Below are 143,374 nucleotides of genomic sequence, written 5' to 3' on the forward strand. Positions count from 1 at the left end.
AGAACTGGGATGGCAAAGAGACCACAATAAAGAGACAAGTGGTAGATGGGAAAATGGTGGTGGTGAGTGAATTCATTCTAATTATCTGATCACTGATTAATGCAAAGCTGTAGAGATCATCTAAACAGTTATAGTTTAATTTTACATTCAATTTTTCTCCTTAAATAAATGTGGCTTATGTTAGAAGTGTGATTGGTTGCATAGGGCAGGAAGAGAACATTAGAAAATAGGCTGACTTAAGTTAATATTGTGGAATATGGGACAAGAGGAAAGATGGCCTGGTGGTTAGCATGGAACTCAGAAGCCGTGTGTTCAAGTCCCTACTCCACCACACATTTCCTTTATAACTTTGGGCAAGTTACTTAGACCCAGATCCTCAAAGGTATTTGGATACCTAACTTCTGTTGATTTCAATGAGATTTAGACACCTACATACTTTTAAGGATGCAGGCCTTAGACTCTCTGTACGTCAGTTCCCCCATCTGTAAAATGGGGATAAAAGTACTTCCATATCTTAAAGGGGTGTTGTGAAGATAAATTCATTTAAGATTATGAGGTGTTCAGATACTGTGGTTGTGGGAGCCATATAAGTAAGATAGAAATGAAGACGCTCAAAAGATGGCTGAATTCATACAAATATTAGTCTTTAACATATATTTTTATTTTTTTTTGTAAGTTGGAAGGAAATGTGAAAAGGGGAAATACTAATACCAATAACCTTATAATATAGTGTACATTTTTCTTTGCACAAACAAAATGGGTGAGATGATTTTTCTTCTCCCTCGTTGTATTTAAAGTGGGATTGTCTTTACTGTTTTGCTGTGAGAAAGTACAACTGTTTTGGTGAACTCCTCTTTTGTCTTCTAGGAATGCACCATGAATGACATCACCTGCACTAGGATCTATGAGAAAGCCTGAAGAAACTCTGTCAGTACCCTGCTTGACTAAAAATTGGAGTACTATAAACTTAACTGTTGTAGGTACTTAATAAAAAGCTTACAAATGAAGTTAAATACTTATTGCCTTTATAGCGGTGTCTATAGGCTATTGAGTGGTTGGATTTTCTTTAAAAAGGTTGATAGTTCCTGATGCTAAATTTGCCTCACTAAAAGAATCTGCCCCATGACACCATTGATCCTAACAACATTATGCACTTGCCACCAGCCACTTTTTTTAAAAATTCCATTTTGAAAAGAATTGTATATTAGCCCTGAAAAAGTTTTCTAATTACTGGGCAATGCACACTCATTTCAGTGTTTATAGAAGATTCACAGTACCTCAGACCAGGGGTCTCAAACTCAAATCACCAGGAGGGCCACATGAGAACTTGTACATTGGCCCGAGGTCCGCATCAACCCCCTCTCCCACTCTCCCTCCCCCTTCCCCCAGGGCCACACGGGGCCCTCAGCACCACGGGGTTGGCAAATCCACAGGCCGGCTCCAAAGTCCTGAGGGGCCGGATCCAGCCCGGGGCCATAGTTTGCCCACCCCTGGCCTGGAGGTAGGCTGGGGACACGGTGCGCTGGGGAGGGGACAGGGACGGGGCCGGAGGGAGCTTGGCAGGCCGCAGGGAAGAACCCTGTAGGCCGCATGTTTGAGACCCCTGCCTTAGACACTGCCATTACAGCTGGACCCGCTGAGGGAACAACATAAGAACAACCATACTGGGTCAGACCAGTGGTCCATCTAGCCCAATAGCCTGTCTCCCAACAGAGGTCGGGGCCAGATGCTTCAGGTGAAATGAACAGAACAGGGCAATTTATTGAGTGATCCATCCCCCTGTCATCCAGTCCCAGTTTCTGGCAGTCGGAGGTTTAGGGACACCCCGAGTATGTAGTTACATCCCTGACCATCTTAGCTAATAGATGAACTTATCTAATTCTTTTGTGAACCCAGTTATACTTTTAGCCTTCATAACATCCACTGGCAGCGAGTTCCACATGTTGACTGTACATTGTGTGAAGAAGTACTTCCTTATGTTTATTTTAAATCTCCTACCTATTAATTTCAATGGGTGATCTCTGGTTCTTATGTTATGTGAAGGGGTAAATAACATTTCCTTATTCACTTTCTCCACACCATTCCTGATTTTATAGACCTCTGTCAGAACCCCCTCTTAGTCATCTCTTTTCTAAGCTGAACCATCACACTCCTTCTGATGTCTCCTCCTATGGAAGCTGTTCCATACCCCTAATATTCTTTTTTGCCTTTCTCTGCACTTTGTCTTTTTTGAGATGGGCCAACCAGAACTGCACACAGTATTCAGGATGTGGGCGTACCATGGATTTATGTATTGGCATTGTGATAGTCAGTCTTATCTCCACCTCTTCTATTATGTTTTTTGACTACTGCTGCACATTGAGCATATGTTTTTAAAGAACTATTCACAATGACTGCAAGATCTCTTTCTTGAGCAGTAACAGCTAATTTAGACCTCACTTTATATGTCTAGTAAGGATTATGTTTTCTAACATGCATTAATTTGCATTTATCAACACTGAATTTCATCAGCCATTTTGTTGCCCGGTCACCCAGTTTTGTGAGATCCCTTTGTAACTCTTTGCAGACAGCTTTGGACTTAACTGTCTTGAGTAATTTTGTATTGTGTTCATCTGTGGCTCTGATAATTCTATCTTTTGCTATAGTTTCAAGCAATTTGCCTACTACTAGAGTTAGGCTTACTGGCCTGTAATTGTCAGGATCACCTCTGGAGCCTTTTTTAAAAAAACAAAAACAAAAACACGAACACACACACACACAAAACAACAACAACAACAAACACAAAAAAACAAAAACAAAAAACACAAGACTCCTTCCTAGTCTGGGCCCAATCCTTTCCCCTGGTACAGTCCTTGTTAGTTCCAGCAGACATCTCAGGTGGTAAGCAAGGGTTTTCTCATGGCTGGGACCCTTTTGTCCTGTTCCATCCCTTTTTATAGCTTTGGCACAAGGCGGGAATTCTAAATGGAAAAATACCAGATTTAAGATGGATTCCAGTATCATGGTGACATGGTCACATGTCCTGTGAGACCCCAGCCCCCATTCTTCCTGGGCTGGCCCACATGTACACAGGAAGGTTTGCAAGTAAACAGAGCCGTTTACAGTTCATTGATTCTGAAGCACCCTTAATCGCTTCCACTTAATATGTTTACATCAGTAATACAAGTTTATATCTTATTCTCCTAACTCTAGACATAAACTAATACATGCAGACAAATAGGATGAATGCACTCAGTAGATTATAAGCTTTGTAATGATACCTTACAAGAGACTTTTTGCATAAAGCATATTCCAGTTACATCATATTCACACTCATAAGCATATTTCCATAAAGCCTATGGAGTAAAATGTCACAAGATAGTAAAATATTCGTACCCGACCACATTCAGTGCTCCGCTCCAGATTTTGTCCAAGTTTACTCTCATAGCCTTACATTCTCCCGAATTCACCCACAAGGCAGTGGGGCTTTTCTGTAATGGTTTGCTCCCTTAGCCTTGCACCCTCCCGGGCTACCCAGAAGGCAGTCGGTTTGATGAGCTGCAGATAGGAACGTCTACTCTCATTACAGTAGCAGGTATAGCCTGACCTGAGTAGGGTTACCATATTTCAGGTTCCCAAAAAGAGACACTGCTGGAGAAGGGGTGTGTATACACACACACACACACACACACAGGGAGGGGTATTCGGGGAGTTCTGTGGAGGTGCTGGTGGGGTGTGTATGTATTCGGAGGGGTACCTGCAGCCTCACTCTCAAGGTTGGGGGCAGTGTCACTCCCTGTGACAGCGTCACTCCCTGTGACAGCAGCAAGGTGGATGGTGCAGGTTCCAGACACAGCACCAGCCATCAGTCAGTGCCTTCCTGCAGGCCCCATCCCCAGGGCTGGGAGCTGGGTTGGCAAGGTCTGGCAGCTGGAGGGAAGGGACCAATTGGGGCACAGAGACAGCTCTTTCCAAGCTGCAACATCTGCTCACAAAAATCCCAGCCATTGCCTCTTATTTGCAAAATCCATCCAGACAGAGGATCAAAAAAAATGAGGTCATGTCTCAGGAAACCTGGACATACGGTCACCCTATATTTGGTGTGAATGCCATCTGGTCCTGGTGACTTATTGATTAATGTATCAATTGTTCCAAAATCTCCTCTGTCAACATCTCAATCATAGAATCATAGAATATCAGGGTTGGAAGGGACCTCAGGAGGTCATCTAGTCCAACCCCCTGCTCAAAGCAGGACCAATCCCCAACTAAATCATCCCAGCCAGGGCTTTGTCAAGCCTGACTTTAAAAACTTCTAAGGAAGGAGATTCTACCACCTCCCTAGGTAACGCATTCCAGTGTTTCACCACCCTCCTAGTGAAAAAGTTTTTCCTAATATCCAACCTAAACCTCCCCCACTGCAACTTGAGACCATTACTCCTTGTTCTGTCATCTTCTACCACTGAGAATAGTCTAGAACCATCCTCTTTGGAACCACCTCTCAGGTAGTTGAAAGCAGCTATCAAATCCCCCCTCATTCTTCTCTTCCGCAGATTAAACAATCCCAGTTCCCTCAGCCTCTCCTCATAAGTCATGTGTTCCAGACCCCTAATCATTTTTGTTGCCCTTTGCTGGACTCTCTCCAATTTATCCACATCCTTCTTGTAGTGTGGGGCCCAAAACTGGACACAGTACTCCAGATGAGGCCTCACCAATGTCGGATAGAGGGGAACGATCACGTCCCTCGATCTGCTCGCTATGCCCCTACTTATACATCCCAAAATGCCATTGGCCTTCTTGGCAACAAGGGCACACTGCTGACTCATATCCAGCTTCTCGTCCACTGTAACCCCTAGGTCCTTTTCCGCAGAACTGCTGCCTAGCCATTCGGTCCCTAGTCTGTAGCTGTGCATTGGGTTCTTCCGTCCTAAGTGCAGGACCCTGCACTTATCCTTATTGAACCTCATCAGGTTTCTTTTGGCCCAATCCTCCAATTTGTCTAGGTCCCTCTGTATCCTATCTACCACTCCTCCCAGTTTAGTATCTGAGGCAATTCCTCAGATTTGTCACCTAAAAAGAATGGTTCAAGTGTGGAAATCTCCCTCACATCCTCTGCAGGGAAGGCTGATGCAAAGAATTCATTTAGCTTCCCCACAACAGACTTGTCTTCGAGTGCTCCTTTTGCACTTTGATCATCCATTAGCCCCACTGATTATTTGGCAGGCTTCCTGCTTTTGATATACTTAAATTTTCTTTTTGCAGGTAGTGTTTGTGTCTTTTACTAGTTGCTCTTCAGATTCTTTTTGGGCCTGCCTATTTATCCTTGACTTGCCCAAATTTATATTCCTTTCTATTTTCCTCAGCAGGATTTGACTTCCAATTTTAAGATTGGATTTTGTCTCTTACTCTACTAAGGAGAGATTTTCAGTGGCGGGTAGCCTTATAGCAACACACAGCCATTGGTTTGTAATGTTCTACAGTTCAATTAGTAAGAATTTTAATAGGTTACTAAAGACCTTTATGAATTCTTCATGGGAATTGGTTTTTCCATTACCACCCCCACACTAACCCCACCAATCCCAATGGGACAGAATGTATTATAGCCCATGGCAGATGAGAGATTTGTTTAGAGCAGCATTTTTCAGAGTGGGAAAGGTGGACAGTTATGATACAATGACAAATATTTCCAAAAACCAGCAGCTTCATGTTCCTGAGATCCTAGAAGCCCTGTTTGCTCTTTTTGTGATTATACTTTGCCCTTTCCCTCCTGACTACACTGCTACCGGATAACACAGTTTAAGCAGAGCAGAGGAACCAGGTGCTGGGACCCCTTCGCTCCCTACCATTGAATGCAAACTGCCTCCTCACCATCTTTATTCTTTGGTTTAAAAGAAGTTCCATTTCATCAATGCCTTGGGGATCAGAGATAGGCCTTACATCAAGTGTAGAAGGTGGATGCTGGGGGGGGCGGGGGAGAAGAGGATTGAAGAGATGATTCAAGCTTGCTTTGACTAAGGACCTACTCCAAAGCCCTCATGTAAAGGTGTAGAATCTCCAGTTTAAACTAAGCTGTCACAGCTGTGGTCAGCAGAGGCACTAAAGAGCTAGTCCTTTAACAAGCTAAATTCCAAATCATTGTGGGATTGGAAAAATTGGAGCCCAGTAGTAGGAGAGAAGGTAGAAATCTAGTCTCTCCCTCCCCCCGCCCAAAACCAACAACCTGTTTTTTGTAGCGACACCGATCTCCCTTCAAAAGGGCTGGGAACATAGGACTTCCAAAAAAAGGGCTGTTGCTGCTTCTTTGGAGAAAGTTTGAAGACTTCCTGGGTTAGAGCTCCAGTACTGAATACAACTTCAGGTTTCAGAAGGCAAGCTTATGTCCCTGCACTCTGAATACATACTAGCTCGTTAGTCTTTCAATCAAGGCAGAAAAAAGATTTCAGTCTCTTTTAGAAGATGGCCCACAGAAGGGACATAATCTAGCTTCGCAGTAGATCCCCTATGGAGTGATTGACCCCATAACAGACAAGGACTAACATGAAACTTGGAAGTTACTCACCCCAGCCTCTGCTGTTGACAGACTAAGTCCTTTCAGCATTTAATTTTTACGTAGAATGGTATTACTATATCTGTTGCACCTCAAACTATAAACAGCGTGGTTTATTTTCTTGAAGTGCAGATTAGGATGCTCATTTTTGTGCACAGCCAATGTAGAGTTATATTAACAGCATTGTAATCTACACCACATTAACATTTGTTCAGAGAGACATTAATTTCAGAATATTTTATTTAGCAACCACATTAACATTTCTGGTTACATTAGTGTTTTTAATTAGGATTCTGCACCCATTAGGCCTTTTCTTCAGGCAACAAAACTAAGAAGCAGGAGAAGTGTAGTTTCCTGGACCTGAACTCATTCTCAGACCAAGTTAGACACACTCCTGGATGTGGAGTTTACTCATGCTCTCTCATAGACTCTAGTGCAAGTGATATTGTTCATGGTGTATTCCTGTAAGAAAAAAGGGAGTTTATTGAAACTCATGAACTATCAGTGAGATTCAGACTGCTGTTGAAATAAGAGCCAAACTATAGTATAGTACTTTAATAATTCCCTAGATACAGATCTGGGTTCTTTGCCTTTTCCTTCAATTTAAGCAGAAGAGGAAAGGACATTTTGTCCATTATTGCAATAAGACAATGGTGCTAATCGCTTCATCTCAGCCTTGACCATCCCAAAAAGTGGGTCATGTTTAGGTAGTTCTCATTTGCTTCCATTGGGTTTCATCTTACTCCACTTCCGTTGGAGCATAGGTACATTTTGACTATGCAATTCAAACAGGGTTTTTCTGGTTACAGCAGCAGTAGTTTAGACAGTGCTGCCATGTGTGCAGCCAGCCATTCACCAGTTAATTCTTCCACACACGGGACTGAGCTTTGCTTCCCACCCCCAGCAGGTATAGATATTTGAGGCAGGTGGGGAACAGTTCCACACTAAATCATAGTCTAGGCAGTCAGAAGGAATGCAATTAAGTGGCTTTTTAGAAAGGCTTGGGTTTGTTTGAATCAGCCCTGATGCAACTCCATTAAGTTCTAGTTAATGCCAGTAGTCAAATGATCTCACTCACCACAATCATCTTTCCATCCGCTAGTTTTCTCTTTATTGTGGTCTCTTTACCATCCCACTTCTGCACCTGAATTATTGAGCCTTCTTCCAAGGTGACAATGCTCTGCAAAGAGTGTAATTGACCAGAATCAGAGTTAGGGGGACAGTCTGAAGTTTAGAACTGGAGAACTGAGATGTTTCCAGCTCAGCTATTTGTGTTTGTTAATGCAAGAACACATGCTAGCAAAGTTGACTGCTCCCATTCTTGTTATCCAACAGCAGGCACTGATGGTTAAAAATGAGTTTAGGATATTTAAAATGGTATTTAACCCAGAACCAAGTTTCACATTCTCTGAACACTTTGAGTAGTGCACTTTCTCCCTTCAGTTTGTTTCTCCTCAATGGAGTAGTGGGAATGAAGGATGAGTGCTGCTTTAGTACTCACCTTGGTTTTCCTGTCATCTGCTGTGGTTTCGTCAAACTCCTCCTCCAACTTGAAGGAGACCTCAGTATTTTTGAAAGTACTCTTGGTTTTGATGGTTATCACATCACCATCTGTGCTGATGGTCACAGTGGGTTTGGCCAGGCTGCCCAGTTTCCTGGTGGCTAAACCCACACCTGCAGAGGCACAAGACACTTATGTTCACTGTCAGGAAGCAAGACATTTCTTTAAAAAGTGTCTACCCTCTCTGTGTGGGCCATTCAAGACACATGTTGGGAGTTCAAGCTCAATGTCTCATCAGACCTGAATGTTTCTAGCCACCTGACAACCAGGCTACTTAAGCCTCTTATTTATACAGCTGACAGGCCTGTAAAAAAAGTCTCACACACACACAAAATTAAATTGAAATGGTAGCATAGTTCCATCAGCAGCTGACAAACCCTATCCCACATGGAATCTAGAATGAGCTGGTGTAGGGAGGTCAGCTTGATGAGCTTTGCATTTTCAGTTTAAAAGGTACATTCTGCTGCTAACATCCTCTCAGCAAGGCAGTAATCACAAGGTAGAGGACTTTAACCCAATCAGTGATCCCCAAAGCTATGCAGGTTTTAGATTTACCCTCCTTCAGGGTTCCAATTATAGCTCAGCTGTTACCCATTCACTGCTTCCCCTAAGCACTGCACTCTGGTGCCAGGAATAGTAAGTTATTGGTGATATTTCTAGCTCCGATACCAACATCCACATTTTGGTCTCTTACAACAGAGAATCTGAGACAACACCATTGATGTGCTCTGGATGTACACCAGCATAGATCAAAACAAGATTTAGCCTTCAGTTGTTTAGCTTACATTACTTTACAGTGGTAGATGCTAGGAGCCAGAGCCTGGCCTTCTATGTCCCAATTATCAAGACAGACTTTTTCTACACATGCTACTGAACAAGCAAATTACACCTACAATGTTATAGCAGCAGCTTCTTCCCTTTCAATCCTAATCCTAAAGATGCAAGGTCAGAATCCCATATAAAGGGATAGGAAGACAGTAGGCATTTCTAGTTAACAGAAGCAACATTTCCTTTTTAAAAAAGGAATTTAAACTCTGATACATCCTCATTTTTTCCTTATTGAGTACTAGGGAACTACATAAGCAAGGGTCCTTAAGAACAATGAAAGAAATCCCAGGACAAGTAAGTGGCTAGTTATGCTTTCCCTGCTGAACAGTGGAACATCCTCAAATATCACAATATCATTTTTCTCACCCAGTTCTTTCATATAGTCCTCAAATTTTTCACTGGAGACAAACTTCCAGATTCCCACAAACAGGTCACACATTCTGTAGGGCTAGTTAAATAATGCTCCACAGGGGAAAAGTCAGCAACTCTCAGTAAGAAGGAGCAAAAGAAAATGGAGAAACCACCTTAGATAGCTTCTTTAAAAGGATGACCTGAACATGTGATTCTCTGGGGCTGACCAATGGGAACTGAAGTGTTTTTGGAGACTCCATTCCAGGAGCAGATTACATCAGAGGCTCCATTTCACTTCCATTTCTTTTAGTGCAAAACCCCAATCAAAAGTGGTAGCAACACCTTAAAGCTGAATGAATTATGCGAACAGGATCCTGACATTTGATACATCTTAAAGTCCAAACATACCATGTTTCATAGCTTCAAAAAAAATTTCCCCAACAGAAGAACTTCTTACCTGCTTTCCTAAATGAGAGCAGCAGTAGTTTTAAAGGAACACCAAAATTAACAAAGAAGGCTACAGTACACCAATAAACAGCAAAATGGGTGTTAGCGGGTCTTTCCTGTATCAACATAATAACAAAAGAAAATGGGTATTTGAAAACAAAACAGAATATTAATTTTAAAACTACATTGTGTCTGAGAATATTTTACCTACTACAGAGACAATTAATCCTAAGATTCTTATAAATGAAAGAAGTTAAACTAATATTTTCTCTGTTTATTGTTTGATTGCTTTGTTCATTGGACAACACTTTATGCATAGTCAGTTCCATTTGTTGTTTGTGTGCATCTCTCACAAAGCACCACGGGAGAGCAAGACATTTAAAAAACTAAGGACATGAGGCTTTAAAGTACAAACTTGGCTGGGTGACCTGGGAATACACTGTAGCTGTGACAATATTTAATTTATTGTCAAGTAGATGTTGTCCTTCCAACAGGTGACAAAGTCTACAGCAGGAGGCATATCAGAAAGGGCAGAGCAATGGGATCAGACAAACCCCTTGACTGCTTCAAATGGAGACTGAGGTCCGAGGGTGTCCAAAAAGAACACAGGTATTGATGTCTTTGGGATTGAAGACAGGGACCATAAAGATGCTGCTGCTCTTGCGGCCACATTAAGGGAGCTAGTGACTTTGGAGTTCTGCCCCCAAAAGGCCCTATGGAGGAGGCAGGTAGTACTTGGGGCTGAATTATGGTGTTTACGTCTGAGACTTGGAGCAACATCAGTGGAAAAACTCCCATTGACTTCAATGGGGCCAGGATTTCATGTTTGGTGTCAGTGGGCTGCCTGTATTTCTTGCCCCGGTGGAGGGAGTTAGTGGGCATGAAGATTTTTGATGCTACTATATTTTAAAAACAGTTTTCATTTTTATGGGTGTCTTAGTGTAGGATTGATGGCTGTACCGGCAACATACACATAAGGAATGGAAGATGAGATGCTGCAAAAAGTAAAGGGAGTAAGCAGTGGGATTTGGCATACACCTTGCTAGATCTGTGCTTTCTTTCCTTTTTTCTAAATCTTTTTTCTTTTAAAATATATTCTATCACCAGTTTTGTGATCACTTTTCCAAGAAATGGACTGAACTTTTCAGTTGCAAATGGACAATTTTTCAAATCACATCTATGTGTTGTATGTCTCATGGCCACTCCTCTACAGATTCACATGTGGGGAGATTCCTGCTGTGTCATCTCCTAGTAAAATCCAGCATCAGGGTGAGCTGAGATAATATACTATTGGTTGCTTTTGGTGTTGGAAGCACCTTTCCTGCCTTGGACAAAAGGCAGAAAAATCATAAGAGGAAAAGGTGAGGGAGGCCACTTGCTATCAAACAACTAGTAGATGAGTGTGTATTTTTTTAAAACAAAATAAAGCATTAATGTGTTAGGGTGGAAGTAGAATCCAAGTGGTGGACTATAAATGGAACAAAGGAAACTGGAGAAACAGGGAACTGAAGCCTAGAGTTTGTGTTCTGCATTACCTCAGGAAATTTACTTCTGGCCACTCTTTTAAAAGACAGCTGAGAAAGTAAGTCATAGCCTACAAATTATCTGATCACCATAGTGGAAAGCTCTGCTGGTAAGGGAGGGATGAATACCAGAGGAACACCCCTGAACAAACTTCTCCTGTGATCCAAATATTTTACATTTAGTTGAAGTGTGATAGCTAAGAATCTTACAGTCCCATGACCTTCTGAGGATATTGAGTAACTCAAGATGTAAGAACAAGAAAAAGAATCACACCTGATTCAGATATAAATGCCAGTATTCAGAGAATGGGAGGTATAGAAGTACTCAGTGTACAGTTCATTTTCCACAGCATTTTGGAAACTACTTTTATTAGTTTATTAGTTTGCTGCTCTAGTTCGGTTAGACCTAAGCTGAGCTGCAAACTGTTGGAATTTTTACATAGAACCATAGAAAATTAGGGTTGGAAGAGACCTCAGAAGGTAATCTAGTCCAACCCTCTGCTCAAAGCAGGAACAACCCCAACTAACTCATCCTAGCCAGGGCTTTGTCAAGCTAGGCCTTAAAAACCTCTAAGGATGGAGATTCCACCACCTCCCTAGGTAACCCATTCCAGTGCTTCACCACCCTCCTAGTGAAATAGTTTTTCCTAATATCCAACCTAGACCTCCCCCACTGCAATTTGAGACCATTGCTCCTTGTTCTGTTATCTGCCACCACTGAGAACAGCCTAGCTCCATCCTCTTTGGAACCCCCCTTCAGGTAGTTGAAGGCTGCTATCAAATCCCCCTTCACTCTTCTCTTCTGCAGACTAAATAAGCCCAGTTCCCTCAGCCTCTCCTCATAAGTCATGTACCCCAGCCCCCTAGTCATTTTTGTTGCCCTGTGCTGGGCTCTCTCCAATTTTTCCACATCCCTTCTGTAGTGGGGGGCCCAAAACTGGACACAATACTCCAGATGTAGCCTCACCAGTGCCAAATAGAGGGGAATAATCACTTCCCTCAATCTGCTGGCAATGCTCCTAATAATGCAGCCCAATATACCATTAGCCTTCTTGGCAACAAGGGCACACTGTTGACTCATGTACAGCTTCTCGTCCACTGTAATCGCCAGGTCCTTTTCTGTGGACTGCTGCTTAGCCAGTCGGGCGCCAGCCTGTAGCAGCGCATGGGATTCCTCCATCTTAAGTGCAAGACTCTGCACTTGTCCTTGTTGAACCTCATCAGATTTCTTTTGGCTCAATCCTCCAATTTCTCTAAGTCCCTCTGGACCCTATCCCTACTCTCTAGCATATCTACTTCTCCCCCCAGCTTAGTGTCATCTACACGCTTGCTGAGGAGGGCAATCCATACCATCACCCAGATCATTAATGAACAAAACCGGCCCTAGGGCACGCTGCTTGATACCGGCTGCCAACTAGACATCGAGCTGTTGATCACTACCCGTTGAGCCCAACAATCTAGCCAGCTTTCTATCCACTGTATAGTCCATTCATCCAATCCATACTTCTTTAACTTGTTGGCAAGAATACTGTGGGAGACTGTATCAAAAGTTTTGCTAAAGTCAAGGTATCTCATATCCACTGCTTTCTCCATATCCACAGAGCCAGTTATCTCATTGTAGAAGGCAATCAGGTTGGTCAGGCATAACTTGCCCTTGTGAATCCATGTTAACTGTTCCTGATCACCTTCTTCTCCAAGTGCGTCAAAATGTACTTGCTTATTGCAGCAGAGTTATACTTGCTTTCCAGTTAGTACCTTACATGGGTAACTGTGCTGCACTATTTGCATGATTACACTATTAAGCTTCCATGGCTAGATACTGTTTGGAGTAAAACAGGTGTCTGATCCCACAGCTCATGTACTATGGAACTCAATTTGGAGGGGCTTCCCCACGTGTAGGTTGAGAAATTGATCTATTTGATAACTGCCATCAGATAGCTCTTTGATAAAGATGGCAATTGCTGAGGAAGCAAGTGTTATTGCTTTAGCTAGAACAGAAGCGTCAGTCATTCTAGTAATGGGAGATAATATTGTAATCACAGGGTTTAAGGCTAGAGGAGCCACCAGATCATCTGGTCTGACCTCCGGTCTATCACAGACCACCACTCAGCACCTGCACACAGCCCAAAAACTGAATAGTTTGGTCCGATTTACAACCCTGTGGAGACTAGATTATGTGCCACAGGCAGAGAACAGGAAGGACAGAGGTACACCAATGCCCAAGCCCCCCACAACGCCAGGGAAATGATTAAGTGAGATATATACCCAAATAATCCTGGCAAGTGACCTGCTCCCATACACTGCAGAGCAAGGCAACCTTCTCCTGCTTCCCTCCCCCCACAGGTCAGTGCCAATCTGATCAGGGGAACATTCCTTTCTAACCTCACATACTGTGATCAGCTAGACCCTGAGAATGGGAGCAAGAACCAGCCAGCCAAGCAGAGAGAACGCTCATCAGTGCTACTTCAGAGCCCTGGCCCTCCCCATCAAGCATCCCATCCCCAGTGTCCCCTGATGCTTCAGAGGAAGCAAATAAAAAACAAAAAATCCTCTCCAGAATACACTGGGGATTTGTGTAGAGGGAAGGAAAGAAATATATATCTCTTGACCCCTGCAGGCAGCCGGCTGAAACTCTGCAGCATGAGTTTAGGAACAAAACAAACCGGAAGTGAGCCTAGGGCTGTTGATTCCCCATCCCCAATCACTAGCAATGACTGACAGGGTTACTGGGGTTTTTTTTTGGTTTTTAAAAAAACCCCACACCCAAACAAACCTCTCTCTCTACCACTGCTTGATAATGGTGGTTTGTATTTCAGTGCTATTTTTGGACTGGCAGAGAGTCAGCTAAGAGTAGACTATTCCACCATGTGTTCAGAAGCGACTTATTTAATAGCCACAGTCACCAATAGCTCAAATTAGTTACAGAACTGCTTTGAATGTATTTGTTTCTCAAGGTGAAGCAAGATGCTTGTGCAAGCAGACAGCAGTGTAGTGCAGCTAGTCCTCGATCAGAACTTGCGGCTGAGAATCTGTTCTGGTGTGGAGACGGGAATTCCTCATGCTCTCTCAGACTCTAGTGCAGGTGACATTGTTCATGGTGCATTCCTAGCAGGGGGAAAAAATATAAAATTGACTGAAACTTCTGAACTATCACACCAGAATTTTATGAGTCTAAGTAGGGCAAGGATGTTTGTCATTTCTCAGAGTCAAGGGTGTTTATTTAGTGCCCATCACTAGGATATTCATGTTAGCAGAAAAAGAAACCAGACATTTCTTGCCTCCAAGAACTCTTTAGTGCTAGCGGATCACTAAATATACTCTACTTCTCTGCCTAGTGCACTTGAACAGCAGGCCTTATCTTCCCCTAGATTCCTGTTCATCACGTAGCAGCTAGTACAGTGATACAGCCCATAGGTGCTGGAACTAGGGGTGCTGCTGCATCCCCTGGCTTTAAGTGGTTTCCATTATATACCGGGTTACAGTTTGGTTCAATGCATCTCAGCACCTGCACTATAGAAGTTGTTCCAGCACCCTGATACAGACCTTATTTTTGGTCTCTTTAGGGCTTCCCCACCAGTTTTATTTCAAGTGAAGCTTCCCTATGCTGTATATTCTTCCCTTGTTCACCATCATAAGTCACAGCAGCATTTAGTTTGTACTTTTCTATTTCAAAAGAATTTAGTGCCCAGATGAGCGTTTAAAAAAAAAAAAGATTGAACTCACCACAACCATCTTCCCATCCACCAGCGCTCTCTTGATTGTGGTCTGTTTGCCATCCCACTTCTGCACCTGAGTCAGAGAGCCATTGTCCATGGTTACAGTGCTCTGCCAAAAGAAGAGAAGTAAATGGACCCTGAGATATTCTGATGGGACACTTTCAGTCTCTCCTTTTGCAGCTATCTACTTCAAATAAATTAATTGGGCCACCACGTGAGACTCACTCTGTTGTCCGAGTACTTAGGGCACTCACCTGAGAGGTGGGAGATGCCTGTACAAATTCCTTCTTCTCAGGCCAGGTGAACGTGGGGGATTTAAACTGAAGTCTCCCACAACCCTAACCACTGGGCTATGGAAGGCTGCCACCACCACCTCCACCCCCTGCAAACCATTCTGGCCGGGTTCCAGCTGTGGGCTGCAAGCAGGAGATAGGCACCCAATTCTGTGAGAGGGAGGGACCTTACACCACACCCCTCTCATTGTCATCTCCCATTGGCTAGCTTAGGCAGTTCACTGCCTAGCATGCCAGTTTCTGTGGATCCAGGTCTAATGTCTGTGGATCATTCTGCAGGTGCCCGTCTCTGCTCATGCATTGTATAATAAGCCTAGGCACCTAACTCAGGCTTTGTGAATCCCAGGGATTTTCTGGTTGCCTAGACGTTAGACCTGGATCCGCAAAGAGACTTCGATGTTGCCATGCCTTAGACCTTAGAAGAGAGGTGGGATTTAGTCTGTGGGTACATGATTGCCCTAGAGTCAGCCAGAAGAGCCAGCCATGGAGACTGGGAAGGAAGAAAGTCACATCAAGACAAAAATAATCATAAGCAAGAAAGGGCACAAACCCAGGTGTCCGTTGCAGGAGGATTAGCCTGAAGGATTAGCCCTCACCATGGTTTTCCTGTCATCTACTGTGGTTTCTTCAAACTCTTCTCCCAGCTTGAAGGAGCTCTTGGTGTTTTTAAAGGTGCTCTCTGTCTTGATGGTTATTATATCCCCATTGATGCTGATGATCATACTGGGCTTGTCCAGGCTGCCAAGTTTCCTAGTAATAAAACCCACCCCTTGAAAAAGAAAAGCAAAAGTTAACCACTTGGATTTTACATGCACATCCAGAAGGGACACATAGCTCACTGGAACTTGCTGAACAGGTCTGTGGATGTATGAGAAGTCATCTCACTAACACTTGAGTGGGCTCTAGCTGGAGTACAAAGGAGAACACTGAGATTAGCAGAAATATAGAAAGGGGAAAAATCTATGAGGTAAAAAACTGTTATTTTTATGGTCACTTTTGAAATTGACACAGCCACTAGATTAAAGTGTGCTTATACATGCTAGGTCACATGCCTTACCCAGTTCTTTCATATAGCTGTCAAAGTTTTCACTAGAAATGAGTTTCCAGGCTCCTAAAAATACCTCACACATGATATAGACAATGGTTGATACTATTACTAAGCAAAGAAGAAATTACTCTCACTAGAAGACCTGAAGCTATTATGAGCTACATAAGCTCAATGACTTCCTTTTAAAGGTGCCCTGAACATGTGATACTCAGCGACATCCAATCAGGAGAGGCAATGCAAAGACACCAATCATTTCCTTTTTCTTTCTTTTAGCATAAATCTAAAATCCTTACAGCTGGCAGAGTACACAAGGAAAGTTGTTAAGTAAAGGATGGTAGTCCCAAAGGTAGCTTCTAAGCCCTGGTCTACACTAGGACTTTAGGTCGAATTTAGCAGCGTTAAATCGATGTAAACCTGCACCTGTCCACACGATGAAGCCCTTTATTTCGACTTAAAGGGCTCTTAAAATCGATTTCCTTACTCCACCCCTGACAAGTGGATTAGCGCTTAAATCGGCCTTGCTGGGTCGAATTTGGGTACTGTGGACACAATTCAACGGTATTGGCCTCCGGGAGCTATCCCAGAGTGCTCCATTGTGACCGCTCTGGACAGCACTCTCAACTCAGATGCACTGGCCAGGTACACAGGAAGAGAACTGCGAACTTTTGAATCTCATTTCCTGTTTGGCCAGCGTGGCAAGCTGCAGGTGACCATGCAGAGCTCATCAGCAGAGGTGACCATGATGGAGTCCCAGAATTGCAAAAGAGCTCCAGCATGGACTGAACAGGAGGTACGGGATCTGATCGCTGTATGGGGAGAGGAATCCGTGCTATCAGAACTCGGTTCCAGTTTTCGAAATGCCAAAACCTTTGTCAAAATCTCCCAGGGCATGAAGGACAGAGACCATAACAGGGACCCGAAGCAGTGCCGCATGAAACTGAAGGAGCTGAGGCAAGCCTACCAGAAAACCAGAGAGACGAACGGCCGCTCCGGGTCAGAGCCCCAAACATGCCGCTTCTATGATGAGCTGCATGCCATTTTTGGGGGTTCAGCCACCACTACCCCAGCCGTGTTGTTTGACTCCTTCAATGGAGAGGGAGGCAACATGGAAGCAGGTTTTGGGGACGAAGAAGATGATGATGATGATGAGGTTGTAGATAGTTCACAGCAAGCAAGCGGAGAAACCGGTTTTCCCGACAGCCAGGAACTGTTTCTCACCCTGGACCTGGAGCCAGTACCCCCCGAACCCACCCAAGACTGCCTCCTGGACCCGGCAGGCGGAGAAGGGACCTTCCGGTGAGTGTACCTTTTAAAATACTATACACGGTTTAAAAGCAAGCATGTGAAAGGATTAATTTGCCCTGGCATTCGCGGCTCTCCTGGATGTACTCCCAAAGCCTTTGCAAAAGGTTTCTGGGGAGGGCAGCCTTATTGCGTCCTCCATGGTAGGACACTTTACCACTCCAGGCCAGTAACACATACTCGGGAATCATTGTACAACAAAGCATTGCGGTGTATGTTTGCTGGCGTTCAAACAGCATCCGTTCTTTATCTCTCTGTGTTATCCTCAGGAGAGTGAGATATCATTCATGGTCACCTGGTTGAAATAGGGTGCTTTTCTTCAGGGGACACTCAGAGGAGCCCGTTCCTGCTGGGCTGTTTGCCTATGGCTGAACAGAAATGTTCCCCGCTGTTAGCCACGGGGAGGGGGAGGGTTGAGGGGGTAGCCACGCGGTGGGGGGAGGCAAAATGCGACCTTGTAACGAAAGCACATGTGCTATGTATGTAAAGTTAACAGCAAGGTTTACCCTGAAAGAGTGTAGCCACTGTTTTATAAAATGTGTCTTTTTAAATACCGCTGTCCCTTTTTTTTTCTCCACCAGCTGCACGTGTTTCAATGATCACAGGATCTTCTCCTTTCCAGAGGCTAGTGAAGATTAGAAAGAAAAAAAAACGCACTCGTGATGAAATGTTCTCTGAGCTCATGGTGTCCTCCCACACTGACAGAGCACAGACGAATGCGTGGAGGCAAATAATGTCAGAGTGCAGGAAAGCACAAAATGACCGGGAGGAGAGATGGCGGGCTGAAGACAGGGCTGAAGCTCAAATGTGGTGGCAGTGTGATGAGAGGAGGCAGGATTCAATGCTGAGGCTGCTGGAGGATCAAACCAGTATGCTCCAGTGTATGGTTGAGCTGCAGCAAAGGCAGCTGGAGCACAGACTGCCACTACAGCCCCTGTGTAACCAACCGCCCTCCTCCCCAAGTTCCATAGCCTCCTCACCCAGACGCCCAAGAACGCAGTGGGGGGGCCTCCGGCCAACCAGCCACTCCACCCCAGAGGATTGCCCAAGCAACAGAAGGCTGGCATTCCATAAATTTTAAAGCTGTAAACTTTTAAGGTGCTGTGTGGCATTTTCCTTCCCTCCTCCACCACCCCTCCTGGGCTACCTTGGTAGTCATCCCCCTGTTTGTGTGATGAATGAATAAAGAATGCATGAATGTGAAGCAACAATGACTTTATTGCCTCTGCAAGCGGTGATCGAAGGGAGGAGGGGAGGGTGGTTAGCTTACAGGGAAGTAGAGTGAACCAAGGGGCGGGGGGTATCATCAAGGAGAAACAAACAGAACTTTCACACCGTAGCCTGGCCAGTCATGAAACTGGTTTTCAAAGCTTCTCTGATGCGTACCGTGCCCTCCTGTGCTCTTCTAACCGCCCTGGTGTCTGGCTGCGCATAACCAGCAGCCAGGCGATTTGCCTCAACCTCCCACCCCGCCATAAACGTCTCCCCCTTACTCTCACAGATATTGTGGAGCGCACAGCAAGCAGTAATAAAAGTGGAAATATTGGTTTCGCTGAGGTCTAACCGACTCCGTAAACTGCGCCAGCGCGCCTGTAAACATCCAAATGCACATTCTACCACCATTCTGCACTTGCTCAGCCTGTAGTTGAACAGCTCCTGACTACTGTCCAGGCTGCCTGTGTACGGCTTCATGAGCCATGGCATTAAGGGGTAGGCTGGGTCCCCAAGGATAACTATAGGCATTTCAACATCCCCAACAGTTATTTTCTGGTCTGGGAATAAAGTCCCTTCCTGCAGCTTTTGAAACAGACCAGAGTTCCTGAAGATGCGAGCGTCATGTACCTTTCCCGGCCATCCCACGTTGATGTTGGTGAAACGTCCCTTGTGATCCACCAGAGCTTGCAGCACTATTGAAAAGTACCCCTTGCGGTTTATGTACTCGGTGGCTTGGTGCTCCGGTGCCAAGATAGGGATATGGGTTCCGTCTATGGCCCCACCACAGTTAGGGAATCCCATTGCAGCAAAGCCATCCACTATGACCTGCACATTTCCCAGGGTCCCTACCCTTGATATCAGCAGATCTTTGATTGCGTGGGCTACTTGCATCACAGCAGCCCCCACAGTAGATTTGCCCACTCCAAATTGATTCCCAACTGACCGGTAGCTGTCTGGTGTTGCAAGCTTCCACAGGGCTATTGCCACTCGCTTCTCAACTGTGAGGGCTGCTCTCATCTTGGTATTCATGCGCTTCAGGGCAGGGGAAAGCAAGTCACAAAGTTCTATGAAAGTGCCCTTACGCATGCGAAAGTTTCGCAGCCACTGGGAATCGTCCCAGACCTGCAGCACTATGCGGTCCCACCAGTCTGTGCTTGTTTCCTGAGCCCAGAATCGGCGTTCCACAGCATGAACCTGCCCCATTAGCACCATGATGCATGCATTGGCAGGGCCCATGCTTTCAGAGAAATCTGTGTCCATGTCCTGATCACTCACGTGACCGCGCTGACGTCGCCTCCTTGCCCGGTATCGCTCTGCCAGGTTCTGATGCTGCATATACTGCTGGATAATGCGTGTGGTGTTTAATGTGCTCCTAATTGCCAAAGTCAGCTGAGCGGCCTCCATGCTTGCCTTGGTATGGCGTCCGCACAGAAAAAAGGCGCGGAACGATTGTCTGCCGTTGCTCTGATGGAGGGAGGGGCGACTGACGACATGGCTTACAGGGTTGGCTTCAGGGAGCTAAAATCAACAAAGGGGGTGGCTTTACATCAAGGAGTATTTCAGGCAGGACTTCACGGAGGGTTCCAATAAGAAATGGTGCACCTAAGTTATTGTTCTTATAGGAACAAGGAGGTTAGTCTGGCCTCTGATTGATACATGGCTAGATTTACCTCGCTGCACCTTCTCTGTGAGTGACTGCAGTGTGACCCAGAGGAATGAGTCCCCTAGACGGGGTGGGTGGGGGGGGAAGCAAATGAGTACAAAACAAATCTGGTCTATTTCTTGTTTTGATCCACTCCATCTATCTTTTACATCTTTGGCTGGCAGCAGACGGTGCAGAAGGACTGCATGCCATCCACATCTCATGGCTGCTCGGCAGAAGATGGTACAGTACGACTGCTAGCCATCCTCATCTCTTGCCTGCCCGGCAGAAGATGATGCAATAGGACTGCTAGCAATCCGCATCACCTGCCTGCTCACCATAAGATGGTTCAATAGGACTGACTGCAGGACTAAAGAGAATGACTTGATCAAGTCACTCCAAATTTAGTCCCTGCGCCCATGTCTGCCCAGGCGCTCCTGGCCGATGTGGCCAGGAGCACCTCGGACATGACGATGATGGCTACCAGTCCTATTGCACCGTCTGCTGCCACAAGGCAATGGGTTGCTGCTACTGTGTAGCAATGCAGTACCGCGTCTGCCAGCACCCAGGAGACATACGGTGACAGTGAGCTGAGCGGGCTCCATGCTTGCCATGGTATGGCGTCTGCACAGGTAACTCAGGAAAAAAGGCGCGAAACAATTGTCTGCCCTTGCTTTCACGGAGGGAGGGAGGGAACGGGGGCCTGATGATATGTACCCAGAACCACCCGCGACAATGTTTTAGCCCCATCAGGCATTGGGATCTCAACCCAGAATTCCAATGGGCAGCGGAGACTGCGGGAACTGTGGGATAGCTACCCACAGTGCAACGCTCCGGAAGTCGACTCTAGCCTTGGTACTGTGGAAGCACTCCACCGAGTTAATGCACTTAATGCACTTAGAGCATTTTCTGTGGGGACACACACACTCGAATATATAAAACCAATTTCTAAAAAAACGACTTCTATAAATTCGACCTAATTTCGTAGTGTAGACATACCCTAAATGAAATTGAGTTTTTTTCAATCAACTTTCCCAAATTAGAGAGGGATCAGCTGTAAAGAGACCTGTCAGTTTGTGTAGGCTCAAGAAGTCCCTTCCTGATGTGCCTGTGAGACCCACACAAGGCTTGATTACTGCCTGTGGTGATGCTTCCTGACTCCGAACAAGTACTTCCCTTTAAACTGAGCAAGTTCTGATTGCTCTCAAACCTGGCTCCATCAACATCTTATCTTCTCCCCGCCATGAGTACAGTGCTCAAATGGGGGCTGGGGGGAAGTGGTGATTTACTTCAACTTTTTGTCAACTTTCCCCCCACCTAGCTGCAGTGAAGAGGGCTGTTCTGTCATTACCACATACGACCCTCAATACCCACGTCAATTAAGAATTCTCCCAGTCACTCCAATTCATTCAAGAATTCTCTCTAATCCATTTCACCAGCAAGTCCTAGCCCCTGTGGGGAAGGGTGGGGGGGTCGCTCATTATTCAAGGATTGTTTGGGTTCCTTAAAACTCAGATGAGAAAGGCTGAGGTAGGAGGTATGCTAGGCAAGGCAGAGCGGTCAGACCAGACCAGACCAGACCAGACCAGAGCTGGGTGAGATTTTTTTTGACAAATAATTTATTTGCCAAAAATGCTCTTTTGGTCAACCCAAAACTGTTGGTATTTGCCATGATTTCACTGAATAGTTCAGGCCAAAATAAAATTTTGTGGGGAAGTGAGTTGCCATGCACAAAGCAGTGGTGGGCAAGGAGGGAGGGAGCAGCAACAGCAGCAGGAAACACCCAAGTTAAAGCTTTTAGGCTAGTGATTAGAGCACTCACCTGGGATGTAGGAAACCCAGGTTCAGTTCCCCACTCTGCCTGTTGTGGAAAGTGCCCTAATCACTTGGTTATAGCATAGTCTGGGGTAGGTCTCCCTCAGTGTCTCCTGTTGAAGCTGTTCTACTTTGCAGAAAATCCTTGACTAATCAGTGGACCAGAGAGAGTGAGAATCTCTCTTTTACCTAGCAGCCGGGGCATTCAGCGGGAGACTTTCTTGTTTCACCAGTTTTTTTGAAATTTACAGTTTAGGTTGAACCAATTTTTTTTTTTTTGGAACGGGGGTGGGTAAATGGACAAATCCCTTGGCTGTTGCAAATGGAGACTGGAGTCCTAGTCCAGAAAGATGACAGGTACTGATGTCTGTGAGGCTGGAGACAGAAACCATGAAGAGGCTGCTGCTACTGTGGTCACAGTAGGGGAGGTAGTGGCAGATAGTACTGGGAGCTTAATTATGGGTGTTTGCTGCTGAGACTTGGAGCAACATCAGTGTCAAAACTCCCATTGACTTCAATGGGGACAGGATTTCATTCCTGCTGTCTCGTCAGTGGGTTGGTAGCCTCTCTGGCCAGGATGGAGAGGACTTATCTGCAGATGTGTGTGAGAGAGAGAGGAAGCTCTTGGTTCTATTATCTTTTTCAGTTGTGATGTTTATAGAATCATAGAACTGGAAGGGACCTCGAGAGTCCCCTGCACTCAAGGCAGGACAAAGTATTATCTAGACCATCCCTTATAGGTGTTTGTCCAACCTGCTCTTAAAAATCCCCTATGATGGAGATTCTACAACCTCGTTAGGCAATTTATCCCAGTGCTTAACTACTCTGACAGTTAGGAAGTTTTTCCTAATGTCCAACCTAAACCACCCTTGCTGCAGTTTAAACCCATTGGTTCTTGTCCTATCCTCAGAGGTTAAGAAAAATAATTTTTCTCCCTCCTCCTTGCAACAACCTTTTATGTACTTGAAAACTGTTATCATGTCCCCTCTCAGTCTTCTCTTCTCCAGACTAAACAAACCCAGTTTTTCAATATTCCCTCATAGGTCATGTTTTCTAGACCTTTAATAATTTTTGTTGCTCCTCTCTGGACTTTCTCCAATTTGTCCACATCTTTCCTGAAATGTGGCGTCCAGAACTGGACATGATACTCCAGCTGAGGCCTAATCAGGGCGGAAAAATTTCTTCTCGTGTCTTTCTTACAACACTTCTGCTAATACATCCCAGAATGATGTTTGTTTTTGCAACAGCATTACACTGTTGACTCATATTTAGCTTGTGATCCACTCCGACCCTCAAATCCCTTTCCGCAGTACTCCTTCCTAGGCAGTCATTTCCCATTTTGTATGTGTGCAACTGATTGTTCCTTCCTAAGTGGAGTACTTTACATTTGTCCTTATTGAATGTCATCCTATTTACTTCAGACCATTTCGAATTTTAATCCTATCCTCCAAAGCACTTGCAACTGTTCCCAGCTTGATATCGTCTGCAAACTTTATAAGCGTACTCTCTATGCCATTATCTAAATCATTAATGAAGATATTGAACAGAACCGGACCCAGAACCGATCCCTGCAGGACCCCACTCGTTATGCCCTTCCAGCATGACTGTGAACCACTGTGGGTCTCCTAGTGCAGGATCAAAGGCTGTACTGGAACCATACAAATGAAAGATGGATAAGAAGCAACAAAAAGCAAAGGGAACGAGGAGTGGGATATGGTACACAGTTTGCTTGTTCCGTGCGTTCTTTCCTTTTTTCTTAGTCATTTTAGCAATATTCTATCACCAGGTCTGTAAGCACTTTCCCAAGAGCTAGGCTGATATTTTGCAGCAGCTGACGGACACTATTAAAAATCACTTCCAGCTATTTTACATCTCCTGGACGCCCCTGTCCCAATTCACATGTAAGGAGATACATATTGTCATCTTGTAAAGTCCAGCATCAGAATGATCTAAGATGAGTTAACTGGGCTGCTTTGAGAGGATCTGCAGGTGATGGGCTGCTTTGTAGCAAGGCTTAGGCCCAAGGTTCCTGAGACTCCATACACACCGCTCCAGAGCATCCAGCCCATGGGGCTCTTCCCCCATTGGAATATCACCGCCTCATGTTCTACTGGCAGCCTCCCCCTCGCTAACTCACTACTGAGAGGGGAGCTGTCAGCATAGTATCCCCTAAAGAACCTGCAGTTTGTAGACAAGAAATACAAACACACATTCCCATAAGGAGCCTGCATGGTGGTGCAGCTTCCCTGCTTTGGGACCTGAGCTAACTATCATGATTGCAGCTTAAGCAGACATACCCTGGCATTTCAGTACAAACAGACCCAGAATTTCACCCTAATGAAATTTTGCTTCTAGGTTGATGAGCAACAAAGGAATGACCCTGAGATGATTTTCATCCATTAATTCTTGGATAGTTGAATCGAGATATATAATAGGCAGGGCCCCACCCCATCAATTTCACAGCCATGAAAAATGTGTCAGAGACCATGAAAAAAGCCCCTCCTTTTGAAATCTGATCTCCCCTGTGCTGCTAGGAGCACCCTACCTGGGGGGTGCCTAGCTGCAAGTCCTGGCACAGCCTGGCTTCCTGCAGCAACGAGAAGGTACCTGGAGGTGGATCTGATCCCTCCCTCTTGCCTTGAGAGCAGCCATCTAGGGGAAAGAGCAAGCCCTTTTCCTCCCCAGCCTGGCCAGGGCTAGCAACCAGGAGGCCCAGACTGGGTGCTTCAGGCAGCATGGGGAGATCAGACCCACCTCCAGGATACCAACAGGAATAGCTGTTCTCAAGGGGCTCAGCACAAAAGTGATGTGGCAATCCCATGATTCTCCTCCCCCCACCCACAACAGGTGTGTGATACCTTCTCCCCCCACCCTTGTTTTTGGGTCAGGACCATCATGGTTACAACACCATGAAATTTCAGATTTAAACATCTGAAAATGGTAAATTTACCAATTTTCAAATCACATGGCCATGAATTTGGTAAGGCCCTAACAATAGGCTTCCAGTCACATATGATTGCAAGCCCTGTGTTAATAGAAACTGAAGATCTAAACAGGAGACAATGATATACACCTGATTCAGGTATCTATGTCACTATTCAGAGACTGGGAGGTATGGAAGTGGTCAGTGTGTAATGCTATTTACATGGATGTGTGGAAGACTGGTTTTGGTAGCTTTAGAGGGTCTTGCTGCTTTAGTTGGGTTTTGTTCTGACCCAAGTTGAGCTGCAAGCTGTTGGAATTGTTACATGTACTTGCATAAGCCAGCAACAGGATAATACTATGGTCAGTGATTTTCACAAGGGTCTACTAGGTACAGTCTTGAAGCATGGGTCTGGGAACATCTAGCTCCCAAGTACTACGGAACTTAAAATGGAGGGGCTTCTCTACTTGAATTCTCAAGCCATATCCTCAAACAGTCAAAAGCGAAGAGCTGTCTAAGGACAACTATTGCTTTAGCTAGGACAGCGTTGTGAGTCCTGTCAAAATATTGTTCTTCTAGTAGTCACACAGTGAGACGATTGCTCTCAAAGCGTATGTTACTGCATCACTACAGAGGTCAGTATTAGACAGTTAACCTTCCTTTGGCAAAGAAGGAACAAAGATTAGACAATCCCCACTATATGCTCAGAAATGTTTTATTTAATAGCCACAGTCACTAACTGCAGATTAGTTACAACTTTACTAGGAATATGCTTGTATCTCAAAGTGATTGAAGAAACTTGCAGAATTGGACAGCAGTGTTGTGCAGCAGTCATTGAACAGATTCTTAACAGCAAGTTCTGATCCAACATGGAGATGGGAATTCCTCAGGCCCTCTCATAGACTCTTGTGCTGGTGACATTATTCATGGTGCATTCCTAGAAGGCAAGATGATTAATTAGGTTTCTATTACAGCAGGGTTCTAGGAGTCTAAGTGAACAAGGATATCTGTCTTATCAGAGTCCAAGGTGTTTTAGTATGTCACTCTAATATTTAATATTAGCACAAGAGTCAAGCATTTCTTGCCTCCTGGAACAGGTTAGAGTGATCCTGATATCAGCTTAAATTATCAGCCAGCACTAGTATGCTTGAACAGCAGGCTTCACGTCTGCCTCTAACTTTCTGTCCAGCACTCAGATTGGTGTTTAGTACAAGAATACAAACTCTTGGGTTTTGGTCTCTTTAGGGTCTCTCCACTAGTTTTGTTACAAGTGGAACTTGCCTACTTTGTAGGTTATGGGTTGGGTTTAACCTTGTTTAAAATGGTGTGTGTACAGTCCCCCTTCATTTGTGAGAAGTGTAAGAAATAATTAAGTGCCTTTTTGGCACCAGACACTGAAACACTAGGAGCCTCCACCCAAACACAGGTATATCACCACCTAAGAAAGGATGCAGAATTTGCATAATCTAGGCTTTTGTTTGGTGGAGGTTTGCATCTCTGTGCATGGAGAGACACTGAAGTGGCAGAGAAGCAGAGAACCAAGGATACAGCCAGAACCTTAGAACCTAGCGTTGAGAACCTCAAGAGACTGCATACTTTTGGACTAAGTACTGGCAGGAGAGGGGCTTGGAACGGAGCAAAGATACTGTGTGTTCAGGGAAACAGGACTTTGTGCACAGTAAATACCAGATGTCAAATCAACTCTTCCTCCTAGGCAAAGAGAGCCCACTAGACCAAGTTTTGCCTAGCTGCTCAGGCAAAAGAGGGGTAACCATATTTTTGTACCTCACTTTGTTCTTACATGCACCAGCAGCTTTCTTAATGAGCATTTCTGTTTCAGCTAGAGCATTTAGTGCTCACATGAGGGTTTAAAAAATAATTTGAACTCACCACCACAAGCTTAGCATCCACCAGTTTTCTCTTTATTGTTGTCTCTTTGCCATCCCACTTCTGCACATGAATCAAAGAGCCATTGTCCAAGGTGATAATGCTCTGCCAAGACAAAAAAGAAGCAGAGGGACTCTGGGTCAGATAGTCGCAGCACATGGAAGATTTGCCTCTTCAAATCATTTAACAAATCCCATGTTCACAGGAGAGATTCAAGCTGACTTTCAGGAAGCTTCCTGGGAAGATCCAGGTTTCAGAAGCTTCTTTACCACTGCTTGCACAGCTTCTTAGAAGGCACAGATCCCACTGTACTGTGGCTATGAGCCTTAACTAGCATAGGAGACGTGCCACCACAATACATCCATTTTGTCAGCCCTCCTCCCGCCCTGCTGGAAGAAAAGGTGTCAGGACACAGGTGGGGATTGGAGTTGGGCTAGTCCCCACTACCTTGTGTTACCACTTGTGATTTGATGTAGTGCCCTATCAGATAATGCATTACATGGTGCCCCTATGCATCCATCTGCTTTGGCCTGCCACAGAAGCTTCTCTAGTAGGTGCAGCTGCATGTTGAGATTTAAGAGAGCATGGCAAAGAAGGGGAGTAGAAATTCTAGCCTTATCTATAGGCGTTTTTCCTCCCTTTTCCATCCGGACTGATGTGATAGTAAGAGATGCCACTGCCAAGGCTACTACATAGCCCTCCCCTCACCCTAGAGGCACTTGTTTTCCCCATGTAATTGTGTCTGCCTCAGGCACCTTGTATTCAGTAAAAACGTCCCATTTACATTTTGCAGCTAGTCACTTTGAGAGACAGTCCTATTCTACACCATGCAGCAGATAAGGAGCATTTACTGGTCAGCCTTTAGAGGGAAGGTCTGGGCTTGTGCCCATTTTCTGCTTTACATAGAATGAAGGAGGGCTGGATGTGGTCAGTTTTTTTGTTGTGTTTTTAGTTGAGCATTGGCAATTGAGGTATTTCCTACCCAAAAAGGCTATAGCAACTTAAGTAGTCAAATTACTACTTTAAACAAACACTGACAGCCAAGCCATTTATAGAAGGGATTTTTTAGAGTAAGCATTTTATTTACCATCCGTTAGTTCCAGTGACTAGTGAACACTTCAAAGAAAGGAAGTTGTTACACCTTATTGATCCAAGGGAGGCCTTCAATTTGTGGGAGTACAATGGGCATGAGGATTCCCCCGGCCAGCCAGAAGTGCCAGGTATGACATCCCCAGTTCTTATGAGGCCAGGGCAGAGGGGAACCATGTCTAAAGAAAATAATCATGAAGCAAGGAAGGGCACAAACCCAGGAGTCCTTTGCAAGTCACCTTTAAAGATTAACCCTCACCTTGGTTTTCCTGTCATCTGCTGTGGTTTCTTCGAACTCTTCCCCCAGCTTGAAGGAGATCTCAGTGTTTTTAAAGGAGCTCTCTGTTTTGATGGTTATTATGTCATCGTTAGTACTGATGATCACACTCGGCTTGGCCAGGCTGCCAAGCTTCCTAGTAGCAAAACCCACTCCTTGAAAAGAAACAAACAAATAAGCAGCTTGGATTTTACATACACACCCCCATGAGAGAGAAATTGGTAAATGGGTCTGTGAATGTACTAGAAGGCATCTCACGCTCAACCATGTAGGCTCTGCAGTTCTAAGAGGAGTACAAAAGAGATCAGCAGATACCATATAGACCTCTTCCCTCTGTATGTTGTAAGAAGGTACCATTTTAATAGTCACCTTAGCAGTTGAAACAGTAAATTGAGTTGTACTAGTACGCTTTAAGAGACAGCTAGATACAAGCCATAGACGTGGTGTTTGTATCCTAATCCAAGCTTTCCTAAATAATAGTGGTGTTTGTTTGGGCCACTACTTAGTATCAGCCATTCAAGGAATTATGTTAGAGCCCTCATAACATTTCCTGCTTATGAGTGAGAATTAGTTTGTAGATGCACAAACTATCAATAGTTAAGAATGCAATATCAGTAAACAGCACCATGCAGATACAAAACTTCTAGCCTTCCCTTTACTAGGAAGGAAGAGCTATGACTATTCATTAGGAAAGAAATATTTGTAATTTATAATGAAAGTGTTCTGTCATCCCAAATAATATCGAACAATCAAGACTACAGAGACATTCTATTCTGTTACCAAAGTGAATCATCTATTAATAAAGAAAACCAAAAAAACCCCAAATACTATCTCAGTATCTTCTATTTTAAAGGGGGGAGGGAAAGATGAGCCTTGTTTAACTTATAATATATTCCTTACCCAATTCTTTCATATAGCTCTCAAAGTTTTCACTAGAAATGAGTTTCCAGCTTCCTAAAAATGACTCACACATGATAGAAAATGTAACTGGAAGGATGACTAAGCAAAGAGGAAACTAAAACCTCCTAAAACCAGAAACTTCTATGAAATATAGGTGTTCAATCACTTCATTTTAAAGATGCCCTAAACATGTGATACTCAGGGACAACCAATCAGAAGAGGCAATGTGAGGACTCCAATCACTTTCACTTTTATTTCATTTAGCACAGAAGGGCAATTAATAAAGGTCACTCATCCCAAATTAATCTGCTATTCAAAACTGAATGTTTTCAATGGAGAGACATAGTAAATATGAAGAATCAGCTTTCCCCAATTAGAGAGGGATCAGCTGAAACAGACCTGTCAGTTTGTGTAGATTCAAAGAATCCCTTCCTGATGTGCCTGTGAGGCCCTACACAGGGCTTGATTACTGCCTGTGGTGATGTTTCCTGGCTCCTACCAAGTACTGATCTTGCCCCTAGACTGAGCAAGTTCTGATTGCTCTCAAACCTGGCTCCCGCAACATCTATCTCCTCCCCTCACGAATACAGTGCTCAAATTGGGGGGCAGGGAGTGGTGATGTACTTCAACTTTTGGTCAACTTCCCCCTCCTGCCCCTGCCAGCTGTAGTGCCGAGGGCTGCACTGCCATGACCACAAAAGTCCCTCAATACCTGCATCAGTTAAGAATCCTCCCAATTCATTCCACCTGCAATACCTAACCCCCACTAATCATTATGTGCCCTAGAGCTCCTGACAGTCCTGATTCCCTGATTTGTGTTCTAGGTCTCTTGGCTCAGCTGTTGCTGGGAGGGAAGGGAGGCAGAACCTGCGTTGTTGGTTTCTTTAAAATACATTATTATATGCTAGGTATCATGGAGACTTTAGGAATATAATCCACTGGTTTTTAGATTCCACTTACTTTATGGGGGCTTAAATAGTTGACCCCATCCCTTTCAGATAGATGCAACTCTTGTTTTGGAAGGCTAATTTTTTTTCAAATTATCCCCGGTACTGTAGGTGAAAGCCACGATCATTATCCTGCAAATATGTACTTAACTTTAGAAACACTGAAGCCAAAGGGAATACTTAATACTGCATAAGTATTTGCAGAACCAGGGCCTGAGTTTGTGGATTCTTTCTGCCTTTGTGGTTTTTACTGTAAGCACCTTGAGTTTAACTTTGTTACAAGAAAAAATACAAATGAAATATTGGTAATTAGAGGGCCTGACATAATTTTCTCCCATTGGTCATCACCCTAGTATCACATGTTCAGAAAATCTTTAAAAATAAGCTGTTGGGGAGGGGTGTGTTATGATGTATTGCTTGTTGGTTTCCTGCTGAAAGTTTGGGGTTCCCCCCCCCACCTAAGGATCATTGTCTAGTAAATCCATACAGAATGTGTGATCAGTTCTTAGGAACCTGGAAACTTGTCTCCAGTGAAAAATCTGAAGATTATATGAAAGAATTAGGTGAGATATACTGTTTTCTTAATTAATAATCTTGTGATTCTTTCTCTCTTTTTATATAAACTGTAGTGGGTCTGGAATTTACTCTTGTAACTTAAAAAAAAACCCAGACTTATATTGATTTTCAGGGGATGCCAGTTAATTCTACTCATAGCGTTCCAGCTGTATTTCCTGGAGCATGTAGTTTGTGAAGGGCTCAGATACTACCTGGTCAAGTGCTGAGATATACAACATAGTTATTTAATTAGCTCTCATCAATATCACTGTTCAGGCTGAAAATTACACTACACTACTTAGTCTTAAATTGCCATACTGGAGTGGGGAGGGAGGTAAAAAGGCATTGTAGAGTTCCCTCATTGTGTTTCAATAACTCCATATCTAATGTTCTTAGCTTACAAGTAAAAAGAGAATTCCTTGGTACCAAACACAAGTTAGGTTATGAGAGTTAAGTTGGATTTTTGTTTCTATTGTACATCATCAGCAGTGATGAGGGTCAGACTATACTTTCTGTGGCTGCTGTGCAACTCGGCTGCATTCAGTGGGCTTGTAGAGGGGTCAATGACTGGAACTTACTAACCCATTGTGTGTAAACAGGATTGTATGAAGTCTAGCTCCCTGACTCATGTTTGTTCTGCTTCTGTTGGGTAAATAGGAATCAAAAGAGGTAACAACTTATTTTTGTCACTAATGTAACCAGCAATGACTAAATCCACAGGCCACATCTATTGAGTAAAAAGGTGCTTTCACGTGGGGGCTCTTCAGACTACGAAGACTCCTTGAAGGATATGAAATACTAGGTAACTGACACACTCTAGAGTCAATTCTGTGCTCCATAGGTGAATCTGTATTCAAATCAATTACACAGGTGTCACTGAGGCAACCTATCCAGTGGCTTATATGGGGAGTCCTAAATGAAGCATACCATCTAAATAGGTGAGATGGAAAGTGGCAAGATTCCAAACTGGCTTCCATAATAATCCTGCTATTAAGATAGACTTGTAGACCCAAAATAATAAAGCATGTATGCATAAAGGCATACAGCTAAAGGTAAAATGGCAGCTGCTATGGTGTAGTAACACAATAATAACGAATACTGAGCTCTTGTATAGTAACTTTCATTGGTAGATCTTCAAGTGCTTTACAAGGGACATCAGTATCATTATCCCCATTTCATAGATGAGGAACTGAGGCACACAGAGGTTAAGTGACTTGCCCAAGGTCACCCAGCAGCCCAGTGGAAGAGCTGGGAAAAGAACCCAGGTTTCCTGAGTTCTGATCTAGTGCTAAACCCACTAGACAACACTGCCTCCCATAAATGGGCCTCCCTGATTTTCTCCTCTACCTTCGCCTTCAGTGTTTGGTTTGACATGGGAGATAGGGAAACCTCTGACTCCCCAAAATGTGTGGATTCCTCACATCTTTATAGATACCTGGAAATATTTTATCAAAAGGAAAATTTCTCTCTCTGAAGTAAGAGATGAACAGATAAGGATTCTTTAAGCCTGCTGACTATCTGAGGAGTGGGGGGAAATGCACACCTATATTTGATGCCTTTTCAGGGGGACAGGCTGTTTATCTGTTCATGTCCTTCTAATTGTCCCAGTCTCTGTTTCCAGGCCACCCTTTGTGCTCTCTCCTTCATTGCCAGACAGAACTCCTGTCTTTCCTTTGTTTTCAGAACAGAGTGAAATCTTAGATGGTATCTTGTGTGTCTTCTTCAGGAGTGGGCTTTGCCATGAGGAAACTGGGCAGCCTGGCAAAGCCTACTGTGATCATCAGTGCTGATGACGATATGCTAACAATCAAAACAGAGAGCCCTGTTAAAAATACAGAGATCTCCTTCAAGCTGGGCCAAGAGTTTGAGGAAACCACAACAGATAACAGGAAAACTAAAGTGAGGGGAGTGCTTGGTGTTACTGATCAGCTTGTGTTGTGTGGATTTTTTTTCTCTTTTGGGCGGAGGGAGGGATAGGATAATCTACTTGAAAGCACTACAATCTGAAAACCATCATATACAGCTGTACCATGGATCTGGAATTTTGATTAGGACAGAGCTGAGAACATGGTATGGTACACAGGGGGCAAATAGCCCCTTTAATTTGCAAGATACTGGGCAAAATAGCTCACCTTGCTGCTATGTCTTTCCAGAGTGTTGTAACCTTGGACAATGGTTCAATGATTCATGTGCAGAAATGGGATGACAAAGAGATCACAATAAAGAGAGAGGTGGTGGATGGGAATATGGTCGTGGTAAGTGAGACCGTTCCTGCAATCTGATCAATGAACACTGCTCTTAACAGATTATCATGAGGATTCAGCAATCTCTTTATTTTGGATAATGTGGACCAGTGTTTTTATTAACAAGTGAAAACCCCTGATACTGTATCTTTGAACAGCATTGGAAATTGTTTTAGCCACTTCTAAGTACTGCTTAAAGACCAATGCTGTACAATGACTTCTTCTAAACTGAAATTTTGAGACCAGTGGATTACTAATGTAATTCAGTGCTAAGTGTGGTGACTTAGACTGCAGTCTATTTTACTGCTCTCTACCTTCAGGTGCATGCTTGACTTACAGAACAGCTTTGAGACATTTCTCTCTTGTATTGCTATTGTAATTTCATTGAACTCCTCTTTGTCCTTCTAGGAATGTACCATGAAGTATGCCATCTGCACTAGAGTCTATGAGAAAGCATGAGGAAACTATCTGCAGTTAACTGCAACCTGCTGCTGGGAACTGGCTCAGTTCCCCAAGATAAAGGCTACTGTCTTTTTCCTTCTGTTTGTAAAAGTTTTGAATAGTCATGTGCCTGCAATGTACCATACTTCAGCTTAGTTGCTACTTGTTTGAACTGTGGCTAGTGAATAAAATATTTCCAGGCTAATGACCTAGAGTATTTGTGTTGTGGTGATGCCTGATGCCTTGGAAAGGTATGCTTATACTGCAACCTGGGCCCCTTCCATCTCCGTGTCCTAGAGCCCAGGGCAGCCTGAGCCCAAACATCTACACTGCAATTAAACACTCCCTTCACCCCAACCCACATCAGCTGGCAAAGGCCACCCACAGGTGTCTAACTGGGGAGAAGATATACCTGAAGTGGCCTACTTGACCTGGATTAGGGCAGGAGTGCCCCAAAAAGCCAAACCATAGGCACAAGATAAGCTTCTCCCCATTCTGGGGGGTTAACAAAAAGAAATGGGGGGGGTCATCTATTTGAGGGACAGACCCCAAAATGCTTGGATGATAGGGTCAAAAGAATATGGGATGGGGAACACCAAATGGAAAACCCAACTGCTCCAAGAAGAATGCTAGGAAGTTAGAGGTCTAGAATTCCCCACTGGAACTCTGTCCAGGTGGGAGAAGGAATAAAGTCAAAGAGCTTCCCGGGGATGTCTTAGAAATGTACCAACTTCCTAAACTATTTTAAAAAATCACTTATCTCCTCTTTTCTAGATCTTTATATTACTGATGTCTCCCTCTCCTCAGATGGACACTCAGAGATGAACACAATGCTCAAGATGAGGGTGCTAACAATTTTATATAGTGGCATAAGAAGTTTCTTCCTTTAGTCCCATCTCAATACATTCTGGTTTCGAATTGCTGCACACTTTCAATGACACTTGTCTTGGAGTAATTGTTGTTGACTGAAAATTCTGCAGTGTGTGTAAGTAGCTCAAATTGATCCTTGCTGTATGAATTACCTTTCACTTACCAACAATGATTTTCACCTGCATTTGTGCTGCTCATCTCAACAAAGCTGTTCTGGAAGTCTGCAATTCCCCCAGAGCAAGGCAAACAATCTTCCTTAGTCTCACCTAATCAATTTTCAAATTAGTGGCAAATTCTCATCTCTAAAACCCCCTGTTCAGGATCATTAACAAACATAAGACTGGTCTTCTTACAAGTGCAGCACTCCAGGGATGTGCACTACTTTACAATGTTCAAAACTGCATAACCTTCCTCCTTTACCAGTTGCCAATTATTGGCCTTTCCCCTGAGACTAATTATCTTCCACCATAGTCTCTTGAGAGAGACTTACAAAAAAGCTTTTTTCAAAAGACAAGTCAACTGTCTTTCTTCTACTTTAACTGGCACTCAGTTCTACGTGGAAGACAATTTAACATTTCAAAACATGTTCTGGCTTGTTTGTTTGACTTTCATCTCTGGCTTTTAGAGCTCTGCCTTTAATTATTGTTGGAAATAATTAACTTTGCCAGATGTTGAAGTAAGGTTTGTTGGCCTGTAACTTCCTAGGTGGCCCCAATGCCTCTCAATTTAGGTACAACTTTAGTCTCCTGCTATAGGAATGGACTGTGTGTGTGGTCTTTTTTATTAAAGAGACAAGGTGGGTGAGGTAATTCTTACTGGACTAACTTCTGCTGGTGAAAGAGACACGCACTGGAAACTCAAAAGCGTAAGAGCTCCAGTGGTGCATTCTAGACCTCTAACAGGGATGAAGCAATAGCAGAAGAGCTGGAGAAAATCTCATTGCACGCCCCTTTCTGACACAGAGAAAGTGCATGATATAGGAGTTTCACTTAACCATCAGTAGTAGCTTGAATATTAAACAGATAATTATAGTATTGCCTTTGGCACTGTCTGGCCCGCCTTCAGCCCTAACCTTTTCCAGGAAGTCCTGCTCCATCATTGAAGAGCAATCTATTTGCTTCCTGTTTCTATCACTCAGAAACCTAGATTTCCCCTTCCTCTTAATACAAGATGTTGACTTTAGTGGAGACTGATAACATCCATTTCAGAGTAACAGCCGTGTTAGTCTGTATTTCCAAAAAGAAAAGGAGTACTTGTGGCACCTTAGAGACTAACCAATTTATTTGAGCTCAGATAAATTGGTTAGTCTCTAAGGTGCCACAAGTACTCCTTTTCTTTTTGATAAGATCCAATGGTGCAAGTAGAATTCATTTCTTACTGGTACGCAGCACTAGTTAAAGCAGGGGCCTGGGAAAGGGCATGTGGCTCCTCACTTGACCCCAGCCCAGGGCTCTGCACTTTCCCCTTCCCTTCCCTCCCCATGATCCATCCCACGTTATTTGCAGGGGGGAGCGCTCCCAGTGGGTGGACACAGCACAGCTGCTGTGTGGGCTGCTAAGAGAAGAGAGCTTGCTCTCTGGAACAAGAGCCAGTTCACAGTCAAACGTGCTTAGGGAATTGCCAGCGGAAGAGCTTCAAACCAGCTCCCCCTGACAGCAGAGAATATTTTTGTCAAACATGCTGGCAACCGAGCCCCATGCCGGTAGCTCCTCTGGCATGGCTGTACAGGCCCCAGTCCTTCCACACAGCTGCGTCTCCTGAGTCCTGGCCAAGGTCTGTAGAGCAGCCCCACCGGAGGACAGGGCTGGGTGCGGGAGGCTAGGATGGTACAGCCCTGCCGGCGTGGGGTTCTGCTCCTTTTGCCGCTGCAGTTCCTGGGAGAGCCCTGAACCACATGTCTCTCCCAGGAACCGTTGCGGCAAAAGGAGCCCTGGCAGCCCTACACCAGCAGCTCCTCTGCCATGGCTGTACCATCCCAGGCAGGGCTGCCGTACAGACCCCGGACAGGAGACACAGGCATGCAGCTGTGTGGAAGGACTCAGGGAGGTACAGCCGTGCTGGAGGAGCTGCTGGTGTGGGGCCGCCTGATAGCCTGACATTCTGCTCCTCCTGTGTCTTTCTGCTATGCCATACCGGCTCTAAACAGCTTACTGGTACAGCGGACTGGACCAGACCAGACCGCCCTACTTACATCACTGATAAAATCTAACATAACTCCCCCTTTTACTTTGTCCTTGAAATCTACCATGGTGAATATAGCTAAAGCGTCCCTGCAGCTGGCTTATCATCAGGTGCCATAACCTCTGGGAGCTTTTTGCAGCCAATGCAAGCTACAGCAGCCTGTAGACTGCTCAAACCTGTGCTAGGGACCAGGCCAGTGCCTGATGGCCCGAGGATCAGCAAAATGTGAAGGTGAGTTAGTCACCTTTCCTTCCAGCCCTTTTCTGGATGTACACCAAGCACAGCTTTGCCACTTCAGACAAGCAGAGGAGTAAAGGACAGACTCAGCACCTTCTCTCTGAAGGCAGACGCATTTCCAGTCCCCTGTCAAAATAATAATGTCTCACCCAGTTCTTTCATGTATTCCTCAAAGTTTTCACTGGAGACGAGTTTCCAAGTTCCCAGGAAGAGCTCAGGAGTTGTGGGAGTTTGCTGGGCATTGACAAGAAGAGCTGCTGCTACCGTGGAGAAAAAAACGCGTGAGATATGTGAACCCTGATAACTTCTCTTTAAAAATGGCTTGAATACGTAATACTCAAGGCCAACTAGTGACAGACAGTGTAGGGATAAAACAATGCTAGGAATCAGATTCCAGTCACCAGCATTTTTATTTCCTTAGCCACGATATTGAAAGCAGAGCTAATTACAGTAAATGCCCTACAGTTTGGTAGTCCCAGACTCTAGTACCCATCAAAAATATAAGTCTTATGCTAGATGGCTATATTTAAAAGTGGGGACCAAAATGAGCAAGATAAAAAATTACCTAATCTAAATAACAATGACACTGGCAGCTATAGATCCTTCTGAGCAATCAGCCAATTGTTTTTTTAACCGTGACTTACTTATTTGGAAATAAAGCTCGACAGCTCTCTGTCCTTTCAACAACACAGCAAGCAAACATGCTAAAATTCAGTCAGGAATCACAAGTCTCTTCAGCCTTGCCAGCAACTCGTATGGCGGCAGTGCTGCAACCTGACAGACATCTGCCAGTCCCATAATTATTGTATCCACGGAATACTGTGCGGCATCTCTAGTTATCATTGTGGTAAGCTGGACTCAAGTATCAACTATGGCCTTTGTATCATCTGGTGTGACCCAGACAACTTACATCTCCACCCTTCCACTCCCAGCTCCCATTGCTGCCCCAGCAATTGGGTGTGAGGGCAGAGCCAGGGCTGCACTGTTGCGCACAGTCAACCACCAAGACAGCTTATGTCACAATTTCATCTCAAAGCCGCATCCAAAATGTCAGATAATGTGACCACTTTTTTGAAACCATTGAGCCTCCCAGACAGTATCTCAGACACAAACTTTCTAAGGAATGGCAGCAACAGGAGGTTCAGGACTATATTTTGCATTGATGTAGCATTTCTTGACAGATAGACAACTCATATCCACATCCTCTAGTGTCTCTGGATCAGCTCTTGCATGCCCCACAGACAACCATATGAGCCAAAAGATCCTTCTTTGTTACAACAGGATATATTGAAGTCATGGGCGGTTTAACTTACATCTTTACTGTTAAGCTACTTGAGCTCCCCATCCTGCCCCTGTGGCGCTCAAGGACAAACAGCATGCCATCTGATGATGGACTGCCCTCTTTATCATCTTGATGGTAGATGGATGTGCCTGACGTCTCTAGATAATGCTGCTGTGATAGAGTGGCTACATCACTTACCCAACCTCTAATTCATTGTTTGTGCGGCCAGAAGCCATATGCCAGACGTAACAGTGGATCCAGTTTCTACCATCCCATGCAATTTACAAAGTTTAAAATGTTTTCTAATGAAATCAATTCCTTTGCTCCTGTCTCACCCAAACTTGGTGTGTGTCAGAGAGAGAGAACGCGCAGCACTAATGGGCCTATGCAAAGTTTCTGGTAGTGTCTGGTTCAAATCTTCATTTTCTGGCTTTCTTTTCCGACTGTTATGTTTTTAATCAAACAATTATTTCAATAGCCTCTTTTCTGTACTTGCAATGATATTACTGACATACAGATGCTTCAGAGACACTTCTAGACTTTGCAAAAGTGGACATACATTTTCCCCTCTTACATATCTTTTGTTGTGAGTAGTTTGTTACAATAAACCATGTTCATTTCTTAAATGCAGATACATTAATACCCGTGGGAAATTCTCACCAAGTTTTAAAGCTTGCTTGCTGAACTACACTCTCATTAGGGCTCTGAAGTGAGAGAATAGCGCCTTGTCTGATCCCCATTAAAGATTTCACACCCCAAGAAGGGAAGGGTTTATAGTCAATTATACTTTGGTTTCTCATTATGGGCCTGACCCAAAACCCACTGAAGACAAAGAAAGACTCACATTGACTTAAATGGGCTAGAGAATGCCTTTGTCTGTGAAGCATTCCTTTCCAACAAGATGGTACAGGAAAATTGGATTGCCTGGAGAGACCCACTGTGAACATCAGCAAGGACTGGCTCACTGAGGAGAATGGTGTTTCAAAGGTGTTCTCAGTTTAGACAGTCTGTCCTTCAAACTGGTATAAGAGTTGAAGAAACCAGACTACAAAACTAGAAAAACAACCTGGGGACTAAAGTTTTCCTGATTCGCTGGAAAGGGGGATGGGAGCATTTTTAAAAGCAGCAGTAATAAATCTCCAATACAGCAGAAGGGACTGTTCTGCTGAAATCCAAAAGCAGCTGTGGGGTGAGGGATGAATCACCTCTAATCTGCAAGGCCCTGTGCCACGCTGTCACATACTTAACAGTGGGGGACAATTCAGCGAGATAGTTAAGGGAGAAAAGATTACTTCAGCTGGGAAGAAGTTGGGACTTGCTGGGGGATGAGTCTGGATACACTCAGTGGTGAGCTGGAGCCGGTTCGCACCAGTTTGCTGGAACCGGTTGTTAAATTTCGAAGCCCTTTTAGAACCGGTTGTTTCGCGAGGGACAACCGGTTCTAAAAGGGCTTCTAAATTTAACAACCAGCCAAAAGTGGCGCCCTAGGCGATGACTCTGTGGGTGCGCTGGGGCTGGAGCACCCATGGGGAAAATTTGGTGGGTGCAGAGCCCCCATCGGCAGCTCCCCGCGCCCGGCCCCAGCTCACCTCCACTCCACCTCCACCTCCTCCCCTGAATGTGCTGCCCCACTCTGCTTCTCTGCCCCCCCCCCCTTCCAGGCTTCCCACGAATCAGCTGTTCGCGCAGGAAGCTGGAGTAGGCTGAGAAGCAGGCGGCGGCTTCGCGCTCAGGCCCAGGAAGGCGGAGGCAGGCTGGGCGGGGGGGCGCGAGAAGGGCTGCTTGTGCCACAGCAGGTAACCCATGGGGCACGCAGGGGAACCGCTCCCCGCCCCAGCTCGCCTCCGCCTCCCTGGGCCTGAGCGCGAAGCCACTGCCTGCTTCTCAGCCCTCCCAGGCTTCCCGCATGAACAGCTGATTCGCGGGAAGCCGGGGGGGGGCATTCAGGGGAGGAGGCGGAGCGGACGTGAGCTGGGGTCGGGAGCGGGGAGCTGCCGCTGGGGGCTCTGCACGCACCAAATTTTCCCTGTGGGTGCTCCAGGGCTGGAGCACCCAGGGAGTCGGTGCCTAAGGCGCCACTTTTGATGTGATCTGTGGGGGAAGCAGCCGCTCCCCCTGCTCCCCCCCAGCTACGCTCCCCCTTAGGAGCCAGAGGGACCTGCCGGATGCTTCCTGGGAGCTGCCCCAGGTAAGCACCGCTGGGACTCCCCACCTCGCCCCCCAGCAGGTCCCTCTGGCTCTTAGGGGTGGGGTGGGCACCCAGTACGGTGGCCCACAAGACCCTCCTGCCCAGTTCTGGGGCAGTCAGGGGACAGAGGAGGGGGTTGGATGGGGTAGGGGTCCCAGGGTGGGGCGTCAAGGAACACGGGAGGTTGGATGGGGCAGGAGTCCCCGGGGGGCGGGGGTGGGCAACGACCCCCTCGTGGGGTGAGGAGGGAACAAGTTGTTAAGATTTTGGCAGCTCATCACTGGATATACTGGGGAGTCAATGAAAGAGGTGAACTAAACTGGGAAGAGGAAACAAGATTCATAGATTAGATCACACTATGGAAGTGAGTCTGAAGAAGAGCTGCACTGGTGCTAGACACCAGATTACCACAATGCCAGGGAAAGAGAATTGGGCCAGACAACTGGAGGTTGGGAAGGAATTCTTAGGTATGGGAACTGGCTCCTTTGACTGTGCATTATGATAGTAATTTAGGATCAAAAATAATTAGGAAACATACCATCAATATAATATCTCATTAATGTCCACACTACAGTTAATAGGTTCAAATCTCCAGTCAGTTACACCCATGCAAACTTAAAGTCAGTTGGGCTGCACGGGTGTAATTGATAGAATTTGCCCCAATAACTTTAATTATATATTACATTTACTGAGTCTTCTATCTGATGATGCAACCTTTCAACTGCCAGGAACACTGGAAATAGAAGAGTTGATATAGGCTTCCAGAATTAAAATGTACATGGAAATATAGCGTGCTTGAGTCCAGGAGAAGAAACTGAAAAACCAGCATTTGCAGACACAGCTATCACTGATGGGGTAATTCGTTGGGACATAGTGACCTTTTAATAACAATTAGTGAAAATGGACTATGGTATTAAAATAAAAAGCCTCCATTTTCACAATTGGGAGAAATAAATGATATGCAAAATGATTGCAGTTTCATGGGTATCATCTATGCTTTATGCACTGCAACTCCCATGTGGTAATATAGCTGAAATATTCCATACCAGCACTCCACAGGGGATGGAACAGGTACATGGTGGAGCAGGTATCAGAGGCCAGGCTTCTGCTCAGGATCAGTGTTCACCCAGTCATAAGCAGGGTTCTTTACTGCCACATCATCTGTTGAGAAAGAAAACCAAGATATCAAACACAGAACATGCTGTATTTCTCGGGACCACATTGTGAGCCCCTTACTCACATGGCTGAGCGACTACTTACAAAGGGTGTCTCACTGACATCAATGGAAGCATTTGCATGAGTGGTATCTGCTCCCACCAGAAGGTGTTCACAATGTGGCCCTCTGTAGTTCTGGTCCTTCACTAAAATGGGAACAATACATACCTTCCTCACAGTGACTGAGTAGCTAAATTCACTCCTCTTGGTAATGTGCTTTCAAATCCGCAGATGGACGCCGCGATCTAGAATTCTTACGTTCCAGCAGATCAGTTCTAAACACACCTTACTTGAAACTGCTGCTGCTGTTTTTCTGCACAACTCTCCAGAACCACACATCTTACCTACACAGGGGTCCGCACAACCCCCTAAGCAGGGTTAAATCACCTTCGAGACACAAAAACCAAATATTAGTAGCACAGAGTTTTATGTTCAGAGTTATCCAGTGGGCTAAACACGTGCACTGTGTGCATTTAGATTCGGCTCACAAACAAAAAACATTCAACATCTAAATGTTTCCATCCCTGCAGCTTGCTGACATTTGGTACATTCCTCTGACCTATTAAGTGCTGATTTGCCAGCTCCAGCGGTAGGTGGTGCTAGAGAACACTGACCCCAAAGGACTGGAGCAGAAAAGATACAGCAGAACATTCACACAGGAGATATGTCTGTTCCACTAGTTCTGGGGTGAAGTTCACACCACTGAATAAGCATCAAATTTTACAAACCAGGTGCCGCAACCGATTCTTAAATTTGCTGATGTTATGGATGCAGCTGCTCAGTTATTGCTCTAACCTGCTGCTCTGTCCCAGTGAGCTACCAGGGGGACTCTATTTAATGAACATCCTGAAGTTCACTAAAGCACAGAAGTCTCATCGATTGCAGTTCCATGCTAGGTAGTACATTGAAAGCCTATAGTTACACTATCGCACAGAACCTACTCACCTCCACATAGGTTGATTATATAGAATGGGCTGAGTTTATTCTGATAACGGTGGTGCTGCAATTCTTCTGTAGGACCTGATGTTGGTTTGGACCCCTGTAATTCCAATAACAAATGAACTGACCAAGTGTCTTGCTTCCCCGCCCCCCGGGACAGTTCCATTTTTCAACGGTCTTGACTCTGTTCTGCAAATTTGACATCTTAAAATGGGACAACTGAGAGTGTCCCATTTTATGCACAGCATCTCTCCTCACTCCTTTACCTAGCAGAGGGCACTGCTACAAGCTGCGGGAAGCCATACTCCCTATCCCCCGCCTACTGGGAGAGCAGCTACAGCAGGCAGAGGACCATGGCAATGGCACCAGATCACCCCCACCAATTAACCATCACCAAACCCCAGCCAGCAGCACCACCACCAGGCCAGCATGAGCAGCAGAACCACCACCCAGGCTGCCGGAGTGGAGCCCAGCTGGTGGTAGCACCAACCCCTAAGGTGAGGGAAGAGGATGAGTGTGAGAAACTAGCTTCTCAAAGGGGTGGGGAGTAGGGTTGCCACTTCTGAGATCCAAAAAAATGGGACATCTAGGATTCTTCTGAGCCCATAAAACTGGACACCGGGCAGCGTGTACTGAGCACCTTTGCAGATTTCCCAGGCAACTACCTCAAAACAGGGAGGATCCTGGGAAACCTGGACTGGTGGCAACCCTCGTGGGGAGTAATGACAGTTTTACCTTTTCTGTGTTGGGTTTTTTCCCCACAATTTTGTGAACGTGGTCACCTTAACAACAAATAAATAAATAAATAATAATAAAGCTGTCTATACTGCTGCCCCCTAGTGATGACTTTATCTCAAATGTTAGCAGTCTGTGCTCTTTGAACAGAAGGGAAGGAGCTCATTCCTAGCCTCCGGTTTCACCCTGAATGTCATGTCTTGTTGTCTGTGGAATCAATGGCAAGGTTCCTCCGAAGTGATTATCCATCATTTGTGCTCCGCAAGGAACAAATTGCTTCGGGAGAAGCTAATTTGTAGGGATGACTCCTTAAGAACCTTCAGCCTGAGGTGAGATCCAGTGGGGGTGGATTACAACTGATAGAACTGGCAGCTCTGTTTATGTAATGCTTCTGCAAAAAGACCTGTTGTTCAAGGGTGGAATCAGGACAGCTTTGTTCTTGGAAAACTCCTTGTTACTGGAGAGGCATAGAGAACAGGAAAACTGGGTCATGCTTGTTGGCCTGTGGGCTGAAGGTCTTGATGCAGGGAAGGCAAACAAATAGTGAAGTGCTGGGGAAAAGGGCGTGTTCCTGAGGCACAGACACTAAAGCTCTGATCCTTCAAACTCTTATGCATGTGGGTAATTTTACTGGCAGGACTGGGGCCTAAGTCAGGAGAGGAACCACAACCCCCTCCAGCACAAATGCATTGGCTTTATTCTTTTGGAATCATTCAAAGAATTTAAAGAACTATTACACATATAAAAATGTATGCAACTCCGTTCATTTCAGTGAGACTGTATTATTGAGGTCTGCTCGGGCCTAATTTTAAAGGATCCTAGATCTGAACCCAACTCGGACAGAGCTGTCCTGAATCCAATCCAAGGGCATTGAGTCCTTTTCAAATCCACCCCAACTTGGACCCAACACTTTCCTCTAGACCCATATCAGAGCTGCCACCTCATCCTTGGGGCTTGGCCTCTGTGGGCTTCCTCTTCCCCACACCCTGTGCCCACAATCCATCTCTAGCCACCTCCTGCCCATGAGGTAGGTAAGGCAGCAGCTGCATGTCCTAGTCCTGCCAGCTGCCACTGCCTCTCTGCACCGTATGTGCTGCGGAGAGAGAGGCACTGCAACTCGTCAGCATACTCAGTCCTCAACACACACAGCACAGCAAGGCGGCAACTGGCAGGACCTGGACAGGCAGCCACCACCACACCAATCCCACACGCAGGAGGAGGTGATCAGAGATGACCTGAGCCCAATAGGGTCAGGTTATTTTCTGATCCTTCTCAATACATGAAGTCAGGTCACATCAGGTTTGGGTCAGATTGGAAGGCTCTACTCTATTAGCTTGGCAAGCTATAGAAGTGTAAAAAGAGACAGATTTCCTCAGGTATCTGTCAGAGGTAGGTAAGAACCACCCAGGAGATGGCTACGTGCTATGTTAGCGTTTCATACCCTGCGTCCCTAAAACAGACAGAGTCATGGTGTCCAGAACAATATGACTACCATATTTCCTCAAGTAGATACGATGTGTAGAAAGAATAGTAAATATGGCAGGTGACCAGCTTGGCTTAACAGTGAAATCCTTGCTGATCTTAAACACAAAAAAGAAGCTTACAAGAAGTGGAACATTTGACAAATGACCAGGGAGGAGTACACAAATATTGCTCAGGCATGCAGGAGTGAAATCAGGAAGGCCAAATCACAATTGGAGTTGCAGCTAGCAAGAGATGTTAAGAGTAACAAGAAGGGTTTCTGCAGGTATGTTAGCAACAAGAAGAAAGTCAACAAAAGTGTGGGCCACTTACTGAATGAGGGAGGCAACCTAGTGACAGAGGATGTGGAAAAAGCTAATGTACTCAATGCTTTTTTTGCCTCTGTCTTCACGAATAAGGTCAGCTCCCAGACTACTGCACTGGGCAGCACAGCATGGGGAGGAGGTCACCAGCCCTCTGTGGAGAAAGAAGTGGTTGGGGACTATTTAGAAAACCTGGACGAGCACAAGTCCATGGGGCCAGATGCGCTGCATCCGAGAGTGCTAAAGGAGTTGGCGGATGGGATTGCAGAGCCATTGGCCATTATCTTTGAAAACTCATGGCGATTGGGGGAGGTCCCAGATGACTGGAAAAAGGCTAATGTAGTGCCCATCTTTAAAAAAGGGAAGAAGGAGGATCTGGGGAACTACAGGCCAGTCAGCCTCACCTTAGTCCCTGGAAAAAATCATGGAGCAGGTCCTCAAGGAATCAATTGTGAAGCACTTAGAGGAAAGGAAAGTGATCAGGAACAGTCAGCATGGATTCACCAAGGGCAAGTCATGCCTGACTAATCTATGACGAGATAACTGGTTCTGTGGATGAGGGGAAAGCAGTGGATGTGTTATTCCTTGACTTTAGCAAAGCTTTTGATATGGTCTCCCACAGTATTCTTGCCAGCAAGTTAAAGAAGTATGAGCTGGATGAATGGACTATAAGGTCGATAGAAAGCTGGCTACATTGTTGGGCTCAACAGGTAGTGATGAATGGCTTCATGTGTAGTTGGCAGCCGGTATCAAGCGGAATGCCCTAAGGGGCCGGTTTTGTTCAATATCTTCATAATTGATCTGGAGGATGGCGTGGATTGCACCCTCCTCAAGTTTGCAGATGACACTAAACTGGGAGAAGAGGTCGATACGCTGGAGGGTAGGGATAGGATACAGAGGGACCTAGACAAATTAGAGGATTGGGCCAAAAGAAATCTGATGAGATTCAACAAGGACACGTGCAGAGTCCTGCTCTTAGGACGGAAGAATCCCATGCACCGCTACAGACTAGGGACTGAATGGCTAGGCAGCAGTTCTGCAGAAAAGGACCTAGGGGTTACAGTGGACGAGAAGCTGGATATGAGTCAACAGTGTGCCCTTGTTGCCAAGAAGGCCAATGGCATTTTAGGCTGTATAAGTAGGGGCATTGCCAGCAGATCGAGGGACGTGATCGTTCCCCTCTATTCGACATTGGTGAGGCCTCATCTGGAGTACTGTGTCCAGTTTTGGGCCCCACACTACAAGAAGGATGTGAAAAAATTGGAAAACGTCCAGCAGAGGGCAACACAAATGATTAGGGGACTGGAACACATGATTTATGAGGGGAGGCTGAGGGAGTTGGGATTGTTTAGTCTGCGGAAGAGAAGAATGAGGGGGGATTTGATAGCTGCTTTCAACTACCTGAAAGGGGGTTCCAAAGAGGATGGATCTAGACTGTTCTCAGTGGTAGCAGATGACAGAACGAGGAGTAATGGTCTCAAGTTGCAGTGGGTGAGGTTTAGGTTAGATATTAGGAAAAACTTTTTCACTAGGAGGGTGGTGAAGCACTGGAATGCGTTACCTAGGGAGGTGGTGGAATCTCCTTCCTTAGAAGTTTTTAAGGTCAGGCTTGACAAAGTCCTGGCTGGGATGATTTAATTGGGGACTGGTCCTGCTTTGAGCAGGGGGTTGGACTAGATGACCTCCTGAGGTCCCTTTCAACCGTGATATTCTATGATTCTATGAATTTCTGAATGTCCACATGTCCCTTTAAGGCTATCATAGTTCTTCATTTGAGAAAACCATTCTCTCCCTTACATATTATAGGCAGGCTGGTAGCACCACCTATTATTAACATTACCTGAGTCATCCCATTATAAAGTAAGTCCCATTTTTAGTTGCTTATTACTATCTGGGCTGAAATTTTCCATGGTAGATGTCCACTCAGGCTGAATTTGTTTTCGGAAAATTTCAGCCAAAACCATTCAGACATTTCGGACTAAGTTACAGAAAAAATTATGTTGCTTTACCCAACTTAAAAAATTCTAGCAACCTTTTCTTTGACAAGTTTTACTGCCCCAGGCACTGGACCAGAAATGTGCATGTGGTGTGGGGAGGGAGTGGCTGGCCTTTGTGCTGAGAATGTGTCACTTTTTGCCATCTCTGTGAAAGTCCACCCAACTTTGGCCAGGTTATAAATCTTTGACAATCACAGTTCACACGTGCTCTGTAGAGATTTTTGAGATATTCAGAGCTAAATTCCTCAATGATTCCATTCCAATGAGCATGCTCCAGCCCAGGACTTTCCCAGCAATCGCGGGACTGAGTCCAGGAACCAGAACTGAAAGCTGGGGGGCTGTCTCTTCCATGCTCTCAGTGCTCCCACTGCTGACGCTCCGTAGTATTGAGGAGGAAGCTGCATGATTCAAATGCAGAGGGGACAACAGTCAGACTGAGGAGGTGGGGGAGAGTAGCTTGGGAGAAGGACCCTGGGGTTTGGGGAGATTGGGACTGGAGGCTAGCAAAGAGGGAGAAGGAAACTAGGGCTAAGTATTGGGGGTCGGGGTGGGATGGGGGAGACTGGGACCCTGGATGGACACCGGGATAGGCTAGGCAATGTGATTGGGAGTAATGAGGGAAACAGAGAGAGGACAAGGGGCTAATGGGAGTGGGGAAAACAGATCAGATGAAGATCCGGGGGGAGACTGGCAATGGCTGGACAAGGCCAGGAATCCGTGGAGTAGGAGGAGGTAGAGGTGGGGGGACAGATTTGACAAGGAACTAGGATGCAGTGGCAACTGGGACTAGCTGGGCAAAGGGACTGGGTAGTCAAGGATGAGAAGACTGAGGAGTGGAGACTGGGACTGGAACAAGGAGGCAGAGGTGGGGAAGAGAGAGAATTGGAAGGGTGACAGCCTTCAGGGGAAGGGCAGAAGGGTTGAGCTCAGAGGTGACAGAAGAGTGTACACACTACTCCACATTCTTCTCCAGAGCTGAGAATGGCACTCAGATTCCTGAATCTGCTGTCAACAGTCTGCTGAGTTTGATGTCAGCAAATAGCTGTGAAACCCACTGGCAAAGAGTGTCTCCTCTCCCCTACTAATGCCGGTCCACATAAAGGAAGACAATCTATTACTGTTACCAGTTACTCCATTCGCTCAAGTGGCAGAGGTCTGGGAATGCATCTAAAGGGTCCAGTCCTCTCAATGACTCAAATGTGTTAATATGACTGAATTCCTGTTTTTATGACAACCTGATTATTTATAGCAGAAGTTTAATTTCCTTAAACATTTGCAACTGACCATGACTAGTAAGTATTACTAATAGGTTTTTTTAAATATAAGACTATCAGGTTGTGCATAGAACTACATAATCATGTGCTCTTAGCATACCATTTGTCCTTTCTCCCATTTGGTCCTGGTGTGTATTACACCCAGTTGTTGTGTCTTGTTTTAAAATGATTATAAGCTCTTCAGGACAGGGACTATGTACTTCCATGTGTTTGTATAATGCCTACACAATGGGGTCCTAATTATTAATGGAGCCTTTGGGTAAGCATAATTATAAGATTAACTTTTAATCATAGAACTAATATGGTGAAAAACTAATGATTAAAGACAACTGAGTAGCTTTATTTATAACCCTAAGTTCATCAGTTTGGGCAAAACTGTCCAGTTCGCTGGGTGGTGCGAATTGAGTTTCAGGTACCTAAATACCCTCCCTGCAAAAAAAAAAAAACCAAAAACCCTCAGCTAGACTGGAGTGCTTCCTCAGCTTTACTCCCTGCAAAAAAAAAAAAAAAAAAAAAACCCTCAGCTAGACTGGAGTGCTTCCTCAGCTTTACTCTGAAACTGGCTGTTAGAAGGGTTCACTGTGAGACACAATGAGTTTTGTAACAAAACCCTCACCACTAAAAGTCACTGGTTTCAGCTGAACTTCTTGCTGAATTCCCCTTTTTTGATCTCTACGGAAGCCAGAGACAGGAAAAAGCTTAGTGAGAGAAAAGGTAAAACTCTGATCCTTTTATTCAGTGACAATCTCCCTGAAATTTGGTGGCACAAAGTGGAAACTTCAGCCTCAACTTGGCACTGAAAACCAAAACTTGGATGATGAGCTTTTGCAAAATAGATCCAGGCTTTCTTTCCTAATTAGAGATGGAATTGACTCTAAATTAGCTACTTAAGTTATGAATAGTGTTAACAAACAATTTTGTATTTGTATAATTGTGTTACAAAGAGAAGATAGTAAAGAGAGGAACCCAAGAGTCCACATTAGAGAAATGATTGTTCTAGCTACCTCCTAGCAACAACTCTTCTCTTTTTTGTTATGCTCAACAACCTAGAAAACCCTGCACTTCTCCTATTAAAGGCTGGTTTAAGGAATGTTTTTGGAATGTTTTAGTTATTTTGGAGAAAAATCAAGTCAATTATGGGTTACACAGTAAATTGAAATCCTCTTCGGTTAACCACATCAGAGATTCACCTCTGCTACTGCAAGCATTCTGGAATGGGTTATAAAATACAGGAGATGTTACCAGTGAGTCTTTCACAGCTCCAGCAAACAAGTTACACTGAGACCACAATTCAAGAGGCACACCCCTAGCACGCTATAAGACTAGGACATTTGCACCTGCAGTTGCCCCAAAGAATCCAGTTTAACAGTGTGTTGTACTACCAACAGCAAATCTAGATAGCTACATTCTCCCCAGAGGTGGGCAACTACCACTTTGATCCCCTTACCCTCCCTGGTCACCCTTAGGCACAGAATTACTTTGCTATAGCTACATTGCTCAAGGGTGTGAATAATCCACCCCCGAGTGACGTAGTTACACTGATCTAAAGACAGCACTATGTCAGCAGGAGAGCTTCCCTCGCCAACATAGCTACCACCTCTCAGGGAAGCGGATTAACTACACCTACCTACAGGACAGTTCTCGCCTGTTGGCTTAAAGCTTCTTCGTTCAAGTGCTACAGTGGTGCAGCTGTGTCGATACAGCGGTTTAAGTGTAGACCTGCCCTTAGATAAGGAGCTCCATAGGGGAGAGCCATTTTCAGGTATGACTGGTAAGCACATTGAGCACTACCATAAATAAGTGATAGCGACCCACTTTCCAATAGCCTTACTTCCACCAAGGAGTGGCCTTCTCAATGGCCTACATCAGGAGAGAGGGTGTTGGGAAGTGGGCCACTTTGAGCACAGAAATAGAGGAAGAAACTATTATCTCCTTACTGGTTTCAGAGTAACAGCCGTGTTAGTCTGTATTCGCAAAAAGAAAAGGAGTACTTGTGGCACCTTAGAGACTAACCAATTTATTTGAGCATAAGCTTTCGTGAGCTACAGCTCACTTCACTTAACCTCAAAATGTCTTTCTATACCTTCACCCCCACCTCTTGATGAGGCCTAATTCCCCTCTGAATTAATTAAACACAGAAGCATTTTGAAGCCACTGCTTTGACTGTTCATTTAGTTTGTCTTTTTGAAGAAAGATCTTTTGGAAGCATCATTGCTACTGCAGCTTTCGTCAACCCTTACTGGCTATTGGGGTAGAGCTTTAGGATGGTACTTTGCCTCAAACAGTGTAGAATTCACATTACTCTGAATGTGGGTTACTAGTGCCTTTACCCTCAAATTATGGAAAACAGAGTATACTGGTGAGTTGAGTTCTTGTTGTTACCTCATGCCTTACCAGCAGCAATTCAGTAACCATTAAAGAACTAGGACTAAACACAATCTTACTCAAGGGCCTTAAACTTGTGATCTGGCTCCTGTACCCAGCAAATTAACTGAAGATTTAGATAAGAAGCACCAGCATGCAGGAGATTTAACCACCACATTTGTTTAGGTAGTTCAAGAATTGGCCTCTGGGGTGTAGTGCAATGGGATGGTTCCTTCTTCGTAGCTAGGAGGAATATACTCTACAGCTTCCTCACTAGCTTTTCCTGGTGTTTAATTAAATAGGTGAGGAAATGAGGCTTTGTTGCAAGTTTCCTTTTCAAGAATAACTGTGGAAAGTCTGAAGCAGGCCGGGTAGCCAGGCTTTCATTCCAACAACCCACTCTCTTAGTGCTTACTAAATACCACACCTGTGATTTGTAGCAAGTTGCTACAGATTTGCCTTTTTGTTTCTCCAAAATTGAAACTCTGGAAAGACTTTACCATATAGATCAAGAAGGGAATTATCAGGAGACTGTTTCTTCCTGATTTTGTGCAATCCCTCATGTACTACAATGATGGATAGCGGTGCAAAACCCTGGAGGTAAAGAGTGTCCTACAGGAAAGTTAAAAACTAACCAGATGAATAGCAGTGGATGAAGTGTTAAAGACTGTATTTCTACTTTCCAACTTGATTACAGAATATTGAGTAAATAGAGATACCTACTGCTTGCCAGTCCCCAATGTTAGCATTCTCTCAACAGGACTGCTTTCCTTCCCACACAGCTATCTGAGGTTGTTAGATCAATTCAATCGCGGTATTGCAGCCCCTGTGACTACAGCTATCTGCAAGCTGTTCCTCCTACACACTGAGCTATCCCACAGGAGCAGAAAGCCACAGGCAATGGTGCTAACTTACAAAGTGTTAAACCAGATCCTTGCTTTAGTGTTTTTCTACAAGGCACAGGAGAATTTTCCCATCCAGCCCAGCTTTGAACTATTTAGGCAAGCTCCTACCTGCTCCCTCCCTTAGATTTCGGTGGTTTGAAGAAAATGGGGACTGACTAGTCACCACACATTTTGCAAAACCAAGTCACGGCCAGTGAAGTTTTGCAGATTTAAAGCCAAACCAAGATTAGCTTCTCTCTTACTGAACCCCTTATTCTCCTTCCCTTTTCTTTCCAGCAAGGGCCCCACACCATCTCCCCCCTCAAGCCATGCATCGCCAACTCATCAGTCCTTGTAACAACCCCAGAGAGATAATTTGAGCCCCATAAGGCCAAGATAAATTGCCAGAAGAAGCCATACTTCTGCTTTAGTGTTACCAGTTTCTGGAATTTAGGTCTCCAGGTTTTTAGCTTTTTCATAATTAAGAAAAACAGGTTTTAGTGAGCATATGTGTGACCATTTTTTCATGCTCAGATGAAGTCTTTTCTGAAGCACCAACCCTCCCCCGCCCCCCATGAGAATGAATTCCAACCAATCCCTTCCATAGATAGTTGTGAGAACTGAAAGAGACAAGAAGGTTCAGATAGTCTCAGTGTGACTTCTAAAATCCCACCCTCAAGTACTTGCTTCCAAAAATGTTTTAAACAGTAATAAAGCTTCACCCCCTCCCCCAATGAGTTGCAGAGCAGAGAGTCACAGAGGCAGCAAGAGGTCTGTTAGTTTTCATTACAGCCAAGGCAAGACCTTACAACCAGCAATAACTTCTAAAAAGAAAGTGAGACATTAAACTCACACACATTTCTTACCCAGTGCTTTTATATAAACCTCAAAGTTTTCACTGGAGACAAGTTTCCAGGTCCCTAGAAATAGGTCACAAATGTTTGAGAGAACATAGCAAGAGACAAACGGTTGGAGTGAATTATGAAACTCTCAACTGTTTCTTTTTGAGGATGCCATGAATATGTGATAAGCCAGGAGGACCAATGAGAAAGCCAGGAGGACCAATGAGGAGTCAGAGGCTCCAATCACCAGCGTTTCACTAGTTTTGCTTTGATCAGAAAACCAAAATCTAAGGCATTGGCAGTAAACAGCTCAAAGACTGGCTGTAAGAAAGTGCCCCCCCCTTCCCCCAGGGTAAAAGAATTGCAGAAGAAATCCACACAGAGCTGGGAATAGAATCCAGGACTCCAGGCTCCCAAGCACATTGTCCAGCCATATGAAGATCTGTCTTTGATTGCAATTGTGACTTTATGAACAAAATGTCCAATCCTAGGTGGAATGGGTTCATAAGAGGAAGGGATTACATTGTGATAACTGGGCCTAAACATTTATCCTAGTCGTGAGCTCAACTGCGAAAAGTGAGTGAAAGTTCATAAATTATCAAAATAACCTATAACAACAAATGTAGATGGGCAAAGGTGCAAAAGAAAAGACTGAATTAGATCAAACAAAAAGGCCTACTGATATAATTCAAAGTCTGTGGTTAAGATTATGCCTGGAAACAAGAAAAATGTGGGACTGGCACTCAATGAACCAAATCTGGTGCATCAGAAATTACAGCAGTGGAGGACTGTCAGCACACGCATGATTTAGCCTGCGTCCCCATTGTAAAGTGGGTGATTTCCAACCCAGGGATTCTGGGTTCTAATCTATAGCCCCAGCCAGGTAAAATAGATTGGGTTTAAAGCACTTTCTGGGTCAGAGATTGTTTAGTGTGGACAATAGGAGAGTTAAGATAAAAACCAGGTTTCCTGTGTCATCAGGACACATCCCTCAGAATGCTAGAACACAGGGTCACTCTACGCTAGCACAGATGACCCCTCCCCGCATCTTGCTGTCTGTGGTATGGATATGGCTGGATATGTATCCTCCTTTTTGACACTGGGTTCCTTGGAACCAGTGCTACCCATCTATTATCTCTTTTTTTCCTCCAAGAGTCGAGATTATTTCTGGGCCTAGGTTCAATTAGCATTGTAACCAAAGTCAGCAGTCAAATCCAAAATTATGGGCCAGATTCTACTGCCCTTACTCCCTCACAGTGGTACCTTGCTCTTCGCAATGAGTGCGCTACATGAGGAGTCAGGGTGGTAAACTCAGACCCCATCATGGCATTCATACAAAATACTGTTTGTTTAAGCAATAGAAAAAACACCTTAAAGTGCAGCCTTTAAACCTAGCTTGCCTGGGTGTGGGCTTGGACAAGCCAAGCTGGAATAGATACAATGGTTCATGAACCATTGTACCTGCAGTTCTCAGTTGAGAGAAGAAATTCACACCGTTATCTGCCACCAGGGGGTATCCATCCAGTCTGTTTGTATGTTTGTTTGTTTTTCCCTAGACACCTCCACCCTCTTCTGTCTTTCTTGTCACCTACCCAAAATGCTTCTTTTGAGGACTCATTTTAGTCTCCTTTATACAGCCCACCACTGTCATCTCAACACTGTATAACATGAGCCTCATCCTGTCTTTTCCTTCATGCTGAGACACCCCCCGGAGTGCCAAGTGGGCAGAGTTTTTCTGATGCTGCCAGCTGCGTGCCGGCTTTTTAACTAAGCTGATGCTGCTTTCTGCATTTTGAACCATACAGACAGTAGGCAAGATTTACCCCCCGGAGCTCAAGCATGTGCAATATCCCCCCCTTTTCCACTCACAGGAAGACACCTTTAGACTCTGATGACAGTGAAGGCTCCCCATGAGATCGTCTGAATTAGCACATTCCAAGCTGCCCTAACCTCTGTCTTCTTGGGCTGATGACTTTGCAGGCTCTGCAAGCCTGTCTCCAGGCTGCCTGGATGGTAAAGTTATTAGGTGGCTTCTGCAAGGGTTCACCTTACTTGAGATAGACACGTTGCTGGTAGGGCTTGGATGAGGACTTCTGCAAACAAAAGCCCTCAGGACCCAGAAAGCAAGTCTACTGTACTAAATGCAGACTACTGGAAAGAAGAGGCATTCCCAACCCCAGGAGGAACGGGGAAGATAAAATGGTAGGTTCCCTAGGGAGAAGTGCATGAAAAGTTAAAAATTTCATCCATCCTACTCTTAGGGCCTTGATGTAAAGACAAGGGCTGAATATTCTTATTTTCTCTCCTTTTTTATCTGTTTAATTATGGCAGTGGAATTGTTTGTTGCTTAAGATCCCATTACTAGAAAAGAAGACACCCCTATGCTGCAGCTTCTTAATTGTTTTGTGTAAATTGAATGACGAGACTGGCACACACCCATGTTCTTCTTTCAAGGACTGGTTCATAGAAGAGAAGCTACAGTGAACACTACCACATTCCAGAGACAGGTCAATTCTCTCCTCTGTACATTACAGAGCGAGTATAAAAAGCTAGCTGATCAGCATGGTTTCGTTGTAAACACATGTGTAAGTGACTAATCAAGGTGCAAAGTAACAGAAAGAACTACTGTGCTTAATCTCCCTAAGAACGGCATTTGTGCTGTCAGATTTGTCCTCAAAGCAAAGCTGGCTGGGAATGCTCTGCTAAAGTTTGAGTGCACTGTGGATTACACTTTCAGATAGAACAATAGCATTCAAGGCTAGAAGGGACCACCAGCTCATCTAGACTGATCTCCTGCATAACCCAGGCCAGCAGGCTCACGCTAGATCCAACAACTGAAATTAGAGTTAAGTATTACAGCCCATAAGAGACTAGACTATTATGTTCCACAGGCAGAAAATAGGAGGGACTGAGGTACACCACTGCCCATGGCCCCCACAGTGGCAGGGAAATGATTAAGTGGGATATACCCAAATAATCTGGGACACCCCCCCATCCTCACAGTCACTGCCAATCTGACCTAGGGGGAAATTCCTTCCAAACCCCACATCTGGTGATCGGAGAGAAAATGCTTGGTGCCACCCCAGAACCCTGGCCCACCCCTTCCCATGTACCAGCTCTAGTCATGGCCATCCCTGATGCTTCAGAAGAAGGAAATCAAAAGTACTTTTCCTCGTTTGCATCAATATCATTCATTTATTTAACATGGGTGTTTGATGAAGGCAGCTGCCTTCATCAGTTGGTATTTTTAGGTGAGGAAATATAGCAGTGTACTCTCAAGGGAAGCATTGTATATTCTGTTGTGCATTGCATTTCTTCAGACCAGCTAGAATGGCATCCAGCCCATTCATGCGTTAAGATAGAGACTTTGGTATGAATTATTGGTTTGTGTATTATGAGGAATGTGACTCACCCTATGAGTTGAGCAGTGGTAATCCAGCATACAGAGGTGGGGGAAGATTGCACCCTGGGTCCCATCATGTGAGGCTCCATGTTAAATTTGTTTAATCTCTAATATAGTCAGTTAGGGAAGGAGATACAGCCTTTAAGATTACTACAGCAGTGGGGAGGACAAGAATTAAGATATTAATGTACAGTTTAGATGTCTGTGGGGAAGATGTTGTGGTTTTGGGTAGATCAAGGGGACATAACTTAAGAAAGCGTTCCTATAATATTAGGATGGAATATTCACAAACCTCAAGGGAATTAGGCACTTATGCCTTTATACACCTTCCAAAATCCAAGCCTATATTTATAGAAAAGCTTTCTAGAAGGGGACTTTCACTAAAATAGATCTATTTGACTAGATGTAAGCAGGGGAATAGTCCCGCTATTGTGGGGAACTTTCCTGGCTTCTGCACTACCCTGGTGAAGTGGGCTAGCAAAAGGATCTGAGTCCTTGCTCCCACTTCCTTTAACCAGTGGCCTCCCTGCCCTTGAGGGCTCCCTTTCCACTCCGTCTGGCAGAGTCCTCGTAACCCCAACAAGGCTGGGCCCAGGATTCCTGGGAGGCTCGACCCCGAACCCGGCTGTGGTCAGCTAGGACAGGGGCTAGGGTGTCCTTACTCCAGGGTACTCTCTGCACTGGGCACTTCTGACCCACTGACCATTAGATACAATTTGAAGCAAATGCAAGTTATTTAATCAACAATTCTTTTTAAAAAGAATAAGGGAAAATGGGAAAGGTTAAAGGAAACACATCAACCCGCTCTGTCGCAAGGAACATCACAAACAGTGTCTCTGGAATGTCAGGGCAGTTCACAGTCTGTTCCTTGTAAGTCCCAGGCCGCCTTCTCAGGCCCTGGCTGTGCTGCAGGGATGCTGTGGGTTGGACACTTGATCTGGTGGTGGCAGATTCATACGGTGGCAGACGGTCTCAGGTTCTAGGTGGCAGGGCCCTTCCCAGCATTGCCCCACCCTGTCAGGGTTACCAATCCCCCTCCGAGTCTGGCCTGCAGAGCCTCCTGGCTGAGGCATCTCCCTGTGCTGGGCCCACTGCCCAGGGCCCCCCCTCGCTCTCCCCAGCTGCTCATGACACCTGGCTCCAGACTGCTCCAGCTCCAGGTCCACTCTGTCTTAGCGCCAGTTCCACTCTACCTCAGCACGGCTGCTGCTCTGCCTCCAGCTCCCTGGGCTGCTTCTCTGGCCCCTCTGGCTCTGGTTGCTGCAGCTCTGCTCCCAGGACAGGTCTGCTCTGCAGGCTGCTTCTGTGACTCTGCTCCCAGCACTGACCTGCTTCCTGGGCTGCTTCTCTGGCCCCTCTGGCTCTGGTTGATGCAGCTCTGCTCCCAGCACAGGTCTGCTCTCTCTGGGCTGTGCCTCTGGCTTTGGAGCTGCAGCTCTGCTCCCAGGACAGGGTCTGCTCTCTCTGGATCTGGCACAGCTCTGCTCCCCAGCTCAGCTTGGGCCTCTGCTTTCTCCTTAGCTCTGACCCAGGAAATTCCAGCTCACATGGAGGACGGGACCTCCCTGGCCTCCTGACTCCCTGATTAGAACTGCCCGCCCTGTCATTCAGGCTGACCTGGAGCATTGGCCTCTCCCCATTGTTCCAAGGGACTGTCAATCTCAGGGTCCTGATTCCCCATCGACCCTTCCCCCATTTAGTACTGGGAGCTAGCAACTAAAACACCCCCACTGAATGTTAGTAAGGGGCAACAGTCCCCTTACATAGATTAGAAAGAATTAGTGGGATTTTTAAATCATTTTAAACTAGAATAGACAAGCAACTTGGAAACATTATTATTCTACAAGGATAGAGGAGGACAGAGTAGGCTGGAGAAGGTGGACTAGACACCTTCATCTCACCTCTGTTTTTACAATTCTGAAGGTCAAATCTTCAAGCATAGTTACAAGCTAACAAAGAATATGGACTCCAATATTCAGTGTCTGAAAGCCTGTTTGTTACTCTGAGACAAGCCTGTACACATTTGAGTTGGAAACAGAAGCTTGTACTGGAGCTTTCTTGTCAAGGGCCATCTCAGGGAGTTTCTAGTCCAGTGGACAGGGATTGATGTCCTCTTGCTTTCTCATATAGTCTGATGCACGTGACGTTGTTCGTGGTACATTCCTAAAAAGGGGGAAGTTATCACAGTATGATTTTTAAATGCCTCCATATGCAGTTCAACAAATACTATCACACATGGTTTTCAGAAAACACTTAGAGAAGCAACAATGCAGTGCTGACATAAGGTAGAGTTCTTTGCCTCTAAGAGTTTCCTTCAGGTTAAAAAAAGTTAGTCAGTCATCTTCGCTACAGTTCAACTTGCTAAGCATTTACTGTGGAGATACACCGCTCAGTGATCAAATAGCAGGAAGGAACTCACCACCACCACCTTCCTGTCCACTAATCTTCTCTTTATTGTGGTCTCCTTGCCATTCCACTTCTGCACCTGAGTCAGTTAGCCACCATCTAAGGTTACAATACTCTACCAAAAACAAACACAAACCTCAAAGTAAAGAGTTTAGCCCACTGTCCTGCAGGTTAGAAGTTATTCAGTCTGCAGGAGGTTAGGAAAGATTGGGGGTTTTGCCTCTATAAGGCTTGTCACTTTGCCCCCATTGTTTAGCCCTCACCTTTGTTTTCCTGTCATCTGCTGTGGTTTCCTCAAACTCCTCCCCAAGCTTGAAGGAGACCTCAGTACTTTTGAAAGTGCTCTTGGTTTGGATTGTTAACACATCCCCATCAATGCTGATGGTCACAGTGGGTTTGGTGAGGCTGCCCAGTTTCCTGGTGGCTAAACTCACACCTGCAAGTTACAAGATGTCTCAGATACTCGTTAAGGTCATGGGATAAAAGTTAAAGGAATAAGAGTAGGACTAGTCTCCTGTGCTCTCTGTACCAGCAGTTTGTTACTGTAGTGCTTAGACCAGGGGTGGGCAAATTTTTTGGCCCGAGGGCCACATCGTGGTTATGAAACGGTATGGAGGGCCAGGTAGGGAAGGCTGTGCCTCCCCAAACAGCCTGGCCCCCGCCTCCTATCCACCCCCTTGGACTTCCCACTCCCTGACTACCCCCCTCAGAATCCCCGACCCATCCAACCCCTACTGCTCCTTGCCCCATGACCGCCCCCTCCCAGGACCCCCTGCCCCAACTTCCCACCCAGAACCCCACCCCCTATCCAACCCCCCCTGCTCCCTGTCCCCTGACTGCCCCTTCCCCCCGTGACCCCACCCCCTAACAGGACCCCTGACCCATCCACCCCCACGCTCCCTGTCCCCCCCGCGACCCCCCCATATCCCCATCCAACTCCCCCACTCTCTGTCCCGCCCATGGGACCCCACCCCCATCCAATCCCCACCGCTCCCTGTCTCCTGACTACCTCCCCCACAAACCTCCACCCCATGCAACCACCCCCTGTCCCCTGACTGCCCCACAGGACCTCCTGCCCCTTATCCAACCCACGCCCTCCCCCACCCTCTTTCCATGCCGCTCAGAGCAGCAGGCCAGGCTTATTGGAAAGCCTGGGAGGTGGGCGGGTGCAAGCCACGCTACCCGCACAGCAGCATGGTTGCAGGGAAGGAGGGACAGTGGGGGAGGGGCTGGGGGCTAGCCTCCCCAGCCAGGAGCTCAGGGGCCAGCCAGGACAGTCCCGTGGACCAGATGTGGCCCGCAGGCCATAGTTTGCCCACCTCTGGCTTAGATCCTTTAGTCCAACTGAGGTGAAGCAAAATTTATATAGTAGTCTTACGAAGAAACAGTTACAATCAATGTTACACTTGTGCTTGTATCATGTCTCACAGAGCAGTCCTCTCATGTATAGTTTGAGTAAATTACAGAAAGGCACCTACATCAATTTCCTTGTTGCGGTAGAGTCTAAAAGTCAGCAAGATATTCCAGTTCACTTGTAAGGTGAACAAAGCTTTGTTGAAACAATGCTATGGGCCTAATTCTTTACTAGTTTGCACTTTGAGTCATTCATGCAAAGTGATAACAAGATCAGTTAAGATAGGTAGCATTTGATACACCTGTGCAGAGTGACTACATGAGATGCAATGCAATGGAGCTCTAGACCCCATGTTACCTAGAGTTTAAGTTTCATAATGTTTAGTTTACTTATTTACACAGCAGGCACCTCACCCCTACTATTCTCTCCTTTCCGTAGTCCATTTACCTCCCCTGCCCCCAAAAGACATGCTCAGTCTTCCATTAAGAGCAGCTCAAGGGGCAGCATTCATGAGAACAGTTCACATCAGAGAGCCACTTCCCCTTGTCAGCTTACAGTTCTCAAAATAAACCCCTCATGTCCCTTCTGAAGAAATGAGCACTGGGAAGCTGCAGAGTGAAGAAATGTAGGAGCAGAGTTCAACTAGAGCATATCCTTTCTAAATCCCACACATTACAACATTTCTCACCCAGTTCTTTCATGTCATCATCAAATTTTTCACTGGAGCTGAGTTTCCAAGTTCCTAGGAACAGGTCACACATTGTGAGGATTTGCTCAGTAGACACACTCAAGAAAACAATAGCAACTCTCAAAGAGAGCCAAGAAAAGAGCCTAAGCTATACACACCCTGAAAGTCTGTTTTTAAAGCTGATCTGAACATGTGACATTATGAGACAACCAGTCAGGAAAGTTATCATGGACTCCAGTGAATAGAATTTTAGTTTGATTTCTTTTAGCACAAACCCACAGTCAGTAAATACAGCAAAGGATAAAAAAAAAATCACAATTTTAGCCCCAATTTAAAACATAGCTTCTCCAGAAATAAAAAACAAAAAAAGAAAATCACCATTCCAAGACAGGAGCAGCACAGTCTTAAAGGGATGTATGAAGGCTCAAGAAGCTAATTGTTTCAAAAAACTCCTTATCATATTCCATTAATAATGTTATTTATAAAGCACTTGGGCCCATAGGTGCTCGAACTAGGGGTCCTGGGGGTGTGGCAGTACCCCATGGCTTGAAGTGGTTTCCATTACATACAGGGTTTACAGTTTGGTTCAATGGCTCTCAGCACCCCTACTATACAAATTGTTCCAGCCCCCCTGCTTGGGCCCAGATGCCCAACTTTAACTTCCACAATGGCTCTACACCAGCAGAATGTTCCCACTGGCAGGAGCTGACACCACTGCTTGAAGGGCTGCTTTCTGGCACTGGAACTTCACAGGGCAGTTAGGAAGAGGGTCCAGCAAATGGTGCATTGGCCACTATGGCAAAAGCTCAGCTGCCTTCTAATACTAATATTAGTTATTATTTGTATTTAGACATAGTGCCTAGAGGCCCAATCGAGATCAGGGCCCTATTGTGCTAGGTGCTGTACAAACATATCAGTCTGTGCCCCAAATAGCTGACAATCTAAATACACAAGGCAAAGGGTTGGAGGGGAAACAAAGGCACAGTGCCACGAGCTAAGAGTAAAATCCAAGTCTTCTCTGGGTCCCAGTCTAGTGCTCCAATCACTAGACCACACTTTCCCTGATATAAATCACAATAGTGGAACTTCTAAAAGTGGGTGGTGCCAGAACACAGATACATGCCAAGATGCTGCTCACTGGGAGAGTGCGTGTGTGGAGAGGAGCTAGGTCTCAAATACCACCAAACCCTTTCCATGACTTCAAAAACTGACAAGACCACGTTAAAATCAATCTGTTACTGTCTAGATAGCCCATTTAAGATTGCTGGTGATTGTGATCATCTCAACAATGGTCAGTCTGTACAAGGTATAAGTAATGAAGACTTGCTGGAAGCCCAGTTAAGAGAGATGTGAAGTAATTGGAAGTAAGTGTTGGAAGGCACATGTGGAGAAGAGTGCAGCCCGTGCATGTAATGCAGCTGGAAGGAACATCTAGTCAGACGTATGGGTTTCCATGGAGCCCCCTTACAGAATCAGGGCTTAAACCAACAAAGAGCAGGCGCTTCACTGGAGAATCCTCTTGGATACCCAACTAGAGCCGCAGAAATTTACCAGTTTAACTGACCTGAAATCTCCGCCCTGCCCAAGCATACCACACTTTCTGCTACCGAAACCTTGACAGAAAAAAGACCTGCTGCCTGGTTTGATCAGAGGTCCAGCTTTAATAGGAAGCTCCTCAGTGAGGCCCCTCTCCTCAAAACTCTCTTCTAACATGAAGCCTAGGAGTGCTAGGTATGCTCGAGTGTGTTCTGTGTGAAATCTGTTGCTTGTGTTCTGCAGGAGGTCAGATGATCATAATGCTCCCTTCTAGTCTTAAAATCTATTACTCTAACTATATTTGTTTAATAAAGAGGGGAGAAATGCAACAAGAGGTAGGGAGCATAAATTTCTATGATCAAACCTTAGCATGGCTCTACCAGTGTGTTTTTTGCTGTCCATCTGTTTAGACTGTAAGGCCCAGATCCTCAATGTGCCTAAATACCTTTGAGGATCTGGGCATAAGCTTCTAAGAGCAGGAACATTGTCTCCTTTGCTGTCCCATTCTGCAGTAAGCACACCATTGACACTTAACAAATAACAATAATTAGCAATAGAATTCCGTGGATAGGAACAATACAATTTATTTTAATAGATGTGCAACCCTAATGGGATTAGGATAAACTATCACCCAGATCCTGCAACTAACAACAGGGTTCCAAGTGGGCAGAGAGATCCACTCATGCACATTCAGTTGCAGGAAAAGGGCAAAAATCTGTTCCTGGGATCATAGCAAGGTCTAAGCAGGTGCAAGAAATGTCAGCTGAACAGAAACTGATTCAGACTCCAATCCTGCAAAAATTTACACATGTGCTTAACTTTATTAAGCACTGTGAGTCGTCCCACTGATCAGGGCCTAATGCTGCAGACTTTTCTTCCTGAACAAAATGCTTCTTAAATATTTTTCTTTAATGCACAGTATTTTTGAATGCTAAAGACCATTAAGTGCTGAGGACACAGTGATCCATGTGCCAATGAGAATAAAGGAATAACAACACTATGACCTACTAAGAAGGAAAAAAAAAAAGGAGCAATGCTCGAATTGGAGTTCCTGATATTCTCTCTCACCATTGGTCATCCCAGAGGGTCACATGGTCAAGGATCCTTTTTAAATAGGTGATGTGGTCTTATGGAAGTCATGCCACCTTTCTCTCTGATAGTGAGAGTTGTTGCCTGATTCCTGCAGAAGCCTGTTTAACAAGCCTCACATAATGTGTGATCTATTTGTAGGCACCTGGAAACTCAATTCCAGTAAAAACTTTGAGGATTATATGAGAGAACTGGGTGAGGAATGCTATGTGGGGTTACCTCTGGTTGTATCTGTGTCTTCTTAGGGAAAGATCACTGAATTTGCATTTTAATCCAGATTTCTTCTTCCTGGGTTTAGGGACTTTCCTGTACTATTCACTGAGGGCTTCCTTCCCTGCCCCTGCCCGATTAACTGTCTTAGCCAGACAATCTTAAACTGCAGAGTTCTTGGGGAAGCCTGTTGCTTGGTTTAGTGTGGTCAGGCTTCTTAATGTAGAAAGAATTGGACTGGAGGAAGTGGTATCCTGTTAATTGAATAATGCATAATTAACTTCTAGTAGAAATAATTCAGTAGTGCTATTGTCTAGGGTAGCAAAATCCATTGGAGTACTCAGTACCTTTGCCCCTTGGAAACACAAAGCAGTAGAATGCTGAGACTATAAGATCCATAATTAAACACTTGTCTAATCTGGATTTCTGTCTAAGTGGTTGTTTCATTGAAGTACAATCTTTTGTTGATATTGGAGTACTAGAATTTGTAGTTCATTAGAACTGGAATTTAAGTACCCCAGGGACTGGAAACAGTTGCTGCTAGCTGGCTAGTGTGTGCTTAAATTAAGGAATTGCATGGACTCCTGACTAGATACCTGAAGAAGTCTTGACTGGGTAATATACTTCTCTAAAGACTCCTAGTTTTAAATTGAAGTTGACTTTAAAGGGTCTTATCTCTCCCATAGACTGACTGGAGACTCTGACTAGCTTCTTCTGAGTTAGTACTGTAATCTAACAAGTTTTTCATTTAGAGACTAGAAGCAAAATTCTCAGACTTCTAAATCCTGTTTTTCTTAATGAGACTTGAGCACCCTGGAAAACTCTCCTAAATTTTATGGAGAGCACAAGTGTTGCCTTTTAGTCACTTTTACCTCACTTTCCTTTAGTCACTTTTCAACTGCTACTAGTTCTGTAGCAAACTGTTTGTTTGGGACTGGTTTGAGGAGGAGAAGGGGTCTAAATCCCTCTAAAAGCATTTATGCTCTTTGGAAGCAAAAGGTTGCATAACTTGGTGAAATTGACTCACCAGGATGCTCTTGGCCCTTAAACTCCAAGGGCATATGCAGCTGAATGTTTAATTCAGTAAAAGGATTGAATTTGCATTGCATTGCACTTCAGAATAGTGGCTGTACCAAAAAATATCCTCACTTCATACTCCCTGGACTGGGCTTGGAATGCCTTTATCAGAAGTTTCAGGCAGCCTCTGAAATGTAGGATTACTAAAATAGAGCAAGGGGCAGATTCTCACAGAAACAAGTCATGAATGTTTTAAATCCCTGGTCCCCTGCCTTCCCTTAGTTGAAAGCAATAACACTAGGTAAGAGGGTGTTCTGGAAGTGAATAGACTATCTAATATAGTCTCCTGCATGATCTACAGGTGTGGGCTTTGCTACCAGGAAAATAGCTGGTGTGGCCACGCCCAATGTAATCATAAGCACCAATGGAGATGTGATAACCATCAGAACATTAAGTACCCTCAAAAATACAGAGATGTCTTTCAAGCTGGGTGAGGAGTTTGAGGAGACCACAGCAGATAACAGGAAAGTTAAGGTGAGTCTTCCTTAAAACCAGCTGGGGTTGTGGGAGGAGAGGGATTTCAAAATTGCTCTTGAAGTTAGCACTTTCTTCATGTTAGACATGCTACAAGTGTTCTGCAAAACTATAGGTACACCTAGTCAACTGGGGTCTGTTAACGTTGGACTTGTGGTCAAATCTCCTTTAGTCTGCAGGACACAGACTAGATAGCAACACTTTGTTTCCTTGTCTCTGCAGAGCATCATAACACTAGACAATGGCTCTCTGGTTCAGGTGCAGAAATGGGATGGAAAAGAGACCACATTAATAAGAAAATTGGTGGATGGGAAGCTGGTAGTGGTGAGTTAATGCCTGGTATTTAATCACTGAATGCAACATGTGTTCCATATCGGCTTCTAATGAGGCGGTGGGATGGAAACATGTAGGATGTGAATTATGATAGAATGAGGGTGGGGCTGTAACTTCCAAACTAGTGAGAGACTTGCACATTAAAATTCAGGAATGTTAAAGATGGAAGAGGTGGAGAAGTCCTCAAGGCATAGGCATTCTTCTAGCCTTCCCTCTGCCTATCCCAAACTGTGAAGTGGAGAAAAATGTGCACATAAAGCTATGTAGCAATGAGTGGGTAAAAGTCCAAAACTCAAATTCTCATGAAAGTTGTGTCCCTCTTGACCAGTTGTAGTAAATGTTGTTGTAAAAGACACTCCCCACCATCCCCTGCAGAGTCACTATCCCAGCATGATAGTCTAACACACTGACTGGCGAGCTTGCATCATTGCTTGTCATTGTGGTATGTTGACTGACATGTGATCTGTCACTAATGAATTGACAATGTGGCTCTTTGCCATATTTCTTCCTGCTCTTGTTTCCTGGGTGCTGGAAGAGGGAATTTTTGTAGCAACTCTAAAAACATATATGGGCAGCTCCTATGCTAAGTAAATGGTGCCTGTGCTCCCTCCCCATGCTGCCTTGGATATTAAAAATACTCCTGTCAGGTTGGCCTCCTGAGACCAAACCATGACTGAGAGGCCTATACACCCCTTAGGTACAGAGAGTTTGAGTTGTTCCCTATTAACTTGCTTGAAGGGAGGAATGGAGGTGTTATCTAAAGCTTGCTATTGGTTTAAAATAAAAAGTGAGTACTCGATATGCTGCCTAACATACATTTGTTCAAAAATCTGTCCTCCTAGAAATGTACCATGAACAATGTTATCTGCACTAGAGTCTATGAAACTGCATGAAGAAACCCTGTCTCCACAATGGACTGGGGATCTAAGTTGTGGAGAACCAGCTCAGTTCCAGGAGTGAAGCTCCACAAGTCTGCTTTGTGACCGAATCAGACTGTTTACAGACTTTATGCCAAAGCAGTGTTGTAGCTAATCTGAACTCTTGTGATTATGCACTAAAACGTTCAACTGTCTAGAAATGGTGGTTTTGGAATTTGTACAATATAGCACTAGCTAATTGGGGGGGGAGAGGGAGGGTCTTAACAAACTGGGGAAGGACCAGGGTGTGCACTAACTTCTGACTCCCTTCCTTACTATGGCAAGAGTAGGTAGATTTAATCTTAATAAATACCAGGTAATCAAGCTGATTCATAGGGTTGCAGCAACAGTGACAACATCTTTGTGCATCTGGCTATAACACTCAAAGCTCTTCTGACAGAACTCAGTCTCAATATGCCTGAGACAGGTAAATAGTCACAATTTTCTAAAGGGGAAAGTTTCCACAGGAATGGAATTCCTCCCCCAGAGATGGGAGGATCATCTGATACATGAAAACTTTCTTCCTCCATTTTAATATTGGATCTTAGTATGGGAAAACAATGTGAAATGGAAGTCCTTTAGACTGAGAATCACATCTGTCATTGGGTGACAAGCAAGAAAAAAAATTCTACTAAGAAAACCATAAAGCAGGAAGAATACCTTTTGGAAGTATAAAACATTCCAGGGCAAGAGCACTAATGGAGGCAAGTGGTGTACAAGTATAAAAAGGTATGGTGAATTCAATATAACAGTGCCCTCAGAATGGCAGGCAGATGGGTCTCAGTGGGTAAGGTGGCCTAAAAAGCTAAGGGCCCACAGGTGGGGCCAGATTGTCAAAAGAACTCAACTTCCCTTTAGGCCCCTACATAAGGACCCCATTTTCCAAACAGCTCAGCATCCAATGTATTAAGCTCCTTTTGAAAATCAGGCTGCTTATTTTGATGCCAAACTAGGTGCTAAGCTCTTTTGCATGCACTTAGGGCTGGATTATCAACACAAACCAGGCACTTAAAACTTCATTTATTCTAAACTCCAATACACTGGCACTCTAGTGTGTTTTTAATTTAACATTGTCAACAATTCACATTAGTGATGCTGCTTTAAAATATGCCTGTGTACAACAGTCCTTTTCTTGGGGAAAGAGCAGCATGGAACTTTCTTAACTTAGCTGGAGTTTATCTGGTGTACAGAAAGAGGGCATTGTCTCATATGCTCAAACCCTGCTGGAGGGGGCATTGCATATCCCAAGGAGATGAAAGAGGAATGAGTATAATATACTAAATGTCACAGTAGAATTTGTGAATGTTTTTAAATATCCTTTAAAATTAACAAGCAAAGCCTCTTTTCTTGTATCTTCTCTGTTCTGGTCAGTCTCTAATTGATTTCTCTGAGGGCACACCAATGACAGAAAGTTAGTAATGAAGTCAATTGGAGAATGACCAGAAAAGAGATCCTGAACACAATCACCATCGTGTTTTTGGGGATGCTGAGATGTGAGCTGGGTACTTAGAGACCCTCTCTAAACTGAGTGGTCTTCATCCTTCTCAAATTGCTTTTCAACTTAGGGCAAATTAATAATATAGCAGCATATTGGCTTCTAGTGCTGTCAATTCATTATGGCTTCTCCATTTCTTTGTCAACCCTCCAACATCTACCTTTTTCCTTCTTTTCCAGGGTTCCTTCCCCACTCTATCCCCTTTTTTGTCACAAACTACATCTGAAAGCCTAACTATATACAGCATGAAAGAGCGCCAATATTCTCTGTATCTGTGTAGCATCCAGATCCTCAAAGGTATTTAGGTGCCTAACTCCCATTGATTTCCATGAGAGCTAAATACCTTTGAGTATCTGCCCCAATAAATTGGTAGTGGGGAAAAAAATGGGGGTGATTTCCCATCTGCCAGCTTCCTGTAGTCTCTTCTCCATTCCACTTCTGTACTTGAACTAGTGAGCCATTCTCTAAGGCTACAACATTCTGAAGAGACACCAGGTTGGAAATGAGTATTTACCATCAAAGTCCTTCAGTTTAAAAATGAAGCAGTTCACCTAATTTTCAGCAAGTCCCATGGTCTATGTACCTAGTACACAAGGTACCTTTGAATTCCAGTAGGACATTTTCTCCAGCTATTTCATTTCTCATTAATCATTTGCAGATTTATTAATGAGTGACATTGAGAGAGACACCCATTTACACCCATATCCAGCAGCTATTTTCTACCTTGATTTTAATGTCCTCTGCTGTAGCTTCTTCAAACTATTCGCCCAGTTCAAAAGTAATCTCCGTATTTTTGAATGTGCTCTTGATTTAGATTGTCATTGTGACTGTCACTGCTGGTGGTCTCCCACTAGATTTTTTTTCCAACTTCCTAGTTTCCTGTGGTATGACTAAACCCATTTCTTTGAGTCAGACAAGACACTGGCTCAGATTTTAAACATCATGCAAAAGTCATTGAGGGATGAAAGAAGGAAGAATAGGGTTAGTTTTCTGCTGAAATTTCCCACTTCAGCTCCTCCCCATACACAACTGATGGTGAATATTTAGGCACTTTGGTCTAAGTTTTCAAAATATAGTGATTTTGGGTGTCCTGCTTGAGTGACTTAAAGGGGCCTGATTATCAGATATAGATGCTCAGCAATTTCTGAAAATAAAGCCCCTTTATTTTGGATACCAAAAAAAATCAAGGCATCCAAAAATATTAGTCACCTAAAAATATTAGGTACTGATGTAGAAATTGGGCCTCATTCTGATCTCACTTAAATCTAAAGTAATTCCACTGATGTCAGTAGAGTTCACATCAGTTCAAAAATAGTGTGAAATATGAATCAAGCCTAATGTATTAAATGGTTGACTAAAATATTATCTCCATTATATTTTCCACACACTTTTTTTGTTCTATGTTTAAAATATCCAAGCTTGCTTGGCAATACTTTTTTCAAATAAAGGCATGCTTCTTACTGCTTATGGCACTGTTATTCTCTAGGGTGCAATCCTGGCACCACTGAAATAGCAAAACTTCAGTGGGGGTCTGAGTTTCACCCAAGATTTTTTGTTTTTACTATTTTCTCCATTATTCCATGATGAAATGAAGTTAGATTAACTGGATGATATTTGTCCAGATCTTCCTTCTTTCTTTCTTCTGTAAAATTTGTAAGCACATTTGCTTCCTTTCAGTTTTCTAATTACATCCTCTTTGAGAAGGAGAATCTGCATCTAGACTTTACTCCTGGACTGTTCGTTCATGGCTCCTGTGCTGTCTATTGTTCACTGCTACTAATTCACTGAGGTAAATGAATTTCATTCTGAACTTAACCTGACAAAGGGAAATGTACCATCTTTCCCCCACTCACCTGAGCTCGGAATTCCTGTCTTCCTAATTTGTTTAGGAGAAAAGGTTGGGGCTTCAAGATATGCTATTTCCACTTGTGATGGTGCTGGTATTTCTTGCTATTCTTCTTTCTAAGCTATAAATCCTTTGCATGAGCTGCTGTTTCTGCATAGGGGCACAAGGATGGATGGTAGCAATGTCGACACTGAGTAGCTTAAGAATGGCTTTTTGTCTGTATAATTAATGCATTGTCCTTTCATTCTTAACATTACTGGTACTGCACTATAACTGCTGTATTCTGACTAAGGGCTTGCACGATGCATTAGTCCGTGCTAGAGGGTGTAAATTCTAGTGTACAATAATGTGTGATGCACTAACTGGCCTGTGTGGACCCTTCTGGTGTGCACTAACCGTTCCCTAGTGCACATTAACTTAGTACTGTTTGAAATGGGACTACTCTAGGGGACATTTTGTGCACCTTCAGGGTCCACATGGGCCAGTATATGCTAGTTCACGCTCAAATTCACACTCCTCTAGTGCGGACTAATACTCCATGTAGACAAGCCTTAATTCTCTCTCCTTGCATGTCTTAAGGGCTGATCCTACGAGTTTCTGAGCACATTCAACTCCCAATGACAGCAACAAGTAGTTACCTTGTAAAAGTGCCGCCCTTTGGGTGGGAACACTAAATGGAAAAACTGAATTCCAATTGACTGACTGTAGTAGGATCCTTCTATAATTCACATGGGGAAGCCTTGTGAAACAACAGAAGAATCTGACTTACCCAAGAGGCTAGGACACTTTTGCTAAGGGGGCTGCCTTTGTTTATACTTTGAAACATATGTGATAAATTAATCTGTGCTTTGGAAAACAGGTCATATGGACAACATCTGCTGAGATTAATGTTAATCTTCATTTTGTGGATTTACTCTCATGTTGGCGCTTTTATACTTGTTTTAAAAAAAATGTTCTGCTTTTGGTACCTTTCATTCCCCTGTATTTCAGATATTGCTCAACCACGGCAGCACCAGAATCAGGACTGTGCCATAGAACAGGGCAGAAAATGGTTTTCCTGTCCTGCATGAAGTTTAGTGATTTCAAAAAAAATTCCCACTTCACAGTGGGATAAAACTGAGACCTTTTTGAAAATTTTCACAGATATCAGAGGTGCAACCCTACGCTCCCGGTCACTCTGCTTTCTTCTTAAGAAAACTGAAAAGACTGACACTCTTTCTCCCATAATGAATATTTAATTATTTATACAAAGTAGAACAGCTTCAACAGGAGAGCTCTACTCAGAATAGCTAATAGCCTTAGTGGTTAGGGCACTCACCTGGGCTGCAAAAGACCTGGCTTAAAATCCCTGTCCCAAATCAGGTAGTGCAGGGACCAGAACCTGGTTCTTCCATGTCTCCTGTGTCCCCAGTGAGCACCACAACTGCTGGACTATTGGCTAGAATGTGGGGAGGGTGTTTCTCTGGCTTTCACAGAAATTCCATCCTGGACCAGAGTCACTTTCTGACAAAAAGTTTGCCAAAACTGGTCATAGGGTTGCCACCCATCTGGGTTTTACCCAGACTGACTAGTTTTTGGCTTCTGTGTCAGGGTGCCATTGAGAGTTGCCAGGTGTCTGGTCAAAAAGGGAACTTGGCAGTGTCCAGTCAGATGTACTGATCGAACGCCAAAAGCCAAGCTCCCGCAGGGCAGCGGGAGGCACCTGGTCATTAACCCACACCAGCCCCTGCTCAGCCAGGGCCAACCCCTACCTGCAGACAGGCTCCTTATCAGGCTGAAGCAGCTCCTGTCCCAGCCCCAGAGCAGAGGGAACCCAGCTGGGGTTGTGGGAGGGAGGCGGAAATGATCCAGAGAGTAACGGGGGAGGTGGGAGAAGAGTGAGCAATGAGGGCGCAGCCTTGAGGGCGAAGAGGCAGAGGGGCAAGGCCTTGGGTGAAAGCGGCAGAGCAGGGGCGAGGCCTTGGGGGGAAGAGGTGGGACGGGTGTGGGGCTTCAGGGGTCCGCTTACCAATGATTAGAAAGGTGGCAACCCCAACTGGTCCTCTCATGGGAAAAGTTTCAGATTTAACTAATCAGCATTTTGCAACAAAAAACTATTTTATCAAAAAATTCCCAACCAGCTCTACTGGCAGTAATGGAAGCTTAACTAGACTAGCTTACTTTTGTCAATATTATGAGATACCTGATGGAATAAAAGTAGATTCTTTACATACACAGTTGTATTTAATAATGTAAGGCCCAATCCTCCCCCTACCCTCATGGTATGTCCCAGAGACCACAACAGGTTACCTACCATTCTTCACATCATTTCCCCACTCAAATAGGATCCCCTTTTCATTGCTTCTGGGTACCACATTTGGCATCTCAATATTGGATAGAAGCCCCAAACTCAAGCTTGAGCTGATATAAATACTGTTTCTTCTTTCCATCATGACAACCTGAGATGCAACCCCACCATCTATATTCCCAATATTCTGCATATCCTTACAGTGTAAGCCTGAGAACCCAATGTACGTAATATAGTCCAGAAGCATGAGCACATTATAATCATGCAAAAAAGACCATATGATCAGAATTCAGATACTTCAGAAAGAAGACTTTCATTTCTTCCAAGGAGCAGGTAGTATAGTTCCCTCCCCACTAAGGAGCATTTGGGAAGGTAAGGGGCAAAATATGAGTGATGTTGATGCTGTTACTCCTTTGGCCCCAAGCTGCTGGTCAAAGTTCAGGGCCCTATAGGTTGTTTCCAGTAGAAAGAGAAATTGATAGAGCCAGGTATTTTCTTTGATGCAATCTTGTTTATTTACAAAGATTATACATAATGTCCTGTTTCCTGCACTCAGTAGGACTCAAATAGCAGTAGATAGTTACTTTGTGCACTATTTCAAACCTGCCTTTCCAGACAGCATTCTGTGCCCCAAAAGCTTTTTGTCAGGACCTCATTATCATCACTTCTGCTATGTCTGTCTACCTAGCTTGTGCCTTCTCTCTCTCTCTCTGTGTTCACGCCACCCTCACCCCCAAACACACGTACACCAATGAAATCCCTAGTCCCAGCATTTGAAAACCCTTGGGCCACATCATTTATTTTCTACTCAAGCTTTTCCATGTGCTTTTGTTTGGTACTACTGAGATTGTTTCAACCATTTCTTTACACTTATCCTGAAAGAAAAGCAGTGGATACGCCCAACCCATAACAACAAGGTTTAATCCAACTCACAACAATACATTCACTTTAGCGTTCCAGAATTTTTGGTATTTCTTTGAACTATAGAGATCTACACTGCTGCCTTTCAAACATGTTTGTTAACTGCAACACTGTAGTTATAAAATGAATGGTCCTTTTTAGAAGCTGAACTTTATATGTCTGCAAATACAAGGACATTGATGGGTTCTATGTTATGCAACTTAGATAATGGAACTCTAAAACAGGGGTTCTCAAATCACCACTTAATGGTCTCATCTCATCTCATGGTCATATCCCTGTCATTCATTATATCATGAACCACCTCTCTTCTCCACCTGTCCACTAGTCATGGGGGAGGGAAAAACAGCAGATGTGTGTGGGGGGGGTTGGTCTTAATAGTGTGATGAAAAAAGCATTTCACAGTTTGTGATGAGAACTCTAAGTGGAAGGGTAAAAGACAGAGCAGAATAAAGAAATACATGTTTAAAAGATCAAATAGACATGTCATTTTGAAGGTGACTCATGAGAGAAAGGTGGTTCAGTAGTTTAATTACCAAGTGTTCTGTCTCTAGCTCTTCTCTGTCTAAAAGACTCGTGGACTTTAAGGCCAGAGGGGACTATCATGGTAATCTAATCTGACCTCCTTCACATTGCAGGCCACAGAACCTCACCCACCTACTTACGTAATAAATCCATACTCTCTGGTTGAGTTACTGAAGTCCCCAAATCTTGATTTATAAGCTTCAAGTTACAGACAATCCACCATTTACTTTAGTTCACACCAGCAAGTGATCCATGCCCCACACTGAGAGGAAGGCAAAAAAAACACAGGGTCTCCACCAATCTTACCTGGGGAAAGATTGCTTCCCAACCAGAAATATGGTGATAAGTTAGACCTTGTGCATGTGCGTGAAACCCACCAGCCAGACAGCTGGGAAAGAATTCTCAATGGTAACTCAGAGCCCTCCCCATCTAGTGTCCTATCTCTGCCCAGTGGAGATATTTGCTATTAGCAGTCACAGATGGGCCATATGCCATTGTAGGCAATCTCATCATACCTTCCCCTCCATAAACTTATCAAACTCAGCCTTAAAACCAGTTAGGTATTTTTGTCTCCACTAGTCCCCTGAAGGCTGTTCCAGAACTTCACTCCTCTGATGGTTAAAAACCTTCATCTAATTTCAAGCCTAAACTTATTGATGGCTAGTTTATATCCACTTGTTCTTGTGCCAACATTTTCCTTAACTTAAATAATTTCTTTCCCTCGCTGGTGTTTACAGACAGCAATCATATCTCCTTTGTTAGGGTAAACAAGTCAAGCTCCTTAAGTCTCCTCTTGTAAGGTAGATTCTCCATTCCTCTTATCATACAAGTAGCCCTTCTCTGTACCTATTCTAGTTTGAATTCATCTTTCTTAAACATGGGAGACTAGAATTGCACATGGTATGCCACATGAGGTCTAACCAGTGCCTTGCATAATGGTAATAACACTTCCTTATCTCTGCTGGAAATATCTCACTTGATGCACCCTAGGATTGCACTAGCCTTTTTCATGGCTGCATCACATTGGCGGCTCATAGTCTTCCTGTAATCAACCAATACACCCTGGTGTTTCTCCGCCTCTGTCATTTCCAACTTATACGATCCCCTCTTATAGCAAAAATTTTTGTTGTTAGTGCCTAAATGCATGACTTTGCACTATTAAATTTCATCCCATTTCTATTATTCCAGTTTTCAAGGTCATGGGTGATATTCCAGTTCTCCTCCGTACTGGCAATACCTCCCAACTTTGTGTCATCCACACATTTTATTAGCACACTCCCACCTTTTGTGCCAAGCTCATTAATAAAAATGTTAAATAAGACTGGTCCCAAGACCAATCCTTGAGAAACAACACTAGTAACCTCCCTGCAGCTTGACAGTTCACTTTTCAGCATGACACACTGTATTCTCCCCTTTAACCAGTTCCTTACCCAATTTTTGATTCTAGTATTAATCCTATTTTCCATGTGGAACTGTATAAAATGCTTTACTGAAATCCAGATAGATTAGATTTACTGCATTTCCTTTATTTAGAAAATCAGTTATCTTTTCAAAGAAAGAAATCAGGTTGGTCTGGCACAATATATCTTTTGGAAAACCATGTTGTATTTTATCCCAATTACCCCTATGTCCTTACTACCCTCACTTTTAAAATCTATTTTAACACCTTGCATACAATTGAGGTCAAACTAATGGGCCCATAGTTTCCCAGATCACCTTTTTTTCTCCTTTCTTAAATATAGGTACTATATTTGCAATTTTCCAGTCAGAGAGTATGACCCCTGAGTTTAAGAGTCATTAAAAATCCTTGCTATTGGGCTAGCAATGTCACATGCCTGTTCCTTTATGTTCTACTGAATGGAGATTATTCAGGTCCCCCGATTTGGTCCTATTCATTTGAGTTTGGCTTCGACCTCAGAGATGGTAATTTCTACTTCCATATACCTGTTCCCATTAGCTGCCCTGCCACTGCTCCCAATGCCTCATTACCCTCATTAAAAACTGAGGCAAAGTATTTGTTTACATGTTGGGCCGTACCTAGATTATCTTTAATCTTTACCCCATCCTCAGTGTTATCACTTTTCCCCTATGCTTTCTGACCTGCAAGAGGTAGCTTTCCTTGCTGATCCATCCCATCTTCCATTCCTTGCAGGCTTTCTATTTTCTCTTAATAACCCTATTTGAGATGCTTGTCATCCAGCTTGGTCTGCAACCCTTCCCTATGAATTTTTTCCCCTGGCTTGGGATGCAGGTTTCAGCTAGCTTCTGCAACTTTGACAAAGTAATTCCAAGCCTCCCCCACATTCAGATCCTTGTGAGATGACCCACTGTGTGGCTTTAGCTTAATTCACTGGCACCAGGGTGACAATAGCAGTGATGATGGTGGCAGAGGAAGATGTGGTGGTGTTGGGAGGAAGGCAGCATTAATGTTCACAGTAGGGTGGTGCCGTGCTTGGCATCATGATTTGTCTCAGACACTACAGCAGCATCACTGAAATGTTCTCCTGGCACTGCAACAGTAACCTCATGTGCTGGCCCCCATGCCCTCCTGATTATTCTGCTTTATGCAGTGGAGGAAGCAGTGGCAGGCACAACACTGAGTCTTGGTACTAACACAAGTGGCTTTGGACAAGGTGTGCATTGTCTTGCCCCTGACGTTGTTTCTCCTGGTTGGTCAGTCTTGAGAATTACAAGTTCAGGGCATCTTTATAAAAAGCTATTGAGGCATGCATAGCTCACACAGTCCTTTTGCCACCCACTAAGAGCTGCTGCTGTCATTGCCTTTCTCCTGAGGAACACTGCCTCACAAAGCCAATATAATGTGCAACCGGTTTGTGGGAACCTGGAAACTTGTCTCCAGTGAAAAATTTGATGATTATATGAAAGAATTGGGTGAGAAATGCTATTTTTATAATCTTTGTTTGGAAATGTCTCTTCTTCTTCTATTTGCTCCTGGAAAATGTCTTCTTCCCGGGCCTGGGGACTCTTCACTCTGGTTATATCTGTGGTGTAGTTCTTTATTTTTTTTCCCGCTCTCTCTTCAATTTCAGCATCTTAAAATGAAAAGGAGAAATCTCTGGTTTGTTATAATAAATTTACTAACTACCTGATCTGCATCTCTTATTCCCATTTAATGAGAAATGGGGGAAAAAACATATTTTTTGTCCCTCTTGCATACACTATTAAACTTAGAACATACAATTACTTACTGTATTCCATCAACTTGTGATGGTGCTGCTGTCTCCTGACACTGAGCTTCCTGGGGTCTAAATCCATGAATGAATTCATCTGTTACTGAGCAATTCTGGGAATGAAACAAATTAGGCATTCTTTTTTTAGTTTAATACTGGCTTCATCATTTTATAATGATTGCACTAGCGGTCACTCTCAACATTACTGTTGTTATTGCTGAGACCTTAATTCCCTTTACTTTAAAGGTTAAAGAGAGTAGCAGAATAATTCCAATTGACTAACTACAAGCAATTTTGGGTATAAATTCTGCTAGGGAGGTTTTTGGGAAGATACCAGGTCTTAAGAAAATTATTTCAGCATTGAATATTTGCAGTGACTAATGTTGTACTTTACAAATACTTTGATCTCACTATACCTAGTACCTTTCATTGAATTTAGCACATCATAGAATTTACAAAGATGGTAACTATTATTATCCACATTTTGCATTTAAGAAACCAAGATGCAGCAAGTCAGAGGCAGAATGAGGAATAAAAATCTCAGACTATTGCTCTAACTAGTTGACCCTGATGTGGGCTGTGTGGTATAGTGAACCTTGTAAAAGGAGCCTTGTAGATGGCAGTTGTATTTGTAGCTTTTTGCTCCCATTTACTTTTATATTTGAATTTTTCTCTATTTGACATGTTTACTTTTCACTGATGTTTAGTTTCAGAGTAGCAGCCATGTTAGTCTGTATTCGCAAAAAGAAAAGGAGTACTTGTGGCACCTTAGAGACTAACAAATTTATTTGAGCATAAGCTTTCGTGAGCTACAGCTCACTTCATTGGATGTATTCAGTGGAAAATACAGTGGGAAGATTTATATACATAGAGACCATGAAACAATGGGTGTTATCATACACACTGTAACGAGAGTGATCACTTAAGGTGAGCTATTACCAGCAGGAGAGCGGGGGGAGAAGGGGGAACTTTTTGTAGTGATAATCAAGGTGGGCCATTTCCAGCAGTTGACAAGAACATCTGAGGAACAGTGTGGGGGGGGGGGAAGCTCACCTTAAGTGATCACTCTCGTTACAGTGTGTATGGTAACACCCATTGTTTCATGTTCTCTATGTATATAAATCTCCCCACTGTATTTTCCACTGAATGCATCCGATGAAGTGAGCTGTAGCTCACAAAAGCTAATGCTCAAATAAATTTGTTAGTCTCTAAGGTGCCACAAGTCCTCCTTTTCTTTTTACTGATGTTTAGATATTCCAGAGACACTTAAGTTTTGTAACTACGCTTCCATAACAGAGAATACTAACTAAGAGTACCCCAATTAGTCTCTTGTATATTTTATGTTGTGAAGTACAAACAGAAATGTGCTAGATTCTAGATACTTTGATTCTCTACTACAGCTGGTTGAAAAAATTGAATTTTGAAATGTTTTGACTAGTAAAAGACAAGGGGAAAATGTTTCAAAAATATTTCTGTGAAAAATGTTTGCCACCAGCTCTGTTCTCTACATAGGTGCAGTGCAGATTAATAGCTGCCTGTGTTCCTGCCTACCTGAAAATACATAATTCTTGTGTAGTCAGTATATCCTGGTTTCTAACTAGACATACAGTATAATTCCAGTTATCTGAATTCCTTTTATCTGAAAATCCTAGTTTTCAGAATCCACAATGTGTCCCCAAGTAGCCCTATGTGAATTAGTCACCTGCTAATAACTTCTAAATTAGCCTCTGAGAGCCTCTTAGGGCAGGTCTACACTACATCTGGGATCGACACTTTGAGATCGATCCACCAGCAGTTGTTTTAGTGGGTCTACTGAAGACCCACCAAATCGACAGCAGATCACGCTCCAGTCAATCCCTGTACTCTACCCCCAACAAGAAGAGTAAGGTAAGTCGACGGGAGAGTTTCTCCTGTCAACCCCCCGCGGTGTATACCCTGCGGTAACTCAACCTAAGGTACGTCGACTCCAGCTACGTGAATAACGTGAAATACGTGAGTTGCGTAGCATAGGTTGACTTCCGGCGGTAGTGTAGACATAGCTTTAGTGCTAATCAATGACTTTGTATTTTTGCAGTGGTTTTGAGAGGTTACCTGCAGTTACTGAGACCAAATCCAGTTTCAGCAGCAACAGCAGCTTGGAAAGACAAATTAAATTATGTTTAATTTGAATTAATCAGTATTAAGTTATGTACACAATGATTCTAATACCACTCAGTAAAGTTGTTCAAGTTGTTTTTTTTTATAAAGTACAAATTATTAAGCAAACATCAGCATTACACTCTTCATTCCCCATATTTCTCTATCAGTGTAACTGCAGCTCAAAATAGCACTTCCGTTTATCTCAATGCCCGGCTATCCAAAACTTTCAGAAGTCCCCCAGCCCATTCAGATAAACAGAAGTGTACTGTACATACACTGGACTGGGGAATGCCTCAGCCTGTGAAATGCAGTTTTATATGTCGCCTCTGAATCTGAGGAATTAGTGTCACATTCCAAACTGTGGTATCTGTTTAAAAGGAAATTGCTCTGATGCTCTGTAAAGTGATAAAGAATTTCTTCCTTCATAGAGTATAATGGTATTTTTATGTCTGATTTGCAGGAGTGGGCTTAGCCACCAGGAAACTAGGTGGTCTGGCCAGGCCCAATGTGATTATCAGAATGAAAGGGGATGTGATAACCATCAGAACTGAAAGCACCTTCAAAAACACAGAGATTTCCTTCAAATTGGGCCAAGTGTTTGATGAAACCACAGCAGATGACAGGAAAACCAAGGTGAGGGTAATGATTTCTTCAGAGGGTTTCTGATCTGCTGGATGACAAATGGGAGGATTTTTTTATCCTTAAAAGCATAAATCTGCAAACCATCAGTGAAAAGGACCATAAGAGGAGCAAATGTTGTGCATAAAACCAATGTTGCTGAGTGCGCTGTGTGCTGAGAATGTGGAATTTGCTCAATGTTAAGTGAGTAATGTTAAGTCTCTTTAATATGTAAGGCTCTGGGGAAATAGTCACATTTTGACTCATTCTTTGGGTCTTTACAGAGTGTCGTAACCTTAGAAAAAGGGTCGCTGGTTCAAGTGCAGAAGTGGAATGGCAAAGAGACCACAATAAGGAGAAAATTGGTGGATGGGAAAATGGTGGTGGTAAGTGACTAGACCATCCCTAACCGTTAATCACTGAATGCTGCAACGATGTAGGCCACAGTTTAATAGTTTAAATCTAATTATACTGTCAATTTTCACCTTCTTTTTGCTTTCACTTATGACAGAAATAATGAGAGAGTGGGGCAAGAAATGACTTTAGGAAGCAAGTGGGAATGAAGTAAACATTATATTCCACTCACACCTAAAAAACCCTCTATATTAAGGTGAAGTTACAGATAAGACTGATTCATAGATTTGTAGATGTTAGAGCTCGAGGGGACCATTGTGAACATCTATTCTGACCTCCCGCATAACACAAGCCAGAGGATTCCCGGAATTAATTCTTGTTCAAGTCCAACAGCTATGACAGAACTAGAGCAGATCTTTCAGAAAAACATCCAGTCTTGATTTAAAAATTTGCCAGTATGAAGAATCCACCACAACCTTTGATAAGTTGTTCCAGTAGTTAATTGCCCCTGCGCTGGTAAAAATGTGTGCTTTATTCCTACTCTAAATGTATCTAGTTTCAACTTTCAGCCATTGGATCTTGTTATACCTTTGTCTGTAGACTGAAGAGCCCGCTATTATCGAATTTCTGTTCCCCATGTAGGTACTTATAGACTCTGATCAAAGCACCCTTAACCTTTTCTTTGATAAAGTAAATAGACTGAGCTCCTTGAGTCTCACTAGAAGGCATGTTTTCCAATCCTTTAATAAGAGGGGCATGAGGGAACAGCAAGGGGTAGAAAGTGCTATATACAGCCATCCCCTCCCACAGTCTTAGGAAGCTCCTTTGGTTTATTTGCAACTTATGAATTTTAGGTGGTTCATCAGTCTTCTTGCAACGAAAAGTTCATTTTTCCATTGACAGTCCATGTTTGTAATCTAGTTACACTTTGAACTCACTACAAGGAAGCGGGGACTTCTTTTTAAAATTAAAGCAGTCATGTGATCTTCTATATTAAGTTACAAGAGCTGATATTGCTGTCATTGCAATAATACTCATGAAGGCAACGTGTTCTTGGAAGAAATTTGAAATCTGTGACTAGCTACCATGTCATGTCTAATTTTATGAAGTATGGTTTTCTTTAAGCACTCTTTTGAAAGTTTATGCTGTTGAAGTATAATCCTTTCCCACTTGGAGGATAAAAAATAATTTTGCTGTTTGGGGATCTATATAAATTAATGAAATAATATATAGGAAATATTTCTATTGACTTCCTTGGTCTTTGGATTAGATGCTTATGCACTGTCATTCAGAAGTTTCAATTAACCCTTCTTTTTTTGTCTTAGGAATGTGATATGAAAGGTGTTGTCTGCACTCGAATCTATGAGAGAGTGTGAGGAAATCCCATCTCTACACGGGACTAGAAGTGGCTCTGGAAACCCAGTTCAATGAGCAAAGCTCTATCTATTATGCACCTTTTTTTTTTCTTATTTCCTTTATCAGGAAAACAACTAAATTATCAAATGATATTTCAAAGCCGTAGTGTAACTAATCTAAAGTATCGTGGTGTTTAAATAAAAGCTTCCCGACATGTGAAATGTAGCTTTTGTCTGTCTTGTAGAATTGTTTTGATTTCCTTTATTGGGAATTGCACGCCTTTCCTTAGACTCATAGACTCATAGATATTAAGGTCAGAAGGGACCATTATGATCATCTAGTCTGACCTCCTGCACAATGCAGGCCACAGAATCTCACCCTCCCACTTCTGCAATAAACCTCTCACCTATGTCTGAGCTATTGAAGTCCTCAAATCATGGTTTAAAGACTTCAAGGTGCAGAGAATCCTCCAGCAGGTGACCTGTGCCCCATGCTACAGAAGAAGGCAAAAACCCCCCAGGGCTTTTTCCAATCTGCCCTGGAGGAAAATTCCTTCCCGACCCCAAATATGGCGATCAGCTGAACCCTGAGCATGTGGGCAAGATTCACCAGCCAGATACCCAGGAAAGAATTCTCTGTAGTAACTCAGATCCCACCCCATCTAACATCCCATCACAAGCCATTGGGCCTATTTACCATGAATAGATAAAGATCAATTAACTGCCAAAATCATGTTATCCCATCATAGCATCTCCTCCATAAACTTATGGAGTTTAATCTTGAAGCCAGATAGGGTCTTTTGCCCCCACTGCTTAGGGATGATGTACTGCATAGAAGATATGAATCTACTTTCCTTGATGTATGGATGAACAAGACTGTTTCTGTTTGAAATGTTACAGTACAGACTGCAAGGCACTATCTTTCTTTGGAGGTGTTAAGACACTTTTACTGAAAGCATCCTATCTAGAATAATCCTTATTTCATGGCTTTGATATTACAGTTTCTCAAATGGTTTTACTATTGAACAGTACACATAAGGATATCATCCTTACCCTACAAAACTCATTAGGCTCTCCATACAATGTATAGTGGTTGTGCTTGCAGAAGAAATTGCAGTACATCAGTATTACCACATTATTACTTCACTCTGAAATTCTAATCTGATCGCACAAGTTTATACCTTTAAATGTGATGTTTTTGCCATCTTGGCTCTTATTCCCAAAAACACTTCCTGGAGAAAAAACAGCATGTGTCTCATTCAGTATTTCTATCTGGGAAGGAATAGATTCTCTAATGCCAAATGGTTCTTTCACTGTGAAATGAAATGTGAAGTGCTGTCTTGAATCCATTCTTGAAATCCCAGATCGACAAGCACTCGACCTTTGAAGGTGCTGAGCATTCGGGCTCAGATCCAACAAAGCACTTAAGCCTGTGCTTAACATTAGGCACAAGTGATCCCTGTGAATTCAATGAAATTACTCACATACTTAAAGTTAAGCATGTGTTTAAATGCACATTGTGCTCTGCACCTTGAAGGATCGAGCGCCACAAGAGAATACTTTCAGACTTTAACTGCACATATATTTTGAAGATCATTTGAACATCAACTCTTCCTTTTCACTTACCTGACTTGACTTAGAGTTAAGCATATTGTGCTTCACTTCCAAGAACTAGCTTAAATGAAAGCAGATCAGGAAGGTAGCATCAAAACCTATTCTTGCACATAGCGCTCACATTGACTAGAATGTGAGATGCACAAAGAAAATGCAATATCCTGAATTGGGTGGTCACATTCTACCATCAGTTTACACCCTATGAAGTTTCATTGGAGGTTTATACCAGGATAACCAGGGGTAGAATATGTCACCAGGGCCCAGATTTTTAAAGTTATTTAGGCATTGCTGTACTCAGCGCTGCAATGCCTTTCTAAAGGGATTTAGGTACTTAGCAGTCTAAATCCCATTAGCAGTCATGCTTGTAATTTACGTAACAAAACTAGACTACACCTGTAAATATATTTAATTGAGCTGCCTATTTGGCTTGTCAATACTTATTTCCTTTAGTTCTTCCACTTTGTGATGCCAAGTCATTCAAACTGAGTACATCCAGCAGTATCTATTGACTCGTTAATCAGACTGACCCCTGTGCCATGACCCAGCTACGTGGGAAGTTAACATTGGATTACATGCCTTTTCCTGCTTGGCTAGAACTGATGTGATAGAAATAAGTGTTTACTTTGGCTTGATATGCAGCATAGCAGTGGCGTGAATCTTATGCTGGCCAGCTGTGTGACCTTGACTATATCATTTCAAGTCTTGGTCTTGATTTCCCCATCTGAAAAGTGAGGATAATTATATTTTCCTCCTTTGTAAAACGCAGCGAGGTATATGGGCGAATGCTCTCTAAGAGTTATGTATAATTATAAGGCTCCTATCCTGATTCCCTTAGACAAGTCAATGGGAATTTTGCCTTTGTCTTCAATGTGAACAAGTTCCAGCCTTAACATTTGTGAAAGTGAAGTATGAACACTTATGACCTGAAGCAGATATAGAGGTAGACTCATCCTTGCAATAGAGCAGGGTCCAATGCAGGGGCAGAAGGGAGGCAGCTTGTGCTCAGCATAAGGCCTGTGTTCATGGAGAGCACTAAACATTTCCATGTAGCCTCCTTCTTAATACACCATGCTTTCTGTACACATTGGGAGTCTTCAGTCTGCCGTGTGGCATTAGGAAACACTCAATATATAAGAGACAACTGCTGATTTTAATACACAGGGGAACACAGTTATAAACATTTAATACCAAGACTTTCCACATTTCTAAGAGGACAATGTGTTAAAGCAATCACAGTATGTGGGACCATAGATCGACATTGCTAATATCAATACCATTTAAGTGGTCAGTACTCTGAGACTGTTGTGGGGAAAAACGTTAAGTGAGGCTTGTTTTAATGGTTCAGCCAGTTTTAGGGGCAGGGGAAACATACAGACTACAGCCAATTTCTGGAGTTGACTGTAAAGATATGAACCGCAGTTAAAAAAGAAGTGTGGCTGTCATATACATGCACACTGAGGATATGTCTACACTGGAGCTGGAAGGTGCAGTCTCTAGCTTGTGTAGACATACCTGCACTAGCTCTGATCAAGCTAGTGTGCTAACAGTAGCAATGTAGCCATGCAGCATAAGCAGAGGGAAGGGCTGGCCACCCTACTACATGCCTACAGTCTCAGATGGGTTTGTACTCGGAGTGGCTAGCATGTCCTGCCACTTGCACCACCAAGGCTGCACTTCTGTTTTCAGTGCACTAGCTCAATCAGAGCTAGCAAGGCTATGTCTACCTGAGCTGGAAATTACATCTTTAATAGATTCAAAGGCCAGAAGGAACCATTGTGATCATCTAATCTTACCTCCTGTTTGACACAGGCTATAGAATTTCCCCAGAATAATTTCTAGAGAATATCTTTTAGAAAAAATACCCAATCTTGATTTAAAAATTGCCAGTTATGGAGAATCCACCATGAACCCTGGTAAACTGTTCTAATGGTTAATTACCCTCACTGTTAAAAATTTACTCCTGATTTCCAGTCTGAATTTGTCAAGCTTCAGTTTCCAGCCATTGGATCATGTTATATCTTTCTCTGCCATGCTGAAGAGCCCATTATGAAATATATGTTCCCCATGTAGATACTTATGGACAGTAACCAAGTCACCCTTTAACCATCTTTTTGTTAAGATGAATAAATTGAGTTCCTTGAGTCTATCACTATAAGGCATGTTTTCTAATCCTTTAATCATTCTTGTGGCTCTTCTTGGAACCCTCTCCAATTTATCAACATCCTTCTTGAATTGTGGGCACCAGAACTGGATGCAGTATTCCAGCAGCAGTTGCACCAGTGCCAAATATAGAATAAAAATAACCTCTCTTCTCTTACTTGAGATTCCCCTGTTTATGCATCCAAGAATTGCATTAGCTATTTTGGCCACAGCATCACATTGGGAGTTCATCTTCAGCTGATTATCCAATACAATCACAAAATCTTTTTCAGAGTCACTGCTTCCCAGGACAGAGTCCCCTATACTTTAAGTATGGCCTACTTTCAGTATGAGCCCCATATCAGCCTCGCCATTATCTTGCCTGGGATTGATGACAGACTGACCGGCTTATAATTACCCAGGTAATCCCATATACCCTTTTAAAATATTGGCTCAACATTTGCTTTCTTCCAGTCTTCTAGACTTCCCCAGTGTTCCAAGACTTTTTGAAAAATTAGCATTAATAGTCCAGCTAGCTTCTCAGCCAGCTCTTTTAAAACTCTTGGATGTAAGTCATCTGGACCTTCTGATTTAAAAATGTCAGACTTTAGTAGATGCTATTTAACATCTTCCCAAAATACTAGTGGAACAGAAATACTGTTTTCAATTATATGACTACTTCATCTTTTTTCCCGAGATACAGAATAGAAATATTGATTGAACACTTCTGCCTTTTCTGCATTACTACTGATAATTTTAGCAGTTCCATTTAGTAATGTCTTCCAGCTCCAGTGTAGATAAACTCTTAGATATATACATATTTAGATTAGGAAGTTTCATTTCCCCATTCTTTGTACATCTATACATATTTTTTAAAAATATATTGTCTCATCATACTCACTTTCTATTGGGGGCAAACAACACTGACTGAATTCTGCTCTCCCTTTCACTAATATAAAATCACTGGTTTAACTAGGTGAGATGACAGTGATTTGTCAATAGATATTGCTGAGGTTGCCTTGTTAAGGGAGTAGACTGGGGCTTGGGAGATCTGGGTTCAAGACTTGTGGCTACCTGTGTGATTTTGAGCAAGTCACTTAATCTCTCTGAGCCTCAGTTCTCATCTGTAAGAGTGCAGATTACAGCGCTTGTGTTGTCAGTTTAGGTTATAAAGCTTTCAAAGTAGGCACCATCTATCATTATGTGCAGAATATAATACAATGGGATTCTGATCTCAGTTTGGGCTTCTCTAGGTACTAATGAAATACAAGAAGTAAATAGTAATAATGCTATAAATATATAAAATTACAGAGGATCCTAAACTATTAAAGTTAAATCCTGACCTGGCTCTAGATTCAAACTTTTCCAAAGTTCCAGGTGGTTTCAGTTAAGCCCCATCTCTAATCTTGCCGAATTACACTAGATCGATGATCATTTTACTAAAAAGAAAAGGAGTACTAGCAGCACCTTAGAGACTAACCAATTTATTTGAGCATAAGCTTTCGTGAGCTACAGCTCACTTCATCGGATGCATACTGTGGAATGCATTAAATTGGTTAGTCTCTAAGGTGCCACAAGTACTCCTTTTCTTTTTGCGAATACAGACTAACACGGCTGTTACTCTGAAACCGATCATTTTACTGTTTGGAACATGATGAAAGGAAAGCAGCCAAGCTGCAGAGTTTCTGTTTAACTGTCTTCTACAGTTAATGACAGCAATCGAAATGCATGCCTCTTAATACTAATCTATTCACTTAACACTTCACCTAGTCCTTAAATAAGCAAGACCAGTTCTTGTGAACAGTTCAAAGCTAGTCACCAGACACATTGACATTGTGCGGACCGTACAGATCAGAAATGAAAATTTTCTGGGCTCTTTCCTCATGCATCTCTCTCCCAGAAGATGACTCAAATGTTCCATTACATTCTAAATAAAGACAAGATGCAACAAATGAGAGTAATAAAAAACAAGACAGAAGTAGGAAAGGAGGACAAAGGTATCAATATCATGTGGTTATATAGGCTATTAGTGGGCCCAATTCAAAGGCCACTGGGAGACTTTCTATGGACTTCAGTGGATGTACCATCAGGCCTAGTGTGCACAGCCTGATGGTCCTGAATCATCTAAACTTTTTAAAGTTATAGTCTTCAAGATTCCCTATCAAATCATAAATTCCAGTGCTCCCTGGACATTTGCCGTCCACTCAGAAACCCTTATCTTGTGTTCACTGTCTGCAATTAATTCTTTATGCGTTTATTTGTCTTGCCTTGTTTTACCCCTTTCACTGGTATCTGGCTAACCCCTCACACCCTGCCCCTTCTGCCTAGTGGTTTTTGGGTTTAATTTTCCCCAGCAATTTAGGGCCAGGGTAATTGCTGCTTTAGGTTTTTAGCTCCTGAAAAATGTTACTACTTGTTATGAACTCAGTATTTGGCATGTTCACTCTACACAAGGGTCATTTTTAAACTGTCCTGGGAGCTGGGATTTTTCCAGAACCGGAAAAGTGCAACTTAGCTGATAGTGAAGAAAGCAGAGACAGCTGGAGTAGGTGCTACATTCAGTCAGTGCCGTGAAGAAGCATTTTATAACACTAACCTCCTTAAAGTACTGCAGGGAGAATCAGGAGAAACTTGAGGCTTTCTGAAACCTCACGAAACTTTATAGAAACATATTTTTCCACAGAAAATTAGTTTTTCTCCACTTCTATGCTTCTTAAATGGAACAGGTGCTGTTGGGACATACACCATGATAGTCTCAACAAACTACATCGATACGTTTTGGTCTACACTTCGACCTGTGCTTACATCCAGACAAGCAAGTTTATTTGCTCTTTCCCCATCCTATGGGGCACACAGTCAGGAACTTGGTTCATTCACAAACACCCTTAACTCATTCTCAGTACTTGTATATACACACTAGTCTATTATGCAGCACTAATGGCCGGATCCAGTGCCCACGGAAGTCAGTGGAAAGGCTCCCTCTGATTTCAATGGCTTTATGTCCCTTACCATGCCAACCTACTTATCCTGTCTGTAACACTCGTACTTTTTCAGGGCTCTGCCGGACACTCGGTTGCCCTCAAGGAATACCTGTGGCACTAGGGGCAGGCACAGCACTGCCATCATTGCCCTTCTCTGTCCTTCCTGTCATCTCCTGGCATAGGATTGTGCCAGGGTTGAGAAAGGCAAATGAGTGGGCATGGCCACGGCATGTGGTGTTCCAGTTATTCTTGGCATGTAGATGACCCATAGGAGGCAGTATCGGGGCCACTGCAGCCAGAACATAAATTAGAGCTGTCCTGAGGATGCTCTCACTCATGCCAGGGGATGGGAAGGTCCCATGTAAAGACAGAATGCAAAAGTAGTTTAAAGCTGCCTCCGTGTCCCTCCCGCCACCTCTCACACACATCTTTTTCCTGTACAAAGAATTGAGACCACTGATTTTAATGTGTGGATGTGACACAGCAGGGCCTCTCCCCATCTTAACAAGCACTCACTGCCGTTCCCAATGTCCTTTAAGTAGATTTATTTGTCCAAACATAAACACATCACACAGTTCCTCAGCTCGCCCTTTGTCCTAGGATTTCACAGCCTCCCATCCCAGGGGAATCTGGTAATCCTGCTTCTTGCAGCTTTCAAATCCCAGCCAGCTCCATTCTCACAGTCAGTTCTCATTCAGGCAGCATTGTTCCACCTCTGGAACACCAGACCCAGGGTTACCGCCCTCAGCACCTAGCCCCTTGTTTCAGGGACCCATCACTGGAGTTAGTTCCATTCCCTGTGGATCCTCTCCCCAGCCATAGCCTGCCCCCATCGTTCTTCTTCTTCCTCTACTTCTTCATCCTGTATTTAATGGCATTGCAGACTCACACTGGGAGTCTATGACCGCCAGGTGCTGGATTTCATGATCTATAGTTACAATCTCTTCCTTGTCAAGTATTTTTTAAAGAAATTGTAATATTGCTTGCTTAATGGTGCCCCATTTTCTTGATGTTCTTACAAGGTATTTTAGTGTAAACTTTGTCACTTCTGGATGTCTGAGTTTGTCATACAAAACCCCCCTACAAATGTTATGCTCTTTAAACTCCCAGAGGATGTGATAAACTATTTTTTACCTTGTTTGTCTCACACTGTCCATCTTTGCATTTGTTAATTAAGGTCAAGTTACTGTTTAAGCCACAGTGTCTGGTAAGTACTCGAAGTAAAGATACCTCACTCTTTCTCTCAGGCTCTTGCAGTATGTCAGCATTTTCAGTTCTAGGGCATAGATCATTAAATCTTTTCCCCTTGTTTCTTTTGTCCAGTCTTCCTGCCACTCCTCTCTTAGTTCATTTTTTAATTAGCTTTTTAAATTCCTATTTACTTAGAGCAGTGATCATTAACCGGTAGATCGCGATCGACTGGTCGATCCTGGAGCCACTAACAGTCGATCACAATCTCAGGCCGCTAAAAGTCCGGCAGCGCAGTGGGGCTAAGGCAGGCTTCCTGCCTTCCCTGGGCCCGCACTGCTCCCGAAAGCGGCCAGCACGCCCCTGTGGCCCTTGCAAGGGGTCTCCGTGCGCTGCTCCTGCCTGCAAGCACCACCCCGCAGCTCCCATTGGCCGGGAACAGGGAACTGCAGCCAATGGGAGCTGCGGGGGTAGTGCCTACAGGGAGTGGCAGCACACAGAGCCACGTGCTGCCCCATGGGCCACAGGGGCATGCTGGCCACTTCCAGGAGTGGCCTGGGGCCAGGACCAGGGCAGGCAGGGAGCCTGCCTTAGCCCTCCATGCCACCACCAGGGAGCCACCCGAGGTAAGTGCTGCCTGGCTGAAGCCCACACCACTCCCACACCCCAACCTCCAGCCCTGAGCCCCCTCCTGGAGCCAGCACCCCGCACCCCCTCCCGCACCCCAAACCCCTGTCCCAGCCTGCTGAAAGTAAGTGAGGGTAGGGAAGAGCGAGAGACGGGAAGTGGTGGGGGATGGAGTGAGCAGGGCAGAGCCTCAGGGAAGTGACGGGGCCTCAGGGAAGGGACGGGGTAGATCCTGGGTTGCACTTAAATTAAAAAAGTGATCTGGTACGTAAAAAGATTGGAGACCACTGACTTAGAGGAATCTCTATGTCAAGTTTTTCATCTTTTACAGTATTTTTTGCTACTTTGTCAGCTGTTTCACTTCCTGCTATCCCAACATGTGCTGGGATCCATGCTGTTTCAATGTTTGAACTCCCATCTGTGCCAATTCTGTTGTTAGTAATAATATTTCATTAATTATATCAATACTGCTATCTGAATTCCCATTTTTGTTAGCCAGTAGTCCTGGCAGTGAATCTGTCAGGCAGGTTGCACATCTAATATCAAGTATAATACCAACATTATCTCTGCTAGTTCTGCTCTCATAATGGGTACAAAATCTGATAGTCTAATGGATTTCTTTGTTTCAAGTGTTGGGACACAGAATGCTGTTTTTTCATCCTTATACCATCCATAAATATTTGGCAATATTACCCAATTTATCACAGATATATCAATTTGCTAAATTTAATACTTTAGCTCTCCTTTTCCCCTTTTACTTTCATTAGATACTTCCAGATTTTTAACAGGGAGTGATTTTCCACCCATATGCCTGTTCCTATGGCTATATATGCTAATTTTCTTTTAGGCCTTTCTTTTCTTTTAGTTCCTTTGTCCATACTTTAATCCTATTAACATGATGCATTTTGGGTTTTTTCCCCATGTTGTCCAGTATTCTTCATATATTTGTTTAGTGTTTCTATTTTTCCTGTTTCCTCTGACATTTGCTCAAATGGTTAAGTCCAATAACTTCATTCTTAATGCTCCAGACATTTCACCAGCAGCTCTTTGCATTACAAAGATGTCATGATGAAAACGCCACGTGCAGTGCATAATCCCTGGTCTTGGATTGAGTCTTGTTTCCTTAGGTTCATTTCTGATGCTGAACTAAATGATTAGTTCTGTTCAGATTTATTAATGCTCTCTAAAGCTTTACCCTTTCTTTCTTGTCTGTGCCACAAGTTGTTTTGGAAATACTTTTAAATAGATTGATTTTACCTTTACATTTTCAGTGTGATCCTTCAAATGTTAGCTTGCTTCAAATGCCACACCCAGGAATTTGTAGCTTTTAACTATGCCTATTTGCCGTCCATATAGAGACAGCTGACAATTTTTTAAGTTTTCCTTTTAGTGACTATCATTCCTTTAGTTCTGAGAATTGAAATTTAAAGCCCGACATGTTTCCCGATACTGCACTTTTCCTAAGTGCTCCATTAATTTGCTTCTCAGCTATTTCCTGATTTCTGTTTTTAGCCAACATGGCACAGTCATCTGCAAACAAGAAAATACCTATTCCTGCACTTACCCTTTTCAGAAGATCATTTATTGTTATGTTAAATAAGATAGGGTGGGTGACCCTCGTCTGTGAAGTGCCTTTTGTGATTGTATATATGCTAGAATAGGCTTTCTCTGCCCTGCATAGTTCTTTCGCTTACAAAATCCTTTACCCACCAATATAGTCTTGGGTTTACGCCCAGGGATGATATTTTATGCAATAAGCACTTTCTCCATAATGTGTCATGTGCTTTTTCAATATGTAGCAAAGCTACTGTCATATATTCTTTATTTACTCTTACTTTATGATCAGCTGTACTCCTTCCACTCCTTCAACCAACTGTGATCACTGTCGATAAGTCCATCTCTCTGTAGGTATGTTAATAATCTTTCCGTCATCATTCTTTCCATGGACAGTGCATATAAGAAGCCAGAGGAGGCTAAGTCTCCCCAAAAAAGGCCAGCCATGCAGAGAGGAAATGCCGCAGATGCGGCGCAAGCCACTCCTCTGAAGGCACACTGCCCCACCACCGCCTATGGGGCGCTGGAAGCTAAGCTCCATAGAAAGGGGGGCACAGACTCCAGGACCATGGCCCCACCTGCGCTCTGCCCCACCCCCACTCATCTCTTCCCCCAAAACTCCCCACCTCTCCACCCCACCCCCACTCCATCGCTCAGCTAAGGCAGGAAAAAGTGATGGGGCCATGGCTCCACGCCCCCCCTGAGCTTCCTGTTCAGAGAAAGGGGTGGAGAGGAGCCAGCAGCGGGTGGGAGGGGGCTCCAGTAAAGAGGCAGAGAGGATTAAGTGGTGGATGGGGCGACCTCAGTGGAGGAGATGGAGAGGAGCGAGAGGCGGGTGGTCAGGACCTCGGTGAGGTGGTGCAGGCGAGCAAGCGGTGGGCAGGGGGACCTTGAGGGAAGAGGCAGAGAGGAGCGAGCAATGGGTTGAGGGAACCTGGGGGGAAAAAGGGGAGAGGAGTGAGCGGTGGGCAGGGCCTCGGGGGAGGGGGCAGAAAGAGGCGGAGTGAGGGCGGGGCCTCATGAGGAAAAGGCTGAGTGGGGGCAGGGCCACGGTCCAGGTGCCTGTGCGCCCCCCCCACACACACACACACTTCGAAGGAGCTTCCCGCACTCACGTGTGACCCTCCCCAAACGGAAAATTCACGCCCCCCCTATGATTATTTCCATGCCTATACCCATGGAAGGGCAATTGGACTGTATGCATCAGGTCTTGTTCACAGCTTCCCTGGTTGCCACACTGCAACTACAATCCATTCCTTTGGTAGCTTATCTATTTCCCATATGCTGTTGTATAGTTTTAGTAATATTTTCAGACTCCCTTCGTCCAGGTTTTTTAGCATTTTGTTAATATGCCGCCCTTGCCTGGTGCAGAGTTTTTGCTTTTAGCTGTAGATTTTTGAAGTTCCCTCAGACAGAAGGTTTCATTCAATAGCATCTTCCTCCAACCTCCTGCAGTTCGGATGATTTTCTTTAATAATTTTTTTTAACCTTAAGCACATTCTTATATTTTGATTTTCATCATTACTAACATTGTGGAATATTTCTGCCAGTCCTTCTGCTTTTCTTCATTTGAGCTTTTTAGCCCTTGGCCTGCTGCGATGAGGTCTGGTAAAAAATTGCTCTTACTCTGTATTCCGTTCATTTTCCTAACCTGCCTATATACCACTGATATTTTAGTATCTTTATTTATTTTCCCACAATACTTTATCCAGGTTTTTTTTTGCCTTTTTAATAGGCCTGTGTACAGTTGCCATGCTTCATTTATATTTCATTAAGTCCTCACTCTTCATTGTATTTTTCACTTTCTTATATGTTTTGTTCCTTTTTCTCATTGCTTTATTACATTCCTCATTCCACCATTGTATATGATTTCTACCTTTCGGATGACTTGATATCTTAGGTATAGCTAACTTTGCTGCCACCATGATTCCATTAAATATAATGCTACTAAACTCCTCAGTGTCATCACTTATACAGTGTTCATTACTATTTTTCCTACATTTGCTTCTAAACAGTTCCCAGTTTGCTTTTCTCATATTCCAAATAGGGGATCCTCCTCTTCCTGCCCTCTGAGAGGCCTTTATAGCCCCAGGTGTAGCTCAGCCCTCTTTAAGTGGCTTATTTGGGCCCACTTGCACTGACACAGTGGCACTGGGCCTGGTCTACTCACAGGGACTAGCTACCCTGTGACAATGGGAATGTTTGTCTCTGCAGACATCATACATGGTAGCTTTTAATGCTCCTAGACTGTTTTGGTGAAGTGAACTTGGATGCCAGATTGGGGGCAATAGTGTTCTCTTGGGGGGGGGGGAATTCACACTTGGGCAGAGGGCCAGTGCAAGATGCTATGAAAAATGACCTTCAGAAAATCTGGAATTTAGATGTAATTAAGTTCTTTGTTAGGGAGGTAATTACTGCATATCCTTGTTATTTCAGTGTGAAGTATCATGATTGGCTATAGGCCATGGTACTGCATATGGGAAAACAGAAGTCCTTAAAATAACAATGTAATTTTTATCTAATGGCAAAACAACATTAGAAAATGATGTAGTCCCCGAGGCAAGCCTATGCTAAATGGATACAACTGTTCATACAATATTTTGCAAGGAACAGTAAACTGCTTTACAATTTGGGTAGCAATTCAGCATTTACATATGCTTTTCCCATATGTTCTTGACTTTTTGAAATTAAAATGTTTTATTGAGGAAACAGGATGGCTCAGGGGACTGGAAATGGGATAGGTCACCAATCTGAATGTGGGCTACTGAGTGTTAACCAAGACGTTGCTGGTCAGAGTGGTTGTCTGTGAAATGAGTAAGGAGGTCTGTATCTGCTTCCTAGTAGACAGATGTCGGTATTACAGTTGGTACCCTTGTAGACATAGCTGGTCTCTGCAGAGAGGTCAAAGATGCTACGAGAATTGAGGCCAGGCTTTCCACTCTACTACTAGAGCCAGTCCCTCCATGTCAGAGTTGAGGCCCATCAGTGCAACAGAGATGGGAAGTCTGTACTGGAGCAGTGTAAGATCCTGTCAGCAATTCCAAACCAATGGGTGGCCTATAATAAGTTTGACTTGCTTTAGGATTTCACTGTGAATTTTGCATTGAGCAGTAATATAGTGAGGAAAGAACTGATGTTTCTGTGTGTCTAGCTTACTGTATACTAACAACTGTAATAAGTGAATCAGAGAGAACGCAGCTTGTCTTTCTAATCCCAGGTTGAGTTATCAGGGCTGGCATCTAAAAAAACCAAAAATATACATTTGGAAACTGAATATATTTGAGATGAAAAATCAGTGAGTGACAATGAATGTGGAGCTCCATGGTATCATTTTTCACAGTTTCTTAGCAAAGGATAACATTTTTAATTACTGCACCACTGTTTCCTGTATTTTATACCACTTATAGTCCAGGGTCTTACACTGTATTAATACTTGTAAATTTAATTTAGGCAGTTTGTAAAAAAAGGCATACGTGTGTTACACAATAGTTAAATATTCTTTGACAAACTCCTCCACTATTATTTTCTGCCAGCTCTCTCAGAGAGCTTTCAAGCAACTAGAAGTCAACAGGTTCAAGGACTAGTTTACTTCAATAACACTAAATCCTGTTTTTAGTTAACGAGAGATAAAGAAGTAGGCACTATACACAAAGGTGTGTGCGTGCGCGTCATCCAGATTCCATAAAGAATCTGGATTAGCAAAGGAAGTGTGGGCCTGGGTTCCTCCCTCTGTCTCTCTTTCAGTGTAAACATGAAGTCCCAGTACAACTGCATTATGTTGGCTCTGTTCCTAGCTGGGCACAGTTCCACACTGGACAATAAAAATGTAATCATTATAGCTTGAAAGTATGAAGTTAGAAACATTTTGTCAAGGAAGACTGAGAAATTTGACCATCTATTTTTCTTCTTATATCTGTTTCCAAAACCCAGGCAAACATAGGAGCGATCTGGCTAAATCATACTTTTTCTGCTGATGGCCAGAAAAAAGGCATCAAAGAAGTGAGAAAAAGTTGTAACTTTTTAATTCCAGGTCAAATGTAACGTTTTAAGTGAATGTAATATGTATGAAAGGTGCCAAATTCACAGCCCTGGAGCAAGATCCAAAGAACAGGATAATCATGGGCAGCAGCAGTTCAAGCTTCCCACGCTCTCTTGCTAGTGCCTCAGACTTGAACTGGAAGGCTCTCTGACAGAGGAGAGATCTAAGTTCAGTCAATAAGGGTACCAATCAGATTGTGGTCTGAAGAGAACCCTTCACTAGGAACTCATTTCCTATATAGTCGGCCATCAAGCAACAGGTATTTTCAAGTACCCTGAAGAACTTCATCACTTCATCAAGCAATCTCATCTACTCCACCAACATTTACTGTTTCTCCTGCTCAGTCAGGACTCAATTCAGCAAAGTCCTCAAGCACTCGCATAATGTTTAGCACTTGCTTAAGTGTTTTGCTGAAGTGGAGCCTTAATTCTCTTGAATCTTGGCTTTTGAAACTTTTTTGACCCCATGCGTGACTACATACCATACCCCTGCAAAGGTCGACTACATGACAGAGCAGAAGCTAGAGCATGTCCTTGTGCTGTCCTGGTCTGGGTGGAGTTGTGTGGGAACTGTTGTTTATCTGATACTTAGTGTAAAAGCCAACTGTCCTGCAGCTAGAGCACCTTATGCTGTTATTCTGGCAGCTCTTATAAACTAAACAGCATTAGGGTTGATCAGTATTTCGGCAGGTCTCCAAGGAACACCCAGCTCCTGCATGAAGTAATGTTGGTCATGCAATGGGGACACTCATATGTCTCTGCCAATACTGGACCAAGGGCACAACGTGACACTAGTCTAGAGCTACTGGGCCAAATTCTCTGCGGGTATAAATGGGTCCAGCTCCAATTACTCCAACTAAGTTCAGTTATTTATACCAGCAGAGAGTCTGGCCCACTGTTTTTCAGTGAGATGTTAAACGGTGGCCCTGACTGTCACAGTTTCAAGATAACTGCACCTGCATCCCCCTTCCGTGGTCCACTCTAGGAGTGTCCAGTCAGGTCTTAGGTCTCCAGCCATCACCTATGTCTTGGGAGGAACTCTTGTCGTACTCCCGCCTGACCAGGGTTTTTTAAGGCTGCACAGGTCCCTGCCTTATCCTGTGATATCCGCAGCAAGCCAGTCTGCCTAATGACCAGCACCTCTACTGTGTTTTCTCTCCCAGGGCCATGACCAGCGGTGTGCCTATAATTACAAGTTACCGAACAGCTCTTTCTACGCAAGCACATTTATCCTTAAGGCAAAAATGTTACAGAAAAAAGGTATATACAGATTTAAACACACACTAAAAGCACCAGGAGTCACCCATCAGCCTCATGGGGTCCTAGTAGGCCAAAGTCTTTCCAACACTTCCACAAGGGTTGGGACCCCCTTTGGACAGCTGGTCCTGTCTGTTTGCTGGATCAGAAAAAAGGCTACAAGTCAGTCCAAGCTCATCTTTTTATACCAAAAACCCTTTCTTTGTTTTCTGGACTCTGGGCATTTCAGCTTGAACCAGTATATGCAAACCACTTCAGGGGGTGATACCCCTCTAGAATTGTTTAGTCTCAGTGACTCACCTTAATCACATCTACACATCCTGTAGGAGCTATGGTAACCATTCATAACTTTAATACAATATGGTCCCCAAAGATATTGCATGGGATTGCAATGTCTGTCAAACTGACCATTGATCATTTAACGTCCCAGGGCTCTTTTCATAATAGTGGGGTTGTTAGTACTTGCATGCATTTCATCCCAGCTGCATTCTGCCTGCTTATATCCACCCTGTTCTTTCAATTGGCTATGTACTCACATAAATTGTTGTGTAGTAGTGATGTGTGCTCTCCAATAGTTGTCAAGTTCCAAGCCAGCAGTGGCTTCATCCCAATGGTTGAGGAAACAATCCTTACATATGTAGTTTGTATATGTTTGTAAGATGCCTTGGGATCCAGTGGGATAAAAGGTGCTCTATAACTGAATATAGTATTATTCTGGTGACTCTCTGTAGCACAGTATGGCATTTCTATGAGGTTCTGATGTTTCAGATAAGCATCCAAACTCTGGGGTGCTTAATGGAACCAAACATCTTTGAATCTTTTGATCTTTATCCATCACAAGTTTTTGCTTCTCATTTTTTAAAAGAATACAGTTTTCATCAGGAAATCGTAATGTGAACCATCTCCAAGATTTTCAGGGTGAAAGTTTATATAGTTGCAGGAAATTACTCAGTGCCTTACTGAAGACGATTGCATAGTGCTGTTTGCAGAAAGCATTCTTAACATTTGGGTAAAGGGTGAAAACACAGAAAGGATGTCAGAGTTCAGCAACCATGTACTACATTTCAAAATTGGGACAGTGATTTGTTTACTGAAAATCCAGACCTGGAAATTGCTCATGAGTTTATTTTCAATTATATGTTCTACTGATAATAATAGAAATATCACCCCAGGGACCTGAGCTGAACATTGAATAAAGCATTTGAAAATTCAGATTCGAAGCCAAGAGATACAAGAATAGGTAATTTATCTTTGTCGTGATGTTAATAGCGTCACAACCAGGTGTGGTGGAGGTATGCAAGGCGGCCAAATGGAAATCAATTCTTATTCAGTAGCAGAAAATTCTAAAAGCACTGCTGGGAATTTAATCGGCGCTACTAGTTAAGGGAAATAACATAAATTATTTGGTCACTCCTTTGAAATTTACATGCCTTTACACACATGTCCATTATTATATCACATTCACAAATATATGCACTCCCAAACAAGAGACATGTGGGTAAACTGGTTTGCATCCCCCTGGACTCATGAAACTCAAGTCTGAGTTTCATGAGCTGTGGTGGAAGGGAGAACACGTGTGGAAGATGGAGAATCTAGGGCCAGCCACCTTTGCATCAAAATGTGAAACTGGTTGAGTTTTGCTTTTTTCAGTTGTTTGGTTGGTTTTAAAGTAGTTTATGTTAAACTTTATTGACTCATATACTATGGCTGATACGGAAGAGTTGAATCTACCTCGGTGGAGCTACTATAAAGTGGATGAATAACTGGTTGGAAAAGCGTTCCCAGAGAGTAGTTATTAGTAGTACACAGTCAGAGGTAAAAGTGGGCTGTACCCAGCTTTAACGTCACTGCCCTTTTTGTCCCCGTCTCCCCCGGGCCACCAACAGTGGGGGCAACAGGGGCAGCTGCCCCAGCGATTTAAAAGGGCTGGAGCCCCAGGTGGCATGGGGCAGACACTGTGGAAGGCTGACCCCAGCCCCACCCCTTCCGGTGGCCCAGACCCGGGCCCCCATACCAGTAAGATGTTTATATTACTTTCACCCCTGTTCACAGTCAAGCTGGCATACTGAGTGGGGCCCTGTACCTGGAAGTCTAAGCTAAATGAAATTCAGGTAGTTTATAGAATCATAGAATATCAGGATTGGAAGGGACCTCAGGAGGTCATCTAGTCCAACCCGCTGCTCAAAGCAGGACCAATCCCCAATTTTTGCCCTAGATGACCCCCTCAAGAATTAAACTCACAACCCTGGGTTTAGCAGGCCAATGCTCAAACCACTGAGCTATCCCTCCCCCAACTCTACTAACGTTTTCAAGTATTCTCCCATTCCCCATCTGGTCCTCCCTATCAGTAAGAAGTAGATACAGGAGGATCATTTTATTAGCCCATATCATCTAGAAAATAATGTTTTATCTGAGTCTGTTGAGTTTTTTTCTTAAGTATAGTAAAATAACAATAGAGTGATTTATTACAGGAGGTTTTGTGTGGAAGTGAATGATTTCCTTATCTCAAGGGAATTACTGTATAATATAGACATTTTCACAAGGTGGTAGAGCATGGAACCAACTTAATTCACTATTCTCCAGCAACATTTTTTAGGGCTTCCTGTATACTCTGATCCAGGGTGGTAGTATTTTGTTGTGTCTTCCAGACCTATGTAAATCCAAGACAAATATCCCTTCATAAATGCATTCTTTTGTCTAACTGAGGGCAAATTCTCCTGTCATATGTGCACAGTGGTTCTCTGTTCTAACATTCCACTCCACCCAACATACACTCACTTCCCTTCTGTGTAACTGACAGTGGATAGTGTACATGAAAGGATAATTTTGCCCTAACTTTTCTTAGTTTCCAACATCGCTGTACCCGCCACCTTTAACTCTGTTTTGTGTCTCCCCCGCCCCACTCAAGTGCTATTAATGTTTGTTGTTGTCACCACTGTAATTCTATTGCAGTAGCACCCAGAGGCCCAATCAGGGTCAGGGCCCCAGGGTGTTAGTACAGTACTATGCTTCCCAGATCACATACTACAGTGTTTATACAGTGTTCAGAATTTACTGCCATATAGCAGCTGAATAGTAACCTAAAGAAATACTGAAGCAAAACTGAGAAGCTCCATTTGGATTCACTAAGTGCAAGCAAGAAACTTTATAATGTAAATGCCAGTAATTTCCAAGGACTGTACAAACACAGGCCCTGATCCTGAAAACAAAACCGCACAGGGGTCCACCTGCATTGTTCTCTCTGAGAATTATAGCCATATTTTCTTATACTAACGGTACACTGATTTTTTTGTACTTCTCACTTCTAAACTGTACTTTCCCCTGTCCCTTCCTTTCAGGGGCAAGTACAATAGAACGGTCTTTTTTCAGAGGAAGTCTCTGGCTCGACGACTTTCAGTCTATAAGTGTAGAAATGGTCACACAATCCAGCTGCAGTCTCTGAGTGGGTCAATATTCATCAACTAACAGTAAGTAAAATATAACCATAGTAAACAGCAATAACTGCTATTCACAGCTGTTGTGAAATGATGCTGATAGAAACAAAACAAAAAAGGATGCTGTATAGATTTCAAAGGCAGAGTACCCTCCTCCTCTCAATTGCAGCAGTCAGACATGCTGGCATTAGTTGTTCAAGAACATAGTGATCTTCCCTAGTTGCTCGGCTATGATTTTGTGCATTAACAAAAAGGCAAACTACATGCTGCTTTTGCTTCTGGTCATTTTCACAGGCAAAAATTCACAAAGCAAAATTTGGTAGTTTTCACATGGCTAATAACTAGAATACAGTGATTTGTTGCAGCAAATCTATGGTAGTAAAGAATGAGTCATAAATTTCACAGGGCAAGGTGAAATACCATCACTGATGTATCTAGTATGCAATTGGAACCCATTGGGAGCCCATTGCTCTTATTTTTCATCCCAGGTGACATGATGACCAGTCTCACAAGATATTTGCACAGGGCCTTAGCTCAGGATGGAATCAAGAAGTTGGCTCTGACCTCAAAATGGAGGAAATAATGCTCTTTCCATGAAAAATGGTATAACCTCCATCTCTCCACTGCTAACCTTAGCGCAAAGATATGATCCAAAATGTGTTGAGCTGTAGGTATTGAACCAGAAATAACCTGGGACAGTCCTGTGTCAGTCATGATAGTCCTGAGATCTTGAGCTTGAATTAGAGTTAGTCGCTGCATGGATGTTGAAATCACCCATAAAAAATTAATCTCAAAACCACTCAGCTTAATCAGAGGCTCTGAAGTGCAGTGGCACAGCCTGGATTTCAACACATTCTGTTTTAACATCATCCTAAGACTTTCACTCAAGATGGATATACAGAAAGGATCAGCAGTGTAACAGTACTCACTAGACTCAGTGAATACTGCCCCCTGCCATGTGAGAGAGGTATTGACCTTTTGTTCCTCTACAACACAATGGGAGATGACTGCAGCCAGGAAATAAAGACTAGCCTCTTACCAATACTCCTGTATGTCACACATTTATTGTATACAGTGGAGCTGGTTGAAATCTTTCATACGAAAATAATTTTGAGTAAAAATTGTGGATTTTGACCAAAATGAAAATTATTTTTAAGGTGAAAAAAAGCACTTCCTCTCACTTTTTTTACTTTCCCCCCTTTTTTCCATTTGGGAAAAAAGGACGGGAGCTAAAAAATTAAGAAGAAAGTGGGTTTTTTCCCTAATTTCCTCTCATACTTGTACTCTCCTCTGTCCCCCCCCTTTTCCCAATGGGAAAAAGTAAACAAATGAGAGAGCGTTTTTCTCCCATCAAAGTAAAATGAATGTTTTAATTTTTTTTTTAATTCAGAAAATATCATTTAGATTTTTCATTGAAAAATGAAAAATTTTGGAAAAATAGTCACAAAAATCTTACATATTTAGAGTGTTTAATTGGGGTTTTGTTTTGCTTTTCGTGAAACATATTTGCCATTTTCCAACCAGCTCTATTATATAGTATGGTGTCAGACATAAGCAGAATCTTTGAATTCACAGGGAGTTAGGCGCCTAAATACTTTTGAGGATCTGGGCCCTGATTCCTTGAATTTGGAAGGGAATCTCGCGGAGAACTACAGGAGGTCATTGGGCACTTTCAAATGTTCTTGGAAGCAAGTGGTATAGAAGAGAAAACAGAGAGGTTGAAATTTTCCTCACTACCACATATGGTAGGCTCAGAGGCAATAGAAAGACTCAATGCATTTCTGTGGGAGTATGAAGGGCACAACAAACTACTAAACAAAGTCATTCAGAAATTTCAAGAACTCTTTGATCCATACAAGAAGGACACATGGGAAATGTACATTTTCTTACAGGACACTAGCTGCTAAGTGAGACCATGGATCATTATGGATCATAGAGTTGCATTAAAAAGTTAGGTAGTGTGAATTTGAACAGTTAATAGATGGACTAATAAGAGGCTGAATTATCTGTGATGTAACTGATAACCGGGGATCCTAGAAATCCTTTTGCCATGGAAAAATGTGCAATTTGCATTTTTAGAGAGAATCTTTAGTTTTTACAGTTTGTGAAAAAATATAAACATATACAGTAGTACTCCGTGCCACAAGTGCTCACATAGGAATATGGGAAATTGATGTTTCAGCCCCAGGCAGCAGGGTTCCCACTGTCAGATTTAATTTTAATTGTGGAAAAACGCAAATGTTTATGGTTTTTTATCTGCAAATTTTGGGGGGGTTATCGTGGAAAACTAGGATCCCTGCTGATATCCAGGTCAGAGCAAGGTATTGTGGAAAATGAACTTGCCTTTGGATAGATCAGAAGATATTTGCAGGACTCATGAAACCTATGCTTCCCAAATGAACATGAGGGGATACAGCTGAAACTGAGTAAACAGGATGACATATATGGAAGGAAAACATGATTGGAAGCTATTTTTTTTGTAAGAGATGTAGATTTTCCAAAATCCTAAAAGGAAGGGTATTTAGTGAAAGTATGAAGCTCAGAAAAAAAGAGGGATTGAGTTATCTGAGTCAGAAAAAGCAAATGAAGGCAAAGTTATTGCTGAGACAAAGGGGCAATAAAGAGCAAATTGGCTGACAGTCCTATTGACTTCAATAACTTCCATGTTATCATGTTTACTCAAATTCAGCTGTACTGCCTTGACTTAGATAAATATTTCCTGATTTAATTATTTTAATAAACAATATATTTTAAAAGCACTTTTGTCCCTTTGTATTTCAAGGGAAAGAAAGGGAGAGTCTTTTATTTCACATATCCTACAGGAAGCCCATTGCATAAGCTGCATTTCATTAAATTCTTTTTTTCACCATTCATTTTTAGATTTTTATTTGTATTTCTTTTGCAGGAGCACTTAAAAGTAAAACATCATTTTTCTGAATTCCTAGCTGCCAAAGTTCTTGGGTCCTGTTGTCTTGCCTTTCATATATCTTGCACAACTGAGATGGTGGCAGGACATACATTTGATTTCAAGTTTCAGAGTAGCAGCCGTGTTAGTCTGTATTCGCAAAAAGAAAAGGAGTACTAGTGGCACCTTAGAGACTAACCAATTTATTTGAGCATAAGCAGCTTATGCTCAAATAAATTGGTTAGTCTCTAAGGTGCCACTAGTACTCCTTTTCTTATTTTATTTCAAACAATTGTTTCCCCTAGCCTATCTTTTGTATTTTCTGGCACGCTGACTTTCTGATTACATGGTTTTCAGAATTTCCTTTTTCTTGAGTTCTGAATATTTTATAGCTTTCCACAGTGATTTAATTCAACAACTAACGCATTAAGATGGTTGTGTAGCACAACATATGGATTAATTAGAACAGCATGTGGTCTGTGGTGATCCAATTGGCTAGCACTGCCTGAGGTCTGGAAAGGCCAAACTTGATCAAATACATCTGTATTTTAATTAGGATTCCTTTGTCTATATAAGTGTGGGTTTCAGTGAGATTTGGATGCTGATTACACTGCTGTAGTGCTCTCTAACACTTCTTGGACTTCTCAATCTATGCCAACCCGTTTGTTAATGAAATTCAAGCTATCACATTTTGGTTTCTCACTATACAATAGGATGTGCTCAATGTTAAATCAATGCTGAGTCTGATTCACCCGCTAATACAATGCAGTGGTGTGCCTCAAAACATCTCTCTTGCCTCGGATTTCTACTTCCCCATTGGTTCCCTTAATTCTAATGGCAATTCCAAATCTAGAACTTCCCTGAGTGCTGAAAAAATATGTCCAGTGTGCAGTGGCAGTCAAAAACACTAACAGAAAGTTAGGAACCATTAGGAAAGAGATAGATAATAAGACAGTAAACATCATAATGTCACTATTTAAATCCATGATACTCCCACAGCTTCAATACTGTGTGCACTTCTGGTTGCCGTATCTCAAAAAACGATATATTAGAATTGGAAAAAGCACAAAGCAAAACAAAAATGATTAGGGGTATAGACAGCTTCCACATGAGGTGAGATTAAAAGGATTCTGACTGTTCAGCTTGGAAAAGAGATGACTAAGGGGGGATATGACAGAGGTCTATAAAATCATGGATGGTGTGGAGACAGTGAATAAGGAGGTGTTATTTATCCCTTCACATAATACAAGAACCAGCAGTCACCCAATGAAATTTATAGGCAGTAGGTTTAAAACAAACAAAAGGAAGTGCTTCTTCACACAATACACAGTCACCTTATGGAACTCATTGCCAGGGGATGTTGTAAAGACCAAAAATATAACTGGGTGCAAAAAAGAATTAGATAAGTTCATGGAGTATAGGTCCATCAATGGCTATTAGCCAAGATGGTCAGGGATGCAACCCCATGCTCCGGGTGTCTTAAGCCTCTGACTTCCAGAAGCTGGGACTTGACGACAGGGACAGATCATGTGATAATTGTCCTGTTCTGTTCATTCCCTCTGAGGCATCTGGCACTGACCACTGTCGGAAGAGAGGATACTGGGCTAGATGGACCACTGGTCTGATTGAGTACGGCCATTTGTATATTCTTAAATTCAGCACATACCACAGACCACTACTTTAACAACAACAATGAGGCATCACATTTTTAATAGTGATGGTCAAAATTCAGATTGGAAAAGGGTGGGCTAATTTTAACTTGTTACACCAGAAAGTTAATGATCTACCAAGCTATTTGACACCCATTTGCATTAACTAATAGGGTCAGGGCATCCGTGTGATCTTCATAGGCCCATTTTATCCAGTGAGTGTGTATTTTGCTTCCATTCATAACCCAGAAAGACAATAAGTGAATAGTCCTTCATCATGGCCAATTTCTTTTTGAAACGCAGCCTTCTGTTTCAGGTGATGTTTAGGAGGAGTTTTTAATTCAACAGCTTATTATGTTGCTGCAACTTCTGGACTCTGTCACAAACTCTTTGTAAAAATAGATTTAAATCTAAAAGCTGTTGAAGGAAATTAGAATATTGTTCTCTGCTCAGATGCTTTAGCCGTGCTATATTTTCTGCCAGCTCCCTTTTATGTATTAAAGAACTTGCACTAAAACAAACTAACTGTAGAAATGCTGCTGCCACAAAGAGTGATTTCCTAAACTGTCTGTCTAGTACAGTGGTTCTCAACTGTGGTCCGCCGCTTGTTCAGGGAAAGCCCCTGGCGCGCCGGGCCGGTTTGTTTACCTGCCGCGTTCGCAGGTTCGGCCAATCGCAGCTCCCACTGGCCGCGGTTCGCCGCTCCAGACCAATAGAGGCTGCGGGAAGGGAGGCCAGCACATCCCTCGACCCGTGCTGCTTCCCGCAGCCCCCATTGGCGTGGAGCGGCGAACCGCGGCCAGTGGGAGCCGCGATCGGCTGAACCTGCGGACACGGCAGGTAAACAAACAGACCTGGCCCGCCAGGGGGTTTCCCTGAACAAGCAATGGACCACAGTTGAGAACCACTGCTGTAGCATGTAACAAAATGTTCTCTCTCTCTCTCTCTTTCAATCTCTTTTTTATGTGTGTGCATGTCTGAAGCAGCATCCATCAGCATAATATCTATATGCCAACTGACTGGCAGATTGAATCCATTCACCTCCCACTGAAAGCTAGTAGCCCAATACTTTAGGACAGCATGTTAAGTAATTAGATTAGTACAATGTATAATTTGAATATTCAAGAGAGCTGGGTATGTGCCAGCTCGGATAGGCTTTGGCAGTGTATGAAACATATAGAAAAAAACATATAACAAGATCAGTCTGAGAGTTTGTAGCATAATATACTGCTGCCCAAGCTCTCTAAGTCTGCTGTACTGCAGGAGGAATATACTTACCCACAGAGAGAGGAGCATACACTTACAATGCTCTGGATTGATCCACTCTGGTCCTGACTGCAAGTTCTCAAGAAAGCTACAGTCACAAGAATGAGTTGGCTTTGTCTGCTGCAAATGCAGTTAATGCAGATTGCAAGGCTATAGGACACTATGTGATGGAAGGATTTTATTTTGTAGGATTCTTTCTCCCTGTCCTTCACCCATACTGTGCCTATAGTAATTTCACTGGGTGCGAGCAAGATTGTAAGACTGCCACAGCAAGCTTGCTCTGTTGTACCAGATTTCCAGTTCTAACCACGTAGGCCCTCCTTGCTGCTGCTGTGCTGTCACTATGCTTTCTCTGATTGAGGAGTGGTTGTCTGAGTATCATCAGGAGCAGCAGTCCCTTAGTGCTCCCTGTTAATTTCTCAGACACTGTTTCCCAAAAGGTTACTATGGAGTCTGTAATAAAGACGGATATTGTGCTTGCCTGATTTCACTTTTTAATACAAATGATATTGTTTACTAAGGCAACCCATATACACATCAATTATTTTATTGTTTCACTAGAAAAGCTCTGCGATATCTTGTTCGCAGTGTTTTTGTAGCCATGTTAGTCCCAGGATATTAGAGAGACAAGGTGGGTGAAATAATATCTTTTATTGGACCAACTTCTGTTGATGAAAGACCTGAAGAAGAGCTCTGTGTAGCGTGAAAGCGTATCTCTCTCACTAAGAGAAGTTGGTCCAATAAAAGATATTACCTCACCAACCTTCTCTCTCTGTATTGACATTACAGTTCAATAGCTACTTTGGGGGTGCGCTGGATTAAGTCATGAAAGAAATTTTAGCCAGAAAATCATTTGCAAATTGCATGATTCATCTCAAGTCCAAGAAGTATTCTGGGTCTCTTAAAAATGGACCAAGTAGCTGCATATATATAATCTATAACATACTGTTTAATTCATCACCACTAGTTGGAGACTAAAAGAGTAAAAGAATGATCTGTTCAAGTCATTTTTCTTTCTTGGTATTTTAAATATGTATGAAATAATCATGTGCCCTGGATTAAGGGTTTTGTTAAAAAGTCACATGTGTCCTGAGCCAGGGACCACTTCTGGTCGTATGATTCCTTTATTTTATAAAGCTCTTTGGATAAGGATGCAGTTGACGAAAGATGATTCACGAAGCCTTGAAAATCAATAATATATATATAGTATATATATTATTGATGATTTATATAATAATAGATATATATAATAATAGATGATTTATAAAATAGCTGGCTGCATATCATTAGTACTAGATAAGAACTTGCATTGTCAAATACTGATGACACAACCTGTTACAATACAGTGAGCCTGGTATCATGGAGCTGTTTGAGCATTCTTAGAATGTTTATTACTTTGCTTCCAGTTTAGTCATATGGCCATATGTGTTCCAAGACATTATATTCTCAGCGTATAAGGAATGCACTCTAACTTCCTGGCAATAAAATAACATTAACAAAACAGAACTTTGGATATTGGGCCACATCTGCTGGGAAAAAAGTTGGAACTTACTCAGAATGAAGACAGTGAGACATCCCTATAGGGTAACTATTTTACTGCTTATGGTATCTGATGCTAATTGAGTGCCACTACTAGCCAAAGGGAGCACATGAAGAATTTTTAAATGATGTAGTTGCATTATTTGGTTTTGTTTTTTTTATTTTGTTGTTGTTGTTTTTTAAGTATTTGACATTATATTTATAACACTTAGATGCTTGAAACTGAAATGAAGGGTTAAATCCTGATGCTAGCATTTGGCCTTCTTTTCTTTCTTCTATTTTACAGCTCCTCACACTCACATAGGTTTGTTGTTGTAGAGTTACACAAGTGCATGGGGAGGAGACAAAGTTTCATTTTTATTTTTCATTAGTCATTGGCACTGGTTCAGTTTCAGTGGCTTTCTTGGTATGGATGGAAGACCAACAAATTACAAGCCGTGCTTACCAAAGGATGCCTCTACAGGGCTGGTGATCATGAGGTTCCCGAAAGGTTTGGTAGCATAATAAGATTGCAAATGACAGACACAGACTGAACATCCAGCCAGACCATCTTAAGTACCTACCTAGAGATCTAGTACTCAGTCTGGAAGGAGGCTAAATCTCTTTGGGATTTGCCTTGATGATGAAGATGATGTGGGGGAGAGGGTTACTGAAGTTATTTCTAAAGAGAAATGTGTGTGGTGGAGCAACAGTATGAAGAATTGTGTAGACTTTGCAAACTAAATTTAAAATGGTAGTTCAAATTTTGAGGCTACCTTCCCTTAACACAAGGCAAAACCTCTAGAGCCTTCTTGCTGGCTTGAAAGCCTCATCCTGTGTCACTATCGCTTTATCATTGACTGTCATTGCCATTTTAAATTATCTGACTGGGAACGTGGGTATGACAGAGCACAAGGAATAAAGACTATTCTGCGGGCAGTAGAAAGGGCAGGTGAACATCGCAGGTGCAGAGGGAATTTTTAGAAGTCAAAGGCTGGTATTAAGAATCCCAATCCTGCTGCATAAAGTCCACAGCTGGCTACATAAAGTCCACAGCTGCCAAGTTTTGAGCAGCTCTATGAGAGATATTTTATGCAAATTATTATTATTGTTATTGTTGTTATTATTTTATTTTATTTATGACTTGTAATGCAGTTATTTCTTAGAGACCCCAAGTCAGGGATCAGGCCCGATTGTGCTAGGCACTGTACACACACAAAGCACTTACAATTTACATTTTGTGCTAATCTGCCTGTTTATATATAATTTATGTACAGTCATAAACTTCACTTTTAAAAAAAGTGTATTGATTTAGTGCTGGTGAAAGGCATGTGACTGACAGCCCTGGTGAATGAAGGCTTCTGTTTAGCTATGGGGCAGCAGTAGGACAAGTTTCTCAAGCCCACATCTCTGCTGGCATACTTTACCCATGACTGGGGTGAACTTGATCAAAAGAAACAAAGGTCATTCTCTCTCCATGGCCTGTACAGCTCTTGGCTTCTTTGTCAAATCGGCCAGTTAGTGCAAAGTCTGGTGGTGAGTTAGTGATGTGGGACATGGAAATGACACTCACCAAATTCATCTCAGGGCGGCCACCAAACACCTAAAGGAAGCGAACAACTTTGAACTCCTGCTTTGCTGGGCTGGATTCAAACTAGCGACCTGCAGGTGAAAGACTCTCTGGTTCATTATCAAGTTAAGGCCTCACTTAAGAGAGGGTTTATAGGTAGCCATATAATGTATAAAGAATAGCATGAGTACAAGGTCAAGCATTCAACAGTTAGGAAATGCCAGAATTAAGGTTATCCAATAACCTTATGTGTATATGCATTATGATACAATATTGAATTACAAGATCACATGCTTCTTTTTCCACATGAGTTGTCAGGGTGATTTGAACCCAGGCCCTTCAGAGGTCACATTCTACTTGAGCCAAATGACTATTGGCAGCAGAAATAGTCTATTGTCTCTGTGGACCAGCCTCTAGAGGGAGACATGACACATACTTTTTCACAAATATTTGTGAAAGAGCAGTGCAATGTTGGGAACCAAGATTCCTGGGCTCTATTCCTAGTTCGAGAAGCAGACTGTGGTCTAGTGGCAGATCCAAGCACATAGATTTGGCACATTCGTTCTGAAAGGTATTGTGGATGAGACTTGGGTCTGTTGTAGTAGAGGTTCCAGTCCCAGCTCTTACAGAAGTGATCTTCAGAAGATCCTCTCCTTTACCTTAAACGGGGTGAATGATAAATGCAGACTCCTAGGGGAAGGGTATGAGGCCATGGTCAGCACTAATGAGTGTGAACTTCACAGAAATATTAACACCAGGCAGTAGAAGAGGTAAGACCAGAGCTCCTGACTCCCAGGCTAGGACACCGCCTCAGGGTATTTCACAAAGGTTGGTTGGGCTCTTTCTCTCATGGGTCACATTATATCAGAGATGCAGGTAGCTGTGATATGGTTGCACAAATGAATCTAAAACACAACACTGCAGATATCCTTCTGATAATTTTCTGCTCAAATAGAGTAAAAATGGTGCAGCAGGAACTGGAGCTGCAGGAATTGGAACTGGAGCTGCGGGAACTGGAGCTGGTTGGTGCCATTTTGCCCTTTGAATCACCGCTGGCACAACACTGGCTTTATGACACAAATGCCCGGTCCAATATCCAAACACACGTTTTTAAAGAGAACTGTAAACCCTGCACTTCTCTTCTGAATTAAGAGGAGAGAAGTTAAACCTTTAAGGAAAAAGTTACCAGATGATCCCTGTTACCACTGTTAGTCTCCCTGCCCTACCACTTTTCACTGCAGTCTCTGCCATCTCCTCTTGTGGGTTTTGTCTTAACCTAGGAGAATAAGGGGAATGACTTCATCTTTGTCTTTAAAGTGCCAGACACTTCTGTGGTGCCATGTAAATAATAATAATTATTAATAAATTATAATAATTAATAATCATAATTAAGAAACACTGTCCTGAAATGATGGAAGGGCTGTATGCTCTTATAGGTACCTTCCTTCATTTGAGGTGTAAGCAGATGCCATTGTGGTCACTAAAGGTCCCATGTCATTTTTATAAAACTCAGACTCTAGTAATTATATTCTGCCTACTTCAATTCCCACTGATCTGCAATGTTGTGGTTTTTGCCCTGTTAAACAGTTGCTGCATTTCACCCAGTGATGGGTCAAGGGCTCCTGATTACACTATGAAAACTGCCATTTTGATAAAAGAGGCTGCTCCTGCCAAAATCTGAACTAACCTCCTGCTTTGGCTTAGTAGCACGGGCTCAACCTTTCCCTAGTCATCCCCACTCAACAAAGTTTTGTTTTAAAGTTTCCCTGGGTTCTTGCCATTGGGCAGAGTTAGGATGACCAGATAGCAAGTGTGAAAAGCTGGGACGGAGGTGGAGAGTAATAGGTGCTGTCATAAATATAAAGGGAAGGGTAAACCCCTTTAAAATCCCTCCTGGCCAGAGGAAAACTCCTCTCACCTGTAAAGGATTAAGAAGCTAAAGGTAACCTCGCTGGCACCTGACCAAAATGACCAATGAGGAGACAAGATACTTTCAAAAGCTGGGAGGAGGGAGAGAAACAAAGGGTCTCTGTCTGTCTATATGCTGCTTTTGTCGGGGATAGACCAGGAATGGAGTCTTAGAACTTTTAGTAAGTAATCTAGCTAGGTATGCATTAGATTATGATTTCTTTAAATGGCTGAGAAAAGAATTGTGCAGAATAGAATAACTATTTCTGTCTGTGTATCTTTTTTGTAACTTAAGGTTTTGCCTAGAGGGATTCTCTGTTTTGAATCTAATTACCCTGTAAGGTATCTACCATCCTGATTTTACAGAGGGGATTTCTTTACTTCTATTTACTCCTATTTCTATTAAAAGTCTTCTTGTAAGAAAACTGAATGCTTTTTCATTGTTCTCAGATCCAAGGGTTTGGGTCTGTGATCACCTATGCAAATTGGTGAGACTTTTTATCCAACATTTCCCAGGAAAGGGGGGGGTGCAAGTGTTGGGAGGATTGTTCATTGTTCTTAAGATCCAAGGGTCTGGGTCTGTAGTCACCTAGGCAAATTGGTGAGGCTTTTTACCAAACCTTGTCCAGGAAGTGGGGTGCAAGGTTTTGGGAAGTATTTGGGGGGAAAGAAGTTTCCAAACAGCTCTTCACCAGTAACCAGTATTTGTTTGGTGGTGGTAGCGGCCAATCCAAGGACAAAGGGTGGAATATTTTGTACCTTGGGGAAGTTTTGACCTAAGCTGGTAAAGATAAGCTTAGGAGGTTTTCATGCAGGTCCCCACATCTGTACCCTAGTGTTCAGAGTGGGGGAGGAACCTTGACAGGTGCCTATATAAGACAAAGCCCCGAATATTGGGACTGTCCTTATAATATTGGGATATCTGGTCATCCAAGGCAGAGTTCACTATGAAATGCAGATTTCCTACCTATTAGCCATTCTAATTACATTTGTAACTGTGTTGGTCATAGTTTCCCATTCAGGCTCAACATGGCCAAATTGTGGGAGTCAGTTATCATGGCAATGAGTGATATAAAAATGCCTGTAAATAAAGAATAGCAAAAGGCCTGATCAGAAGCCCTGTTGAGCTCAATGGAAAGACTCCCACTGACTTTAGTGCACTTTGGATCAGGCCCAAAAACTGTGCAAAGCCAGACAAGGAGAGGTTTATGCAGTGATTGTAGTGCTTGCCCTGTGTGCTAAGTATTAATTAGCTAATACTCCAATGGTCTTTGGTAGCTTGGATTCAGTGTCATTCCTTACCATTGCAAGCATGTAAGTGTGTACCAAATTTTAGGTAATCCCAAGGATGTTAATGGCTTCAGTGCTTTGCAGGATCCTGGCCTAGGTTTGTAAAATACTTGATCATCTACCTTGTGAGCAACATATCTCTCTGATATTGTGTTTGTTATCAGAATCCTTATAAACTAGCCTCAGACTGGTCCATTATGCCAGACAGTTAATACTGTGCTTGCCCTTTAAATTATACTCAGTCAATATACTAAGTTTCAGAGTAGCAGCCATGTTAGTCTGTATCCGCAAAAAGAAAAGGAGGACTTGTGGCACCTTAGAGACTAACAAATTTATTTGAGCATAAGCTTTTGTGAGATACAACTCACTTCATCCAATGCAGTGAGCTGTAGCTCATGAAAGCTTATGCTCAAATAAATTTGTTAGTCTCTAAGGTGCCGCAAGTACTCCTTTTCTTTTTTCAATGTACTAAATGGCTCACATGGTAGTATATGGCTATTTGTTATTCTTTAGAGCAGCAAGTTTGTCCCTTGTAAGGATGGACCATACTTTACTGAACCAGATGTTCATAAAAGAAGCCCGGGGCTTAAAGCACTGGTCAGGAATAGAAAGTCTCACAGCTAATAAAAGAAAATGGAGGAGGGAATCAGTTTTCTGTGTGAGAACATTCTCCATCAGCACCCAGGAGGGCTCTGAATATAGTCAGTTGTGTCAGATTCCTGCTGTGGCTTCCAAACAATGCTGTGTTGTGTGAAGGCAGTGCTAATGCAGTTGTGTCTCGATGTTATATTGACTGCTAGGCTGAGCAAATCCCGGAATGATTAGGAATTCACTTTGTGTGCCCTTGTCTTCCGCAGCTAGTTGGTGAAGCAGGCTATTGTGGATGGAAAAAGGAAACAAAAAGCATTTTGATCTGCACAGCGCTCATGAGATGGTATTGAATTTATTGTGATTTAAAACAAAAACAAAACCCAGCAAAGAAACAGATCAGTATCTGATTAGAGATCAGCACATGCACAAATGCTGATGGCGAATAGTTGCAGGCATCATTTTTCAGGGCCTTGAAAAAAAGCTTTGTATTTTTGTGTCTAGCTACCCTTTACTTAGAGATGTTAGAGTTTGCCTTAAGCATTAGCAAGACAAGCAATTGCTTGGGACCCAGAATTCTTGGGGAAATGTAATAACCATTATCTCTTCCAGCAGTAAGACTGGGGGTGCGGGAAGATCTCCAATGGTTTAAGTAGGGAAGGTGATTTCTGTACCAGGTGCCATGGTCGTGTGGGGGGGCGCCATGGTCAAGAGGCAAAGAGCAGGGTGGGCTGTGTGTGCGAGGCCACGGAAGGGAGCTTGGGGCAATGGGCGGTGGGGAGCCCAGGGAGGCAGCAGGGGCCAGGGGGATGGCGACATGGATGGGGAGGCAGCAGGAGCCAGGGGCAATGCACGGGTCGGGAGGAGAGGGAGGCAATGGGCCTGGGGGCGATGTGGGGTGGGTGGCGATCCTGGGGAAGCAGCAGGGTCCAAGGGCACCAAAATACAAGTTCACCCAGGGTGCCATTTTCCCTAAGGCCTGCCCTGCACTGAATCTTTTTAGGTCTCAGTTTTTTCATCCATACAATGGACATTTTAACATTAAGATTTTTTGAACACTCACTTTTCACCTCAACTATATTGTCCATGAAGTTTCACACGTGGAACTGTTCCAGATAGTGGATAGCCTACTCTTTCAATGAGCTCATCCATACATTCTGATGTTGCAGATTGTCAAGTGTCCAATTACAGACTAGATCATGGTACTGTAAACTCTAATGTTGCTGTTACTTTGACTCCTCCATGACAAAGTTTGGAACCTCAGGTTAGAAGCACATAGATAATTGCACCAAGAAGTGAAATGATTTTCTGTTAATCTTAGCCAGTAAAAGTCCTTCATTACTGCAAGGATGCAGCACTATTGCATATTGATGACTCAGCTCATTACAATTTTTTCCTTGTATATTTGAAAAGTGCTATACATCTAATTATCACGGGCTAGAAATGGTCTTGATACATGCAATCCAGCCTCTTGCAATTAAATTTAGTAAATATCCTCTATTGACTTTAGAAGCTCAATGAGGGCTTGATTTCATCCCTTTGAATCAAGGACAACATTTCCATTTACATTGATGAGGTAGGAACTGAACCTTCATGCTCCACTAGAACCAGCTGAAAAATCAAAAGAGTTCCTCACAAAAAAAATGCAAGTTTTTAAAGAATTGTGTCTCCCCCCCCACCCATGGACCAATATTTCAATTTTCAATTTTTCTGAAGAATTTCTTATAAACGCTGTTTTTGTTTTTTAATTTGTTGTTATTTTGAAATATCGCACTATGTAAGATAGCTGACCAGCCAAAATTGGCAAAAGAAAACCTTCCCCTCCCCCAAAAAATGCACTCAGTCCTTTCCTTCCCAATTCATTTCAATTCAATGAAACTTTATTTGCGTGACCAGCTATACAAGTGTTGCCAAAGTTACAGTAGGAAGGATAACAATATACAAGGGATATGACTCTCGTGCTTCCTGGCCAACCCTTAATTGTGGGGAGTTCAGAAGAAACTTTCCCAATAGGCAGATTCCTCTACCATGGTGTTTCTCACACTGTCCTCTAAATCATCTGACATTGGTTTCAATAGGACACAGAGCCCTGACTAAATTGCCCACTGGTCTAACTCAGGATGGTAATTCCTGTGCTCCTAGCAACATGAATCAAAACAGGCTGATCACAGATTACTGCATCACTAAGAACAACCTTTATTATGTTTACTCATCATGTTGGTCAATTTGGATAATTGCTTAGTCATGTTTTTAAAACATGCACAATTGTTAAACGTAGACAGTTTTTCACGATTAAAGTTGCACACTCAGTTTTATTATAGGTTTCAGAGTAGCAGCCATGTTAGTCTGTATCCGCAAAAAGAAAAGGAGGACTTGTGGCACCTTAGAGACTAACAATTTATTTGAGCATAAGCTTTCGTGAGCTACAGCTCACTTCATCGGATGCATGAATTTATTATTATTATATTATATTATATTTTATATTATTTCACAGCCCATTAACTGCTCACTTCTGTATGGATAATGGTTTAATCAAATACATATAATATGTCCACTATGAACAAATAGGGGATCTGCTGGGGTCCCTTGTTTTTCACTACTCTGATTGCTGTATCAGGGGATGGATGGGGGCAGTAATCTTGGAGGCTGCATGGCCCTGCATCATCTAACAGGTTAACAGTGCTATTTCACAGCCAAGTCAGAGATCGCTTGGACGTGACCCCTTTCCAGTTCTTTCCTGGATGATTCCTATCAGCCAACGAAGAACCCACCACACTACATTAAAACTTCAGGAGGGACTCCTTGATCCTGCTCAAGGAGTTTTCTCTGACCTCATTCCCGTAAGTAGAGGTTGGGTTGAGTCTGAGAGCCTTCAGGGCCCATGTAGGCACTTCACCAGCCACTACCAAGAAGTAAGTGCCCTCTCCAAAGACAAAGCAGGCTCTATGGCTGCTGGAGCAGATAGGATCTTAAGGTTCAGAATCCACAGAAATGAATCTGGGCTAGATTTAAGTGACTTTCCCACTGGCACCAATCTACCTCTAATTTTAGGCAGAAAACATGTGAGCATAAACAATGAAGCATTTAATTTTTTGTTAATAGACCCTTGGCCCCTAAAAGGTGGAATATGCTAAAAAAATTGCTTGTACATAGTGGCATATGGAAAAACAGACCCTATGGCACCAAACTCTGTACCTCTTCTTTCTTGCCCCTAAAATAGGCTCAGATTAATGCTGCAAAGGAGCATCCATTTGCCCTTACATTCTGTTTGCCCACACACGCAGCAGTTCTCCCCTATCTTTCTTAGACTGACTATTCCTGTCAGGACCACAGGAAAGCTGCATGAGGGGAAGTGGGTGTATCAAGGGGTGTGCTTGCTAAGATGCATGTACCAATGCTCCCTGGCCTCGGTATGGCTATACTGCAGCTGGGAGCAAGCGGCCCAGCCCAGGTAGACAGACTCACTCCAGGACTCTAAAAACAGCAGTGTGAAAATTGCAGCTCAGGCTGTAGCTTGGGCTCTCAAGCCCACCAACCCCCTAGGTTTCAGAGCCTAAGCTCCAGCCCAAGTGCAATGTCCAAACTGCTATTTTTCATGTGCTAGCTCAAGCCCCACTAGTGTGAGTCCATTTAGCCCAGCTGGGAGGCTCACTCCCAGCTGCAGAGTCAACATAGGCCCAGGCTGTCCCCTGGATGCCCTTCAGTACCCTCTGAGGGGCTGCAGACCTGCCCCTCCATGCATTTGTAGAGGAGTCAGATAGAACCATTCCAGCCTGCATTTCCCTCCACGCTATAGCATTGGGAGCCCTTAAACTCATAAGAGAGATTATGAATAACCGTCAGGATGTGGAAATGCCAAATTACTTCAAAAAACGCTTTTAATTAACTATACCAGCCAAAGCAAAACTGTATATGTGAGCAAGTGAAGTGTGCTTGGCATTCATGCAAAGGGCTGGGGTAAATGGGTAAAGGGCAAGTCTAACTATGTCTTTATTATTAACAAACAACATCTGATTATAGCATTGTCTGCATTTAATTACTAGTGTAGATTCCAGTGTTTGCAAGTGTCATGGTTTTTGCTAAATATGTGGAGGCTTGCCATTTACTTCAAAGGCTTTTGGATCAGGCTCTAAGTACTTAAATTTTGCTAAAGACAATGTTGTGCTCTCAACTTGCATCCAAATGAAAAAGTAAATGTATGAATTCCAGTTTCTGACCCTTGGCAGAAAATAGAATAGTCTAATCCTATATCACACAGGAGTGTTTTGGCTCCCTGAAATCTTTCAAAGAGCTTTCAGTGTGGCCATGTGAACACTTTCTTCCCAATTGTTCATGCAGAGACATATTTGCATGAATATTTATGGGTATTTTCACTTTTTGCAAACAAACTTCACCTATATAAATATTTACCCCAAAATGGGTACCTTGTAAATATCATTGTAGTGACGTCATGGTTTTCAATCAAATGAATCTTCACAATTACTTTTATGGTGTATTTTGTCCCATTTCAAAGAAAAATATATTTTTTTCAAAGATGAAGATGTAACTATTCACATATGAGGATGAAATTCACCCAAAGCAGATTTTCATTTAGCTCTTGGCTTTTGACTTGAAATTTCTCATAACTGGAAGGCAAAGCCTGCCGATGTACTACAAAATATACCTTGAATTTAGGATTCTGCCTTCAACTGAAAATGAAAGTTCCAAGCAAAGATGCAAAACAATACTGTCCCATCATAAAAGAGACAGACACTTCTTTTTGTACACTCAGTGTGTATGAACATTACTTAAATAGCACTTATTATTTGTATTACTGTAGCACCTAGCAGCACCAGTCACAAACCATGACCACATAATGCTAGGTGCCATGCATACTTATAACAAAAAGATGGTACCTACCCCAAAGACCTTACAATCTAAGTAGAAAACCAGAGACAACAGACAAACCAATGGGGAAGTCCAAGGAAACAATGAGACACTATTGGTCAGCATGATAAGCAATGGTATCAGTGCACCAGCAGCCTAACCATTGTTAAGTTTTTTGTAGGCATCGTAGGAAAGGGGAGTTTTAAGGAGAGCTTTGAAGGTGGAAAGGGAGTTGTTTTTTCAGATGTTTATAAGGAGATTGTCCCAAGCATCATGGTCAGCGTGGGAGAAAGCAGGAAGGTGTCTGTATGAAAATTTAGCAAGTGGAACAATAAAAGACCTGCATCGTGGACCAACTGGAGACAGGAGTTAATGAAGTGAGCTGTAGCTCACGAAAGCTTATGCTCAAATAAATTGGTTAGTCTCTAAGGTGCCACAAGTACTTCTTTTCTTCTTTCAATACTGAAAGAGAGAGGATATGAAGGTGGGCATAGGTCATGAAGGGCCTTGAAAATGAAGACAAGTGTAGGGATACAAAGAGACGGGTAACATGGTCAAAGTAACAGGCTAGGAGAATGATCATTGCAGCACCATTCTGAATGGCTAAGAGCAGGGAAAAGCTGCATTTGCTCAGGCCAGAGGCAACTGAGACACCTGTAATCACGACACTGTAATCGAGACACAAGATGATAGTTTTAGCTGTGTGGATGGATAAGAAAGGCTGAATTTTAGAGATGTTATTCAGAAAGAATCACTTAATGCCAGGAGAGAGTTCTGACTGTTTTCAAGCTACCCATAACAAACAATAAATTATAAATTCTTTGTGCAATCGAGCCATTCACAGTTTATTAGTGCTGCTGTTTTTATTATTTTTCGAGCTAGCAACTGCTCAGTGACTTTGTCATATGTACTGTTTGGTTTCTATATTTTAAAAAGATCAATGAGTTTATCTTATTTTACCTTAATACGCCCTTCAGTAACCGTTACTGAAATAAGACTCCAACATCAGTTGTCATTTCTTAATGTGAAATAGATAATGCTCAAGATTTTCTGCTGATGTAAATCAGCATAGCTCCATTGACTGTGGTGAATCTTCCCCAAAGTGTTTACTTGGGTTTTAGAGCTAAACAGACATATCGCTCATCTTTGTTATCTCATATCCCTCATCTTTGATACATAAAATGGTCATTAATAAAATAACCATAAGAATCACGTCGTCATTCTTCCTCAAACTTACTGATAATCAAGTTACACAAGTGCTAAACAAAAGTGTTGATTATTAGAATCAGACAGCTACACTTCTGAAATGCTGGCTTTCTGGGAATAAAACTCCAGCTTTAATAAATCTGTGTAACTTTATTACTAATTACCAGTATTATCGCAATGCCTAGGACTCCCAGCCATGGACCAAGCCCCCATTGTTCTAGGCGCTATACACACACAAAACAACATGAGGGACCTTGCTCCAAAGAGCTTACCGTTGAAGTATAAGACAAGAGAAAACAGATGGATGCAGACAGACTGATGGGAGTACAAGGAAACAATATTGGTCAGCATGGTCGGCAATCGCCTCAGCACACCAGTGGCCTGTTGAGAGGATTTTGTCATCATGGCAAAAGGTTTTTAAGGAGGAATTTGTAGGTAGATAATATGTTAGTTTGTGCAGGTTAATAGGGAGCTCCTCCCAGGCATAAGGGGCAGCATGGGAAAAATCATGAAGATACTTGTTTGAAAATGTAACAAGTGGGTAGCAGAAGCTGGCATCATGGGCCCATCGAAGGCAGGAGCTGACATCTCAGCAGAGAATGAGAAATGCTAATCAGGGTGAAGATAAACCATGATGGGCCTCTGACACTTAATTAGGGCGCTGTATAACCAAAAAAAATTGGACAGCATGAACAAGGGCACAACCTGTTTAGGGGGGTTTCAGTCAAAACCAAAAGCTGATGGAAAGTAAGACCATGTAATAAAGATTTCAAAGTAGCAGCCGTGTTAGTCTGTATCCGCAAAAAGAAAAGGAGGACTTGTGGCCCTTTAGAGGCTAACAAATTTATTAGAGCATAAGCTTTCGTGAGCCACAGCTTTTCTTCATGTAATAAAGGTGTCTGGAAAATATTTCAAATATTTCTATTAAGATTTTTGTAAATGATCCAAAAATCAAATCATTCTAGATTTACAAAAATATTGTGATTACTCCCTGGAGCCCAGCTGACTCCTGGACTCTTTCAATCTATTGTATTCTTAATCTTAATCTTCAAGGAGGGTAAAGATCTTGAGGAATGTGTTTTACCTTCATGTGCCTAAAATTCGCAGTGTGAATACAAACATTTTGGTCAAAATGGCTGTTCATAGCGCTAAGTGTACTTTGTAGCCTAGTGCTACAAAAGTAACACTGGAGAATATAGATAGGTTAACGGAGCTAGAGATTATGAAGTTACACTCTGGAAGTGGGTTAAGCCAGATGGCAAGCTTTACATTGGTTTTTAATGGCATTCAGTCACCTATCAAATCTTCCAACTGGGGATTTTGTGAAAAGAGAAATAGAGAAAGTTAACTGTTTCATTTATGAAGGGCTACTGCTTTTTCCATCAAAAAGCCAATGCAAAGAAACAAAATCTTTTTAAAAAAGTCGTGTGCCCCAGATCTTTCTTGCGGACACATTTTCTCTGGAATCAAGCCCTTACATTTCTTCTAATGGCAACTCATATAACATCAGTTTTCATTTTATGTTTATTGCTGTGCATTGTACCATTTCACATGTTCATAAAGATAGGCAGGCTTGTTACAAAAGGCAATAGACACAGTTTGTCTTCATTTATAAATCTGACAAATTCAGGAAGAGGTTTTTGTCTTTGTAGAACAGTCTGAACAATGGCCAATATTTTACTATGACACACAAAAAACTACATTAAAAGAACATTCTTAAGGTTGCAAGTCTCTGTGGGAGTTTGTGCCTCAGTTTTGGACCAATCCCTGAGAAAGCTCTGTCTCCTGAACACATGAACATAAGCACATGCTGGGTCAGACCAAAGGTCCATCTAGTCCAGTATCCTGTCTTCTGACAGTGGCCAATGCCAGAGGAATGAACAGACCAGGTAATCATCAAATGATCCATCCCCCGTTGCCCATTCCCAGTTTTTGGCAAACACAGGCTGGCTAATAGCCATTGATGGACCTGTCCTTCATGAATTTATCTAGTTCTTTTTTGAACTGTGTTATAGATCCTCTGGCAAAGCTGAGGTTTATCCTTGTGCTGGAAAGTTCCACTGTGTCATTTACAACCACCGTCTTTATCCCAGGGCTTTAAGTGAACTTTTAGATATGCTAGGCCCAAGCTACTGGGTACCTTGATGACGACTGAGACCATGAACTTGACTCGATATTCCAAGGGAAGCTAGCATAGAGAACGGGGGTGTTTATGGTAACCCGCGGGGGGGGGGGGGGGGAGAGAAGCTCCCTGTGAGTGTCACATGGAGGGATAAGTGGGGGAGTGACAGGAGCTATTGAGACTTGGATTGGGGGGAGGGGAGGGAAGCTGCCCCCAAGCTAGGAAGGGGCATGCCAGTAATTCCTACTGCTCTTACAGCAGTTCCTTGGCGGCTGGTACCCAGGGCTTCCTGTGCCCCTTTCGCAGCTGGCATCCTGTGCACTGACACCACTTGACCCCTGCTGAGGTGCCCATGCCTTGTCCCCTACCCACCCTAGCTCCTGCCCCTACCCCTGGATCACTATCTCTGCTGGGACCTGTGGTGGGTGGAAGGTGGGACCAGGCTGACCCGGGGCATCCTACCCACTCTCTGGTAGCCAGCCCAATGTTGTGTGACAAAGTTACTGCTCCAGCCCCTCCGTTGAGTCTCACCTCATCTCCACAATATATTGGGGGTGGGGGAACAGAAGCTGATCCATCCCCACATGCAATATTTCCATTATGGGGGCACTAACCCCCCTTTCCACTAGCTCTGGCACTCAGCCCCCTTGGTAGCCAATGTTACTATGGAGATGTGCTCCAGCTTTCTGTACTACGTGGAGTTCTCTTATTGCTGATGGATTCATGCCCAGTACTATTTCACTGCTGTAGTCCAGACAGAAGGTTTTCATAGATGCATAGATACCAAGGTCAGAAGGGACCATTATGATCATCTAGTCCGACCTCCTGCACAACGCAGGCCACAGAATCTCACACACCCACTCCTGCGATAAACCTCTCACCTATGTCTGAGCTATTGAAGACCTCAAATCATGGTTTAAAGACTTCAAGGTGCAGAGAATCCTCCAGCAAGTGACCCATGCCCCAGGCTGCACAGGAAGGCGAAAAACCCCCTGGGCCTCTTCCAACCTGCCCAGGAGGAAAATTCCTTCCCGACCCCAAATATGGCGATCAGCTGAACCCTGAGCATGTGGGCAAGATTCACCAGCCAGATACCCAGGAAAGAATTCTCTGTAGTAACTCAGATCCCACTCCATCTAACATCCCATAGATGTTAGGGCCTATTTGGGCCCATTGGGCCTATTTACCATGAATAGTTAAAGATCAATTAATTGCCAAAATCATGTTAGCCCACATAGCATCTCCTCCATAAACTTATCGAGTTTAATCTTGAAGCCAGATAGGTCTTTTGCCCCCACTGCTTCCCTTGGAAGGCTATTCCAGAACTTCACTCCTCTGATGGTTAGAAACCTTCATCTAATTTCAAGTCTAAACTTCCCGGTGGCCAGTTTATATCCATTTGTTCTTGTGTCCACATTGGTACTGAGCTTAAATAATTCCTCTCCCTCTCCAGTATTTATCCCTCTGATATATTTATAGAGAGCAATCATATCTCCCCTCAACTTTCTTTTGGTTAAGCTAAACAAGCCAAGCTCCTTGAGTCTCCTTTCATAAGACAGGTTTCCCATTCCTCGGATCATCCTAGTAGCCCTTCTCTGTACCTGTTCCAGCTTGAATTCATCCTTCTTAAACATGGGAGACCAGAACTGCACGCAGTATTCCAGGAGAGGTCTCACCAGTGCCTTGTATAACAGTACTAACACCTCCTTATCTCTACTGGAAATACCTCTCCTGATGCATCCCAAGACCACATTAGCTTTTTTCATGGCCATATCACATTGGCGGCTCATAGTCATCCTGTGGTCAACCAATACTCCAAGGTCCTTCTCCTCCTCCATTACTTCTAATTGATGCGTCCCCAGCTTATAACTAAAATTCTTGTTATTAATCCCTAAATACATGACCTTACACTTCTCACTATTAAATTTCATCCTATTACTATTACTACAGTTTACAAGGTCATCGAGATCCTCCTGTATGATATCCCAGTCCTTCTCTGTATTGGCAATACCTCGCAGCTTTGTATCATCCGCAAACTTTATTAGCCCACTCCCACTTTTTGTGCCGAGGTCAGTAATAAAAAGATTAAATAAGATTGATCCCAAAACCAATCCCTGAGGAACTCCACTGGTAACCTCCCTCCAGCCTGACAGTTCACCTTTCAGTATGACCCGCTGGAGCCTCCCTTTTAACCAATTTCTTATCCACCTTTCAATTTTCATATTGATCCCCATCTTTTCCAATTTAACTAATAATTCCCCATGTGGCACCACGTCTAACGCCTTACTGAAATCTAGGTAAATTAGTTCCACTGCATTTCCTTTGTCTAAAAAATCTGTTACTTTCTCAAAGAAGGAGATCAGGTTGGTTTGGCATGATCTACCTTTTGTAAAACCATGTTGTATTTTGTCCCATTTACCATTGACCTCAATGTCCTTAACTACTTTCTCCTTCAAATTTTTTTCCAAGACCTTGCATACTACAGATGTCAAACTAACAGGCCTGTAGTTACCCGGATCACGTTTTTTTCCTTTCTTAAAAATAGGAACTATGTTAGCAATTCTCCAGTCATACCGTACAACCCCTGAGTTTACAGATTCATTAAAAATTCTTGCTACTGGGCTTGCAATTTCATGTGCCAATTCCTTTAATATTCTTGGATGAAGAATATCTGGGCCCCCCGATTTAGTCCCATTAAGCTGTTCGAGTTTCGCTTCTACCTCAGATATGGTAATATCTACCTCCATATCCTCATTCCCATTTGTCATGCTACCATTATCCCTAAGATCCTCATTAGCCTTATTAAAGACTGAGGCAAAGTATTTGTTTAGATATTGGGCCATGCCTAGATTATCCTTAACCTCCACTCCATCCTCAGTGTTTAGCGGTCCCACTTCTTCTTTCTTTGTTTTCTTCTTATTTATATGGCTATAGAACCTTTTACTATTGGTTTTAATTCCCTTTGCAAGGTCCAACTCTACTTGACTTTTAGACTTTCTCACCTTATCCCTACATGTTCTGACCTCAATAAGGTAGCTTTCCTTGCTGATCCCTCCCATCTTCCACTCCTGTACGCTTTCTGCATTTTCTTAATCATCTCTCTGAGATGCTTGCTCATCCAGCTTGGTCTACAACTCCTGCCTATGAATTTTTTCCCCTTTCTTGGGATGCAAGGTGTCAAAGATGTATAGCTGAAGCCAGATCATTGTACTCCAGGGTGAGACAGAGTCTCCTAGTCAACTGAAAATGACAAAGTATTATTAATGGAAGCTGCTATGTGAGAGCTCATCAGCAAGGAATCTGGGAGCGTTCCCGAACTATGGAGTGATCACAGAGTGCTGAAGACATACACCCAATTGTGGGTGTGTGCCTTCAGCAAAAGGAAACTGCATCCTGGCTGTAAACTCTTCAAAATGCATTTCTTTGCCCGCTAGCATCATCTCTGTCTTGCTTGGGTTCAGCTTCAACAGCTGTTCTTACATTCATGAGCTGATCTCATCCATGCACTGGGCCATCCTGGTGGTAGTAATTGTAAGTGATGAAGGATAGCTAGAACTCTGTGTCATCTGCATACTGCTGGCACTTGAATCCCTGTCATCTTAGTCGCTGTATGTAGTTGTGGGACTGGACTGGAGAGAGGGTTGGTCCTTGACGGATGCCACAAGGGAGAGCTCTAGTGATGGAGGTTCAATTTTCCATCATTACTCTTTAGATGCATCTATCCAGGAAGGACTTAAACCTTTTAAATACTACCTAGCTCTTATATAATGATTTTCATCCACAGATCACAAAGCACTTTTACATATGAGGAAACTGAGGCACAAGGAGATCAAATGACTTGCCTTAAAGTCACACAGCAAACCAGGTCTTCTGAGTCCCAGTCCAGTGCTCTGTCCACTAGCCACTTCCTCCCACGTTCCTCTGGACCCCCCCCAACTCACCCAGGCAGGACAGCAATATCTCGTGGTTGACAGTATCAATGCTGGAGACAAATCCAGGAGAATGAGAATGGATGTGTGCCCACCATCCACTGATAGCAGTAGATCATCCATCAGTGCCACTAAAGCTGTTTCCATCCCATGTCCTGAATCCAGATTATGCGAGGCCTAGGATATTAATTTAAATTAGATGAACTTGTACATAGCCTTTGGCTAGCTTCTCTATGAGCTTACTCAGGAATGAAGAATTAATTTTTCATTCACCTTCCCCATAACCGAATGATGGGAGAAATCTCTGCAGAGAGAATCACGTGGCAGTGTCCTCCCATCGCCCCTACTTGGACAAGGCCCTCTGTTATTAAGGGTTTGTTTCTGTGTGCTTCATGCTGCACACCCCTGACTGTATGAAAGGTGACATCACCAGACTTGATGAGATCATCTCTGAATGCTTTATGGGTTTGGCTGGAATTCCTCTTGGTTGGGGGCTTGCTCCCCACGGCTCTCAGAAGCAGCGGCATGTCCCCCCCCCTCCAGCTCCTATGCGTAGGGACAGCCGGGGGCCCTGCACGCTGCCCCCACCCCAAGCACCGCCCCCGCAGCTCTCATTGGCCAGCTGCAGGGGTGGAGTCTGTGGATGGGGCAGTGCGCAGAGCCGCCTGGCCGTGCCTTTGCCTAGGAGCCGGAGGCGGGATATGCTGCTGCTTTCGGGAGCTGCTTGTGGTAAGCGCCACCCAGAGCCTGAACCCCAACCCCCTGCCCCAACGCTGATCCCCCTCCCACCCTCTGAACCCCTCAGTCCCACCCTCCTGCACCCAGAGCCCGTAACCCCAGCTGGAGCCCTCACTCCTGAACCCACACCCCAACCCCTGCCACAGTGCAGAGCCCCCTCCCACACCTTGAACTCCTCATTTCTGGCCCTACCTCAGAGCCTGTACCCCCAGCCGGAGCCCTCACCCCCTCACACACCCCAGCCCCCAATTTTGTGAGCATTCATGGCCCACCATACAATTTTCATACCCAGATGTGGCCCTCAGGTCAAAAAGTTTGCCCACCCCTGAAATACGAGAATGTCCTTGTCTAAATCAACATGTCAAGGTCAAAAGATAAATGGCACGTTGGTTGTTTCATTTGAAATGTTTCTTTTTTTATTATTTGCATAATTTAATTATTTTAAAATAAGATAGTGGATTTTATTTAAAACTATTTTCATTTTATTTTCAAATCAGAAAGACTAGTTTTCTATATCTCTGCAGTTATTTTCCAGCACAGCATTCTGCTTTTATTCAATTTAGTGGATATCACCTTTCCATCTATGCGACAGATACGACTGTGCTGGGAAACTATTTTTGAAAACATGTTTCAGAGAGGTTTCACTATCATGGTTTTCAATGTGGATGAGGTGCAGTTTGGGTAAAAATGGTGTGATTTCATTTCATAATTCCTTAACATGCATTTTTTTGTAATGTAGATGAGTCACTCGTAATCATGTCTTATGTCACTGCCCTCGGTTTACGACACCATGAAAGTCCACCTTAAAATCAATAGATGGAATCAGTGATGAATGAAAAGGGAATCTCTCTAAATACAATATATTGCGCTCTGATGATGTAACATACACAAGACATCAGAGTTACCTTGTTCTACAATATAAAGATCTATTTTTTATAGATCCTCATAGTTCACTAAAGTTTCCACTCATGACAAAGAAGACTCAGAGATCTCTGATCTTTTCACAGGATCTAATAATTCTGTCTTATTAGCTGTGTCTCTGATTCACACTGAAACACACGAAAGCAATCAGTGGAATTTGCTCAGGCATAAGACTGGTGGCAACATTCCTCCAGGTTACATCTATGGCCTGCATTTGTTTCAAGGAGAAAGTTATCTTTTTAATAACTACTACCTAATGCAAATGCTGGTGCTGATATTTATTATTTATAGTGCGGTAATGCCTAGAGGCCTCAACCAATCAGAGACCTACACCATGTCTGCAATCACAGTCCTATGGTAAATAATAATTCCCATCCCAAAGGTCGTATATTCTTGTTATTCTGTATGCTATCCCACATACTATGTTAGACAATTCCTTATATAAATCTGCATTTGTTATTAACACTGAAGTGGAACCTGAGCTACCACTGAACATAGGTGCTATAGTGGGGGTGCTGAAAGCCATTAAACAAAACTATGAATCCTGTAAATGATGAAAACTACTTCAAACTAGGGAGTGCTGCCACACCCCCAGCACCCATAGTTCCAGCACCTCTGACACTGAATGGAACATCTTGTAACATCCCTTCTCGTTTTCCTGACCGGGTCTTTGGAAAAACTGAAATACCTAGGGAGGTGGTGGAATCTCCTTCCTTAGATATTTTTAAGGTCAGGCTTGACAAAGCCCTGGCTGGGATGATTTAGTTGGGGATTGGTCCTGCTTTGAGCAGGGGGTTGGACTAGATGACCTCCTGAGGTCCCTTCCAACCCTGATATTCTATGATTCTATGACACTTCCTCCCCTACCCCCACAAAGAATCCATCTCAGGTTTTGCATATGACCAAAGGCATTCTGAGATAGGCCATTAGTTCAACCTAATTCCAGGCATCAGCAAATTGAATATATTAAATAAAGCTGCTAATTCATCAACACTGAGTCTTAATGTGTTACTGAAAGGCCTCGAGTAACCTTGGACACACCTCAGAGGTGCTAGACTTGTAACTCCAAAGTGTATTTTATATATACCATTTTAATACATATTGGCCCTAAGTTTCAAATCAAGTTTCTCTCGGAATTAGCAGTGTTTTAGATGCCCAGGGACAGACAACGAATAGATGATCAAAATCAGAATTTGGAGACATTCAAAGACTGCTATAAATTTAATACATGCTATTTCCTCTCTTGAGGGACTATAGCCTTACTCTTGGCAAGCAAGCAGATTCAGTCGACTGGGTCTTTTACATCTCAAAGTTTGAAGGTTCCATGCTCTTGTATATTACACAAGTATAAGGCTTTTAAGAACCAGATTCTGCCCCGCTTACACAGGCTGAGTAGGACCTTATTTCAGAAGCAGCTCCAATGAAAGTAGTGTGACTAGTCCTGCTATAAAGGTACTATTGAATGTGAGTAAGGGGTGGTGGAATCTGGCCCTGGGTAAATAAAGAATCCTGCAGCAGCAGTAATGCGATGAGTGTTCCCTTTGAGCCTCTTTGAACCTTTTCCCCATTATTTTTAAGCTTCATTTTCTGCCTGAGATCTGCTTAGCTCTGTGATATGAAATAAATCTGTGGATGAATTAAGAAAGGCAAGAAGAGGCAAAAGTGAGGATTGTGAGAGAAGGGAAACACAGATATTGTGTCAGTTGATTTTTCTTCAAGTTATGGAAATGCTTATACAATAGACCATCAACTGTAATTTCTTTTGGAGGACAAGTTGTACAATTCTTTACCATAGTTCAAAACGTTTAATAGATAATAAAAGATCACACACCATTAACCTACATTAGGCAGCATGTTATCTTAAGATGAGACCTGATTTATGGTAGCTTTAACTGCTAGGGTCTCTGTATAATGTGAAGATAAAGGAAACCTACAGCTCTGTATAAAATTAGTTGAAGGTCATCTGCCAAATACACATTGATGGAAAATAGTTGGTACCACTGCAACAGGGCTTTCCTGATCATCTATTTCACCTCATTTGTTATAGTGTCAAGCCACAAGGAGGAGCCTGCATTGTCACATTAACACTACCCTATCCATATGAGTCGCGGCCGTAACCGCTTAGTTCATAGAGTGACTTTACCAGTTCCGAGCACAACTAATGCTGGCTCATTTCTTTTGTTCTCTTATTTCCAACTATCTTCTGGAAGGCGAACTCAGCAAGCTGCCAGCGTACTCCTTGCATTTATCCATTCAAGCATCTGAGATCATGCCAGAGCATGTCTTAACATTGCAAAACAGCCTTCCACAATAAGCAGCTTCTGTTACATTAAAGAAAATCTTTCTCCCAGTACTTCATGGTAGTGGACTTTTTTTCCTTCCCCTGTAATACTTGGTGAGTATGTGGTAATAGATGAAGAGGTTATTATTGCTTAACGTTGTTACAACGTTAAAATCTTAAGACATTCAATACAAGCTACAACATAATAAGCAAAGGGAGTGCCAGCTGTAAGTATATATCCGGAGAGTTCCTTTTGTACGACCAGCTTGAGAATCTGTTCCAGTTGAGGTACCACACTGATCAGTTTTAGAAATGCAGTCGTCATAGTTAGCTATTACAGAGACAAGGTGGATCAACCTCTGTTGGTGAAAGAGACAAGCTTGCAAGCTTCTGAAGAAGAGCTCCATGTAAACTTGCAGGCTTGCCGCTCTCACCAACAGAAGTTGGTCCAATAAAAGATATTACCTCACCCACCTTGTCTGTCTAATATCCTAAGACCAACACAGCTACAACAACACTGCAAACTGTAATTAGCTCTGGTTTCAGAGAAACAGCCGTGTTAGTCTGTATTCGCAAAAAGAAAAGGAGGACTTGTGGCACCTTAGAGACTAACCAATTTATCTGAGCATAAGCTTTCGTGAACTACAGCTCACTTCATCGGACTTTCCGGGTAAGCTTTCTGTACCTGAGATCACCTCATGGAGGAGACATTTAAAAGCTGAATCTTGTAGATTGAATGACAGTCGTGCTCAGTGAGATGAGCGACTGAGGCGGACAGTTTACTGCTTTAAAGGAAAACACCAGAGATTTTTTCTCACAAAGTTTCAGAATCATGCAGCTTTGTATAACAATGGAACAGGCTTTAAACAATAACATTTTTTTAAGTAAAGCACACTCTTTCTTTGCAAACAGCCTGTGAAATCACACCAAGGCTGATTAACTGACAGGGAAAGAAAATCTTGACCATTGATTTCCATGGGAAAGGCCCCCATACCAGATCCGCAACTGATTTAAATCAGCCTTGCTTCATGATGAATTGCATGAGCTGAGGATCTGCCCCTCTGTCTTTTCTACCAGGCCTAGAGGCAGAGCGGAGCACAGAGGTGTGATCATCCTGCCAGCCAACTCCTCTGTCTTCGATTATGTCTACACTACGAGCTAGGGGTGTGATTCCCCTGCTCACGTACACATACTTGCACTACCGGGCATTGAGCTAGCATGAGTATAGATAGCAGCAGTGTAGCTGCAGTAGCAGAGCCGTGCAGAGTACATAGCCACAACTTCAAAAGCTCCTTGAAACTAATTAAGGATTTTCTCAAACAGGAGGGAATCCTGAGTAATATTGATCAAAACTAGGATTAGCACATTCAACATAAATACCAATGGCACATCAGTGTTTGCAGGTAAGGGGAGAATTAAATCAAAGCGGCACTGTCAGGGGGACTTGTGAGTTCACTTTATCTGCTGTATCTTCAGGTGCAAATATTAATCTACCATGTTTTGTTCAGTATTCCCCATTCTAAGTAAAGGGATTACTACATATGTAGCAAAGCTAATGCTGTGGTGTAGTAAATGTCAAGATTGTAATAATGCTCACTGTGTGCACCAGATAAAGTAGAGATGTCAAAGTGCTGATGGTATCACACTCCGCTATCCCAGACGTGTCCTTCTGAATAATTTCTGCAATTCAGTTCTTAAATGAATGCAATATTATAGCTGAAGAAAATATGCACAATGAGAAATGATTGGCAGAATTTTTTTTCCAATGGTATAAGCTCACACTGAATAGGTGTAAAGAAATGCATTGTTGGAAGGCGCTTTATTACCCTTGCGACGGGCCTGGTATAATTCTTGAAGAACAGAAGAACTTTCCTTTTGAGAAAATGATTTTTTAACTCTGAAGTCATTAAAAGAACAATTGGAAATGTTTTCAGAACCCTCTGTAACAACCATTACAAGAGCCCACTCTTGTGAGATATGAATGCCCTCAGTTCCTGAGGAAGTCTGGCATAAACTTCTTTTGGGGAGGGAGGGGGAAATCTTAGCTTCTGAACCACTATAGAGTAATGTCCACTCTTGATCTCTTGTGCTATATCAAGAGATGACCTAGAAATTGACTCAAGCCACCTTTGTTTGCCTCTCAAATTAATATTTTTCCTTAGTCAGTATCACAACGATGCACACCTGAATCTGGATATCCGGGTATATTATATGGCTCCTCTCAGCACAAAGTGTGATCTGCTATAGTTGTATCAAAAATTTTTAAAGAGTGTATTTTGCAACCTATTACACAAATCCACAACAAGGATTTTCCCAGTGAGCTCATAACCTTGCAGGCAATTGGAATATGGCCCTATCAGTGATTCACCATAACATGACTTCTCATGTTAGAACATGAGAACCTCACCCTTGAGAGCTAGATGTATAAGTCAGTTTTCATCAATGCAGGCTCTATGGAAGGCAATCAAGCAAGACACTAACTTGTAAGATTTGGTAGGGTTATGGGATGGGGCAGAACAGCCATTCAGAAATATAGAGCTTGTCTTACCACTTCACAAGGGGTGCTGCCCAAAGCACAAGTTTACACCTGTACTCTTTACTTTGCTCTATAAGTCCTAAAAATGTCCTTTTCTCTTCATTAGACCAGTGGGATTTAGGACACTGTGTATTGGGTTCTTCCTAGGGTCCCAACCTAACAATGGGCTGCACAGAGCCTTTCCCATGCACTTCTTTCATATGGCAATTTGAAAAGTGAAGGATGTTGATAAACTGGAGAAGGTTCAGAGAAGAGCCATGAGAATGATTAAAGGATTAGAAAACATGCCTTAGTGGTAGACTCAAAAAGCTCAATCTATTTCGCTTAATAAGAGACAGTTAAGGTGTGACTTGATTACAGTCTTATGTATTTACATAGGGAACAAATATTTAACAATGGACTCTGCAATCTGGCAGAGAAAGGTATAACACAATCCAATGGCTGGAAGTTGCAGCTAGATAAATTCAGACTGCAAATAATTATCAGTTTCTGACAATGAAGGTAATTAGCCATTGGAACAACTTACCAACAGTCATGGTGGATTCTCCATCACTGATAATTTTTAAAACTAAGATTGGATGTTTTTCTAAAAGATCTGCTCTGGGAATTGTTTTGGGGAAGTGCTATGGCCTGTGTTGTACAGGAGGTCAGACTGCATGATCACAATGGTCCCTTTGGTGCCTTGAAATCGATGAAAAGGGGATGTCCAAGTTTGTCATCTACTCTATTGCATCTCTGCCATCTGAGTTGGTCACAGAAGCCAAGAAGGAGATCTGTAGCTGAGTGGCACCACCATATTGCCTTTTATGTGCCACTCTTGCCCTTCTGCTTCTTCCCACCATCCTCTATACTCTCTTATACTGTCCTGCTAGACCAGTGTCTTTCTAATTTTACCCTTATTTTTCAATACAATAGAGCCCCATTTTCAGACCCTGCAAACTATTTCCTCCCCTGAACCCCCAATTTGAGTGTGTGGTTGTTTAGTAAAAGGTTTGCTCATAAAAAAAATACTCATCAGCATTTTTATTGTTTAGCCAGAAGAAAAGGACGTCATATGGGATTTGAAATGCTTTAATTAGTGTCAAAGAGAGGTACAATAAGATAATTCATAATCATGTGCCCATAAAAGCATTCCCATGCCCAACCCTCCACATCCAAATCAAATAAAAGCATTTTGCATAATCAGGACACTTATGACTAAAATCAATTATTACGCTGCTTACTGCCTACAGTAGCTGTCACTGGCCACGGATCTGAAGTAATGGGTTACTCCCCCTTCTGCTGCAGGCTGCTCCTATTACTCCCCACCCCCGTCCCAGGTTTTCACATTTGCTGTTTGGTCACCCTAGCTGCAGCAGTAACAAAGTAGTGGCCTTTCTGGTTATACACTTCCTGTGATGGGCAAAGAGTGGGCACCTGAGTTCCATCAATATTTTCCACTAATGGGGACTCCTCATTTGCCTGAAACCTCTTATTACCCCAAGAGTAATTTTAATAGTGTCTCTTCATGGCCTCATTTATTTCTGTACACACCTTTAGCCCACTGGCTCCAAATGTGGACTTGCCATCATGAAACATGGGTATCAGCAAGTGGCACTTTATATTTGTAGCCTGTTCCCACAAAGCAGCAGCTGTGTTCTTGTCCACAGAGATTGCTGCCCTTATCTGGGCTGACTCTCACTGACAGAATAAAGAGTGCTCTTCCTAATTTGGATTTAGGACCCCACGTGCCCCAAAATAAACTGATAGACCTTGCTCTTGGCAACAATGTTGAGTACTATTAGATAACACTCTGGGAGCCCTATAATGCATGGTATCACCATATCTGAGAGGCAGGCCACACCAAAGCTGTGCTTTCAGAGCGGGTATTGCTGTTTGGATGAAGTGGAGCACTCCAGGACAAACGAGGTAGCCAGCTACTTCATGTAAATAATTGATGTTCCTGTCATGCTGTCTGGAGTGGCCCATGACCGTGAGTGCCTACCCCAGCGCCGACTGTCAAAAACAGGGCAGCCATCCCACACTGGTAATATGTTCTATAATTAGATTTCACCAACCCAGTAAGAAATGTGAACTCCTAGATCACTATAACAGTCCTACCAGGGAGTCAGACAGTCCCCTTAGACTCTCCAGTCTATCTTGCCACCCAGACAAACAGGACTTAAGTGACCATTTATCACTTACACCATAAAATCACATCACATGTAGGTTGCTTCCTGTCCCAAGAGACCAGTCACTCATTCCAAATCAATTGGTATCCTAGAATCTTACACCAAAGACAATGCCTGCAGCCAATCCTGTAATAAACTCTCCAAAGGTTTAACAACTAGGAAAAGGAAGTAAGTTATTTACAAGTTAAAGCAAGCAAACATACACACAAATGAGTTACCAGCTAAATCCTAAGAGTGACAGAGTTGTAGTGATCTGTCAATTCAAAGTGTCTTTCAGGGCAGACCCAGGAGGCAGCCCTGCAAATCTCTGGCTTCAGTTTAGAGTCTCCGTTCCTTCAGAGTTCAAACAGCCAAAAAGATGGAAATTTTTCCTGTGGCTTTGTTTTATTTCCTTCATTCAGCTTCCAAGACTACAGGACGAGCTTCCTTGCACGTAGCATTTCCCATTTGTGATAGGGCCATTAACCAATCCTTTGTATTGCAAGGATCCTCAACTGACCATCAGATTTTGATAGTCCTTCTGGCTGGATGGGAGGAGGGATTGATTCCCATGCCTGAGTTCACAGCAAACATTTTCAAAGCTGTAAAGCGAAGCTTACATATTATAGCCTGGAATACAGACATTTCAAGTGAGACTAATGCATGCAGCACCTTACAACAGTAAAAGCATTCTTTTAAGACTAATAACTATTCTGAGCAAAACTAACGCCATGTCTACACTACAAAATTAAATCGACCTAACTTACATCAGCATACAGCTGCTGTAGTATTACACCGCTTGTGCAGTTACACACTTTGCTCTTTGTGTCAGCGGTACGCATCCTCGCCAGGCGCGTTTGTATTGATAGTACTGTTAGGGTGGTGCGTTGTGGGCCAATAACAGTTGACACGGACACTGTGCTGACCTAACAACATTGACCTTGACTCTACACGTCTCATGAAGGTGGAATTAAGTCAGTGTAGCAGGGTGGTTGTGTCAGTGTAGACACTTCCATAGTTAGGGTAATGTAAGCTGCCTTGTGTCGACCTTCCTCTGCAGTGAGAGGCATGCTCACTTGTCGGTTCAAACTAGAGTAAATGGTGGATTTTCTGTCACTTAAAGTCTTTAAATCAAGATTTGAGGATTGTAGTAACTCAGCCAGAGCTTATGGGCCTATTATAGGAGTGGGTGAGTGAGTTTCTGTGGCCTGCAATGTGCAGGAGGTCAGACTAGATGATCATGATGGGCCCTTCTGGCCTTAGAGTCTATGAGTCTGAGATATTGTGTTGTACAGTTTTCAACTCTCCCTTTTATTAGTCACTCACTTCCACTCAACCACTGAGCACCTAGAGCCAGATTTTAAAGGTATTTAGGCACCTAAAGATGCAGATAGCCTTTTGAAAATCCCACTAGGCACCTATCTGCAGCTTTAATTTCCACCTGCACATACTAAATGAGATGGTAGCTATGCAATGAATCGCACAGCCATGGGATCAGTTGCAGTTATCATGCACCTTGACTATCTCACTTGCCGTCAGCCTGCTAATCGATCCCTGAGACTGCTTCCAAACCCTTGAGTAATTTCAAAAGGGCTGCCAAGCAACCCGCTACAAAAATGTTTACTTCTTTCCTCTCCAAACATGGAATGGCCCCTTAATTTCTATATACTGCAGCATAATTTCTATGCACAGGGACTCAGTGGTGAGGTTGCACCCGACCCTTACAGAGCACAAGGGCCAGGCTTGCACCTGAAATACCCCAAGGCCTCGCCCCTCAGTGCCAGGTGCACCAGGTGTGAGCAGGCAGGCTCAGCCCAGCAGGATCCAAGTGTGGAGTGCCTTACTATGGGGGGCTCAGGCGGGATGGGAGGGTTCTGTGTGGGGCAGTCTGGATGCAGGTGGCTCAGTGGAGGGTCTGGATGCACAAGGGCTTGTTAGGGGGTTCCAGGTGCAAGGCCAGTGGGGCTCTGAGGGGCAGTCAGGTGAAGGTGGTTGTCGCTGAGCAGGGGAGGGGTGCCTGGGTGTGGGAGGATGGGGCTCAGCAGGTGGGGTGGGGGTCTGGGTGCCACTCATCAGGGCAGTCCAGGTGCAGGAGGTGGGGGTTATCGGGGTGGGGGGTTCGATGGGCTTACTTAACGGGGGAGCCCCAGCTACTCCTGCTGTCAAGGGGATGCAGCATGCTGGGCTCCTGCTTCCCCCATTCCCCTATCTCCTTCTCTCCCCTGTCCCCACTCCCTTTGCCCCATCCCATCCCCCTTCCGTGTCCCACTACCCCTTGCCCCATTCCCTCCCCATGCCCCTCCTCACTGCCCCCTACTTCATCCCCTCCCCCTTCCTTTCCACATAGTCCCCTGCCCCTATCCCTATCCCCATCCCCATCCCCTCACTCCCACATCCCCCCTCCCCCTGCCCTAGCCCTAGCCCATCCCCTTCCTTCACCACTGCCTCTTTCCCCTGCCCTACCCTCCAGCCCCCATTTTCCCCACCCCACCAGGGCACTTACCATTGGACATAAAACATGCAGGGTGCCCAGCACATATAGACGGGGAACACGACCGACACTAGGACACAGAAGGCAACATCCATCTGCACAGTCAGCGAGCCGAGCGACACCCTCCCTCACCCAGACTGCTCTGTGTTCACAGAAGGCGAGGGGGGCGGGGCAGTGGCATGTGACTCCACATGCCTCCAATGCCTCACCTATGTTTGGAGGGCAATGCCCCCCCAAAAAAACTATGCCCATGGGCATCCCCAGCACTCTCCGCCAGCTGTTCCAGGAACCGGAAATGGGGCACCCGTGCTGCTGGGGAGGGGCGCGTGACCACTCTTATGGATTCCCTTTGCTTCTCCGTCATTTTCAGTGGCACAGAATTCCCCCAGGACTCGGAGTAATATTCAGTCACCTCTTCTTATGCATTGTTGTTATTGTTCATATGATCATTGATATGCATTGTTCATATGATCTGGAGTCAAAGGCGGATTTCTTCTGACATGCTCCCAAGGAAACATTACTGCCCTACTGCTCAAGTGTTGCAAACAAAGTAATTGTTTATGATTTTAAGGCCAGAAGGGACCACTGATCTCCTCTAGTCTGTCTTCCTGCACAACACAGGCCATAGAACCTCTCCTAGTAATTTCTGCATAAAGCCCATAACTTCTGTTTGAGCTAGTATATCTTTTAAAAAGACATCCGGTCTTCAAGACATCCAGTCGTGCTTGTTCTTTTATCTACTGAGTCTAAAGTAATGAGAATAGTTATGTTCTCATTGGCCCAGTAAGCAGTAAATCCATTGATTCCATTGACTTCATTCCAGGACTGAGTTTATTTCAATACTGAATTTTGGATCACTGTGAAGAGGCAGCTTCTAGGTATTTTTTAAACTGAAAAATATGATGTGGATTTCAGTTTGGACAATGCTAGTATTGTAAGAATTAACTCAGGATTCATATGATTTTGCCAGCTTGCATTATAACATTTTTATAGTACTGACTGCCTATTTATGCACCTAGTTTTCTACATATAAGTGTATTACCAGTTTATGTGAAAGAAAAAACACAGGATTTACAGACCCCCTTAATATGAAGAGGAGAACAATTATAAAAACACAAGTAGAAGGCTTGTGGTTTGTTTAAGCCACACATTTTTAGTGTAACTTCATACTGTACATTTTTACAAATGAGCCATTCAAAGTACACTTTGGTTATTCAAGCACTTTAGAGAAGATATTATTTAAAGTTTGCTAGTTAAATGGCATTTGTTTCCTTCTATATATCGTTTCCACAGATGTGGGAGAAATATGCAGAAAATGAACAGTTGCAAGCTTTAAAGAATGATTTGGGACGGTAGTGTTCTGCTTGATCACATTTCCCTATGTAGGCTGCCCTGGTGTATATAGCTAGAGTCAGCTTTTGTTTTCATTAGGTCATTTCTCAGCCTTTCGATTGGTTTACAAAGCACTTTTCATGCCGCTAATGGAACAAGCACTGCATTCTGCAGGTTGATCATGCTGAGTCTGGAATTTTCCATTCACAGACCAGCCGTGTCATCACACCACGTTAGAGTCACATGGTAAGTGGCCTGTGATATTGCCCCACATTCTGCAAAATCAGTCTGTGGCAAATAAAAGAAGGGAAAAATTGATAATGTGTTTAGACTACACAGCTGCCAAGCTCTTAAAATAACTGACATTTCAAACTCACAAATGAACTAACATACTACAAGGGTCTCCAAGGGTTTGCTAGAACCTAGGGCTTGGAGTAGCAAATGTTAGTTCATTTATAAGAGGGAAGCAGTCGGAATTCTTGAAGCTGAAGTCTTTTGAAATTCAGAGATTTCCCACATGCAACCCCCTCCTTGGTGGGGAGATTAAATTCTCCTTGCAGCCACAAGCACACAGCAGCTGGCATGCTTCCAGTCAGCAAGCGCTTTGTCTGATTTATTAGATGGAAACTTTGCCGCAATACTCTGAAAGGAAACTAGAGTAAAGGTGGATACCTCCTTCTGGGTACTATAGGTCAAGAGGCTGGAATGTACCACTTTGTTCATTCCATTATAAGAGTGATTAGATGTGGTTATTTTTGGTCCCCTGAACAAAAATATGAATGCTTCCACTGTGCCCCTTACCATAAAATCCATTGAACAGAAGTGTTGAATGCCCAGAGAAAACTTAGCTAGATACAACTAAGGACAGCACATCACCAAAGATAGCACAACAGCACTCTGCTATAAGGAAAGTCAGTATTGCCTGTCTTCTCAGGACATGATGCTGCTGGATTTGGTGCCATCGTGCACATGGCCTGGCATAGGGACACAAACAGTGGGGAAGGGCTCTGTGTACACTTCAGGTAGGAATTCTCTTTCATGGGGTTAACTTTAGTTGGTCTTAATTTTTCTCTCTTGGGATTTGCAATACTGGCTCTGCCTGGCCCTTGTGAGGATGCACAAAAGGGGTTAGGGGAAAGAGTGTAAGAATCATAGAATCATAGAATATCAGGGTTGGAAGGGACCCCAGAAGGTCATCTAGTCCAACCCCCTGCTCAAAGCAGGACCAATTCCCAGTTAAATCATCCCAGCCAGAAGTCTTCCCCTTTCCTCCCACTTTGCCTTGCTTCTACACAGACCACTCAAAATTACAACCCTGGCGCTCAGGGGAGGATAGGGGCTGCTCTGCTTCTATACTTTGAGGAGTGTTCATATGGGCAGAGAAAGGTGGGCAGGAGGCTGGGCTACCCATCCCCAATAAGTCAGCCTTTAGAGCTCACTAGCTGCACAGGGGAAGTAATGCACACCCCATGAATGGATGTGGAAGCAGCTGCAGAGAGGCTGGGATGCCCAGGAACTCAGGGAAGTGTTCTGTTTTCCAGAGGCAAAATGCTTCCCTGTGCTCGTGATGGGGCAATGTGGCTCTGTGCCACTCGTAGTGTCGCCTTTGATGGAGTGCCACACCGCACTCTGAGTCACTGGTAGGCTATAAGCCAGCTGATGCAATCGCCCAGTGTTAGGATGGCAAATTCAAACCACCCAAATACTTCCAACTTCAGCAGGGGAAGCAGCAGTATTCATGTAGAGGATTTAAAAATAAAAAGCTATTGGAGCCGTGAGTAATCTTTTTTTCAGATTGTGAAATACTCCTGTTGAGTAATGATAGAGTGACTTTAAGCCTCTTTAATGCTCTGCATTAGGAATTGAAAGCACTTCTGCATTGCTATACAGTACTGTAGATCTGAAATAGGGTCCTGTCTACAGCACAAATCAAATTGTATCGGTAGTGGAGTTGGACCCACTTACATCACTAGTGAATTTGGTCCTAGATCCTTACCCAACCCCTTCCTATTCTACAGCACGTGTTTTAAATATGGTTTTATACTGGTTCTACCCTGTCAACACCAGCCAGGAAAACTGTTTAAACAAAGCTATCAGGAGTCCATTTTTAATTGTGTTTAAAACCAGTTCCTGTATCACAGTGTCATCACTAGTGTGGACAGTATCCAAGATCAAGATTACTTGGTTACCCTGTATTCAGGGGAACATCTACTTCCTGTGGAAAAAACCTGATAGACCTGTCAATGTTTCAGAAATAAAATGTGTGTATGTGTGTAATATCCAAGAGTGTGCCCCCTCTGTTTCCTCTACCCTTTGGTCCTCTCTCATCTCCTCTCCCACTCCCCTTCTCCTCATCACTGCAATTTGGACCTGGGGAACTGGTAGGAAAAAAAAGGTTATCCTCTCCTGTATAAAGGGTGACCCACAGGAGCAGAGGAATCATCTCAGTATCTGGGTTTGGTAGTTAGGTTGTTATAACTACATTGCTCAGGGGTGTGAAAAATCCACACACCAAGCAATGCAGTGAAACCAACCTAACTGCCAGTGTAGATACTGCTATGTCGAACGGAGAATTCTCCAATTGATCTAGCTACCACCTCTTTCGGAGGTGGAGTATGTACACCAACCAGAGAACCCCTCCTGTCAGTGTAGTTAGCATCTTCACTGAAGCGCAATAGCTGTGGCACTGGAGTGTTTTGAATGTAGACAAGCCCTTACTCAATATCTTTGGAATATAGCTGTTCACTTGCATTTCCATATTCTTAGTTTATACATATGTTGGGAAGTACATTTCTCTCCCCTTTCTGGGGACAGACAATTTGACCTCAAAGGGTACTTTGAACTCAGGGTGTGGTCACGTAACGATGCATACATTCTTTGTCTTAGCTTCCTCATTGATCAGACTAACATTCAGTTGTGTATCTTTGTTTGTCCCAGCTTTAGATGTGTGTAAATGTTCTCCCAGACTAGAGTATGACTGTCTCCGATGAGATTAACATTTCCTTTCCTGGCAAAAAGACCACCATCTCTTGTGACCCTACATTTAAACATATAGTGATAAAATTTACCAGTATTTACCTCTTTCAATTATGTCCATTCAATATCCAATTATTGACAGCTAAATCCCCGTCTTTCAGTTTTCAAAAAGTACTGTTTAATTGTTGGGGAAGATGGCTTATGATATATATCTTTTTCTCTTCATGATACCCCATCTGACTTCTTCTCAAGAGCTTCTCTGCTTATTGCACTATTCTGAGAGCTTCATCCTGACTTCACTGGTATCTGTTCCTGTCACATTGTACTGTTTCTTTCTCATTGTGCTATTATCCTCTTACCTTTCTTGCCTGCTTTATAAGACATGACATCCAGGAAGTGAGGCAGTGCCCCAACTACAATAATCCTGGTCTGGCGGTGCTCTTTATGGCTTATAATCAGTTTTTTTGAAACACATTGGATCCTTTTTGTGGATGTAACATGCACCTAATTTTACACCAACATTTGAATTATGGGTGCTGATCTGAGTATGTACGTCTCAAAATTCCTAGTTATGGGTGAAAATCAAGTATCTAGAGGTGCAAGCAGTTTGATTTGCTCCAGCAATTTATTCTGAGGTCTCACAAAGACGTGAGCATAAAGTGACCCCTTAGGGAGAGAGACCAGACCTCGATCTAGCTGAAAGTTTAGGCCAGCATATAGATCCCAATCTTGTCTGTTCACACAGAACATTAAAAGAAATTGGATTTCTGCATGTCACTGGCTGCCAGGATTGGATGTACAGTGATATCATGGTGTATGATCAAATTCAAAGTGATTCCTGTACATTATTAATCATTGTATTTGTATTTGCAGATAAAAATGCACTAAAATAATTCACAACAATTTTAGGCTAGTTTGTTGTGCAGAGCACATACTTTGCATGCTGACTATAGTTGTCACTAAGCATATGTCTACACTGTAGTTTAGACATGGGGACTGACACAAGTTTACGCCCAAACCTCCTTACTGTCCACACACAATGCCTTCTGACACATGCCTGCATCCCTTCAGAGCACACGGGGTATCGCTACAAGCCCATGTTCCACTGTAGCCTGTGACCAAGTCTGCCCACTTTTCAGTGAGGACATAGCTAAAGCTTGCCTTGCCAGGCTCCTGTTTGGCTAGTTTTGAGACATTTGTTAAGATAATGGGCAGAAAGCTGTGAAGAGAAGGATGGCCTCCCAGTGAGGGTGCTCATCTGGGACTTGGGAGGTCTGGGACAAATTCCATGTGCTGTCACATGCTTCCAGAGTGATTGTGGGCAAGTCACTTCATCTCTGCATCAGTTCCCCATCTGTGAAATGGGGATGGTAGAACTTCTCTACCTCTCGGGGGTCTGAGGAGAATGATATGAGTTGTATAGATCACAGGTGCTAACTCTCAGTTTGCCCCGGGGATACTCCACCCCAAGGCCTGACCCCACTCTGCCCCTTCCCCCAAGGCCCCACCCTCACCCTGCCTCTTCGTGTCCCCACTCTGTCCCCTCCGCCAAGGCTCCGCCCCCCACTCTGTCTTTTCCCACCCCCATTCCGCCCTCTCCTCTGAGTACGCCCCACCCTCACTCTGCCTCTTCCAGACCCCACTCCTCCCCCAGCCAGTGCCTCCTGCCCATCACTGAGCAGCTGATTGACGGTGGGTGGGAGGCACTGCAGGGGGGGAGGGGGAGAAGCTAATCGGCAGGGCCCACTGAGCAGCTGATCGGTGGGTGGCTGGTGGGTGCTGAGCTCCCAGTATTTTTTTTCTGTGGGTGCTCCAGCCCCGTAGCACCCACGGAGTCAGTGCCCATGGTACAGATTAGGAGTGGCTACAAACCTTTATTATAGTTATATTTACGTATTCCTTTAGCAGCAAGTCTGCAGAAGGGAGCCTCTCCTGCCCACCTTATCAGATGTGCAAAGACTCAGGCAATGGCTCACCTTCCAAGAAACACACATACTGTATTTTTCACTATATAGCTAAGTTAGCCAAGCATGCATAGCTACCGACTACATTGCCAGTAAACGTTGGTCAAAAGTGTTAAAAAAGTCTCATGTGCCAGGCTAAAGTGAGATTTTTCAGAGGTTAGTGAAACTGAACTGAATTTTCACTGGCTCTTCTCCTCATTGTGGAGTTCTTTCCATGTATAATCTTCTGAGCCCCAGACATTTTAATGCCTGAGCTCCCCAGAACACATGGAAAAAGAGAAAATGGGGAAAGTATTTTTTCTGCTTTCCTCATCACACTTTGCTCAAATCTGGACAATAAAAAACATTTCAGCAGTGACCAAGCCTAGAAAGTTACAGCCCTAAAGAATGGTTTGCAAAGGTATGAATAACTGAAAACAGGCAGCTAGAATTGAAATGCTTGTGCAACCATAAGCACAATAATCACTGCTACTCCTACTATCACATACAGTGAATACCGACCTCTGTGTGTGGGCAGAAACAGAATCAAAGCCAGTAGGTTTCTATTTTTCTCTATTCCTGCAACTTTAGCAGTAAATATCTCCGCTTGCCTCAGTGATCTATAATTTCTGAATGAAAAGTGAGTTTGCAGTAACTAAACTGACCAAATAAAGAGAAGAGCTGTGGTTAGCAGTAGATCTCTCACTCACTTTGAACACACACATTACACACTCCTTTCTCACACCTTCCACCCATAGGGATCCAGTTTTCTGGAGAGAAAAGCCATGATTTAGCTACAAGCATACAACTGTTGCAACCAGTGCATTGCCACCTTTGATACTCTGCTTTGTAAGAAGACTGAGACTGGCTGCAGCAGTTGTTTGTGTGGGTGGCAGGAGAGTAACTGTGTACTGGGAGAAGGATGCACATAGTGACCCTGATCTATGAGAGGCGAGCCCAGTGGGCCCCCAAGGCCCTAGCAACTGCTTCAGAATGGCAGCCTGGGGAAAAGAGGGACAAAGATGAGATGAACGGACGAAAAACACTTTTTCTCTAGAGCTACTCCTGGTGGCAGTGTCCCCATGGTGCCCTCCAGGATAGCCTCCTCTGGACACTGGAGGGACCATGAGGGCATTTCTGATCCTACAGGCAGAGTCCCTAGGCTGGGATTCTGGCTGCCAGTCCCCTAGCACAGTTCTGACACATTCTGATCTGTATATCACAGCCCCTGACTCTTCGCAGGAAGTGAAGAAAAGGGCCGGGAAACAAGACATTTGATTTAAAATCAAATTATTAAAATAAAGGGTTTAAAAAAATGGTGGCATCAGTATAGCTAGTCCAGCAGGATTCAACAGGTGGAGTTTAGATGAAAGCAAGGCGTTTAAAGGTGCCCAAAGTTTGCCTGTCCCATGACCATAGTGTCATATTGTGCAGCTTTTAGCTCACGTGACCTTATTTCAGCTAAATGGAACATTTGGCAATTCAAAGTCTGTTTCATCCTTCCTCTTAGCCTCTGATCTAATTCTTTGTCCTACTCCCCACTTCCTTCTTACGCTAGTTTTAACTCTGGCCCTTGTGGGAAGGCATTAGGCTAAAATGGGATTGAACACTGAGCACTGTGACACAGATTTGGTAAATATATTTTACAAATATTGTTAATCAAAGCAAAGGCATAGAATTAGTTCACGCATAAAGGGTGTTTAGAGAACAATGTACAGGAAAACAATATAAGACGGGGCATTTGAGGAGTCCTAACCTAATGGATATGCAACAGGATCGGAGATTTGCAAACTTGTAAACCTGGACATGGTACAGGACACAGCC

At 43.4% G+C, this 143,374-nt stretch overlaps 7 protein-coding genes and 1 pseudogene across 9 annotated transcripts in view; 4 read left to right on the plus strand and 4 right to left on the minus strand.

The window, feature by feature from the left end:
- Positions 1-918, plus strand: part of LOC141981343 (myelin P2 protein-like) — a 20,603-nt gene extending 19,685 nt beyond the window's left edge. For both annotated transcript variants that reach the window (XM_074943024.1, XM_074943022.1), the window contains exons 4-5: positions 1-62; positions 868-918. The exon at positions 1-62 is cut by the window's left edge and continues 40 nt beyond it. In XM_074943024.1, the coding sequence (XP_074799125.1) occupies positions 1-62; positions 868-918 (113 nt within the window). The remainder of the gene's footprint in view (positions 63-867) is intronic.
- A 6,016-nt stretch (positions 919-6,934) lies between these two features.
- LOC141981344 (fatty acid-binding protein, adipocyte-like) lies at positions 6,935-9,351 on the minus strand. Its single transcript, XM_074943025.1, has 4 exons — positions 9,279-9,351; positions 8,025-8,197; positions 7,602-7,703; positions 6,935-6,985 (listed from the first exon to the last, which is right to left on the minus strand). The coding sequence occupies exons 1-4, from the start codon at positions 9,349-9,351 to the stop codon at positions 6,935-6,937; spliced, it is 399 nt and encodes a 132-aa protein (XP_074799126.1).
- Positions 9,352-14,299: 4,948 nt separating this feature from the next.
- LOC141981345 (myelin P2 protein-like) lies at positions 14,300-16,372 on the minus strand. Its single transcript, XM_074943026.1, has 4 exons — positions 16,300-16,372; positions 15,839-16,011; positions 14,957-15,058; positions 14,300-14,338 (listed from the first exon to the last, which is right to left on the minus strand). Exons 1-4 carry the CDS (start codon positions 16,370-16,372, stop codon positions 14,300-14,302), a joined length of 387 nt encoding a protein of 128 aa, XP_074799127.1.
- A 9,628-nt stretch (positions 16,373-26,000) lies between these two features.
- LOC141981347 (fatty acid-binding protein, adipocyte-like) lies at positions 26,001-41,692 on the minus strand. Of its 2 annotated transcripts, XM_074943028.1 has the most exons (6): positions 41,668-41,692; positions 41,331-41,445; positions 36,964-37,074; positions 28,423-28,595; positions 27,078-27,179; positions 26,001-26,124 (listed from the first exon to the last, which is right to left on the minus strand). In XM_074943028.1, the coding sequence occupies exons 2-6, from the start codon at positions 41,359-41,361 to the stop codon at positions 26,074-26,076; spliced, it is 468 nt and encodes a 155-aa protein (XP_074799129.1). In that variant the 5' UTR covers positions 41,362-41,445; positions 41,668-41,692; the 3' UTR covers positions 26,001-26,073. The 2 variants fall into 2 exon arrangements, with proteins under 2 accessions (XP_074799129.1, XP_074799130.1); XM_074943029.1 differs by lacking the exons at positions 36,964-37,074; positions 41,331-41,445; positions 41,668-41,692 and adding an exon at positions 29,341-29,413.
- Positions 30,778-33,544, plus strand: LOC141981346 (myelin P2 protein-like). Its single transcript, XM_074943027.1, has 4 exons — positions 30,778-30,850; positions 32,569-32,741; positions 32,996-33,097; positions 33,494-33,544. Exons 1-4 carry the CDS (start codon positions 30,778-30,780, stop codon positions 33,542-33,544), a joined length of 399 nt encoding a protein of 132 aa, XP_074799128.1.
- Positions 41,693-57,794: 16,102 nt separating the features above from the next.
- Positions 57,795-60,242, minus strand: LOC141981843 (myelin P2 protein-like; annotated as a pseudogene).
- Positions 60,243-62,916: 2,674 nt separating this feature from the next.
- Positions 62,917-65,781, plus strand: LOC141981348 (fatty acid-binding protein, adipocyte-like). The gene is made up of 4 exons (XM_074943030.1): positions 62,917-62,989; positions 64,383-64,555; positions 64,778-64,879; positions 65,731-65,781. The coding sequence occupies exons 1-4, from the start codon at positions 62,917-62,919 to the stop codon at positions 65,779-65,781; spliced, it is 399 nt and encodes a 132-aa protein (XP_074799131.1).
- Positions 65,782-75,577: 9,796 nt separating this feature from the next.
- On the plus strand, positions 75,578-80,697 carry LOC141981349 (myelin P2 protein). The gene is made up of 4 exons (XM_074943031.1): positions 75,578-75,768; positions 78,667-78,839; positions 79,109-79,210; positions 80,504-80,697. Exons 1-4 carry the CDS (start codon positions 75,696-75,698, stop codon positions 80,552-80,554), a joined length of 399 nt encoding a protein of 132 aa, XP_074799132.1. The 5' UTR covers positions 75,578-75,695; the 3' UTR covers positions 80,555-80,697.
- Positions 80,698-143,374: the final 62,677 nt, after the last annotated feature.

This window comes from Natator depressus, chromosome 2 (genome assembly GCF_965152275.1).
Source record: "Natator depressus isolate rNatDep1 chromosome 2, rNatDep2.hap1, whole genome shotgun sequence".
Classification (NCBI taxonomy): Eukaryota; Metazoa; Chordata; order Testudines; family Cheloniidae; genus Natator; species Natator depressus.

Excerpts from the sequence above, each read along its gene's own strand:
- LOC141981349 (XM_074943031.1), top strand. The coding sequence starts at position 75,696 with ATGTGCAACCGGTTTGTGGGAACCTGGAAACTTGTCTCCAGTGAAAAA. Across the intron at positions 75,769-78,666 it reads TGATTATATGAAAGAATTGG|GAGTGGGCTTAGCCACCAGG; the intron begins GTGAGAAATGCT and ends TCTGATTTGCAG. Across the intron at positions 79,211-80,503 it reads TGGATGGGAAAATGGTGGTG|GAATGTGATATGAAAGGTGT; the intron begins GTAAGTGACTAG and ends TTTTTGTCTTAG.
- LOC141981348 (XM_074943030.1), top strand. The coding sequence starts at position 62,917 with ATGTGTGATCTATTTGTAGGCACCTGGAAACTCAATTCCAGTAAAAAC. Across the intron at positions 64,556-64,777 it reads CAGATAACAGGAAAGTTAAG|AGCATCATAACACTAGACAA; the intron begins GTGAGTCTTCCT and ends TTGTCTCTGCAG. Across the intron at positions 64,880-65,730 it reads TGGATGGGAAGCTGGTAGTG|AAATGTACCATGAACAATGT; the intron begins GTGAGTTAATGC and ends CTGTCCTCCTAG.
- LOC141981347 (XM_074943028.1), bottom strand. The coding sequence starts at position 41,361 with ATGTACCTGTTCCATCCCCTGTGGAGTGCTG. Across the intron at positions 37,075-41,330 it reads CCATCCCCTGTGGAGTGCTG|CAGCAGCTCTTCTTGTCAAT; the intron begins GTATGGAATATT and ends TCTCCACGGTAG. Across the intron at positions 28,596-36,963 it reads GGAATACATGAAAGAACTGG|GAGTGGGTTTTGCTACTAGG; the intron begins GTGAGACATTAT and ends TTTCTTTTCAAG.
- LOC141981346 (XM_074943027.1), top strand. The coding sequence starts at position 30,778 with ATGTGTGATCAGTTCTTAGGAACCTGGAAACTTGTCTCCAGTGAAAAA. Across the intron at positions 30,851-32,568 it reads AGATTATATGAAAGAATTAG|GAGTGGGCTTTGCCATGAGG; the intron begins GTGAGATATACT and ends TGTCTTCTTCAG. Across the intron at positions 33,098-33,493 it reads TGGATGGGAATATGGTCGTG|GAATGTACCATGAAGTATGC; the intron begins GTAAGTGAGACC and ends TTGTCCTTCTAG.
- LOC141981345 (XM_074943026.1), bottom strand. The coding sequence starts at position 16,372 with ATGTGTGAGGTATTTTTAGGAGCCTGGAAACTCATTTCTAGTGAAAAC. Across the intron at positions 16,012-16,299 it reads CAGCTATATGAAAGAACTGG|GGGTGGGTTTTATTACTAGG; the intron begins GTAAGGCATGTG and ends TTCTTTTTCAAG. Across the intron at positions 15,059-15,838 it reads TAGATGACAGGAAAACCATG|AGCACTGTAACCATGGACAA; the intron begins GTGAGGGCTAAT and ends TTCTTTTGGCAG.
- LOC141981344 (XM_074943025.1), bottom strand. The coding sequence starts at position 9,351 with ATGTGTGACCTGTTTGTGGGAATCTGGAAGTTTGTCTCCAGTGAAAAA. Across the intron at positions 8,198-9,278 it reads GGACTATATGAAAGAACTGG|GTGTGGGTTTAGCCACCAGG; the intron begins GTGAGAAAAATG and ends GTGCCTCTGCAG. Across the intron at positions 7,704-8,024 it reads CAGATGACAGGAAAACCAAG|AGCATTGTCACCTTGGAAGA; the intron begins GTGAGTACTAAA and ends CACTCTTTGCAG.